Genomic DNA, 121,896 nt, shown 5'->3' with positions numbered 1-121,896 from the left:
TTCACTCTGATCGGCCGAATGAGTTCGCCTGTGTCAAATTCTGCTTTTTTTCACTCTTCATAAAGCACAGAATTTAGTTTCTTAAACTCATTTGAGTCAACGTTTATTGCAGCTCCGCAACTCGGACCATAACAAACGTAAGCACACAGACTTTCTGTGTCCGTCAACTATATCTGACCCTCGGGAAACTCAAACCCAAATAACAATAGTTCCTATTGTTACTGTCGTGTTGACAGCGATGAGCTCTCAAGGATTTCCGACTTACGTTCTCACTTTCATTTTACCTTATCAATCCATGGAAGAAACATTTATTCATCATGATGAAACGAGCAAGTTATACAGCAGCCTTTAAAAGACAAGTCACATCTGTTTTGTTTTCTCCTAGATTCTGGTAAATTGGAGATGTTGTCAAATCATATTATTACCGTAAATATTGTCAGTTTATGGTAATGGTTTGAACTACCAATGTGCTATGCTTGTGCTGTGTTTCACCAGTCAGTAAAATGACATTTCTGTATCTGTACACGAGCTCTGTTTTCTTGTATTCTTCTATTTATTGGTGCTAAAATTAGGCAGCATGTTATAAACGGGTACAATAATTTCCCCTAGATTTTACAAGTAAATTTGGGGTGCGCATTATACACGGGTGCGCTTTATATTCGGGAAATTACGGTACGTAATAAAAGTAAGTGCAAATTATTACAATGATTTTATCAAGTAAATCCACCAGTTACTTTTTTTCAGTGAAGAGTGCTTGGGTGGCAGTAAACGTGTTAAAGACGACTCATAGTTTCTATGTTGTTCAGCACAACCTCAGATTGGCGTGGCCTCGTATCAAGGAAGCTCTACATTGCCCGACAAACCTCGACACGTCTTCTGCACACCTGCCTGCCCTCGCTGTGGCGCGCCGCTCCCAAACGATCTCGCTGGATCCCGCAGCTCAAAGCATGTGCGTGGGTCAACCTTGTCTGTGCAGAGCAGCGGCACAGCTGGTTCAGAATCACACGCTGCTACACCTTCAGGTGAGCTCAATCAATGTTGAATTGCCACATATTGGTGAGGATGATTCACCAATAAGTACATTTAGGTTCATTAGCCTTGCAGAATTTGTGAAATAACTGGCAATGGTGGGGAAAATCAACAATTAATTATTATAAGGGCTGTCAAACGATTAAAATTTTTAATCGAGTTAATTACAGCTTAAAAATTAATTAATCGTAATTAATCGCAATTCAAACCGTCTATAAAATATGCCATATTTTTCTGTAAATTATATATATATTCTGTAAAATAAATTGTTGGAATGGAAAGGTAAGACACAAGATGGATATATACATTCAACATACGGTACATAAGGACTGTAGTGGGCATTTCACTCTACTGTCATTTAAATCTGTCTATGCTGTCCTCACTCCGAAGTGTCTACTTTTTCCAAAGCTAGACAGCTAGTGAACGACGCCTTAATAATTCTTCCTTTTTCATCTGATTTATTAATAAAATGGCCTCAAACCATTGTCCTCTTTAGACCGTCGTAAAACTACAAAATAAAAGTACACAAGCATTGCATTAGCAACAACGTTAGCTTAGCACGCTATACAGGTTCACTAAACATAAACAAAAAGCGTCTCATACACAAAATATAACATTTCGCTTACTAACATAATACGTACATTCTTTACAACAACCATACTTACGGACAAATCTTGTCCAAGGATCATATAAGCACAACATTGTCAGCCCGAGACGTCGTGCAGCCATAATGAACTGGTAAGAAAACAATAAACCATGTCGCAAAGCGACCACAAGAGTTCGCTGTTGGACAGCAGAAAAGGCCTTGCTGTAAAACTTACCATAAGGCAGAATACTTTCTGAGCGGGACATGTGCGTTAATTGCGTCAAATATTTTAACGTGATTAATTTAAAAAATTAATTACCGCGCGTTAACGCGATAATTTTGACAGCCCTAATTATTATTCAATATTTTAAAGTAGAATTTTGTGCGGCTGAGTCTAGGTCTTGAAACCATTTTTGAGTGGGTTCAAAGGAGATAATTGAAAACAATTTATTTGTGGTAATATTTTCATCTTGACTGTCGCTATCCAGCCCAAAAGTGAGATAGGTAGATTATTGCAGTGTATCAAGTCGTCACATATTTTTTGTTAAGAGTGGTGCATGATTTAGCTTCGTTAAATTTGCAAGTTTTGGTGAAATGTTGATTCCAAGATACTTTATATGTTCCCCATTGGAATATTGTAATTTAGATTTTGATATGGAGGATTCCATGAATTTGTCGTTAAGGGCATAACAACTGATTTTGACCAATTGATAGGATAGTCTGATATTTGTGAAAATTTCTTGAAGCCTCTTGAAGGGAAGATTCTGTTTTTTCTAGATACAATAATATATCGTCTGTGTATAAGTTAATTTTATGTTCTGATGTTTGCGAGCGGATCCCTTTAATCTTAGCATTTTTGTCTTAACGGTTCAATAAATCGAGCAAATAGTAAGGGTGAGAGTGGGCAGCCTTCTCGAGTTCCCCTTTCAAGGCAGACTGTGGCTTTAGGGGCTTTGTAAGACGTTCTTATCCAGCGGATAAATGGTTTTCCAAAGCCAAATTTTCTCAGTATTTTGAAGAGAAAAAATCCAGTTGACTTTGTCAAATGCTTTTTCTGCATCCATAGAGAGGATAATTGCTTTCTCTCCATTATTCTGTACCCTATTTATGAAATTGCTCTATTTCTAATAAAAACAAAACAACAACCAAAAAAAAAAAAAAAAACAGCGTTTACGGGCGAATAATAATTTTTGGGGTGTCAGACAAAAGTGAGCCCACGTCTTGCGAGAATTCCGGTCCTTCTGGTGTATGAACGGTGACGGTGGGTCAAACATTTTTTGTTGAGCGGCGTGCCAAAGAAATGCCATTAAAGGGGAAAAAAAAAAGGAATATTATAGATGGTAGCTTTTGCATTATATGCTAAGCTACCATCAAATACAGATAATGCTTTTTATTCCAGCTATACAGCATTGAGTATACTTTACAGCAGACATGTCCAAAGTCCGGCCCGTGGTCAAATTTCATCCGGCCCCCAGCCTCTGTCATAAAATCAGTAACGTCTGGCCCGCACACAGACTTAATAAATTGGTGAGCAGTACTGCTACCAGCATATGAAGTAGCTTATACACTAAATGCTGCTCCTCATTTACCCACTAAAAGGCAGCAGCATTCCAAGCAACATTACCCCGTGTGATCCTTCACTCCCAATTTTCTAAAATGGCTACAATCAACATCAACAAAAAAAGTTGACTGCGACAGCCGATGCTTCAAGGATAGGTGGAAAATGGACTATTTCTTCACTAAAATACGCAACAACTGTGTCTGCCTCATTTGCAAAGAGACAGTCGCTGTTTTTAAAGAGTTCAATGTAAGGCAATATTACTAAACAAGACACGCTGACATGTACAACAACATTACAGGGATACGCAGCGAGAAATTGAAGCAACTTCAAGCTAGTTTAATTTCACAGCAGCACTATTTCAAGAGCCCGAGAGTCAAGGGTGGCCGTGGCGCAGTTGGTAGCTTGAATTGTCCTGGGACTGAAGTGACGGCTGTTCGATTCCTGGCTCGTCAGCTTTTAATGTGCAATGACAGTTTATGACCTCGTCTTTTATTTATTTTATTTTATGTGTTTGTTTTATCTTTCAAAGTTGACTTATTTTGCTGTGTTTTGCTATGTAAAGCACTTTGGTCTCCTTGGCGGATTTTTAAATGTGCTATACAAATAAAGTTGATTGATTGATTGATTATGATTGCCCACTGTCAAAGGGCCCTTGGGCAAGGCACTGAACCCTAACTTGCCCCCAATGGGTTGGCAGCACCTTGCATGGCACCAGCACCATTGGTGTGTGAATGTGTAAATGTGTGCTAATGTAATGCGCTTGGGGCATTGTAACAATGTAGATAAAGCGCTATATAAGTACTCTCCATTTATCATTTCAAAAGAACGCCACAAAGGCTAGTTGCGAGATTGTTGCAAATATTAATTTAAAAAATAATAAAGCAAATGTGACACAAAGAAGGGCTTGCTAAAATTTGCTTAAAAATATTGTTCTACGTAAAGGATGTCAGCCAAGGTCGGCCCCCCACATTTTTACCACACCAAATCTGGCCCCCTTTGCAAAAAGCTTGGACACCCCTGCTTTACAGTATATGCATAAGTGTGTGTATGTGTGAAGACAGTAGCAGGAAAAGGCCAAATCACTACTTGGCTATGAATAATGCAATCCTTTCATTTCATTCCTGAATCAAATGGAATAAAACAACACAATTTGCATGGGTTTGCTTCGTGTTGGGTCATTGTGAACGTACCATGTGGGTTAATGTAAGCAATTTAACAAGCACCTAATTGCGGCGAGGGAACAATTATGTGGTGACAGCTTCTTCGTGGAGTACACTCATCACCAGAGAGACTTTATGGCCTTTTTCCTTTTTCTCCGTGACACTCCCTGGAGGGCTGAACAAGGCTTTTGTGATTAAGGAAGCACAATCACGCATGATCAGTGGGGCTTTCAAGTTCTCCTTGGCACCACCACAAACAAACACGAGAGATTAATTTTAGGGTTAATAGAACAACAACTCCGCCGGCTTGATACTGTTTGACAAGCTTTTAGAACGTGTTATGACCTCCGATTGCTCACTTAAGCAGTTTAGAGTATGCACATTCAAGTCAGGCTACTACTGAGACAAAAGAATTATTTAAGAAAGAGGCATTTTTCACAATTTCAAACTGTTCTTAGGTATTTTAACTCATTCAACTCCAAATATCATGGAACAAATATTCATATTACAGTGGGACAAATAAGTATTTAGTCAACCACTAATTGTGCAAGTTCTCCACTTGAAAATATTAGAGAGGCCTGTAATTGTCAACATGGGTAAACCTCAACCATGAGAGACAGAATGTTAAAAAAAAAAAAAAAAAAAACAGAAAATCACATCGTTTGATTTTTAAAGAATTTATTTGCAAATCATGGTGGAATATAAATATTTGGTCATTACCAAAACTTCATCTCAATACTTTGTTATGTACCCTTTGTTGGCAATAACGGAGGCCAAACATTTTCTGTAACTCTTCACAAGCTTTTCACACACTGTTGCTGGTATTTTGGCCCATTCCTCCATGCAGATCTCCTCTAGAGCAGTAATGTTTTGGGGCTGTCGTTGGCCGACACGGACTTTCAACTCCCTCCACAGATTTTTCTATGGGGTTGAGATCTGGAGACTGGCTAGGCCACTCCAGGACATTGAAATGCTTCTTACGAAGCCACTCCTTTGTTGCCCTGGCTGTGTGTTTGGGATCATTGTCATGCTGAAAGACCCAGCCACGTCTCATCTTAAATGCCCTTGCTGATGGAAGGAGATTTTCACTCAAAATATCTCCATACATGGCCCCATTCATTCTTTCCTTTACACAGATCAGTCGTCCTGGTCCCTTTGAAAAAATACAGCCCCAAAGCATGATGTAAAGCACCCCAGTGGGTATGGTGTTCTTCGGATGCAATTCAGTATTCTTTCTCCTCCAAACATGAGAACCTGTGTTTCTACCAAAAAGTTCCATTTTAGTTTAATCTGACCATAACACATTCTCCCAGTCCTCTTCTGGATCATCCAAATGCTCTATAGCCAACCGCAGACGGGCCTGGATGTGTACTTTCTTCAGCAGGGGGACACGTCTGGCAGTGCAGGATTTGAGTCCCTGGCGGCGCATTGTGTTACTGATAGTAGCCTTTGTTACTGTGGTCCCAGCTCTCTGTAGGTCATTCGTGAGGTCCCCCCGTGTGGTTCTGGGATTTTTGCTCACCGTTCTTATTATCATTTTGACGCCACGGGGTGAGATCTTGCATGTAACCCCAGACGAGGGAGATTATCAGTGGTCTTGTATGTCTTCCATTTTCTAATAATTGCTCCCACAGTTGATTTCTTTACACCAAGCGTTTTACCTATTGCAGATTCAGTCTTCCCAGCCTGGTGCAGGTCTACAATTTTGTGTCCTTTGACAGCTCTTTGGTCTTGGCCATAGTGGAGTTTGGAGTGTGACTGACTGAAATTGTGGACATGTGTCTTTTATACCGATAATGAGTTAAAACAGGTGCCATTAATACAGGTAACGAGTGGGGCCTCGTTAGAAAAAGTTAGACCTATTTGGCAACCAGAAATCTTGCTTGTTTGTAGGTGACCTAATACTTATTTTCCACTTTAATTTTGAAATAAATTATTTTAAAAAATCAAACTGTGATTTTTTTTTTTTTTTCCAACATTCTGTCTCTCATGGTTGAGGTTTACCCATGTTGACAATTATAGGCCTAATGTTGTCAAGTAGGAGAACTTGCACAATTGGTGGTTGACTAAATACTTATTTGCCCCACTGGACATTATGAATATATTTTTTTGTCCATTAGACTCGTGCGCTAACCTGCTGTTAGCCTGCCTGTCATGCCAATGCTCCACCTTGATGTTCGCCGTGTTGGATGCCTGCGTGTCAGGCCTGCTGGACCTCTGCACCTGCTGCTGCGGTGCCTGTGCCCACTGCTGTGCCGCATTGCGAGACGTGCCCACGGAGGAGTTCAATTGCCACGCCCATTGCCACTCAGTCCTCTTCCAGACTTGTGGTGAGACCACCGAGTGTCTTCAATTTTGTATGGAATGTTGCCAGATTTGCCACCGCAACTAGTTGAGGAGAAGTACCGGGTAAAATATAAGGACGGTGAATAGCAGTGAAAGTTGTTTCACTGTCACGGTAAGTTAATGGCTCATATAAAGAATGAGGGCAGAAAATGTAAAATTTGTAAAATCAGATATGTGATGAGCGGCTCAGAACAAAAATTTCATAAAATGTTTTTTTTTCTGAAATACACTGATTATCCTTCAACAAAGATAGAGGAATGAAAATCCTGTTGCATAAAGGCAGACTCGATATGTATTCTGTTGTATACCAACGGTCTTAAAATATTGATGTACCTGCCTGTGACAGTTTTTTTCGTTTGTTTTTTGTTTTTTATTGATTTGGGGTAAGTTTTTTGTTGGGGGGGGGGGGGTGTCTTGTATGGATCTTTTAAATTTGAATAAACACATTCAAACACAAATTTGTAAAATTTCTGGGACCCAATGTCATGCAATGCACTGCAATTCCAAATTTAAGGAATTTAAAAATTATCAGATTAAATTCAATAGCATTTTAAGTAGGAGTATGCCATTTTACGCACCACACGATTCGATTTGATTATGATTCAGGGTGCTACTATTTGATTATTGACAATCACGGGATTAAAGATGATCATGATTATCACAATTATCATGATTGACGATGCATCGTACATTACTAATTAATAAAGTAGCCAAACAAATTTATGTCCATTATTTATTTAAAATATCCCAATGATTCATCAGGAACAATGGGAACATGCCCATACAACAAAAGGCTGCCTTTAAGATGTTTTATTATCATTATTCTTTTTTTTAACAAAGTGCAAAAACATTAACCATTTTATATGCAGTGCTTATCTCTCTCAACAATACAATAAAATTTACTCAGGTGGAATGAATTCCACATTTTCTGGAAACAAAGTGTCTTTAGAAATAAGACTTATTTTAACCAATATACACTACTTTGTTTTCACAGATTTCTGTACTATTTCACATGCTTGTAGTGTAGTGAGTATAAGACATTTTGTCTGTAACGTTAAATACAATTAGAAGACGATTCAATTAAAAAAAAAAAAAAAAAAAATACTGTATATTTTAAAAAAAGGCATGTCCGATATTTTTTTGCCGATTCCGATACTTTGAAAATGACGTGATCGGACCCGATCAATCGGCATCTCTACTTACTGCGGTACTTAATCATGGTTTTACACGTTCTGCATATGAATTACACGTTAGCGAATTAGCTAAATAGCTTAGCGCTCAGCGCTAACTGTTACCATCTCAAATACAACAACAATAAAGGCTGAACAGTACAAGAGGGTTTGTGTACTCACCTCTTATAGACGCACACGGGTCTTAGCAACACACTCAGGACATTCTTCAATTGACATGACTTGAAAATACTGCTGGACATCTGAAAGACAAGGAGCAACGAACTATCTATCTTCCTCTCCCGCTCTAAAAAATAACTTGCGCACAGAAGCGCGACCGCCGGGTTCCTTCCTGTCTCATACACAAATTTATTCTCCAGTCTTTTGAAAAAGAGTAAATCTCTCGCTCAGTAACCGGCAGCATTCACCATAACGTTGTGCGTGCATCCGTCCTTTAAAACTGTCCGGGCGGCAGACGTGTCTTGAATTTCATTCCGCAACCAGCGACTGTCAAAGTTATTAGGGAAAATCATCGTCTTTTAACTTTTATGAATCGTAATCGAATCGTCACGTATCGAATCGCGATGCATCTAATAATCAATTTTTCTGTCCCTTATTCACCAAGCGTTTTTCCCCCCCCCCCCCCCTTTAAACAGTTCTGTCCTCACTAAACATGAATTTGTTTAGGTTGACAGACATCAAAAAAAGGCAATAGTGGATTTTGAATTTCTTTTACTTCTTCACTTTTGACGAATTGTAAAGCTGCAACACATGTACACTCGTGTTCAAAATGACACATATTAACAATAAACATTTTACACAAAACAATTGGTGATGAAACGTTCCTCCAGTACAATATGTATATTTACTAAATCAAATTAGCCGAATCTGCATATTAAAGTCTGCTAGCTTAGATGCTACGAATGCTAACATATTCACACTTCTCTCATAGCAAATCTCTAAACATAACCAAACAAACAGTATCTCCAAACTTAACCACAAATGCCAACACCAACATACATAAACTGAAACAACTTACAAACCGAACCGGGCCGAACCAGAGCGTAGCTGTCCCTAAAGCCTGAGTTATGCTCCTGCGTTGCAGTGACGGCGAAGTGACTATGGCGTCAATGAGTATTCGATAGTTCTGCGGTGAGGGAACGCGCTGCCCTGTAATTCACCGCCAAGCCACTAGAGGGGTGTGGCGTTATGTTTGTACGATTTTAGGGCATGCTTGTTGACTTCCTCTTGTCTAGTTTAACGGAGAAAAAAAATAAACAATGCAAGATGGAATGCTTGAATGTGGATCTTCAGCTCATCGATATTGAATAAATGTTAATCATACAAATTTTGAGGCGCAGGCGACTCAGAAGACTGTTTCGAGGGTGTCTGTCCGACTTTGAGAGAGTTCTAGTCTTGGGTGGAAACCAGCAAGCTGTGGTGGCTAGCTTCAAACTGGCGTCAAAGTGGTGTTTGGAGTGTGACTGACTGAGGTTGTGGACAGGTGTCTTTTATACCGATAATGAGTTAAAACAGGTACCATTAATACAGGTAACGAGTGGAGCCTCGTGAGACCTCGTTAGAAGAAGTTAGACCTCTCTGACAGCCAGAAATCTTGTTTGTTTGTAGGTGACCAAATACTTATTTTCCACTCTAATTTGGAAATAAATTCTTCAAAAATCAAACAATGTGATTTTCTGTTTTGTTTTCCACATTCTGTCTCTCATGGTTGAGGTTTACCAATATTGACAATTACAGGCCTCTCTAATCTTTTCAAGTAGGAGAACACACAATTGGTGGTTGACTAAATACGTATTTGCCCCACTGTATACTAGTAGGGTTTTGACAGTTGCGACATATTTTCTGGATCAAAGCAGGTGTTCCAACTCAAAAACTCCTTCCAGCCCACTTTTACCCCTGCATCTATCACAGTCAATGGCAGTCAGTGAATTAAGCTTATAGACGGACTACAGATGGAAACGTGTTAAATCGTGCTAGTCTAATGACTAGAATGAAAACAACATTTTTCTGAGTTGATGAAGGAAATGAGTTGAGCAAGACCTGAAACGCTTTTGCGCATGTGGACACTACCATTCAACTTTATAACTCCTTCTTCTCATGTCCAAATTTAAATAATGTTCCACATAAGCGTGTCAACATGTAAAGATGTTGTTTTATCATCTCATTTACTATGATGCTGACAGTATAAGTAAAAATTATTATTTATCTCTTGAGATTTTGGGAAGGGGGACAGCTTTTGAAGTATTAAAATAAATGTGCCAAGGCCACTTATCTGTCAGTGAAGTCTGTTTGGACAGCCAGCGTGGGACTCGTTAAGTTGATTTTTTTTTTTTTTTTTTTTTTTAACTTCAAGACTGTTGACTAAGGAAAAAAAAAGCATTGTTTCAGTACGGCAAGTTCCATTTAATGACTTTGACCCGCCTGAGAGGGGCCTTACTTGTTTGTTATCTGAGAGCAAAGTGTCTTGTTATAATATCGCTGCGTTGACTTCTACGTGAGGAGCGGGGCAAAACAGAGCCTGTCATCTTCCCTTGAATCCCTTCACATATTTGTCTTGGAACATAAAAGAAAGCTTTAAGTATGCCTAGATGGAAGGCGGCTTCTTTAAAAGGATGTCGAGCGCAATGACAGCAGAGAGTAAACAGCCTAAAATAAAACAGTGAGAAAAAAAAAGAAAAAACAATATTGTCAATCTGTCTGGAGGGGGTACCAGGAGGCGCCTTTAAATGGCGTTTAAGGCACTTGTTATTCTGCTGCTGACAAGAAACAGTGCTGATGGCAAATTTGGACGGCAGAGACCGACGTTAACAAGCAAACACCAGCGTTTGTTCTGGTTGTCCACCTCGATTTGTTCTACTCTAAAGCCAAGAATGATGTCGGCGACATCCTGCAGTCGTATGAGGCATGTTAAGTGAAGGAATGATCGTGTTTCAGTGCCATTGACGGAGATAGATGTCTAAATTCTTGTCAACTGGAGGCACTGGCAGTGATCCATCATCATTCACAGTTAAAATGGATTGGATGTCCATCGCCGTCAATGGCAGCTGATGAGCTCAGATTTCAGAAAACAAATACAAAAGAAGATAGTCAAATTAATTTTTGTCATGAAAAACAAAGTAGGTATGGTTTCTCTTTTCAAATTACATTGACATGCTTTTCGAATTTTGGGGAGCTGAATCCAAATATGACCATTTTAACGTTTTTTTCTGTCTCTATAAGCTCTATGTTTATTGCAAGTAAAGATTTTAAATCCTCTGTGCAATACATTAATATTGCAAAGCGATATTTAAAAAAAAATAATTGGGTGTATAACTGGTACATAACAAAAAAAAGTCAATAAGTAACAATATGTAGCAAAATAATTGTTGTTTTGCCATGTTTTCAACAACTGCAGAAACAGAAGACCAACAATAGGGATGATGTGACTATATCAGTCAACGCCAAAGTCTGCTATATCAGTCAAAGCCAAAGACAGCTGTAGCAGTCAATGCCAAAGTCGGCAATGTCTGTCAATGCCAAAGACGGCTATAAACATAAATGCCAAAGACAGCTATATCCGTCAATGCCATAGACGGCTATATTTGTTGAAGCCAATGACGTATCCATGTGCCAATGACGGCTGTTTCTGTCAATGCCAGTGACCACTATGTCTGTCAAAGCCAAAGACAGCTATGGGGAACAAAAATATACTGTAGTTCTCCTTATGAAAATAGTTTGGGGAAAATTATACACCCCCCCCTCACACAAATTCCCATTGGACTTGTTGACAGTGAACAAGGACCTACAAAATCAACGATAGTCCAACGTATTGACACATTTCAATGCCTAAGACGGCCATATACATCAATGAAGGGTTGCAGTTATCGATTATTTAGGTAATCTTTTATTTAAGTATTCGACTAATCTATCAAGTAGTTAGTTCGAATAATCGAGTAATCAGATTACAAACATTTAATGCGAGGCAGAATACATTTTTGGAGATGTAAAACAAAAAACAGGTGTTTATGCCTGCAACAACATTTATTTTGGCTTGCCAAAATTGCACTTCCAAAAGAGCATTAAATACGACTACAAAATAAAATATCTGACTGTTTCTTCAAACGATGTAGAACTGCACTTTCACAAGAGCAATAAATGCATTTAAAGCTAAATTATAATACCTGAGCTTAGCCTCAAGTGGTATATAAAAAAAAAAAAAAAAAAAAAAAATGAGGATCGAAGTACAACAAAAGAACAACAGGTTATCTTGTGTAGCAAAAATCCGCTAGCCTAAAAAATATAAAATGCAAACATTTTTTTTGTTTTATAACGCGCTTAACAAATCGTTCCAACACATACTACCACAAAAAAACTGCTAAATATACATCTAAACTAAATTACAAATGCATAAACAAACATATTAGCTCAAACAAAAACTTACCTTATGTTGGCCTTAACAAGGAGCAGCCGGATTCAGCCAATTCATGTTGTATTCACTGTTGCCAATAGAGGACAGTGTATCCACCCAAATCAATAAAACTGCAGCACTTTCAAAGCAAATCATTACAACGCCACTGAAATTCAACGAATCACCAACGCAGCAAAATTTCAGTCGAAGCTTTTTTCTAATTGAATTAAATCAATTTAATCAATTAATCCTTGCAGCACTACATCAATGCCAAAAAGTCACATATAGGCATGTGCCAGTGACTGGTTTAAAGGTTTACCGTTGTATGAAAACGTCACGGTTTCAAAACCAGTAAATTTTCCATAATACCTTAGAACGTTAGATATTTTTTATGTCCCAAAAATGCAGCGAGAAATCCGTGTCTTGGAGCGGCAACGCTCACACCCCCCCTTCCAGTTGTTACTCTGTCCTAAGCCTGTCAGGGACACTACACCTGCGCTTCACCCTCCCCCTCAAAAAACATAGTCACCATCATGGGAGTACTTCGGCTACCGAAAAACAGACGGCCGCCGCTTCGAGTAGGAAGGACAGCCGACATTCTTGTGGAGAGTGGTGGCCAGGGGAAGTAACACCTCCAACATGATTTCACATTTACGTGACTATCAACCGTCACGTTACACAAAATTTATGGTAACAACGCTGTCATGAACGTTTACCACCAGCTACGAGAGTTCACTCCAGCGTGTTAAGTCTGCCTAGTGGTGGTAAAACACATACTATAACATAAGCTTGTTAAGCTTGTTAAATGGTAAATGGTGTTATACTTATATAGCACTTTTCCACCTTTCAAGGCGCTCAAAGCGCTTTACACTATACAAGGCAAAAAGCTCAATTTTGGTCTCACACAAAAATACACACGGTCCCAGGCTTCAACTGGGACCGTGTGCTTTGATCAGATGAGACCAAGATTGAGCTTTTTGGCAACAAACACTCTAAGTGGGTCTGGCGTGCCACGAAAGATGCGCATGCAGAAAAGCACCTCATACCCACTATGAAGTATGGGGGTGGGTCAGTGATGCTGTGGGGCTGTTTCGCTTCCAAAGACCCTGGAAACCTTGTCAGGGTGCATGGCATCATGAATGCTTTGAAATACCAGGACATTTTTAATCAAAATCTGTTGCCCTCTGCCCGAAAGCTGAAGATGGGTCGTCATTGGGTCTTTCAGCGAGAAAATGACCCTAAACATATGGCCAAATCTACACAGAAATGGTTCACCAGAAACAAAATCAAGCTCCTCCCATGGCCATCTCAGTCCCCAGACCTTGTTTTGTTGGCAAAAGGGGGTTGTACAAAGTATTAACACCAGGGGTGCTAATAATTGTGACACACACTATTTGATGTCATATAATTTTTTCTTTATGTGGGATTTTTTTCCCCACTGAATGAATGCACTTGTATTGAAGGTTGGATTTTTCTCTTTTTTTCCATTAAGGTCCCATATTATTTGAATTTAAAAAATAATATTTGAAGCTAAAAAACACATCTTTTTCAGGGGTGCCAATAATTATGGAGTTAAAGTCCAGTTCTATACTGTAATTACCAAGGGTTGTTGTTCTAATGTTAAGCAACTTGAGCTGTGGCTGTGGGTTTAGTCTATAAGTTCTATTTATTTATTATATTCATGTTGATGTTCCAATTTGCAAATATGTTGTGAAAAAAGAAATCCTGTTCAGTGGAAAAAATGTTTTTTTTCCGCAAACTCATACATCTCAAAATAACACATTTTAGAGCTATAATTGCAATACCGTGGTACCGTGAAACGGCGGTATTTTTGCTTATCATACCGTCAATCTGATACCGGCACACGCCTAGTCACATGCGTCATTACCAAAGACGGCGATATCCGTCAATTACAAAAATGGCTACTGTATATCCGTCAATTTCAATGGGAATTGGGTAAAAGTTCTTATTGAAAGTTTTATTGATATTAGCAAAGGAAATTCAATTCAACAAATAGGCAATAAATGGTAATATTTTTTTCTTTATTTATTCACAGTGATTGCGTCCTATATTTTCAAATTAATCATGCAACTCTTGATAAAAACGTATCCTTACCCAGGATTAAGAAGACAGAAAAAAGTTTGACAAATTTACATATTCGCACATGACAAGACTTTGCTTCTGTTTCTTCTTCCCTTTACTATCATTATTTTTTGACTGGGCATCAATGACAAAAGACGACCTCAACAAGGAGAGCTTTGTTTTTAACCATCATAACTTTTCAAAAAACAATCCTTTCAACTCCCTCCTTTTCATTCATCATGTGTCTATTTGTATTCTCGGCCGCATGTAAATCTGATGCTTGTTGTAACCTCCTCAATCAAAGCCAGCTTTACGTGTAGTGTATGAAGTGGCATCAATTGGGGGGGGGATAAAGAAAGGAAATAATAACACTTAATAGTCAGTCTGTCAGATGTGTAAAGGAAACCAAAATAAAGTGTGAGCACATCTGAATATTCCACACTAGAGGGTTGGATCAAAGCCTGAAAAAGGCAGGTTGTGTGTGTGGTGATGGGGGCCAATCACAAACGCATTGTGTCATTTGAATAAGTGAGGGGAATAGTTTCTTAAGCGATGCGTACGTTCCGACTTTCATGCCTTTACAGAGTGAGTGAGAAATGGTGCAACGTAAACATATCAAAACATAACTAATGAGGGTCGGAGAGGACATGATGTGTGCATGAAATATTGATGGAAAGATGCTTTTTTTCTTTCATCATATGAACGAGACAAGTGCAATCACTGCATGCTGTAAACCAATTCCTGTATCTCAGCTTTAAATATTTATGTTCTCTTACCAAAACGCTCGTTTGCTACACGTCCATCTTCACGTTAAATTATGATCAATCGCTGCCAGCCCTCCATGTTCAAACGGTTCGGACGTCTATCACCGTCGATGGCATGAAAATACTTATGCTTGATTATTAGAGGTGAGAATCCTGGGCACCTAACGATTTGATTATGATTCAGAGGCACCGATTCGATTATAAATCGATTATTAATGCACACTAGAGCTGTCCCCACTAGTCGACATAGTCGACGTCATCGATCACGTAAATCCATTGACGAGCACAACATCCCGGTTAATGAAGGGTTAAAAAAATCTATGCGTGGAAAGTTCAGAATGTCGGACGCTCTGTATGCAAGCGGGGAAAGCGGCACAAAGCCAAAAAAGCGGACCAGAGTGTCCAAAACATTGACTTATTTCAAAGAAACAAAGGAGGGTACACTCTTGTGTCCTCTCTCTTCAATGCCAAGCTTGGCTGCACGTCGGCCGTGAATAAACACCTAAAGCGCCGTCACCCAGTTTGTAAGTCCATCTAACTAACGACATGTTTTATTGAAGTTGCTAAGCCTGTCGCGATATGGAATGAGTCAATTTATCGCACGGCAAATAAAAATGAGGGCGGTAATTTTCACGACTCCAGTTCCTTTCTCTTATCAACACGCTGTAGAATTAAAGTTCAGACATACAAAATAAGAAAACACATCTATATTAAACACTGTAACGTTAGCACTGCTACACTGAGGTGAACGGGGGAAAAAAGGCAACCTACTTTAGCCTGCTATAAAACAATGGCAGTCGTCTCGTGAAAGCAAACTTGCGGTTAAAAGGTCACACTTCAAACATGAAAAATCGCTGGTTAACAGCATTTGCAAACGAAAAAAATGGGGGGAAAAAATCTATTACTGACAATACATGCAATGACAAAAAGTGTTTTTTTTGCGGATTGTAAAGCTGAAGTTAGCTGTTTAGCAAACTTACTTCCGGTGAACATTTTCAAAATAAAAGCATGCCATGTTCGTCATATAAAAAACGATTTTAATCCCACATACTTTTTATTCTACACTAAGAATACCTTTAAAATTACACCCTTTATGAAAAATCTGATTGGCAATGAATAATTATTATAATTATTATAATACTATTATATACAGTACAGTACTATAATATTAATGCTAGTTTTTTTTTTAAGAATTGTTTTGAATCATGTTGGAAAGGTGAAGTCAGTGTTCTGAATCTGTTTACATTCCATTCTTTTGCACGAGTTCATTCTTTCAGCATTTGAACTCATTGTTTGTGATTTATTATTGTTATTTACGTGTGTATGTGTTCTTTAATAAATAATTTAAGTGTTCCAAAATGTTTTTGTGAATTGATAAGCGTCAACAAAAATTTCATTGTTAAATTAGTAAAAAAAATATATATATATCGTAATCGTAAAAATAGTCGGCTGACTAATCGGGAGAAAATTAGTCATTTGGGACAGCCGTAATGCACACCCCCACCCCTAACCCCGCTTTTAATGTTTTGTACATTAGTTCCAAAATTTTTCAAAAATCCTCTCAGGCTAAACTACTATTTCAGTATCAAGTTAACAGTTAAAAACAGTAAATAAAATACTCAAGTTCCTGTTCTGTATTACCAGCTTTAAAATAAATTCAATTAATTTAATGTTGTGAATCAACCGTTAAAGTGCGTATGACAGGAGGAAAAAAGTCTTAAATAGCATTATTATGTGAATTAAAATCATATTTTGAGACGATTTGACTATATACAACAATTTAGCAAAGCGCAGATGACTAGAAATTAGTCTTCTAATCTGGCGGTTAGCCACGCGTACCATTATAGGGCTCTAGCATCCCCAACAGGTGAATGACGTCAGCGGGAGAATGGGCTCATCGGTTTTACTATTCAGCCCATTGAGGGGGAATTTTTCAGAACGAGGAAAACACGACGAAGAGAGCCGCAAAATTTTATTGTTTCAGTCTCTCTACTCCAATATTTTTACAGGATATTCTTTTTATTCATGTATTTTTCTCCAATAGCTAAATACATGGCATGGTCATATTCAGGACGACATGGCAAAATTATTCCATAATGGTCAAAACTGTCGACTTCACTTTACTGTCGCACCCCCCGAATGATATTTTATGCCACCTAAGTCGGGCTTATGTCATTTCCCTTCCCCGGCTTCGGAGAATGTAAACAAGCCAAGAGGCGTGACAGCTAGTGATGTTTCAAAGTCTTCGAAGTGGAAAACCACACATAACTAGCCCGGATCATTTCACATGACGACTGGGTTGTCGATTGTCTTCGCCGATCGGCAACCTGCCCGGCGGTGAACAAGTTAGAGCTCGTCGTTCCCCTGCTGAGGGCAGAGGGCTCGTTTGTGGGGAAGCAGCTGGACAACGACCGCCGGACAAACCGGCCGACATCAGAGGAGCGTGTAGCTGCCAAATGGTTAACACGAATATGGCAAAATAATGCTTTACTACACGGCGAAGTCGTAAACAGCGAGAGACTCATTGGAGGGCAGCTGCAGTTGTTATGCAGCTAACATGATAATACTATGTGTATGAGGAGAGCTTTTTACATGCCCATCCATGATCAAACGTAAGTAGTCCTTTATTTAAAGAAAGTTAGCAGTGTTTACGGTACTTTGTAATCGCTGTATTCATGGCTATTTTTAACACAAAGTTGCAATTTCTGATCAGTTGGAAAATTGACAGAACACTGGGCACATGAAGAGGGCAATAAACCGAGTATAGTGCTCTCCCGGCGGGGGGATGCGCGACAAGCCGACGGTCGTCGGCCGAGGGGACAAGGAGCATGTCAGCCACAAAATGCAAGCCACCTCCATATTAAAATGATCCCAGTATTTGACATAATACGAAACACGATGTTTACTCACTTCTTCGTAAGTCCCATGGTCCCACAGTAGTAGGGCTTGTTTTGGCCAATATCCACCGGGGAATGGGAACCTTTTGAAACCCCAAAAAGGCTCACACACCTGTCCCTCGTATAGTAAGATTTTTCTGCAGCCGTTTGGCTGGCGTGATGCGAAAAATAAACAAATTAATCTGCAAAATCAGCTGAATCCTTAGTCCTTCTCATACAACAGTACGGCTGTATAGTGAAGACGACTCCTTCTCCCGTACACGTCACAGTGCCCTCTTCCTCAATGCAAGACCAAGGCCGGAAGTCTGTCATTTTTGTAGCGCGGGATTAAAAAAATTGAATAAATATATCGATCGCTTCTTCACACATCATAGTGGTCCATTCAATTCAGGTGCATAAAATACCGCGTGTATTATGAAATAAACATGCTTTTTCTTGTCACAGAAAAACATTTTTAACAAAATGTTAAAATCATTTTATTCCATAATTTTCCTTCTGTGTGCTTTAAAGACATTTTACTATATTTAGAGATTTTATATGGGAAAATCTAATTTTATTTTTTTGAGGATACAATGTATTTTTCTTTTTCTCACTGACATTTTATACAGATAAATACATGTTAAGTCATTTTCTTTATATGTGATTGCAATTAAATATACAGTATGGTCAATGCATTAGAGTTTTATTCACAGGTCCTGTTGATAGACCAGAGTCACAAACATTCTGTGCATTCTATGGACATTGTAATGAGTTGCAGAGATGGCAAAAAAAAGACATCTGAAATTACTGATGCAAATACATCCTTACCTCAAGTACCTCTGTAGTACATTTCACTGAGAAATATGTTGATTAGTCAGATGATGCAATTTTTTCAATTAAAAATATCTAAAACCAAGACAAAAACGTCACCATTTAATGGTCCGTACCAACAACAGACAGTAAACATCAACAGATTCAAACAATAAACAGCATTTTGCTGATTAAAACTGAAATTTGATGGACTATTTCTCTAGGAAAGGTGCAACATACTGTATTCTATTCAAAAAATACATTCACTGATCAGCCACAAAATTAGATCTATGCTGTATTTTATAACATTTTGGCTATTTAGAGAGATTAAACATTAGGTCAATTACTTGACACAGTTTTGTGTATTTAAAACTGTGGCTGATCAGCGTGCTCACTTCCTGAGTGCTTAAGTGCAATGTGCATTTGGTCTACATTTGTTTTTGATTGTTGCAGTCAGTATTTGAAATTGCTATGTACAAACAAACACTATAGTGGCATGTGCCTTATGTTGTGTGTTATATTCTATTTAAAAATCCCTCGTGAGGTCCCCAGTGACATCTCAGTCTTATGTAGATTAGAAATTCAAATACGGAAACTGCCCATCATTTCTACCTCAAATTGTTTGTGTTTCTAAGGCTGCGTTCAGACTGCAGGCATATCTGATTTTAATTGGATTGCTCTTCAAATCTGATTTTAGGGCTGACCGTTCATACTATTTTTGCAAGTGTCCAAATCAGATCTGGCCTGTTCAGACTGGTCCGCAATTATTGACACTCATTCAGCCAAAACCCGTCTGAGCTGTTCAGACTGAGAAGCATACTGTCCATATCTGATATGAAACTACCTACCGTATGTGGTTTCAATCTTGCAAAAATCATCCAGTTTCAATCTGGATGGGCTAAAAAAACAGATTTTGGATGCCAATCTAAATTTAGACCTCGTGGTTCTTCTTTAGGACCTCCAAATATTGCTGCTTTGCTCTGCTAACAGGGTCCAGCTCCACCCTCGAGGCAGAGCCCACTGGAGACATGCGGGCCAAAGAGATGTCGAGTTCCGCTGAGGCTGTGGAGGAGGAAATGGATGCCGGTCAGGCACACCGGAAAATATGACAATACAGATTTTGAGTACGGTTTCTTACCGCACCTTTGTTTAGTTCCCTTGATATGCTTCTGTCCAATTGACGCTGCATCTAAAGAAAAAAAACAATATTAACAATATAACTGACTGGGACATAGTCTTGCTGTCATTGTAAAAACGGAGATTCAAAGAGAATGGAGGAAAATAATTGTGTTTTTTTGGATATGCTGCACAATGCAAAACCTAAATTTGACATTATACCCATGAATTGGAATTTAATTGTCTAATGCCACTGACACATGGGTATGTTCAATTTTTTTTTTGTAAGTTTGAAATAGCTTGTCTGTGAAATTTGGTTGGCTAACCGGTGTAATGATGAGCAGATTCCTGTAGATAGTGACGATGCATCACTCTGGATTCAAGAACAGAACAGCTTAAAGAATACGGGGTAAATTTCAGATTTTTACACCAATCATGAGGAAGAGAAAATCTGGCATGTTGGAGGTGGAACAAGTTTAACCATTCAGAAGGAAAGTGATTACTGTAGTGATAAGGGAAATTAGCTCCACTATCAAAACCATTGGCCCAGGTCAACATGTCAGTTATTGATCTCGATAATTGAGAAATACAACAATTTGCTTGAATAACATGAATAACATTTTTTTTTTTTGCGTTAAATTACCGTATTGGCCCGAATATAAGACAGCCCTGATTATAAGACGACCCCCTCTTTTTCAAGACTCAAGTTTGAAAAAAGACTTTTTGAACACCAAATTTATTTTTATACAGAAAATAACTACAGTACATCCAAAACAAATGATTATAACAATATATTTGAGAAAAAAAGCATGTTATTTTGCCTCATTCAAATCTTAATATCTGAAAATTTAAATATGTAAACTAAAATGCAATCGCATTCGTAAATGAATGGCTTCTGGTTTTTGAAATGTAAATAAACCAAACAATTGTGATCAAACAACAAAATTGCAATAACTGCATTAATCATCAAAGTGAAGTCTAACTGTAACTGTAGTCTTGAAACAAATCTGAATAAGGAAAAACACTGCAATAAAATAATGCAAACTGGTTAAACTGAAAAGAGTAGCCTAGATCTGTCATGACAGAACATCGCTTCAATGATATCTGGCGCCATCTAGCGTTGTGAATGGGGAGAGTAGCTGAGGACTTTCATGACAGAACATCACTTCAATGATATCTGCCGCCATCTAGCGTCGTGAATGGGTATAATGTCTAGACCGCGAATATAAGACGACCCCCCTCTTTTTCAGTGTTATTTCAATGCAAAAAAAACACCGTCTTATATTCGGGCCAATATGGTAAATGAAAAGTGCAGCAAAATGGTGCAAAAACATAAATCTAGTGCAAATAATCCTATTCCAATTCCATAATCATATATAATGTATAAACAAGAGGCGTAGCCCAACTCATGCAGCCACTGGAGTGCTGTCATCCCACACAGATTTTGTATCCATTGGTCACATGACCAGGGAGTTTTTGCGCAAAAATGTTTATTGTTCATGTATGTTTATATTTAATTTTTGTGTAACGTCGGCGTGTGGCCACAGCATTTACCCGTTTTCAACTTTACATCGTGCACCAATCCGGAACACTAATAACCCAACCACAAACATGAATAAATAATAAGCATCTTTCGTGGCACGCCAGACCTACTTAGAGTGTTTGTTGCCAAGAAAGCTCAATCTTGGTCTCACACAAAAATACACACAGTCCCATGCTTCAACTGGGACCGTGTGCTTTGGTCAGATGAGACCAAGAACCATTGAACCATTTGTTAAGAGCATTGTATTAAAAAAAAAAAAAAAAAAAAAAAAAAAAAAAAAAAAACCTTAGCATTTTATAGCATTTAAGCTAGTGGACTTTTGTTACAGTATGTAAGTTAGCCAATTGTTCTTTTGTTGTACAATGTACATAGATTTTTTTTTTAGATACAGTTTTAATTTTTCATGTTCTTTATCCGATTACTCGATTGTTCGAACTAACCTGTTCATCGATTAATCGACTACTAAATTAATCGATAGCTGCAGCCCTACAATATTTACATCAGGTGTCGCTAACATTATCCAAAACGTGACATCCACATGTCGCAATTAAAATTACAAATATAATTTTTTGTATTGCTTATTTATCTGTAATTGAATAATCGGATAAAGATTACTTCCGTCACAAGGTGAAGAAACTCATTTGGACTAATTATAAATCAAGGTATCGCTGTACTATATTAATATAATGGCATACCCTGGCCAAGTAGTCCTCCATACTGCTGCTTTGTCCTTCAGTCACAGTGCCGAGGAGCCCTGAGCCAAGGCTTCTGTAGGGGGCCCCAAGAGAGCCCGTGACAACTGAAGGTGGTGGTAGTGTTCCAGGGGAGGCGATAAGAGACTTGCTGCGTTCGTTGACAAACCTCGAACTTGCTTCTGTGAGCTGGTGGTTAGTCCTGCATGGACAAAATAACCCACATGTTTGGCAATAGTATTCAGAGCTGAGCATTTCTGTTTTAACCCACCACATCCGCACCTTTTTAGATCAGAAGACAAAGACTTGCGGAGCCGCTGCTCCTCTCTGTATAGCTCTTTGAAGTGCTCCAGCTCGGTACGAGTTAATTCTTTTTGGCTGAGGGTGTCGTGTTGAACGGTTCGGGCTCGGTTCAGTTCACTCTCCAGTTCTTGGATCTTTAAGCGTAGGCTGGCCTCATTGGCTGCTTTAATCTGGTCCTGTGCCTCCTGGGTTGCAGCCTGGGACTGGGATCACCAGCAATAAACGGGCGAAAAAGGTGATCCTATCTTACGCTTACATTTACCGATTATCATTTTTAGCCTACCTGCAGGAAGATGTTGACTTCCTGTAGTTTGTGATGTAGTTCCTGTCTGGCCTTCTCCTCCACCTCTCGGCGGTACTGCTCCATTTGCCTCTGCTCCGCCTCGGAGGCCTCCACTCGGCGTTTAAGGCTTTGCACTTCCTCTTCTAACAGCCTCCTCTCTGACAGACTACCTTGGAATGCGCTCCTCTCCAGCTCCCCCTGTAGGTCTCGCACCTAAGGACAGGAAGGAGTAACAAAACTTACATATTGTTTGTGAAAATAACAGTGGTGCATCGGATGTACAAACTTTTTCAGCTCTTCCATTAAAAGCTCCATCAGCTCGGCTGTTTCTGCCCAGGTCTACCTTTAGACTGCTCATTGGAGAGGCAAAGTCACCTCCTCCACCATTGCCCATCTCTCGCATTCTCCTCTTGGCAGTTTTCAGTAGAGTCCGTAGCCTTAAGTTAATATGAACAAATAATGTGAATTAGCCAGCAAACAAATAAAAATGACACATTGAAAATGAGTAGATAAAATAAAAAGTTGCTTAAAATGAGTAAACTACACTCAGGCTTAGTCTTTAACCCTTTATAGAGCATTTATTGGCTGCCATTGACGAAGGTAGATGACCGATCTATTTTGACGGGGAGGGCTGGCTGTGACGAGGTAAATACTATGTAATTATTATTATTATTAAAAAACGTCAACTTTATAAAAGTGTTATTGAGGGCAATTACCAGAGTGTATTTGTCCTTTTATTCATTAGGGCAGGAGTAACCGACGAAGATGATCCTGCAAGAACCCTATTTTTTTTTTTACATTTTTTTAAATAAACGTTTTACATACATAATAAAAATAATAATTACTACTCCCAAAAAATACAGTGGGGCAAATAAGTATTTAGTGAACCACTAACTGTGCAAGTTCTCCCACTTGAAAATATTAGAAAGGCCTGTAATTGTCAACATGGTTAAACTTCAACCATGAAAGACAGAATGTGGGGAAAAAAAAACAGAAAATCACATTGTTTGATTTTTAAAGAATTTATTTGCAAATCATGGTGGAAAATAAGTATTTGGTCAATACCAAAAGTTCATCTCAATACTTTGTACTACTTTGTACAATACTCTTCACAAGCTTTTCACACACTGTTGCTGGTATTTTGGCCCATTCCTCCATGAACATCTCCTCTAGAGCAGTGATGTTTTGGGCTGTTGTTGGGCAACATGGACCTTCAACTCCCTCCGCAGATTTTCTATGGGGTTGAGACCTGGAGACTGGCTAGGCCACTCCAGGACCTTGAAATGCTTCTTACGAAGCCACTCCTTTGTTGCCCTGGCTGTGTATTTGGGATCATTGTCATGCTGAAAGACCCAGCCACGTCTCATCTTCAATGCCCTTGCTGATGGAAGGAGATTTTCACTCAAAATCTCTCGATACATGGCCGTATTCATTCTTTCCTTTACACAGATCAGTCGTCCTGGTCCCTTCGCAGAAAAACAGCCCGAACTTGCACAATTAGTGGTTGACTAAATACTTATTTGCCCCACTGTATATAGTGTTTTCAGGCTGCTACAGCTCCCAAAGTTTACTGAACATACCATTGGCTATTGGCTAGCATCTTCCTGGCATCAAATTGGCTAAGAGGGACCTCTCATTCTCATCTCATGTCATATATTTTGCACAACAATGTAATTATAACATGTATTTGTTATAAGTTTTGATGCTTTATAAAAGATTTATGTCTGAATTTTCGGGGGCTCGGAATGGATTAGGGCATTTATATTGGAGAAAGAATGATATATCGGCCGGAAGATATATCAATGCCGATATTTAGGAATTTGACGTGTATCGGTATCTGCATTTTTATTAATCTGACCGGCCAATATGAAAAAGTCAATTTAAAACTAGGGTTAGGGACTAGCCATTTTTCAGAGGATTGGATTTATAATGCAAAAGAAAAAAAAAAATTTTTCTGCTTCATGCTCATACAGCCTCACTCTCCCTCCGGCTGCTTTTCTTGCTCAGCAGTGAACTGCGAGTTTTAATTGTTAAAGGTCACGATGATTGACAGGCGTTGAAGGTTTGGTCTGGCTTGGCAGCTCTACCTTCAAAGACGCCGAACGTGTCAATCATCGTTTGGCTTGTTAAACACTAGTGTGCTGCAGCAACTCATTGTGTGTGTGTGCGCGGCTGTTTGCAGCATTGAGCGGATTTGACTGGACTCACTCAAGGAAGCATTTAAGAAAGACAAGCATTTTTCAGCATTATTCTTGTTTAAAAATAATTTGCATTACAAAGGCGGCACAGTATGACAGTAACATCTTTGGGAACAACACTTTTTACCCCCAGAGATCTATTTATTTAACCTTTTATTCAACTTTATAAAGATGTTTCTGAGTCTAGGAAATTCAGGCACTTCTGGAGCTTATTTTCTATTTGGGTGATTCAATAAAAATGCTCTAGGCATTTCAATGAAGTTCAGTGTTTGCATTATTCAATTTTTTACACCAATTTTTGCACTTTTCATTATCGGTCCCAAAAATCGGTTATCAGCCTCTCTAACTACCAATAATCGGTATCGGTCCTTAAAAAACTCATATTGGTCGATCTCTAAATTACATGGAAATCGCATCTCTACTTATGGAACTTTCAGTTTACAAAACTACTTCCAGAAGCAATTAGTTTTGTAAGTATTTAGGTATCACTGTATATAAATGTAATTAAGATTTGGTGTCCATATACTGGACTGTCTCAGAAAATTAGAATACACAATATTCTAATTTTTTGAGACAGTCCTGTGTATATATACAGGACTGTCTCAGGAAATTAGAATACACAATATTCTAATTTCCTGAGACAGTCAGGAATTAGAATACACAATATTCTAATTTCCTGAGACAGTCAGGAAATTAGAATATTGTGTATTCTAATTTCCTGAGACAGTCCTGTATATATACACAGGACTGTCTCAAAAAATTAGAATATTGTGTATTCTAATTTCCTGAGACAGTCCAGTATGTATGTATGTCTTGAACTGCAATAAATTCCAACTTAAAAATTGGACCATTTAGGTCTCGATAGGATGTCTGCTATGGTATACACTTTGATAATGCAAAATGATAAGATTTTTGATCCCAGGTGATACAAATAAAAGGTAGAGAACTACCTATATATTTCCTTTTGAAGTTCTGTGTTTCTCTCCATCTCCTGTTCCAGACGAGAATCAACAGCCTTCTTCTGTTCTGATACTTTCTTAGCTTTCCTCCTCTCTATTTCCACCTGCAATGCAAAGAAAGCCATCAATACTAAGGAGAGAAAATAAGACTGCAGTAGTGTATGAGTTTGTACTAGTCTTTAATAACACCATTTAAGTCATAATTAAGCTCACTTGACTGTCAAGTTCCCCTTTTTCCTTTTCGAGCTCCGCAAGACGGAGTCCTAACTTGGAGCGGCTCTTCAGCTCTTCCTCCCACAAGGCCTGAGAGTCGTGGGCACTGTTAGACAACATGCTTTGCTTTTGCACCTGAACATAAAGAGAAAAAAAAAAATCACCTTGACATTTGTCCAAAACTGAAATACTCATTGTTAACATGTTTTTCAATTGGAATTTAAAATATTGATTTACCACTGGTGTGTACTTTTCTTAGTCGAAAGTTTTTTTTTAAAATACAAAATATAAATCGCGACTGAAATTTCAACTATTACAACATTGGGTGTTCACGATAGACGTTTCATGGTATCGTTACACAATGACGCTCAATTTTATAGCTACAGGTAATGTAATACTCACCTCTTTACTGAGTTCTTCTTCTAATGTCATTTTACTACTTTGTAGGTTGGTCACCAAATCTTCCAAATGAGCTCTGACCTACACAGAAAAATAAGTAAAACTTGTATACATCGACGTGTATAGTGATTTATTAGTAGAAAATCCAGAATCACATAGCTCCTGGAGGCCCTTAAACATTGTATCATGCACTTTAAAAAAAAAGGAGTGAAAGACATCAGAAACCAAATAAAGTGAAACCAAACCAAAAGCCAAATCAAACCAGCCCTGAAGCAGAGTTGCCGTATTTAATGATCGTTGATTTTAGCCAGAGTTCATTCAAAGACACTAGAGAACGCCACATAAATTTATTTTATTCTAGAAAGTCTCAATCACACACAAACCAACTAAGTCTAAATCAATTACACCAACCATTCCTCCGTTTGCACTGTCAGACAGCTGACAAAAAATACATTTTCATAAATAAATTATTAGAGAAACATTCTTCCCGCAGCATATTATAAACTTTTTATTGCAATTTAGTTGAACTCACCTTTTTTTCTTCCTGAGTGTCCTTTTGAAGTGCTTCAAGTTTGTTGGCCTGTTGCTTCGCAGCAGCTTCTAGCTTGACATTCTCAATCTCCAACCTAATGTAGTTAAAACTCATTACATAGTGGAAACAGTGCTTTCCATTGTGCCAGTATAGCAGCTTACCTTTGTATAGTCTCCTCCAGTTGCTTAACAACAGCTTCGGAGGCAGCCGCAGCAGAGAGCGCCTCCTGCTGTTTCTGAGCGGCAGCACAGAGTTCTTTCTCCCTTTCGTCCAGATGACACCTGAGTTTGTTCACGTGCTTCTCAACTTCAAGGCATTGAGATTCCCTTTCGTCCATCTGTATGAGCCAAAAGATTCTTCAAATACCTTAATTTTCGGACTATAAGCCTCTACTTTTTCCCCTCATTTTGAATCCTGCTGCTTATAGTCCAGTGCGGCTTATTTGTTGATTTATTTGGGTTAATAGGTAATTCTTTGACAGGGGTGTCATAAGACTGCCATAAGACCGTCATAATGATGACATAACATTATTATGGGTATTGATGACATTATGAACTATGTCACTGACTTCATTTATATCCAGTATGGATTCTACATCTTTTATTTATGGAATTTTATTGTCATCATCATCGGTATCATTGACAATCATTAACAATTACAAAATGTGATATGATTTGCCCGAAGAAACCAAAGAAGACGACAAAGGCGGACGAGATGAAGCATATGCTTATCAGTTTCCCGTCCCCCATACAACTAAAGACGCACATCCGAGACCCAGGTGTTGGCTATTTTCCCAGATTTCTTGAGTTGACGTGCTTTTCTTGCAATTTCGGCGAGTTAAGTTGTCATTCAAAAAAATCTTCGACCCTTTCAGGTAGCGACGCTGTTTGAGCAGTGCAGTCTTGGTCTTGTGGTCTGCCAGCTTCATGAGCACCGTCGCCGGTCCTCTCCCCCCAGATGGGAGCAGAAGGCATTGATGGATATCCAGCGGTTCCATGTTTATTCCATACTCTTTCAACTTAGCAATTGCCAGTTGCGCCACTGTGTTCCCTTGGGCCAGGCGTCAGTTGTAATCCAGAAATGATGAGCTCATTTGCGCGTCGGCACTGGTCGAGATCGTCAGCCAAAATTTCCAGCTTCTTGATGCGAACATCTCTCTCCTCGACCGCCTGCTTGAGTTTCTCGTTTTCAGCGCGAATTAAATGGAGCTCTCTGACAATTTCCTTATTCTGGTTTTGAAACAAGCCAGTCAAGGAGACCTCCAACTTCTGTATGGAGGATTTTATTTCATCCAAGTCTCCAGGTTTCAAATTCTTTGGAGCCATACTGGGAGTCGAGCTTGCTGGCCCTGAGCACTTATCGGTTAAGATAAGAGAGTGCTTCAGAGTGCGTCTGTACGCGGCGAAGACGAGCAGCGCATGATCCATTCAAAAGTGGGGATGGCGTGGCTCAGTGGTAGAGTAGTTGTCCCCCAACCCAGAGGTTGTGGGTTCGATTCTTCGCCCTGATGAACTCGTCTAAGTGTCCTTGAGCAAGATACTGAACCCCACGTTGCTCCTGGTGCTGCGTCACCAGTAGGTGGCTGGCGAGATAGTGTAAAGCACTTTGAGCGCCTTGAAAGGTGGAAAAGTCCTATATAAGTATAACACCATTTACCAAAAGTGAGATAATTAGCCGGATGACACAAAATAACATCTGTCATAAGCATTCATTAATGCTCATGGCAGTGCCATGTCATAATTATGATGGTCTTATGACAGTCTTATGGCACCACTGTCATATAAAGTGTTAGCAAATACCATAACTAACAATTAATGAAACAGTTGGAACAGTAGCTGAAGAAATCATTAGCACAGAACATAAATTTTGATTGTTATTTACGCTGCAATGCATGTTTGGAGGCCTGTTAGATGAAAATAGTGTTGACAGCAGGTGGCAGCAGAGGTTAACTGTCTCCCCCAAGGGAGCACTGAAGGCCAAATGAAGCTTCTTGAAGCAATGAAGCTATGATCCAATTGGCTGCAAAGCTTCATGGTCGTTCATTTGATCCTTGACAGTCTGATGATTCTGCTGTCAAATATTACTGGTTAATATCTTTTGGTGTAAGTATCCCAAAATACAGCAAGGACAGCTGCGGCTTATAGTCCAGTGCGGCTTATCACCGAACAAATGACGTTTTTGTGTCAAGTTTGGTGGGTGTCGGTTTATAGTCAGGTGCGCTTCATAGTCCGAAAATTACGGTATGTATTTTTATTTAATATAGGTAACTCGTTGGCAGCGATAGACATCTGATCCACTTTGATTGGGAGGGCGTGCAGCAATCGTATGAGTGAGATAGGTAATGCCAATTACCTTTGACTTAAGGCTATCCATGTCTTTGTGGAGCCGGGTTTTCTCATCTTCCAAATCATTCCGATAACGGGTGTTGACCTCCAAAGAAGCTTCGCACATCGACAGCTTCTTTAATGAGTCTGCTAACTCTTGCTGCAGCTGTCTCTGATTTGCCTTTATAAGATAAAAACAAAGCGTCAATCACGTGATCGAACTATGTTAGTCAGGCATTAAGTTTTCGGGTTAAACCAGGTAAGTGCATTTGCTAAATTGTGTTAAACTTGTCGTGTAGAAAGCTTGTGCAGTAATGTATTAGGTCTCCAAACAGTTCCTCAACGGCTACGGTGCGTCCTTGGTTTATGTTCCAACCGATCGAGCACAGACAGTTAAACCAATGAAGTTTCCGCTAAAACAAGCAACACATGACTGCAATCAACTGATTATATTGAAGACACCCTCCAGGTTGGTGCAAAGGTGTTGTCTTGTTTCGTTGGAATTAAATTCTGCGAGGCCACTGTCATAAAGGTACACCAAGGGTCTCAAACTTGTAGTCTGGGAGCCAAATACAGGCCCTTGCGTACATCATTTTGGGCCCTCCTACTTGACATTTAAGGCATGGTTCATACTGCAGGTCTTAAAGTGCATGTGACACGAAAAAGCATGTTTATTTCATAATACACGCGGTATTTTATGCTCCTGAATGATATGGCCCGCTTGGATGTGTGTGGAAGCGATCGCTATATTTATTTAGTTTTTTGAATCCCGCGCCATGAAAATGAGTGACTTCCGGCTTCGGTCTTGCATAGAGGAGGAGGGCGCTGTGACGTGTACGGATGAAGGCGTCCTCTTCACTATACAGCCGTACTATTGTGTGTGAGGACTAAGGATTCAGCTGATTTTGCGGATTAATATGTTTATTTTTCGCATCACGCCAGCCAAACGGCTGCAGAAAAATCTTGCTGTATGAGGGAGAAGCGTGTGCGCATTTTTGGAGTTTCAAAAGGTTCCTATTCACTGTGGATATTGGCCAAAACAAGCCCTACTACTGTGGGACCATTGGACTTACGAGGAAGTGAGTAAACATCTTGTTTTGTATTAAGTCAAATACGAATACAGCGATTACAAAGTAAACACTACAAACTTTCTTTATATAAAGGACTACTTACGTTTGATCATTGATAGGTATGTAAAAAGCTCTCCTCATGCACATTAGCTGCACGTTAGCTGCACAACAACTGCAGCCGCCCTCCTCCGTGGAACGAGCTGTAAATTGCTCTCCGCCGGGCGGTTTGCCGATCCGCGAAGACAATCGACAACCCAGTCGTCATGTCAAATAATCCAAGCTAGTTATGTGTGATTTTCCGCTTTGAAGACTTTGAAACATCACTCGGTTCGGGTTAGCATGTCTGCTAGCTGTCAAGCCTCTTGGTTTGTTTACATTCTCCGAAGCCGGGAAAGGGAAATTACATATGTCCGATTTAGGTGTCATAAAATATCGTTCGGGAGGTACGACAGTAAAGGTGAAGTCGACAGTTTTGACCATTATGGAGTAATTTTGCCATGTCGTCCTGAATAAGTGCATTTTTATTATTTCATATTCCATTTAGCACAACACTGTTATTTGTCATGACCATGCCATTTATTTAGCAGTTGGGGAAATACTTGGATAAAAACAATATCCTTAAAAATATTGAAGTAAAGAGACAGAAACAATGACATTTTGCAGCTCTCTTCGTCGCGTTTTCCTCGTTGTGAATAGTTCCTCCTCAACGATGGGCTGACTGGTCCTTCACAAGCCATTTATTTAGCTATTGGGGAAAAATACTTGGATAAAAAGAATATCCTGAAAAAATGTTGGAGTAGAGAGACTGAAACAATGACATTTTGCGGCTCTCTTCGTCGCGTTTTCCTCTTTCTGAATAATTCCTCCTCAATGGGCTGAATAGTAAAACCGATGAGCCCAGTCTCCCGCTGACGTCATCCACCTGTTGGGGACGCTTGAGCCCTATAATGGTAGGCGTGGCTAACGGCAGACTAAAAGAATAATTTCTCGTCATCTGCGCTTTGCTAAATTGTTGTATATAGCCGAATCATCTCAAAATATGATTCTAATTCACATAATAATGCTATTTAAGATTTTTTTTCTCCTGTCGTATGCTCTTTAATGCACAAATCTGATTCCCCCCACCCTGTTTTTCAGATCTGAGTGTGGCATTAACTTGATGGTCTGAATGGGACAGGTTGCATCGAAGTGGACCATTTCAAATCCAATCTAGGTTATTTTCTTATGTGGGTTTAAATCCGATCTGGGCCACATATTTCCAGAATATGGCTGCAGTCTGAACTCTCAAGTCTCACAAATTGGAATTCGGTCATCCGCTAATGACGTTAGTTTTTCATTGCTTAGTAACGGACAAACAGACATTTTGAATAATAAATATAATTACCTTAGTTTTATGGCTGGGTTAAAAGAAAAGCGGTTGCGCGACGTCTGTAAACGGGGGTTTTCAGGGTAAAACGGACAAATTATAAATAGTTTGGGGGCTTAATGTGCCATGAATCTGCTATTGCAGCATATAGACATATTGTTCTATCAAACACAACAGTTGTTTTAGCTTAAAATACAACAGTTTCTTTTCAAGAGGAGCACAAGAGCAGAAACTGCTTTTTCAGTCTTGTCTGTGTTTTCCGCCATAAATAAAACATACTGAAACAATAACGTATTTAACTTTGGGGATTAAATATATATGTTGAAAAAGTTTTTCTTTGCTTGCTACCGGGTCATGTTGAATAAGGTGCTATTGGAACGGAAAAGTAAACTGTTGACTGAGGGGGCATTAACATTAGTGATTTTTTTACTCACAAAAACAGTGAAAATTTCTAAAATTTAATTTGAGGTCGAAAATGAAGATGATTGCCCTTATGTGTCCTCAAACAGGTAAGACATGCTTACATTGTGGTCATATTTTTGTTTGTTCTTGCTGTTGAGCTGCTGCTGTGCAGAGCGCGGTTGGATATTTATGTGCATTTATTTTAGTGTCGTTAAAAGGGGGTTGTTAAACAGAGGCTTATTGGCCCTTTAAGTGTTCAAATTTGTTCCTGTGTCATTGCGCTGTCTAGCTGCGGGGTTTTGCATTATATTACACGGGCGCTTTTATTTCCAATACAAAAACGCTAACACACCTTTGGTGAAATAGAACTCTGTCTTTGTAGTAGTCTAGTAGTAGCACGTAAACTATCCCTCATGCGTGTGTATTGACATTGTGCACGCCTTACATAGAGAAAACGCACGAGCATGACAAATTTAGACCGAAACGGCTGCTTTCGATGGAATTAACTAAAAAATGATCCTTAGCACCAACTGTTGTGCCTGACTTCCAGCACCACTGACATGCTGTCAAGAAAAATATATGCTCGCACGAGTCGTACCTCTCTTTCACTTTTTTCCTCCTGTAATTGGTGAATATTTTCTCGAAGTTCAGCAGCTTTTGCGTCCAGATCCTGATAACGGTCCTGCGCAAGTTGCACTCTGTCCTCACAGTCTTTGCGAAGTTCGGACAAAATGTTACTGAAAGACTTTTGGGCGTCTGTCACGGCGTTCTCCTTTGCAACACCTTTGTTTTGGGCCTCCTCCAGCTGTTGCCGTACCAACATGCTTTCACTCTGCATTTGGGCCAAGCGCTCCAGCGTGGCCTCTTGGCGCGCTGCGGCTCGAGTGACCTGCTCCTTTTCAGCCAACAGAGCAGCTTCCAGCTCTTTAACGCGTGCGTTTATCTGGTCGTTCTCGCGCTGCAAGGTATTTAGCAGGAGGTTCTTCTCAGTTAGCTGCAGCTTGACGCAATGAGCGTCGTTCTCAATGCTGTTTGCGTGTGCTTCTGCCTTGGATAGCTTCTGGGAGAGGCTGCTGACTGCTTCATGCTGACTGGATGCATCATCTGTACAGAGAAGCAGGAGTAAGGTCTCTAAAGTGCAAAACGGAGCTTCTGAGAAATTTGGCTCAAGTGAGTTAAATGGCAAGAGTACACCTATATCATTACATTCCAATGCTATGAACCTTCTTTAATAGAATAAACACGGAATTTTTATTTTCGGATGGAAAAAAAAAGTAAATAAAGGCTAATATTTCCATGAAGTGGCTGCCTGACATTGGGGCAAACATTTAATTAATACGAGCCCTATTTTAGCCAGTAAATGGCGAGAATCTCAGATTGCTTGTCTATCCTTATGACATCATTAATACATATTACCACATGCACCTGTGCTTGAGTCTATCAGTGTGTATGTGCATGGGTATAGTTCACATCACAAAATGGCTGTACTTGTGTGTTGTGTATTTTTTTGTGTTTAAATTAAATATACACGATAATATCGGTCGCCGATAATTATCGGCCGATAATGGCAATTATGACGTCACACAGATAATCCAGATAATAAAAAAATTCTACCAATAATGCAATCCGATAATTATATACTTGACTTAGCCTCCAAATGTGCGCAACCGAAGAATTCAGAACCCTCCCCTCTCTGAAGCCCCTGAGGGATGAGGGGCTGAGGAGGTGGAGTTACACGACAAGAAATAGTTGAATATTATGGCGGCTGTTACTAAAAAATCGACGCCCTCGCCATCTACGAAACATGTACTGCAGAGGTTCCACGAGGCCGAAAGAAAGCGTTCCAAGTTTTTTTTTTTAATGATTAAGAATAATAATGTATTGCTTAAAATAAGGCTGTTAAGATTATTTTCAGCTAGCTATTTCTCTTCCAAGAAATCTGAGAGAAATACACTTGAAGCGCTGGCAGATAATTTCACTTATTTCCAATAGATTTACTCTTAAAACTGACTAGTTTTAAGGAGGTGTGTTTTGCAGTGTATTAATGTTATTTATGTTAGGAATGGCTTACTTTTAAAGGCATTTTTGTGCAACTTAGTTATTTACTCTGTAAGTAATAGTTACCAAAAGTTTACCATTACACAATGTCAGACAATGTCATTATTTAGATGTTGGAATTGAATACTTGTTTATATTTTACGTTGAAAAAAAAGAGCAATAAATTATATTTTTGCACAGTAATATTTTCTTTTGTGTATACTTTAAAATTTTACATAAATCTTTTAATAGAATTATCGGCTTGACATTATCGGTTATCGGTTGGAATGAGGAGGAAATTATCGGTTATCGTTTGAAAAATGTATTATCGTGCATCACTAGTTTAAATATTATTTTCTCAACTGTCACAACTTTATTAATTTTTTATTTGCATACTATGAGGCATGGGCTTAGTTTTGGTAATCAAAAAAAAAAAAGAAAAAAAACCCCCCAACACATTTTGGGTTATGTAGACCACGTTATTAACATTTGGTCTCCAACTGTGGCGAAATGTGTTACGTACAAATATGTACGTTAGGTCTTAATACTATGATTATATATTTACTATTAACAATTAGAATGTAATTACTGTACTTTTTGGACTTTAAGTCGCACTGGAGCAGTGTTGTTTTTGTCAATGATGACGACAACGAAAATATTTCGACAACCAACCATTTTTTTCATGTCGATGACGTCACGATGACGCTCTGAAAATGTGTCTTGTGAGACTAAAACATAACGAGATGCCATTTGTCGTCTGAGGACACCAGAATAAGATGAAAATTGGCCATAGTCTCCGTCATAAATTATTGGATTATATTAGTGGGATATTTTCTTATTGTAATTGTATTTAACACGCATTTAGCAGTGTTTGGTCGTGTCACTCATGTGACGTGCGTACCTCTTATTTATTTATTTATCTGAACATTTGAAGTTTATATATGAAAACATTTTGAGAATTGTTGACTTAAACCGGACGAAGACTAACACATTTTGAAGACTGAGACGAAAATTAAAATGGCTGCCAAAAACAACACTGCACTTGAGTACAAGTCGAATTTTAGGGAGATCATTTTATTTAATCAGAGACCAAGCACAAACATTAATCATTATAGTCGTAATAAAACAGAACAAACTGCTAACTAGGTATCTTAACATATTAACAGTTATTCGGATAACGATAAACAAAACAAACTTTCAATCTCGTTCCAAATCCATTGGAGTCTTCAGCGTCAATATCACTTTTGAACAACTACACAAACTCAAAGTAGAGGGCACACATCGAGTATATAGGTCGCAGGCCTTGTAATAACACACCAATGTTTTATTTTTTTATTGTTTAATATCATAATATTTAATTAATAGCCTGCAATTGGGAGGACTGGCAGTGAATGCTATTTTCGTTTCGTTTGAACGGTCATTTGCTCCTGCTAGTGGAAATGAATTGGACGTCTAGCGGTTAATGGCGGCCAATAAGTTAAATAAATGTCCAATAAAGGGTGAATCAACCATCTTTTACATGAAGGTTATTCATACAAGTTTAATGCAGTCATACTCACTTGAGAGTCTATCTTGAAGGCGACGGTGTTCCTCCTTCTCCTGTAGCAACGCTTTCTCTGCATCCGACCGAGCCGCCATGGAGCGCTCGGCCTCCTGAAGAGCCACCGTTAGACGAGCGCGAACCGACTCCAACTCTGCCGCCATGGTCTCACGGACCCCGCGCTCATTCTCCAGGCGAGTCGCGGCGACGGTCAACTCCGACTTCATAGTTGCCGTCTGGTTGTTGAAGTCTAAGACAGATTGGTTTAAGGTGTCACTGTTGACTTTGAGCGCTCGCCGGGCTTCTTCCAGTTGTTCCTTGAGGGACTTATTTTCCTCCTGGAGGTCTCTCTGCTTGATGCTGCTGTTGGCTTGGGAACTTTCAAGGTCTGTCCTGAGGGTGCTCAGCTGCTCGTGAAATATGGAAATCTGCTGGAGCAGCTCGCGTTCCCGGTCGCCGGCTTCCGTCAGCTGAGACAAGGCCTGTGAATGTTTTTCAATGCATTAAGGCAGGGGTGTCAAACTCATCTTTGTCCCGGTCCACATTGTTGTTATGGTTTCTTTTGGAGGGCTATTATGTCTGCCATGATAAATCAGTTAATTGCTGATCAGATGCATTGACTATTTACTGTAAATAGTCAATGAATCGTTTAGAGACACTGTGTTCAAAATTATCCGAATCCTCATTTTTGAGTCTCTTAACCCTATATTGCCTAATGTATCACATTTGATACACCTAAAATTTCATGATTTTGAGACTAATTCAGAATTTTGACATTTCTTTTTGGAAAAAAAAAAAAAAAAAAAATGATGGATGCAAGTCAACACATGGATCTGCAGGTTCCATGAGAAAAACAAACAGGATTTAGCAAGGGTTATAGATATCTGAGCGCTTATTACACATATTCATTTTGACTTTTCTTATTACAAATTTTAAAAAAAGGTTTCATTAGGACCTTATTTTTCAAATTTTGGGATTCTCGGATAATTGCTTCATATTGCTGGCATTAAAGGGTTTAATACCAAATACTTATTTTTTGTGTTTAATGTTTTGTTCACACACACCAGGTATTTAACTCATTGACCGCCATTGAAGGGGACAAACATCAATGGCAGCGAATGAGATAACATATATTCTTTCAGCATATAATTTAGAAAGAAAAAAATCAGTACATATGAAATGTATTTACAGGCTGCCGAAGGCCTAATTATGGATCCTGAAACTATATATTTATTAGGGCTGTCAAACGATTAAAATTTTTAATCAAGTTAATTACAGCTTAAAAATTAATTAATCGTAATTTATCGCAATTCAAACCATCTATAGAATATGCCATATTTTACTGTAAATTATTGTTGGAATGGAAAGATAAGACAAGATGGATATATACATTCAACATACGGTACATAAGTACTGTATTTGTTTATTATAACAATAAATCAACAAGATGGCATTAACATTATTAACATTCTGTTAAAGCGATCCATGGATAGAAAGACTTGTAGTTCTTAAAAGATAAATGTTAGTACAAGTTATAGAAATTGTATATTAAAACCCCTCTTAATGTTTTCGTTTTAATAAAATTTGTAAAATTTTCAATCAAAACATAAACTAGTAGCCCGCCATTGTTGATGTCAATAATTACACAATGCTCATGGGTGCTTAAGCCCATAAAATCAGTCGCATACAAGTGCCAGCAGAGGGCGACAAAACTCCAAAAAAACACAAGTAACAAGTTGGCATTGCACTGTGCTGTCAGTTTAATCTGTTTTGAGCAGGGCATGTGCATTAATTGCGTCAAATATTTTAACGTGATTAAAGAAAAAAATTAATTACCGCCCGTTAACGCGATAATTTTGACAGCCCTAATATTTATTAATATTTATTTGCCAAAAGAGGAACTAATAAATTGTTACACATATTTTTTTAAAATTTGAATAAACCCCTTTATGAACAAATTTTTTAATTTTGTTTTTCAGCAAGCGACCTTAACATTTTTTAGAAAACACGCTATGCTTTTTTTTAATGATCACTTCTTGTTCTGTAATACTGCAAATGCAACACAATAAAAAAAAAGTTTTCAAAGAACTTGTTATTTCAAGTCACTATTTCGAAAGCGATACAGAACCCCCTCAAGATATAAAAGAGGTGTCATTCAAAAATTTGTCAGTCGACATATCACAGATGTTATGAAAATATTTTATAAAGGTTGAAAAGTTACCTAGTGCTGCTTTAAGTTTAAATACATAAACAAAGGTAACCCAATTGGAATTTGAATCTGGGTCTCCTCAATGACAGTGCAATGAGTTGTAAATGGAACTACACTTTGGCATCACAAAGGTGGCCAAGGCTAAGTTCACAAAAATCAACATTTCAAGTAAGCACAATGTTTCAAGTTAGCAAAACTTACATTTTATTCTAACTCAACATTTCAAGTTTTGCTTACTAATGTAAGCTAGGACAACTCATTTTATTAAAATCAACATTTCAAGGAAGCACAATGTTTCAAGTTAGCAAAACTTACATTTTATGCTAACTCAACATTTCAAGTTTTGCTTACTAATGTAAGCTAGGACAACTCATTTTATTATGTTACCGGTGTTAACTTGATAAAATGAGTGACGAATACTACAAAAATAAGAAGTTACTGACGAATATTTGAAAAGTTTTGTTGTGGTTACTTAAAAAGTTAGTACAACTTTCTGGAAGTTTTTATTTTTTTGACAGTGTAGGTAATGTGCCATAACCCAAATTTTGCCTCCTTTTACCTCGTTACTTTTGCCTATGTTTCTTTTATTCTCCTCTTCAATCTCCTGCTGCTTGCGCACATGACTGTTGAGCAGATTTTCTAACACCGTGCGTGCGCTGCGCTCCTGAGCCAACAGCATTTGAGTCTGACTGTTGTCCTCCTCGAGCTGGAGAAATACAGGATGCAAACAAAAATGTAATCGAGCAAATTAACTCTCAACAGGCAAATTCGTCATTCAACTTAAAAGCTTTTGAGTTTACCTGCTTCTTGTTGCTGACTAAAATTCGCATCTCCAGTTCCAAGTTTCTAAGGGAAAGTTCCACTTTCTGTTTTTCTTGAACCTCAAGCAGCCGCTGTTCCTCTGTTCTCTTGAGCTTATCTCCGGTGGTGTTGTACATCATGGTGGCATTCCGGCCATTTTCTTGCTCCTGTTTTAGCTGAAATCTGAACCAACAACACAAATATGGTGAAACAGACACAACCTATGAAAACAAAATACAGGGAAAAAAAATCTTTTCTCACTTGAGGTTGGTAACTTCCGTTTGCAAGTCCAACTGGTTGCGCTCCAAGGCAGATTTAACATTTTTCACCTCATCCAGTGAGCACTTAAGCTGCGTCTTTTCTGTTTCCAGGATGCTCACTTTGTCTGCATAGTAGCTGTGACGGCTTTTGGCCTTCTGAATGGAGCGCTCGTACTTGTGGAAAATGTTCTGCAGCTTAACCATGCTTCTGGAGTCTGAGGAATAAAACGGCAAAAGTCCCGACGCTTCTCAATGACATTTATACTGTACAACCATGGTGTCAAACATACGGCCCGCCGCAGTCTCCAATCAGTGCCTGACAGGCTTGTTGTAGCTCACTCATACTGTACATTAGGGTTGTAACTAGGGCTGCAGCTATCGAATATTTTAGTAATCGAGTAATCGACTGAAAATTCTATCGATTAATCGAGCATTCGGATAAAACTTTTTTTTTCGGCTTTAAAGCTTCACGCTGATATAAGCACACCGTATTGTTATTTACTTCTAATGAAGGAGGGTACGTTTAAGTACATGGGATTTTTAGTTTTTCTTTTTACCGTGGTATTGAAATGGTATCGACAATCGTGGAATCTTAATGGTATCAGCATCAACTACTAAATTTATAGTATCGTGACATCCCTACTGTACATACAAAATCACATGCTTATATTTTGACATTGGTGCCATAAAACACCATCAGAGTGTGACGGCCTTTCTAACGGCGTTATTTTTTTTCAGTAGTGAGTAATCTAAATAATTACTTTTCCCATGTTTGCAACGCCGTTACCATTACTGAGGATGTGAAGGGCGCGTTATTACAGTTTTGTTGAATGAAGCACAAGTTGTCTGAATTTGTCACTGCTAGAGAAGAGTGGGTGGGGGAGGAGGTAAGAAGGTGATGACGTTGTTGCAATCGCGATGATTAGCTAGGTGGCTCGGAGCGTTAGCATAGCATTCACGTTCTTGTTAGCATTATCATCATTGACTGTGGCGAGCGTCGTCTTAAACTTGTTTTCACTTTTGTTTTTTTTAAACATATAGTTCATGACGTCCAGGTGCGTACAATTTTGACTGGGAGTCCCGGTCAAAATAGATTGGATATCAAGCGCCGTCAATGGCAGCCAGTGAGTTACCTCGACATTGACAAATTTATACAAAATTCAAGACACCAGCTTATTATTAGATTTCTGTTTTTTAATTCGCCAATCGTACCTGTCGTGATTGAGTCCAGGTTCTGAATGAAGAGGGAGCTACATCGATGACCTGAAGCGTGAAAGTCCGAATCATCCGTCGTCACGTCGGATGACGAATTGAGATCGCCGAGATCTTCAGACATCTCCATTTCGTCTGATTGCTGAATTGATCAAAATGTTTTGTTAAACGAAAGTAATCTGTACAAAACGGTCAAAAAATATTTATACCTGTTTTTTCCGCAGTTCTCCAGTTTGACACCTAAAAAAGATGGGGGAAAAAAGTGGCAACAGACGGATGCTTAAAAAAAAATTGCATGTTATAGTGCATATTTACCTTCCTTCATCGTCTGATACATCGCTTAAAGTGCTGTCGTCAAACAATGACAGCTCCGTGTTGTCAATGTGAGGGGTTCTAGATGCACGGGCCTTGCTATTCCCTGCCAGCTGTACGGTCTTCTCTTCAGCCTGTTCTCTGGGTTTGCTTACACCTGTCTGTGTCATATGACTGAAGAAGCAGGACATGTCCAACAACACCGTTGTATTACAGTAGAAATGTATGGGCTTTTGTGTTAAAAATAACAATACAGTGCAAACCTCTCAGATGTTAGCGGCTTCTCTGTTTTCTGTGCCTGTTGGGAGGCTTCTGCTTGATTTGATGTTTCATCTTGGCACGTTGACCCAGTCTCAAGTTTCTCAACGGCAACCCCCTCTGTTGCGCTTCCATCTGTGTCACTGAAAGCCCTGAGATTTTTCACCGAAACATCAGCCTCGGGAGTCTCGTTAACAATCTGAAAGAACAACAAAAAGAAAAAGGTTTGACCCTATTTCAGTGTTAGTTTTGCACATCTTGAACCAAATCATTCATTATTTAGAGACCCATTAGAGACCTAACACCCGAGTGTAGTAAGTCAACTTGACAAGAGACGCACACTGAAAAGAGAAGACAATTATTTCAGTACTTCACAGAGAAGCTAAGACATGCAAAGACCATGCAGTTAAAAATAAATACAAATACAAACACAGAATGACAAAGAATATACACAACTGAACACGCGATAGAAACAAAACACTGTAATTGATCTCAAACGTAATCGAATCAAAGAAAAAAAAAAAAAACATAAGATATCCTAGGATTGCGCAACGTTCTACTTAGGGTGCTGATATGAATGAACATTGAGTGGGATTAATTTCACTCTGTTGTAGTCAATAAGTTAATGGTAGAAAAGGTTTAGAAATATTAGCCACGTTTACATGCTTTTATTCATACCGATTCAAATCATTCCGAATGGAAATTTCACATCAGCTGTTTACATGTCACTTCATCTATTCCGATCCAGCGTTTACATGTGACTGCCTTTATTCCGAAAGGACGTTTGACAACTGCCGTCTGACATGCGCAGATGAATCAAAACAAAGCGTCACGTTGCAAAACATGGAGATCGATCGTCAGATCAGCTGCTGTTTTAACTTTTCGAGTGGAAACAAAACTTCAGAATGATACGCCGTTCATTTAAAAAGTTGTGTGGGTGCGCTGTGCGTGTGCTTGGAAGCCATGTTGCAAGTGACGTCACCACGTCACCAAGTGACGTCACCACGTCAGTACGGAGCATGCGCAGAAAGAACGCAACCAGACACCATTCCGCTTCCCTGTTTACATGATATAATTTTACTTCTAATCGGTTTGGGAAAAGGAATATTCCACCCCTGTGAATCGGAATGAAATTCCATTCGGTTTGGGCCTGTTCATTTCAAATGAGGTGTTTATATGGAACACATTTATTCGGTTTGAACAAATATTCCGATTGTAATTGGAATATTTGGCTCCATGTAAACGTGGCAATTGTCTTGGTCTCATATATGTCACAAAAACCTGCCATTTTAACAATGGTGCGCGGACTTATTTTATGCATTGTAGGTCCAATTTTTACAGTAGATTTTGGTGAGTGATACATTATATTGGACATTTACAGGCCTCTTTAAGCACATAGATGTCCAACTCAAGATGCAGGGGCCATTGTCGTCACATTAAAAAATTAAATGTTAACTAAATTGGACAGTTGTTGAACGAAACCGGTTATTAATGACATGTTGTGAGGTGATCATACGGTATATTTCCATTGCCACTATAGTGGACCTCACCAGGGAAACCCTAAGTACGAATGGCTAGCCCATGACAAAAATTAATTTTGACACCCCTGTCTTGCAGCTTTAAAAAAAAAAAAAAAAAAAAAAGTTATAATCACGTTGAAATGAGAAAGCAGATTTTGAAATGACTAAGGGAGACTGGCGGACCCCTTTCTACCTCTTTCTGGACTTCCTGGTTCAACTTTTCACCATCCACGTGACAGTCGTCATGGGTCACAACCGGTAAAGAAGCAGAATATCTGCTTGACCAGCAAGGTTGAGTATGTTCTTCAAGGTTCTTCTCATGTTCATCGATTTTAAGTTTGCGGTGGCTAGCAAAGTCTACACTCTTCCCCTTCTTTGCTTCGGCTTCCTCTTCATCACTTGACTGTTCTTCACCAGAAGATGAGTCCATTTGCTTTCCACTTTCTGATGGGATTTGTCCTTTTGCTTCCTTTGGCTCCACTTCTTCCCAGAGGTTCTCATAATTGATGTCTGGTTGAACATCATCGTCAAGCCTTTCCTCGGGACTTTGTTGATCTCTGATGATATTGCCAGGGAGGGACGTGCGTGGATGACTTGGCTCGAAGTCACATGACTCAAGTGTCTCATCTTTCTCCTGGGATAGCAATCGGAAAGGGATAAAAAAAAACAAAAAAAACAAGACAGACCAAAAAACAAGAAATTTCACAATTATCATTCCAGACAGTATACTCATATTCTGTGAATATCTCATTCATGGCAATAGACTTCCAGGCCATTTCGACTAGGACTCCTAGTCAAAATGGATTGGATGTCTATCAATGTTAATGGCATCCAATGAGATATTATCAACCAGAGTCCCATTACTTTTTTCCACATGGTATATATCTAGTTAGAATTACAGTGCCTTGCAAAAGTATTCGGCCCCCTTGAATCTTGCAACCTTTCGCCACATTTCAGGCTTCAAACATAAAGATATGAAATTTAATTTTTTTTGTCAAGAATCAACAACAAGTGGGACACAATCGTGAAGTGGAACAACATTTATTGGATCATTCAAACTTTTTTAACAAATAAAAAACTGAAAAGTGGGGCGTGCAATATTATTCGGCCCCTTTACTTTCAGTGCAGCAAACTCACTCCAGAAGTTCAGTGAGGATCTCTGAATGATCCAATGTTGTCCTAAATGACCGATGATGATAAATAGAATCCACCTGTGTGTAATCAAGTCTCCGTATAAATGCACCTGCTCTGTGATAGTCTCAGGGTTCTGTTTAAAGTGCAGAGAGCATTATGAAAACCAAGGAACACACCAGGCAGGTCCGAGATGCTGTTGTGGAGAAGTTTAAAGCCGGATTTGGATACAAAAAGATTTCCCAAGCTTTAAACATCTCAAGGAGCACTGTGCAAGCCATCATATTGAAATGGAAGGAGCATCAGACCACTGCAAATCTACCAAGACCCGGCCGTCCTTCCAAACTTTCTTCTCAAACAAGGAGAAAACTGATCAGAGATGCAGCCAAGAGGCCCATGATCACTCTGGATGAACTGCAGAGATCTACAGCTGAGGTGGGAGAGTCTGTCCATAGGACAACAATCAGTCGTACACTGCACAAATCTGGCCTTTATGGAAGAGTGGCAAGAAGAAAGCCATTTCTCAAAGATATCCATAAAAAGTCTCGTTTAAAGTTTGCCACAAGCCACCTGGGAGACACAACAAACATATGAAGAAGGTGCTCTGGTCAGATGAAACCAAAATTGAACTTTTTGGCCACAATGCAAAACGATATGTTTGGCGTAAAAGCAACACCGCTCATCACCCTGAACACACCAACCCCACTGTCAAACATGGTGGTGGCAGCATCATGGTTTGGGCCTGCTTTTCTTCAGCAGGGACAGGGAAGATGGTTAAAATTGACGGGAAGATGGATGCAGCCAAATACAGGAACATTCTGGAAGAAAACCTGTTGGTATCTACACAAGACCTGAGACTGGGACGGAGATTTATCTTCCAACAGGACAATGATCCAAAACATAAAGCCAAATCTACAATGGAATGGTTCAAAAATAAACGTATCCAGGTGTTAGAATGGCCAAGTCAAAGTCCAGACCTGAATCCAATCGAGAATCTGTGGAAAGAGCTGAAGACTGCTGTCCACAAACACTCTCCATCCAACCTCACTGAGCTCGAGCTGTTTTGCAAGGAAGAATGGGCAAGAATGTCAGTCTCTCGATGTGCAAAACTGATAGAAACATACCCCAAGCGACTAGCAGCTGTAATTGGAGCAAAAGGTGGCGCTACAAAGTATTAACGCAAGGGGGCCGAATAATATTGCACGCCCCACTTTTCAGTTTTTTATTTGTTAAAAAAGTTTAAATTATCCAATAAATGTTGTTCCACTTCACGATTGTGTCCCTTTTGTTGTTGATTCTTGACAAAAAACTAAAATTTTATATCTTTATGTTTGAAGCCTGAAATGTGGCGAAAGGTTGCAAGGTACTGTATAACACCCAATCATTTGATTTGGAGTAGACAGCCACGTCTTCCCCATCTTAAAATGTCATTAGCTTGTTACTTCTCACCTTGTCAGTTTGTAAATGATTTTCTATGTCTGCCGCCATTGGTGAGACTTCAGGGGTGCCTGAGAAGATACATAGCCTTTAGAACATGAGCAACACAAGAAAGTATATTAACTCAGTTGCTCCCAAAAACTTATATTTTTAATTGTTTCAGTGTCCCAAAAACGTATTTATATGTCTTTTACGTTTTTTTTTCACAAGAGACATCTCTAGGTTCTGATGCAACTACGCTCCAAAGCACAACGGACAAAATCCATTTTAAAGCAATAAAACTGGCCACTGGAGAGCAGTAGCGCATTTGGTAAGAACTCATAGCGGACCATAAAAGGAAATGAATGAAGTGAAATAGTCAGGAAACGGAAGTTGGAAAAAGTAAGAAGAGTGAGAAAAATGTGGAGAACGATGTAAAACTCAAGGCACATGCCCCACACAAGTTTCCTAGGTGAATTCTGTTATGAGGTAGTGGTCACTACAAAAGAAAATTTTTTAAAAATCTATCTTGATGAGACAGGCGGTGATAAGGGAAAAATTTACTCTGTCTGCCGATACAGCCGCGGCCACAACAGCATCATCTCTCAGTTCAATAGTTTAGTTATGTGTAAATAAATTGTTACTTTGCTATTAAAAGCTCTATTTGTCCTGTTGTTAATGTTATTTTGTAGAAGGAAAACATTATTCAGATGTTTGGGATGTCAAATAAGCAAAAAATAGCAGTGTTAAAGTCAAAGTTATGTTTGAAATGTATGCTTTTACAAAAAGCTCAATTTCTGTTTTTTCATCAGAAATTGGAAAATTGCTCAAACTAAGCTATTTTCAAATGCTAATTTCTAAAGAATGGAAAAAGATAAGAACTAACTTTTTTTCCTGCTGAAAGAAGAGAGTCTAATCTTTCTTTTGGTGGGTTCCATGTTTATATAGCAATAGAACAGAATTTTCTGTGGGCCTTGCAAAATCAGTCAAAATCCAGTAAAACGGCCAGGAGCGAAGGGGGTTGCTCCGGTAAAAATGGCTTAATTTATAAAATAAGATTAATGCCATTGGAACAGAAGGAATATTGTTGATGTGTTTCCTTAATTTCAGTGATGTAAGTGTTAATATGCCAAGGTTACTGTGAGGTCAATGTGAAAACAGTTCAATTTTAGGGAAACCTATGTTCATGTATTGCTGTCAATGTCAGCCAATAGTTAAGAAATTTTCTGTGAGATTTTTAACCTTCTCCGATCTCTTCCTGAAGCTGCTGATCATCACTTTTGGCTTCACTACATATTGAAGCTGTTTCTTGGTCCCAATCAGATTCTGAAAGAGAACAAACAAACAAACAATAAAAGATTATGTACATTTATTTTGGATAGCAAAGAGAAATAAGTAAAGTGAAAAGTGCTTACTGTCACTTTCCTGAGGCATGGTCTTCTTGGAACGAGGCTGGGGATGAGGAACCTTTTTCTCATCCCCGCCGAATCTCCTCGGAGGAGCGACAGGTGCTTTTGGAGATATGTTGACATCTTTCTCCATACTGGAGGATCGAGGTAACTCCTCAGGTGCAGGAGGCGTCTTGGTGCCTTCGGGCAGGCTTTTCTTACTGGCATCGCTAGATGTATCCCAATCTGATGCATCTGTAAAAAAAACAAAACAAGAAAGGGTTGGAAATTAACCATTTTGGAGCAGAATTTAATAGGGCTGGAACTAACTAACAATTATTTTCATAATTGGGTTACTGACTCGGACAGTTAATTAAACTATTAATCGATTACTTGAACAATTAATCGATTAATCAGAAAAATGTCACTTTTCAATTAACTTCACAATTTACCTTGAGGTAGCTTCTGGCATGTTGTAAGTAGCAATGACAAAGACAAAATGACTTTCTTTCAACTGTATCGATTGTCATATTGGTTGGCAACTAAATTTTTTATCAATTTAATCGATAAGTTGTTGCAGCTTTATTAAGAAGCTAGCTTAGAAAGACAGATGTCTGAAAATTGGCAAAAATGTGAATTGTTTTTTTCCAAAGTAAAAGCAGATTTTTGTTAATGTCCTTCTTTGACTTAAAAATATAATGAGGAAATTTGATAATATTTACAACTGAAAAGTTGTTTATGCTCTAATTTCGAGAATTTAGACATGTTTAATGTGGAAAAGGTCGTAATCTATTAATGGCTTATCAAAATAGTTGTCGATTAATTTGCTGCACCTCTAGAATTTACTATGATTAATTCTGACCTTCAGCATAGTCAAAATCTCCCAAGCCGAGTTCTTCCATCAAATCTGTGAAGTAAGCAAAGTAGTATGAACAACATTAAAAACATTGTCACAGCTTTATTACCTGACTCACCCGTTTTTTCCTTGCTTTTCCCTTCACATTCGCTTAACAGCAGTCCCCATTTGGTGTTCTCATTCTAGCATCGTACAAAAAAAACCCACGTAATTACATACACTGAACACAAAAAATAGACACGCTAGTTTAGTGCTAATATTACCTCTTTTTGTGTCGTGTCCTCTTTCTGTACGTTGCCTTTAATTTCAGCAAGAGGACTCGCCGTACCAAGGCCTAAAAAGCAAGGATGATATTTTTGAACAATAAACAGGTAAAACGCATGATGTTGGATGACTTAATAGACTGATGTTATAACATAAAATTACATTCCCATGCAAAAACAAGCTAAAACAAGGACATATTAACACTCTAAATGAAATCTAAACATTTCAGAGCTAATCAATCTGTACTTTAACCCTCTCTTTCCCATGAAACAGTGCAATGTTTTCGAACACAAAATGGGGTCCATTGAATTCGAAAATAAGTATAAAGCCATGCGCAAATTATGCAGGCTAGGAAAAAACAAAACAAAACAAAACAAAAAAAACATGCCACATGCATTCTGTGCAGTGTTGTTTTCGTCAACAATGACGATAACAAAAACATTGTTTTTCATGACGATGACTAGCTAAAAACGTGGCTTGGGAGACTGGAACATAATGACAGGAATGCCAGTTTTCATCAGACAAGAGGACAACGAGAGAAAAATGTGACATAATTTCTGGCATATGTTCACAATGCGTGACATTTTCATATTGTATGGGGAGCAAGTCTGCTTGCATCGTAGTTGTATTTGGGTTGTGTCACTCATGTGAGATGTGGACTCTCTCCGTCAGTCTCCTCACCTGAGTTTAGGAAGTGTTTCAAGGTAAGCTGTGCTCCATCTTGCCTGTCTGGAAACACCTGATAAGATTTGTTTTCTTATCTTGGCAAGAGAGATTATGCAATGTAGGTTCAGCTTTTAATGGTCTGTGCTGAGTGATCATCACACACTAAATGTAACTCGTTACGTTATTGTAGCATTCGTGCTAGCATTAGCATCAACTTTAGCGTGGTGTCAAACCGATCCTCAAAGGGCCGCAGTGGGTGCTGGATTTCATTCATACCAAACGAGATGATTACCTTTTCACCAATCTGGTGTCTTACAAGCAGTGACGTTTTCATCAGCTATGATGACAGCGAAAATATTTCGCCAACAAAACACTTGTCTAATGACGATGACAAGACGATAACAAGCTAAAAACGTGTTTTGGGGGACTAAAACATAACGAAACAAATGCCAGTTTTCGTCTGATTAGACAAAAATGCGCAATAGTTTCCATCACATGCTCAAATGTAGGAGTGGCAACCTCTTGGTACCTCACGATACGATACGATTTGCAATTCAAAGCTCACAATAACAATGATCTGACGATATGGCGATACGATTATCGATACATTGGTCAGGAAATCATTCTAGGATATTTGACAAATGACTAATAAACACAAAAACAAGTTTCTGATGTGAATTGGAATGAGTTTATCACTAGACGTCCAATACATTTGAACAAGGAGGGTGGCAGCGAATGAACGAATGTCCCTCCCACTTCAAACGGATTGAACGGCTATGGCCGTCAGTGGCAGCCAATGCCAGGCAATGAGGTAATTTTGGGCCATTTAAGGTCATTTACTTGTTGATTTTCAGTTACTTCCTGTTGAATTTGGGGTATTTTATGGGTATGTTATGTAACTCAAAATAAACAGGAAGTGACCTGGGAATCACCCAAATAGGCAGTGACTCAAACTCAACAGGACCAACCTGTAAATGCCCTAAAATGAAGAGCAAGTGACCTGTAAATGCCCTGAAAATCGGACAGAATGACTGTGAATGCTCTGGTTTCGAATGAACGAACGTTTCTAGTCTAAATGGATTAGGCTTCGAGTACCGTCAATGCAGTCTTAGAGTTAACTGAGACACTATTATGGTGGAAGATTTCGGTAGCAACTTGTTGGTTCCTTTTTTTTTATTTATTATTTTTTTGACATTGACACCTTTTTAAAACGATATCTCGATTCTTGGCAGAAGCATATCGATAACCTTTGGAGATACAAAGTATCACGATATATCACCATTTCGATATTTTGTCACACCCCTACTCAAATGTGTGACATTTTATGTGTAGTTAGCCTGCATCGTAGCAGTGTCTGGTTGTGTACCTCGTGATGTGCTGCACCCCACCCCACCGGTGTCGTAGATCCAGTCTCCATGAAGGTTTGCACAAACGGTAAGATTTGTTTTCTTGACGAGAGAGGATATGCAATGTTGCTTTAGATCTGTGCTGAGTGATCATCACACAATAATGTAACTCATAGTGTTAGCGTATCATTCGCGCTAGCAATAGGCTAATGCTAATAGCGAGCGTCCACAAATCTTGGACAATATTTTTTTAAATACAGTTCGTGGCATCTAGGTGGTATAATTAAATTAAAATAATGTATTGTTTTCTTGTTCAGTGTGTATTCACCAAGTTGGCGTCGTTGAAGACGTTACTAGTGCTCGTCTGTCAATGTGTATTCGAAATACAGTAGTTTGTAACCTATATTTGTTTTTGGAGTAAATTTTTAAAATTTTATAGACGAAAACATTTTTAGCAATCGTCGACTAAAACTGGTTGAAATTAGTCTTGAGTTTTCGTCAACAAAAACTAGATGAAGACAAACACATTTTGAGATGACTAAAATATGACTAATAAGTATTATCGTCCCAAAGACTAAAACAAAAATGAGAAGGGTTGCCACAAACAACACTGCTGTGTAATCAATTGATTGCAGTCAGGTACTGCTTATTTTAGCAGAAATCTCATTGGTTGAACTGTCTGTGCTGGATCTGTTGTAACAAAGACCAGGACTCGCTGCGACCCTTTGTGGAATCAGTTTGACACCCCTGGTTTAATTGAAAATAAGGTACTGCTTTTCCTGCTGAGTGCATATTATCAACGCGAAGTTGGCTTTGTCCTTGTAGACGCTACAATATCGTCTCTTTATGTTCATTCGAAATTGTTGGAAACCTTTATATATTTTTGGACTAAAATGTTTACATTTTACAGACAAAAACATTCTGAGTAACTGTCCACTAAAACTAAACGAAATGCGTATGAGATTTTGTCGACTAAAACTAGATTAAGACGAACACATTTTGAAATGACTAAAATATGACTAAAACTAACAAGTATTTACGTCCAAAAGGCTAAGACAAAAGTTAAAAGAGCTGCCAAAAACAACACTGATTCTGTGGAAATGTACATGGTCAAGTATCGTGCACAGATAACATGCCCCAGCCCATAATGAGCATAGTGACCCTTCATGTTTCCTACCCACGCCACCTTTGAGCCTGCCTCTACTCCACCAAGGCTCGGGCATCCACCCTCTTCCTGCCCCTCTTAAAAACGAGGGAATAGATAACAAGTCTACAAAAAAGATGCGACAAGTAGTTTTGACTGCATGACATCACATAGCAATAAAATTTGGAATTGCTTCTGGAGAGCAGAAATTTAAAACAAAACAAAACAAAAAAAAATGAAAAGACAGCTTACCTTCTTTAATCTCTTCTCCAGTAGTGTTCTGTTCTTGATTAATTGGCTCATCTTCATGTGGACAATTGTGATCTTCATGCTAGTGATTAACAAGTATTTAAAAAAAAAAAAAAAAAAAAAAAAAAAAAAAAATATTTATCCACAAAAAGACATGAAGTGTCATTTATACTTGCGCAGGTAAAAAACTTACCTCAGAATCACCAGATTTTTGTTCTTTATTCTCGAGACCCAACTCCTGATAAACAGCTGCAGTTTTCAGAACAAGCTCATTAATACTTTTTTCTCTTTGAAACATATGCACAATGTTTACATTTTTAATTAAATGGGCCAACATTCATCATAAATATCACAATATTAGAAAATTGGGAAAAATATGCTTACTCCCTAGTCCCTCATTCCTAGATCTAATCTGTGCTCCAAGTCGAAATATCTGTAAATTTTCCCTCTGAACATCCATGTACAGTGGTACCTCTACATACGAAGTTAATTCATTCCAGGACCTTGTTTGTAAGTCGAAATGGTCGTTTGTCGAGCAGTAGTTTCTCATAAGAATACATTATAATTCCATTAATTCGTTCCACAGCCTCAAAACCTACATTAAATCCATAATAAATACTGCTGGTACAATTGCAAATAGCAATTACACAGAGCAAAACAAATAAATTATTAATAAAAATTGGACTAATAATAATAGTAATTATACATGTAATAAGGTAACAAATCAATGTGTTTTGCGTGGTGTACCTAAACACCACGTGGCTGCCGTGACAGTGAGATAGGTGCTGTTGAGATTTTAGAACTTTGCCTTTTAATGTTCTGTTGTTGTTGGCGTCAGCTGCGGCGGACAGTAGATGTGTTGTGTTGGACAAGTTCTGATATCAATGATTAAAAACATGACGAAGCTGGCGATTTTTTAGTGATGTTACAATGATAACTGTCACCTTAACTTATAAAGACTGGCGAACGGAGGTTGGAGGAGGACCGTCGAGATCATAGACATTCTACGGCCTTATTGTCGAGCCAGTTCACAGACGCGCACACCAGGCTCATATTTTTTGATAATTTCCATCTTCATTTCAACGGTAAGTGTCATATTTCGTCTTTTTTTTTTTTAACCACCTGCACTAACATTCTTGGAACCTATGTTGATTTCACTCACAACAAAAATCAGCCGTGTGTCCGTCTTACGGAAAAACAAACTGTGGCATGGTCATAAATTGTCGTATTTCGAGAATTTTGTTGGATGTAGAAACAAATGGAGAGTCAAATTTTACGATGGATGTCAAAAAGATTGTGTGAGAAGTGATTGTATGTCGACGTTACCCTGTAACTCCATTTTGGTTTTTCACTTTCCCTCGTACCTGGCGGCTTTATTTCCAGCACACTTCCACCGATATCGCAAGTGTTCCTCCTCAACAAATCATTTCAATCTGGCCTCTCTATCCTTGTCTCCAAAATGGCTGGTCTGTGCTGTCTCTCCGATGATTTCGTTCCTGATCTTTTCCAAAGAAAATACTGGCACTCACTGACAGTGAAATAAGTGACACCTGAACTGTACTTACCAGTTTTGGTATCTTTAGAAACATCTGCTTTTTCAGGAACATCCGTTGCACCATCGAGGAGGTCTCTGCTATCTTCAAGTTGATCATCTGAGATTTCCTCCTCATCTTCCTCCTCTTGGTCATCATAGTCTTCATCGTCAGTGTCACCATCTGAGCTCTCATCACTTTCATCAATCTCATCATCCTCTTTCTGCATAAAAATATGAGCTAATAAGACATTTTCATCTGTGGTAACGAACGAACGACAAAATCACAACACAGCAAAACAGTAGAAGAAAAAAAAGAACAAGCTAGAAGCTATTCTGTTGATTGTCTCAGTACAGCTACACTACTATCTACTAAACTTTTTGTACCTCATCAGGTGAGTCTAAATCAACGTCATCAATGTCAGTGTGAGGCAACGGTTCAGAAAAGACGCTTCCGTCAGACAGAACACCAGCGACATCGATTTCACTGGACGGGACCCTTTCCTTGCTTAGTTTATGCGACGACTTTTCCGAATGAAGATTGGTAGCCTTGTCTAGTTGAGATGTACGACCACCATGTTTGATGAATTTAATGCATGCCTTTGCAAGTTTTGAGCAATTCTCTTCTACCAATTTGATTGATGGAGTTTGAATTTTGGAACGGATAAAACTACTTGGGCTAGAAGGATTTTTCTTGAGATCCACAGAATCCTTCTTTTCAGATGCTTCAAACTCATTTTCTTCAGTAGGAAGACTGTTCAAGCTTTTGGAGTGTTGGCTTTGTTTTCTGGAAGTGTTTTTATTTTGCGATTCAGGGCTGCTGCCTTTAAATGACTGTTCTCTTGTTGTTACTCTTGTATTTTTTTCAGATGGAGAATCCCAGTCAGAGTCAGCTGCAGATGTTCTGTTCTTGGATCGGGCAGAGTGTGTTTGAGGTATTTCTTTGGTTGCTTGCTTATCTTTGGTTGGTTTTGGCAGTGAACCCGTGTGACCTTGTAATGTAGCTTTGCTACCTTGTGGATCAAGAGTCTTGCTGGTGACATCACCCTCTTCGGCCAAGCGCTTATTAGTTGTTTCTTCTAAGGAAGAGCCCCATGATGATCTCCGCATTTCATTTTTGAATCCATCGTCTTCAGTGTCAGTTTCACCATCCATATTTTCACCTTCAGCAAGCACATTTACTTGACTTATTTGGGGGTCAACCTTAACTAAGTCTGCCTTAACCAAGTTTGTCTTCTGGCCTGATTCAGACATGAATTCATCATCCTCGTCGGAATATTTGGATTCCACTCTGACGGCTGACACAACCAGATCTTGGTCCATGTCCAATGACCGCAACATCTGGGAATGCGATCCTCCAGATGCTTGTGGATAATTCTCAAGAGGCTCAACTGCATTGTTGCGACTGAGATCGTGATCAGAACTCTGTTTGTTTTGAGCTGTTCCATCATGAAAATCGACTTCTACAGACTTTTGTGCGTCTTCTGAAGAGGAAGTGTTCGACTGAACAGACACCAGATAAGAGTCATTCTCACTCTCCTCTTCGCTTTCCTCAATTTCTTCCTCCTCTTCTGTCACATCATCTTCGTTCTCTGCTTCTTCATCTTCTTCCTCCTCAGATCCCTCACCTTCTGAGCTCTGCGCTTGAGATTCTGAACTTGACTGACTTCCTGACAGCTGCTCTACCGGACCACGTTTGCCTGCCGCAGGTTCTGACTGATGCTTGGCTTGTTTTAGGCATTTAAAGAGGAAAGAAAAGGAGAGGAATGGCGTCAGAGGAAAGCGAAAGATGTAAAAACACAAATAAATTACCTTTAAGTAGACTGGGAGAGGGGTAGAGGTCATCTGGGGGGCTTTGGGAAGGAAAGGAACAGGTGAGGGTTCTACTTGGGGCTTCGGGGGTTTACTGGACGGAACTCTTGGGGCATTATTGTCACTGTCAGATTCTGAAGCACTCAAGGATTTGTCAAGCACTGCAAAGGCTATGAGTGTTTTAAGAACAATTACCATTCGCACACAAGCTACTAGAGGAATGTATGGAAAAATAGAGGTCAAATACCTTTTCCTCTTTTAGATTCAAGCATTTTTCTAAGGTTCATCTTTGGCGGGGTCTGAAAGAAGAAGGGAAAAAATACAAATCTTGGTACATATTGAATGTGCTTTGGTGATACATTGTGGCTTTGAGTACTCCATTACAAGACACTGGATTTTTTTAAAAAGTACAATTTTCCGGAATATTACTAACTGATTAATTTTAGCTGGATATTCATACTGTAGCGACTATTATTTATTATGTGTTACAACTGCAATGGTTCATGGGTAGTTGTGGCAACCATGACTGAGTGGTGGCAGGTGCTGTTGTTATGTTCTGGTGTTTTCTGTTCAAATAGAATCTGTCTCTTGGGGTTGTGCGGTGTATGGGGCACATGATCAACAAGTGCGAAATAAAAACTGTCTCTCTCATTCTTCTCCATGTAGCTTACCTCAATACTGTACACAGTGATGGAAAAGCGATTGTGCATTAACCCCTTTATGGTGTCCTTTTACTATTAATACATTCCAGCTGATCTCTAAGGAAATTATGTTTTATCTGGCATTTGGTTATATTGCTTTCATGTGACACAAACCTGAGCAACACCAGGCCTTACTGCTCGATAAATCCTTCCAGCATACGTTTTTAAAAAAAAAAAAAAATCACGTGGAAGCCCTGATTTAGAGGTTTCTTACTTTTCGATTTAACAAAGTTTGGGCCAAAAAACCCAGCACAGGTAGCATATTGCTCGTTATTAAAAAACAAAAAACAAAAAAAACATTAGATTCATGCTGACTTGACCAACCTTTTCGATTTCAAGTGACTCACAGTCATCCTCAGATGAACCCCATTCATCAGTGCCACCTTTTTTGGACAACCTTAAATTACAAAGAAAAAATGAATACTAGACAGTCAGTGACACAGATTTTAATGTACTGAAAAGAAAAGAAACTTACCTGCTTAAGGATTCAGCTTGAGAATTATCTTCAAAAACTGAAAAAATAAAAAGAACCTCTAACCTTTTAACCCTAAACAAAAACAAACCTATTTAAAACTAATTCACCGTCAATAGCAGCCAATTTATCATTGATGACCTATGTTCTGTTATCAAACTCCACACTCAAATCTCAGTTGTATGCTATCATTTATGATCTTGCATAAACTATTCACCATCTTTGTCCGTGGCTGGTCCTCCCACGGAAAAGCCAGATAAAAGGGGTCGGGGTGCGTTGCCAGTCTCTGATTTGGATTTCTTCTTACTCGGCCCTGGATGAGACAGGGTTGCTTGTTCCATTTGGGTGCCGTGCTCAGTAATGAGAAGGGCACATCTGCAAGACAAGACAATGACACTGTTACCATGTTTTGGGAGTGAACTGTGATTCTCAACTTAATAACTTTCAATTCAGAAAGTTCAGTTTATTATGTCAGAATAAAATAAAAAGCCTTTATTATCATTGTACAGAGTGCAACGAGATTTAAAACTTCACTATAACGTGCACCCCATAAAACAGGCATAGATACAATGAAGCTAATATAAAAACACAGGTTGAGTTGCAGTGTACACAGATTGGCAACATAGTGAAAAAGTGACTAGCAGCAAGTGGTAATGTAGTCGTAACATAACAGTGCGTATACTGAATGTTAAGGGAGTGCCAAAAAATCGATTATTAGATGCATCGCGATTCGACGCATGACGATTCGACTACGATTTATAAATGTTCAAAAACGATGATTTTCCCTCATAACTTTATGACAGCTGCTTGCAGCGGAACGAAATTCAAGACACGTCTGCCGCCCGGACACCTTTAACGGACGCTCGCACAACGTTATGATAGATGCAGCCGGTTATTGAGCCAGAGATTTACTCCTTTTCAAAAGACTGGAAAATACATTTGTGTAAGAGACAGGCAGCGACCCGGCGGTCGTGCTTCTGTGCGCAAGTTATTTTTTAGACCGAGAGGAGAAGAGAGACAGTTCGTTGCTCCTTGTCTTTCAATTGTCCAACAGTCGTTTCAAGTCAAGTCAATGTCCCGAGTGTGTTGCTAAGACTCGTGTGCATCTATAAGAGATGAGTACACGATCCCTCTGGTACTGTTTAGCCTTTATTGTTGTTCTTTTTGAGATGATAACAGTTAGCGCCGAGCGCTAAGCTAATTAGCTATTTTGCTAATGTGTATTTCCATGTCCATTTATGCTTTGTTGATGTACAAAAGTTACTCCATATGCAGAACGTGTAAAACCATGATTAAGTATAATGGTAACACTACAAACATGCGGAATAGTACAGAAAACTGTGAAACAAAGTATATTGGTTAAAAGAAGTCTTATTTCGAAAGACACTTTTTTTTGAAAATGTGGAATTCATTCCACCTGTATAAACTTTATTGTATTGTTGAGAGAAATAAGTACTGCCTTTAAAAAGGTTAATGTTTTTGCACTTTGTTTAAAAAAAAAAAAAAAAAAAAAAAAAGGGCTTAAGGGTTTAAGGGCAGCTTTTTGTTGTTTGGGTATGTTTCCATCGTTCCTGTTGAATCATTAGGACATTTTAAATAAATAATGGACATAAATTTGTTTGGCTACTTTATTAATTAGTAATGTATGATGCATTGATAATCGTGGTAATAGTGATAACCGTGATAACTTACGGATGGTGGCCTTCAATCACTGCATAGTCCTCAGCTGATTGTCCTTTGTTATCCTTTAGCGTAATATCTGCGTGAAACTGCAAGAGAATTCGTACCATGCTGATTTGTCCACTGCAGGCAGCGATCATCAATGGTGACCTATAGGTTGGATTGGAGACCAGATGTTAGGATAACTTAAATATGACATATCTCCGATTTATTATTTGGCACTGACCTATGATCTCTGTCCAACATATTGACGTCAGCACCTTTTTTTAACAGGTACTCTGCCATTTCTAAGTGGCCCTCTTGGACTGCCACAGCCAATGGTGAAATGCCTTCCTAAAAATTAGATTGAAGGATAAAATAGGAAACATGATTAAATACATGGCTGTGAAACTATAAGTAGCGATACAAAGCAGTCACGACCAGTGTTGTTAATAACGGCGTTGTTACCATTACTGAGGATGTGAAGGCTCGCGTTACTACAATTTGGTTGAATGACGTGGGAAAAACAGAGAGCAGAGCGTGAGAAGCACGAGGGATGGGGGTTGTGACGCCATTGCAAACGTGATGCTAGGTGGCACAGAGAGTTAGCATAGCATTCGCGTTCTCGCTAGCATTAGCATTTAGCTTAGCGAACATCATCTTAAACTCTCTGGCAACTTTATTTATTTATTTATTTATTTTTTACATTCAGTTTGTGGCGTACACATCTTAAAACTGTCGGGCAACTTTTTTTTTTTTTGTTGACACACAGTTTGTGGCATTCAGGTGGGTACAATTAATTGAAAATAATGGACTGTTTTCCTGTTGAGTATGCATTCTCATCACCAAGTGTGCATTGTCCTTGTAGATTGTACAATATAATATATATATATATATATATATATATATATTTTTTTTTTTTTTTAAAACAAAAAATAGTCACTTGCCCTAAACTTTTCTTCAATGACAGATTCATAAACCTTGTGCGATTTTTTTTTTTTTTTTTTTAAATCAAAACAACTAGAACAAAGATAGGGGAGAGAAGAGATTCAGAGTCTACCTGTATATTAAAAAATATATCTACAGTACATATATTAGGGGTGTGATGGTACACACAAGTCACAGTTCAGTTCGTACCTCAGTATGTGGGTCACGGTTTGGTGCGGGTTCACTTCAACAGGAAAATAAGGGCTTTTTTTTATCACAGCATTTGAAAGTTAAAGCTTGTATACCATTACACTCATATAGGTTACATTTTAAACAATGCAAAAAGTGTGACCTATGTTTTTGGGGGGGAATGAAAAAGACAGTCCAATTCAATCAGATAATATAAACATATTTGATGTGAAAGTGTTACAGAATGGATCATATAATAACGTGTCGAACATGAAAAGTAACGTCAGTTATTTTGCCGAGTAACTAATTACTCTTACATTGAGGTAACCGAGTTATTATATTAATTTTTGGGAGAAGTAACTAGTAACTAACTGATTACTTTTTGAAGTATGATTAACAACACTTGTCACGACTTCGTTCACAGTGGTGACATCCTGTGCGGAAGGTCCATGCCAGTTAACTGATAGGACAGGTAGAGGGAGGGCAGGAAAGACTGGAGTTTGACAAAGCAGGGCGAGTATACAGGCCATGCTATTCATACACATTAGGGAATAAATATTAAGATTGATCAGCCTTCCCAGTCAAAAATAGATTTGATACTGATTGCTGATAACGGCAGGAATAATTGAAAAATGTAGGAATAATGAAAATGACCTTATTCTGGGCATTGACATCAGCATCATGTTCCAGAAGAGTTTCAGCAGTTGAAATTGATGGGATGCTTGAGGCCAAATGTAAAGCTGTGTTCCCCTCCGTTTCAACCAGGTTGGGATCAGCGTGGTTTTCCAACAGAATGCTAGTGCAGAGATCATGCTGACCTTGTACTGCCTGATACAATGAGAGACAATCAGTATGGATCAGTAAAACTATGGATGACCATTAAAAAGTCTATGCAAGTGTGTTGTTAGGGCTTACCTTTATTAAAGCAGACCTATTTTGATTGTCCCTTAAATTGAGTTTAACATTTTTCTCCACGAGAAATCTGACCACCTCAACATTTCCACAGGCACAAGCAAGGTGAAGAGCAGTTCTGTAAGGACAAAAATGTATGTAATAATGATAAATATCATAGCAAAAGTGTGTTTGAGCAAGTAGCGATTGTAAAATGACACACGCCTACACCAACCTGTTGTGCTTGTCGACCTGATTGACGTCGCTGGTTTTGGCGAGATGCTCCAGCTTGGCCACATCTCCCCGCCAAGCAGCCTTGTGAAATTTGCCCAGATCCTTTTCTTTTACATCGTAGCCGATAGATAGCGCGTTCCCTCTGTCTGGCGTACGGGACGGCGACTGTTTCTTCTTGGAGAAGCTGAATAATTTCTTCATGTTGAAGGCTACAGCGCCACTGGCTTTAGATCGGCGTGAGAGGATCACCACTGGAGCCTGTCATCCCGGAGAAATAAGACGTCCAAAGCGGATTAACCTCGAAATATGTCCCTGGAATAAGACATACTTTGACGTGACTATCCAAATACGGCCACGTCAACGCCTTTCCAGCCACTTTGCCGCTCACAGAGTGTAATAATTGTTTATATTTGAATGGAACGCTTCAATAGAGCCAAGGAAACCGCCACAAGCGGCGCCTAAGCGCTGGATACGATGCCGCGCATGCGCAAGCAAACATTTCTTCTTCCGTTTGTTTACCGACAGCTGTTATCCCACTTTTTTGGTGCAATAGCGCCATCCTCAATTCAAGAAACGGACGCTTTGAAACCTTCGCCTCGGTATGAATGGCTCTAAACTGTTAATTTTAATAATAAAATTAGTTAAGAGATTTAAAAACAATAATAACAAAAATACACATTTCTTTGCAGTATAAATGTATTTAGTTCCGTCGCTCCTCGACCTCCACATCATGCAGTAGTGTACTGATTTGACACTGAAAATACTTCAAAATATAAAAAATGTATACTCATTCCTTGTTCATAATTAATCTAAAACTGTGATAAAAACTATAATGTCCACATGATTATCACAAATAAAAAGTAATAATTTAAACAGATTAAACAAGAACATTCATTAATTCATTTTCTGAGTCGCTTATCCTCAAAAGGGTCGAAGGGGTGCTGGAGCTTATCCTAGCTAACTATGGGCAGTAGGCATGGTACACCCTGACTCGAGTGCCAGCCAGTCGCAGGGCACAAGGAGATAAAAAACGATTCACACACACTCATAACTGGGGACAATTTAGAGCAGGGCTGCTTATAGCAACGCGAGTGTGGGTAGATAGTGGCATCAAATATATATGGCGGAAAACACAGACAAGATTGAAAAAAAAGTTTCTGCTCTTGCACTCCTCTTTAAAATAAACTGCTGTATTTTAAGCCAAAAGAACTGTTGTGCTCTGTAGAACAATATGTCTGTATGCTGCCATAGCAGATTCATGTCACATTGAGCCCCCGAATTATTTTTAATTTGCCCATTTTACCCTGGAAACCTCCGTTTACAGACATTGCGCAACCGCTTTTGTTTTAACCCAGCCATAAAAAGAAGTAATTATGTTTATTATTCAAAATGTCTGCCATTTTTAGCTTTGAATCATTACTTTAAACTTTTAAACAAACTATGTCACAATGAAAAAAACAGTGTCTGTATAAAAGTCATGGATATCTACCTCATAACTATCGCTTAATTGTATTTTTTTATTTTATTTTATTTTTTTGGTGTTACTGTCGCATTTGCGGGAATATTTTAAATGATAAATAATCAATCCTAACAAAGAAAAAAAAAATTTTTTTAAGGGTAAATATATGAAAAAGAAAATGTCAACCACTCCTTGATGTCTGCGATTTCTACTTCGCAACCCTTGTTATATTACCATGTTTCACCCATAAAATCCCCCCAAAATCCAGCTGTGGCCATTCACAGCTGTGTCTTGACACTCGGTGATACACGCGACATGGAGTTTTTGGATCAAAAATAGGCAAGTACGGGATAATATCTTCTTAAAATCACGGCGTCTTTAATTATGCTCTCGCATGCTCTCACCTCCAGTTAGATTTTTGCTGTTTAAAAAAAAAAAAAAAAAAAAAAAAAATATATATATATATATATATATATATTTTTTTTTTTTTAAATGCCCTCCAGTTCAAAATTTTTCTTCCCCCAGAAAATTGAGATTTTAAGCTTTTCAATGATGTATCACACATGCAAATAGGACAATTTTGAAATTTGGCCAAATTGGGGGTCTCAGAGCGGAGCTTAAAGTCACCTGAGTTTTTTCCGCCTAATGTATATTTTTTTATATATATTTGTTTTATCCCCCAACCCCGCTGTTAAGTTAGATCGTGGGAGCTTGTCTCCTTGCAAAATAGATCTTGTAGCAAAAAACAAGGATCACCCCTGATTTAGAGTGTTCAATCAGCCTCCCATGCATGATTTTGTAATGTGGAAACCAGAGTACCCGGAGAAACCCACACAGGCACAAACTCTACACAGGAAGGCCGGTGGCCAGATTTGAAACCTTGATCTCAGAACTGTGAGGCGGACGTGCTAACCACTCACACACCGTACCGTCCGAAACAAGAACATTTACCAAAAAAAATCAAAGTGCAATAAAAAGTAAGATTTAGGAATGCAGTTAAAATGTATAGTACAAGTAATCTTAATACACCGTCCCAGTGTGTTAGCTGCCAGCTCCAATCCATTCATCATTTAACTTATTTTCATCAAGGACAACAACAACCTTATCAAGTACCACACCAATCTAAGTTTTTTCCAATATTAATTTTGATCTACTCCAATATTAATTTTGATCTACTTCATTCTTAGGATTCATAATAAAACAACATATCAATTTAATATGCATTAACCAAATGTCAACAATGAGGCTCAAATGTTTTTGCTATTTCGGGTTTAAAATCGGCCCAGTCATAGAGGGGTCAATAAAAGTGCTCTTCCAGGCAAAATATGTTACATAAGTTTCACATTCACAAAATAAAAACTTCATTTTTACATTTTTTTGTAATATTCTGAAGATTCTGCAAGTGACAGTTTCAAACTGTAGAGAAGGTCACTTTGGCCCTTGGGCAATATTTTGTAGTGCCTAGTGTATGCTGGTGAAACATCCTCAGTTTAAGGCCATTTCCTCAATGACCTAAGAGCCATCATGGCCAGTGCAGATCATAAACTTTGTGAGACTTTGTAATTAAGGACTAAATGAATGCCATGAGTATCCAAAGGCTTCTAGTTCCGGAATTTGTTTGGGAAGTGTCTCATTGTCATATTAGACTACATGCAATATAAAACACTTAACCTCCTCAAACAACAAAGTCATCAAATTAGTGGAAAGGCAACACATTTGGCACTCATTGTCTCCAAACAATGACACACCTTTGATTCATTGTCAGCCTGTCTTGTCCCCAGGATAGAACTCAAATCCTGTTATAAAGCGAGTAACAAGAGTAACATATAATTTAATGGATAAAATTACATTTCTAACATATTGTAATTTTGAAGGTATATAAAATTAAAATATGTTCTTGTTCTTCTCAGTTATGGGTGTTTTCTTGTCTTTCATTGCATCCTGCCTACAATGGCAAGGATCCAGAGCTCATTGTTCACGCAAAGATATATGCTTACAGACCCACTCATATATAATTTGTCAGAGTAGGTCATTAACTGAGGAAACAGAAGCTAACTCATTGAGGAAATCGCTTTACCTGGGTGTGTCCAAGCGGACACCCCCGCAGTTTTACAGGGATCAAATCACTATCCATCCTGCTGCCAAAAGGCCTTGTGGTGTTGCCTGCGGCCTTCCGAGATCAAAAGGCACAGTTGGTACAGGTCAGAGGTGGTTGTGTGCGTACTCATCCAGAAACAACACACACTGCAGCTGTAAGAAAAACAAAATTGCAAACAAAGGCAGGCAGGTGGTAGAAAATAATGCAACAAAAATGCAAGGTCTTTTTAGAGTGTTTATTTGAGACCACCTCTTCAAATGACTATTATTAGTGCTTTGACCTTTATTGTATAGCTTTGAGTGGAGAGCGCAGGTGGGTGAGCTTGTTTGGGAGGAGGAGGGGAATAACGCTGAAGACAGACAGCTAGCTAGCAAGCAAGGTAGATAGATAATTTGAAATTGACATTAATTGAATTCTATTTCAAAGATTGCTGAGAAAGCATCTTGTAGATTTTTTTTTTTTATTTTTTTTTTAAATAAAAGTATTTTCTCGATCAAACACTAACATGTTTGTTATTTTAACTTTAATGTTATCCGTGTATATTTCGTGTATTAGCATTTAATGCATAGGCGGAGATTGACTTTTGTGGCGGGGGAGGGGGGGGGGCATATTGATGACTCTGAAACGCAGTGTCAGCAATATAATTAACTTACCACATATATGCTCGGCCCACGCTCATGCGTGTGTGTGTGTGTGCGTGCGTGCGTGTGCTTGCACGTTTTTTTTGTCTTACCTAGTGCAGAAGTAGACGCCACATCCTTTTTGACTGAATATTCCAGCCAAGAATATTAATAATAATACGTAAAAAATGAATGTTTTTGTTGTTTCCCATCATTTTTAGGGGAACTCTAAATCAGGCTGCTTAGGACAGCTATGCTTTTGGCCAAGATTGTCTTCCATTCAATATTGTACGCCCGGTGGTGGCTCAGTTGTACAATTAATGTCTTTAGTGGGCAAACTGAAACGCCGCTCACCATTTTGGCGATGCTCTCCGGCGTTTCATGGTCCACATCTTTAATCCTTGCCTTTGTTGTCACTTTTGAAAGCTTAGGTTCGACAAAAATTACGTATATCCGTCTTCTGTCCTAAGGTGGTTTTGGCTAAGCAAAGCAAATGACTGTCTCTAAGGTGCTAGTCACATGATCTGTTTGAAAAATAATTTTAAGCCATTATACTTTTTTTGTTTTGATTTGTTCATTTCATTCATTTTTGTTGTTTGTTTCATTGCTTTACAACTTTTATAGACAACATTTTACCGGCAAAGTCTTAATTTTAAATTCATATATATGTTGTACGTATGTATGTGTATACATATATGATTTAATGCTACAAAAATACCACCTGTGCTACAGTTCATTTTAGTAAAAAAAAAAAAATTACGGGTAATACTAAACTGAGCAGAATTTACTGCATTGTATTATAATTTACGACGATTAAAAAAAAAAAATTGGTCATCATCTTCAGCATTTTAAAATCTAAAATCTAGGTTGCCTGGCATGTCTGCACTAATGGTTGGTACTATATTTGACCACTAGAGGTCGCTATTGCTCCATTTATAAAGTTGCTGTTGCCCCACATCTTCTCAGAAATAGGGTGTGGCACCCGAATCACTCACTTGATCAATTAAAACGTTTTTGATTAAATCTTGCAAGTGTGACTGAGAATAATAATTGATTATACAAAAAAAAAAAAAAAATCGCGATGGGATCATTTTGAATTGTTTTAAGAGTGGTTTGATAAAGTCAATTCACTGTGAACGAATAGATATCGATTCTAATCTAGTTAACATGTTTGTGTTGTGTACATGAGTATAAATGTGTAAAATAAGATCACTAGACATGCAGGATTGTTATTCTGAGATTTTAAATTCTCTGCTCACAGATTGCAAACTATGAAATGTCTAAATAATTATTCATTTGACATTGGTAATATTATCTGATTAAAACGTTATTTTATGAATCATAAAACACAAGTACATGACATGCAGGCCTAAAATTCAAATTTACAAGCTACTTTCAAATTCTAATACGTACCTGTCTATTTAATATTTAATCCGGGTTTGCTGAAAATTGCCTATTTTTACCTCTAGGGCTCGCTGTGTGTCCACCATCCACTTGGAAGGCGTTGGCCGTGACTTTTTCTTTCTTTGCACGAAAGCACCTGAAATCAACACAATACATTATCTGCATAAAAATACTGCTGAAACACACCTTAGAATAAAATTTGGATGCATTAACTCTTCCTTAATATAATTTGTAATTTCATCATATACAAATGCATGTCTTTATGAGACTTGATTCCTTACTAACATTTTGACAGTTCATTGTTTTCTTTGAGTTTTCAATGCACTTTTGCTTTCTTAGATTTCTCTTAAACTGCTGCAATTAATCACTTCAAAGCAGGTTAAAGGTGTGACAAGGAGGTTCACTAAAAACACAGCGCGGTACTACATGACTGCATTGTGTAACTAGAGCCTGTTGTTTACGTTCAGCGTGTGCGTAAAGAAAAAAAAAGTGTGACGTTGCAGGAGTGGAGTGAAGCCTGGAGGCTGTGGTGTTGTTGTGCTGTGGTATCGGCGGGGGGGGACTATTACTCATTCAAGTTGTAGTTTAGAAATAAATCGGATCGTTTTCAGTGAGCGGTGTAACAATGTAGAGTAAGTGAATTTAGTTTTCGGATTAAATTAATGATGAATTATGCACATACTTTTTTTTTTTTTTTTTTTACACTTAACTTCACTGTTCGCAATTGACGGCAATAGACGTCCAATTCATTTTAAATCTGAGATGTTGGCAGCGATCATTCGCATACTTGATTATTGATATTTCGAGAAACGTTTTACTTATACTGCCTAAATTTAGTAAACGAATATCTACTTCTTCATACTTTGCTAGAGTATGAGTAGAGATTTTTTGTAATTGACTGATTGATTACACTTTTCGGGTCTTATAAGGCACAAAGATTATCTGCATTTTTGCCAAATTTAGCATAAAACTGACTACGCATTCAATTTTTTTTGCATAAAGTCTTGTTTGCGTTCAGATTATGCTATAAAAGAATAATAAAACTACATTTAAATTCTCAAATAAGAGGCAACATTTAATCTACAGAGTTCCTGATTTATTCTATTTATCGAATGAAAACGGGAATTTTGCTTCGCTGTTTCTTACAAATATATAATTGTTTACCTATCTATGCCAGTGACATATAGTGACATCCACGCAATGGATCTTACTAGTATGGCAAGACATGTGTCCATTTTATGACTTTTTTTGTCTGGTGGTGTGCAATGATTTTTTTTCCAGGGTAAAATGTGTGCTTAGGCGCAATAAAGATTGGGAAACTGTGCGCAAAGACGCAGAAAGCTCGGAGTGGGGGTTGCGCGTACGTGTGTGCGTGTATGTTTTGGAGGGGGAGGGGTTGGACTTGAAGCAGCCAATCACGACATCGTCCGAGGTGTCTGCTCTGACTGACTGCTTGACTGGAGGTTATATACTCTGACTTTTACTAGTACGGTACATTTAAACACAAGTACGCAGCGTGGAACGCACACACGAGGAATCCGCACTGGAGATCTTGTTATCACCTTTGTTGTTGTTGTTTTGAAATCCGACGGTTTTTGTGTCCTATGGGGGAAATGTCTCACGCCCAGTTATCGAGCATCGCCATGGAACGGCTGGTGGCCCGGAGGACCTTCCCCCTCCACAAGCGCACCGGCGTCTGCCGAAACCTCTTCGGACCGGTGGACCACGACGAGCTCAGCCGGGAGATGAACATTAAACTGCGGGAGATTTCCGAGCGCGACCGGCAGCGATGGAACTTTAATTTCGAGGAAAACACCCCTCTGGATGGAGACTACCAGTGGGTGGAGGTGTCCTCGGATAACATCCCGGCGTTCTACCAGGGCTCGTCGCAGCTCAGCGTGCCCGCGACGCCCGTCAAGCAGCACCCGGATGCAACGGAGCGTCTGGCCGCGCCCGTGGAGAGCGACGCACCGCCGGCGGAGCTCAACCAGGAGAACCGCGCGGACAAGCTCAACTCCCGGGGGCTTGCCCACAGAAGGGCCGCGTGTGGGGGACGGAAAAGGCCGACAGCCCCGGAGGACGACAACACGCACATCACAGGTAAATTTGCAGACCCGGCATCCAGGCTATTAAATTTCGTGTTTACGCGTGCCGACTCTAATCGTTTGTTTTGGGGCGTTTAGATTTCTTCGTGAAGCGAAAAAAGGCCGCGGAGAGAAAGTGTGTGGAGCTGAGCAATCACTCCAAGTCGCCCATTCCCATGGAGCAAACCCCCAGGAAGAGAATCCGTTGAAGGTACAATTACACATCATTCAAGCTCCTATTGTCTACTCAAATAATACTGGAATCAAAGTAAATATGGTTCACACTTAATTTGAATTACATTGATTTATCATTATCGAAGCACTGGTAAAGTCTTGTTTTGACCGACTTACCGGCCTTAATAATTTTGTGATTATTTCATTCCGTCGTGTTGTTTGTTCAATATCATTTTCAAACGAGTAAGTTTGTTTTATTGTTGAAATTACTATTCTTAACTTGCAGTTAATATGGTTATATGTACTTTGTTTTCACTGCTTTCACTATTGTGGTATTATAGTGGCGAATTTCAGGTTATTTATGATATTTACCTTTTTTTAGTTTGACAAATAATTTCCATAAAAGAAATTGAATAAATTAATCCGATTTTAGACGAAAACTTTTGATGATTGTTGGACATGTCAGTCGTTTAAGGCGTTTCAATTTTTGTTTTCGTTGAAAATGAATCTGTTGTTTTGGGAGGTTGGTTATTTGTAGGCTTTTGTTTCCAAACATGTTATTTTACTATTATAGGTCGTGTTCCAAACATTTCTTGAAGATTTGTTCTATTGTATTTTCCCGTTTGTATTTTTTTTAATGACTGGGGCTCATCTTTTTGTTTTCCTCGCCTTATTTTGAAAAGACTTAACATGGAGAAAAAAAGCGAAGTGGGTGGGGGAAGGGTGAGCGTGAAAGGGAGGGGAGGGGTTGAGTGATAGTAAGGTGGGGTGGGGGAGGGTGTTTACGTCACGAGTAGTGGCGGGAAAAATGGGTCACGCCCCCTTGCTGAGTTTGCATCATTGTGAGGAGGACGCTTGTCGCTCTTCTATTTCTCCATTTTTGTTCGGGGGAAACTTAATTTTTTTCTCAATTTTTCTCATCTCCAGGTGGATTTTTGCACTACTACTACTTGCCTGGGCATGTTTGAGGAATACTTGGAGGAAAGAAAGAAAAAGAAAGTGGTGGGTGGACAACAGTCGGTTGCCCCCCTTCCAACCCCGGTCTGGTGGAGGAGCCCTGGCCGGACACAGGACCTCCACCGCCGGCCTCTCAGGACTGAACCGGTCGGGCTTTCTGGGTGGGGAAGGTGGGGCATTTTTTTTCCTCTATCCAGTAAAAATGTAGCATTCATTGTTGCTGCCACTTGACAGTGTTAACAGTGTTTTAACATCTGTGCAATCCTTAAGAAAAAAAAAAAAAAAAAAGACTTTAAATTGTCTACACTGGCCAAAAGTGTACAGCTTTATAGAGACATCAGCCTATAAATAATGTGTTTTCGGGTTTTGTTTTCTCCTGTAAAGTATATTTTTAAGACTATTTTAACTTATAATTTATTTATGTTTGTTTTGTACGTGCTAAGTGAATTCTTGATTTATCCTTATTTCATATGATTATTTTATTTACTTAATTTTTTTATTGGTGGTGTATTTGCAATCATGTAGCTTGTAGCGTACACTATATAGTCTTTGTGTCTCTGAGCCATTTTTTTTTTTTTTTTTTTTTTTTTTTAAAGTTCTCCATGCAAGTGCCCTCATGAGCAAAAAAAATGATGAGAATAAAATGTTTTTTCTAAGTCAAAGTTTGCATTTGTTTTTCCTTGTCTTTGTGTGTTACTCATCTACTAAAGGGGCTCAGGTGCAGCCTTTATATACCTTATGGGTGGGGGGTGGTTGCGTGTTTTTTTTTTTTTTTCCTTTGGGGGGGTTGTATTGAGACTTGAACAGCATGGCAGCTGCGGGATATAGGCTGGGATTTAAAGGCCCTTTGGCCCTCTATAGAAGCAGCAGCTGCCTTTGGATCCCCGCATTGTCTACAACCGAGACACCCCCAAATGCAGCCGCACTCAACGAGCCCCCCAAAAGACCCACTCAAACACTTACACACGCTGTTTACTCCGCTGTGGATACACCGGGCGTGGAGGCCACCTGCCAGAGTTGGAAAGAGAAAAACCTCAAGTCTTTGTAATTGGCCTCCTCTACTGACACACAACATTCAGCAGGTCATACTGGCAAGTTTATATTAAAAAGAAGGAAGCTAAATGCACGACCAGTGTGGTAACGCATCTATTAAAAACTGCCAAATTTTCAACTGCCACATTTTCAATTTACAAATAAAAACTGCTTTTCAGCCAGGCTACTGTGCCGTGGAAAATCACCCACTTTCACCTAATTGGTGTAAACATGTTTTTGGAAAATAAATCCGCAAATGCACAAAATTTTGTGTCTGCTGTCCAGTGGTCGGTAATCATGTAATAAATACGCTTCCATATCAGTAGGTGTATATAGGTAGCTAATTACCTTGCTTAGTAATGCGTAATAGGTAAGGGGCTAGCGTTGAGCTAGCGAAACAGCGATAATAAAGGTTTTGAAAAAGGAAAGATGCTCAGAACTGGATAAAATTCATTGAATGGCAGTCATAAGAAAGCAAAGACCATTTCCTCTCAAAGAGTCGCTGTTGTAAGGCAAATAGCAAAAGCTATCTTTCATTGGGATTTACCCTAGAATGTAAAAGAGAACATAGCGTGATTAACCTTTAATCGGGATGCAGTGATACCCACTCTAATACAGAAGAATCGGTGTCACACCGAGTAAAATATGACTATAAAATGTTTTTCTTCCTTTTTGTTTGATTCCTATTCAATACACGACTTTATACAAAAAATTCATTTTTACAATATTTTTTTGGTCACGCACCTTTTGTTTTTTTTTAATAGGAAGAAAGTGTGCCGTGGCTCATAAAAGTTTGAGAAACACAGATTTTGAAAAACCATGCACACGGTAGAGTAACCATGTTGATGCTTACCAACACTGCACAGATAATCTACTCCTTTCAGATGACTTCAATTTAAATAATACTTTTTCCACATTATCTTAAAATTGTGTTTATATTTTGTCAAGATAAGGTCTTGAAAAATGTGCATCCATGTCAATGCAGTGAACTCCCTATTATATCAGACAGCAGCAAAAATCGTGAGGGAGGGCTACTTTTCTCAATGTAATGGCACACTGGCAAAGAAATATATAATTTGGAAATGCATTGAGAGCATCCACAAAGACAATTTAATCGCTCCATCCAATTTTAATTTCAATTACCGATTAAACATATACACGTGTAAAGACTATCTTTGCCCCATAACACCGGCAGAACACCAGCCAATGGATCCTCATGCTAAATAACGTTGCACAACCACACCAAATGAATGCATATGGCGGAAAACACAGACAAAACTGAAAAAGTAGATTCTGCTCTTGCACTCCTCTTTAAAAGAAACTACGGTATTTTAAGCCAAAACAACTGTTGTGTTTGATAGAACAATATGTCTATATGCTGCCATAGCAGATTCAGGCATTAAGCCCCCAAACTATTTTTAATTTGTCCGTTTTACCCTGGAAACCCCCGTTTACAGACGTCGCGCAACCGCTTTTGTTTCAACCCAGCCATAAAACAAAGGTAATTAATTATATTTATAATACAAAATGTCTGTCATTTTTAGCTTGGAATCATTAATTAATGTCTAATATTTCGTTTAAAAAAATAAAAACTTTAAAAAAAATAATTCACTCGGATATTTTAAACTTTTAAAAATTACGTCACAATGAAAAAAATGGTGTCTGTAAAAAGTCACGGATATCTACCTCATAACTATCGCTTAATTGTATTTTTTTTTTACTGCCGCTTTCCCCCCCAAATATTTTGGCTGATAAATAATCGATCCAAACAAAAACAAACAAACAAAAAAACAAACAAAAAAAACGTTTAAAAGGGTAAATATATGAAAAAGAAAATCTCGACCACTCCTTGATGTCTGCGATTTCTGCATTGCGACCCTTGTTATATTACCATGTTTCACCCATAAAATCCCAAAGAAATCTGGCTGTGGCCATTCACAGCTGTGTCTTGACACGCAGTGATACATGTTACATGGAGTTTTTGGATCGAAACAAGATAAGTACGCGATAATATCTCGTAAAGTCATGGCGTCTGTAATTCTGCTATCGCGTGTTCTCACCTCCAGATAGGGTTTTGCTGTTTAATTTTTTTTTGTTTTTAAATTCCCTCCTGTTCAAAATGTTTCTTTCCCCAGAAAATTGAGCTTTTAGGCTTTCCAATGATGTATCACACATGCATATTGGACAATTTTGAAATTTGGCCAAATTGAGGGTTTCAGAGCGAGCGGAACTTCAAGACACCTGAGTGTTTTCCGCAATATCCTTGTTTTGTTTCTCATGTTGTCTTGAATCCTTTAAGATTGATAACAACTTTTTATTTTATTTCATTTTTAGCTCGAGTGGCAGACATAATTCAGACTGCTTGTTAAAATTAGTGCAGCCTTAGTTTACAGAGTTGTGGCAACCCAGACAAAGACTGGAAACTGGTCTTGTGATTAGATAATGATGATCACGGAAGCAAAACAGGAACAAATTTGCGACGCATAAATGGTCTTTTAAAATGGGACATCTCCGCTGAACCATTGAGATTTTTTGAGAAGTATTTCCAAAAAACATCGTGAAGAAAAGCGGCATGGAAAATGAATGTTTCTTAAATGTCTTTTGAAATATTATGGCCATTTCATTAATAATTGAAGTGCAAATCTTACATTGTGAGCCTTTAAATTTTTGGTAATTATAAAAAAATAGCCTCATAAAGACCTGTCGTCATCATACGGACATCTTATATTGAGTCATGTAGGCCTCAGTATTTCCATTTGGTATACAAGTGTGGCCTACATAACCCCAAAATGTGATGTCCATGTATGTAGACGGCAGGTCTCAAGTATGAATATATATATCAATATTATATATTTTTAAACTTTTTAAAAATGAATAAGTACATTATAAATGAATAAAATATTAAAAACCAAAAGAAAATGAATAAAAAACAGTAAGTGTGACTCCCAATAACGCTAAAGTTAATTACTCTTATTATTTAGTTCCATATTATTCAACTCATTTTCCAGCCACTGGCAACGTCACAATGACTGGGTGTGAATGTTCATCATTTCGCGGGAAAAAAAAATCCTGCCCAGCCTCCCGCTCAAAATGGATTGGACGTCTAGCGGGGTCAATGGTAGCCAATGAGTCAAATGAGTGCCCTATAAAGAGTTCTAGGGTTCTATTCCCCCCCCCCATCATCTTTACTGTTACTAAAGATGGTGACAGGTTGCTGGATTTTTTCCCCCCTCTAAATTAAATTGGGAATTTATGGTTTTTAACTCAGAAATGATTGTGTTGGACTTAAAATGGTACGACAGCTTTAAACCGGATTTAATTGATGGTTCCGCCTAAGCAAACCGCGCATGCCCTACATTATGCTAAATATCCATAGCGTTGTGCGATTGCGCGAATGGCTTTGACTGTGTGACATGATAAAAATGGAGACTTTTGATGGCAAGAGTGACTTTGTCGGCTCTATGCCGACATAAGCCGCTAGGGCTTGTTCTGATTTCCAACACAAAGCGCTCTTGGGCTCCTTTCTTTGCTTTTTGTTGCCATATGGCAAATCCATGTAGACATAGCCAAGACCCATTCACTCAGCCACAGAATGTCCCGCATCAGAGAACAAAAGACACTTTGTCTGGCTGCTCTATTGATACCAATGGCCGAAAAAAATATTATAATTAATCTATGGCTATATCCAGCTAATTAACGCCCATATGCCCGCGGGGAGCCGCGAGGGTCATTGAGTGGACTTTTAAAATCTCAATAGTTTACATGTTAAAGACAACAGCTGTTCATGTGTTACTTTAATGAAGTCCCCTCTATGCTCGGGATGGGACACATTCGGGGGTTCGGGTGCCCCCCAGTTAGAGTTAAAGGGGGTCATCTTCCAGTTTTTTTCTATTGGGCGGTGCAGCTATGTAAAATACAACAAATACAATGCCATCACTATTGCCGATGATGAAGTCCATCTATCTATTCACTGCATTCACAAAGTATATCCTTTGAATTAGGGTTACTGGTGTGTTAGGATTTTACATACAGAAATATTCTAATTGTTTTTTTGTTTTTTGTTTTTAAGTTGAATTTGGCTTAGTTTTACCAAGCACCCCTTGACATACTGTGGCCAAAAGGAGAACCCAGTTTAGGTTTTGTGCATTTTTTAAGCCAGAACATTCACTTTCTTTGGCTAGCAGCATCCTTAGCTCTCATCCTTGCTAATGCTAAGATAACTTAGCGTTAAATGCCAGCAAGGTTTCCATTAATGCTAAATTTCCCTTGCTATTTCTTTCCATTGCAAAGTAGACTGTGCTTTACTTTACAAAAACATAAGAATGATTAAAAAAAAGACTCTACAATTGTTGGGCCTGCAATTGTTTTCAAAATTAGCGCTTTAGCGGAGGTGAATAAAAGATGTGAAGTGGGAGTGTACACAACCTCAAATCTGTTCAAACCATGTTTATGTTTATGATATATATTTTTTTAATGTAAAGTGTTCTGTAAAGCACTTTGGATAGCAGCTTGAGTTGAGTCAACATGTACTGACTTCCATTTTGTTCTGATTCAAGTAGGAGTGTGACAAAATATCGAAATGGTGATGCAGTGGAGCAAATAAGTATTTTGTCAAGCACTAATTGTGCAAGTTCTCCCACTTGAAAATATTAGAGAGGCCTGTAATTGTAAGCATGGGTAAACCTCAACCATGAGAGACAGAATGTGTAACCCCCCCCCCCCCCCCCAAAAAAAAATCCCATTGTTTGATTTTTAAAGAATTTATTTGCAAATCATGGTGGAAAATAAATATTTGGTCAATACCAAAAGTTAATCTCAATACTTTGCTATGTACCCTTTGTTGGCAATACTGGAGGCCAAACATTTTCTGTAACTGTTCACAAGGTTTCACACACTGTTGCTGGTATTTTGGCCCATTCCTCCATGCAGAGCTCCTCTAGAGCAGTGATGTTTTGGGGCTGTCATTGGGCAACACGGACTTTCATCTCCCTCCACAGATTTTCTATGGGGTTGATATCTGGAGACTGGCTAGGCTACTCCAGGACCTTGAAATGCTTCTTACGAAGCCACTCCTTTGTTGCCCTGGCTGTGTGTTTGGGATCATTGTCATGCTGAAAGACCCAGCCACATCTCATCTTCAATGCGCTTGCTGATGGAAGGAGATTTTCACTCAAAATCTCTCGATACATGGCCCCATTCATTACTTCTTTTACACAGATCAGTCGTCCTGATCCCTTTGCAGAAAAACAACCCCAAAGCATGATGTTTCCACCCCCACGCTTTACAGTGGGTATGGTGTTCTTCGGATACAATTCAGTATTCTTTCTCCTCCAAACACGAGAACCTGTGTTGCTACCAAAATGTTCTACTTTGGTTTCATCTGACCATAACACATTCTCCCAGTCCTCTTCCGGATCATCCAAATGCTCTCTAGCGAACCGCAGATGGGCCTGGACGTGTACTTTCTTTAGCAGGGGGACACATCTGGCAGTGCAGTGTTACAGATAGTAGCCTTTGTTATTATGGTCCCAGCTCTCTGTAGGTCATTCACTAGGTCCCCCCCGTGTGGTTCTGTGATTTTTGCTCACTGTTCTTGTTATCATTTTGACACCACGGGTGGTGAGATCTTGCATGGAGCCCCAGATCGAGGGAGATTATCAGTGGTCTTGTATGTCTACCGTTTTCTAATAATTGCTCCCACAGATTCAGTCTTCCCAGCCTTGGTGCAGGTCTACAATTTTGTCTCTGGTGTCCTTCGACAGCTCTTTGGTCTTGGCCATAGTGGAGTTTGGAGTGTGACTGACTGAGTTTGTGGACAGGTGTCTTTTATACTGATGAGTTAAAACAGGTGCCATTAATACAGGTAACGAGTAGAGCCTCGTTAGACCTTGTTAGACCTCGTTAGAAGTTAGACCTCTTTGACAGCCAGAAATTTTGCTTGTTTGTAGGTGACCAAATACTTACTTTCCACTCTAATTTGGAAATAATTGTTAAAAAAATCAAACAATGTGATTTTCTGTTTTTTTCCCCCACATTCTGTCCCTCATGGTTGAGGTTTACCGATGTTGACAATTACAGGTCACAAAAGGTTATCGATATGCTCCTGCCAAGAATCGAGATATCATTTTAAAAAAGGTGTCAATGTCTAAAAAAAATAAAAACAAAAAGGAACCAACAAGTTGCTACCAAAATCTTCCACCATAATAGTGTCTCAGTTAACTCTAAGGCTGCATTGACGGTGCATGACGCCGAATCCATTTAGACTGGGAATGTTCGTTCATACGAAACCAGAGCATTCACAGTCATTCTGTCCAATTTTCAAGGCATTTACAGGTCATTTCCTGTTGAGTTTGAGGGGCAGTTTACATGGTGACTCTCCGAAAAGACGAAAAATGTCAAATTTGCATTTATTTGGTTCCGTCTCCAATTGAACAATGTTGCAATTCCGCATGAAAATGATGTACTATTCATGCCAGGCCCTAGGGGGCAGTGCAGATTTACAAGGCGACAGCGAATAATGCACTTTGACCTCCTCAGCCCGGAAGATAACATGCAGTCCACTCCAAGCAACGGCATTTTCTTTTGTTAAAAAAGGCACAAAAATGGAAACATTTAACATATTTAAATTTAAAAATATTAATAAAACAGTAAATTAAAGCGGACGTTCCACCATTAGTTGTTTTTAATGTTTAATAGCACCACTGCGCACGCCCAATGTGACGTGGACGAATGCTGACGTCATCGGCACGGGTCCCGCGCGGCAGGAGCTTTTGATATGCATGCGGAACCAGCCGCCCCTCAAGCCCCCGTAATCGAATTCTTCCACTTTGGAGGCAGGATTCAGAATTTTTCGTCTTTCCCGACACAATATGTATGTGAGGCAATTCCGCGACTCAGTCATTGCGTCTTCATGTCGCAGAGTCGCCATGTAAACTGCCCCTGAGTCACTGCCTATTCATTTGGGTGATTCCCAGGTCACTTCCTGTTCTGTAACTCAAAATAAAAAGGAAGTGACCCGTAAAATACCCCAAAATCAACAGGAAGTAACTGAAAATCAACAGGTAAATGACCTTAAATAGCCCAAAATTACCTCATTGCCTGGCCTTGGCTGCCACTGACGGCCATAGACGTTCAGTCCGTTTGAACTGGGAGGGTGGCAGCGAATGAACATTCGTTCATTCGCTGCCACCCTCCCAGTTCAAATGGATTGGACGTCTACTAGTGATAAACACATTCCAATTTACAGCAGAAGCTTGTTTTTCTGTTTATTAGTTGTTTGTAGAATATCCTAGAATGATTTCCTGTCCAATGTATCGATAGTCGTTGTATCGCCATATCGTCAGATCATCGTTATCGTGAGCTTTGTTTCGCAAATCGTATCGTATCGTGAGGTACCAAGAGGTTCCCACTTCTAGATTCAAGTGTGATTTTTCAATTTGAGTCTCCACTGACTCATGGGTAATCCTTCCATCTCGAGTGTTCCTATAATTTTCCATACATCTTAATACGTCTGTACAGGAAGTGGCTGCTATGACTCAATTTGGGCCACTTTGATGGCCACAAAAGGAGGAGATGACAGTTTATGTGCGGGCCTCACTAACAAGCCTACAATGGAATATAATGACACAAGCAGCTGCGGATGAAAAGTGGGGGCGCAAGGGGGATCACTCTCGTGAGGCCCTGGCACGCCGCGTCCCGTATGACCTTTGAACGTAACACCGACGTGTCGCGTCTGCGTATTTTTGTTGGATACCTTTCCTTCCTGCGACATTTCTGCGATAGTATCACTTGCGGAGTCTAAAGCAGGAAAACATTTCCATCCATCCATCATTTTCTAAAGCACTTGTCCTCTTTTAGGTTTTACAGAGCTGACTGGATTGCTCGGCAAAATATTTCCATTGAAGGTCAAATCTACCTGCTGAAGGAAATCATTTATGCTAGTTTAGCTTACAAAATGTGGCCATTTGAGCTACTTTGTACATACAGTGGGGCAAATAAGTATTTAGTCAACCACTAATTGAGCAAGTTCTCCCACTTGAAAATATTAGAGAGGCCTGTAATTGTCAACATGGGTAAACCTCAACCATGAGAGACAGAATGTGGAAAATTAAAAAAAAAATCACATTGTTTGATTTTTAAAGAATTTATTTGCAAATCATGGTGGGGAAAAAAGTATTTGGTCAATACCAAAAGTTCATCTCAATAATTTGTACCCTTTGTCGGCAATAACGGAGGCCAAACATTTTCTGTAAATCTTAACAAGCTTTTCACACACTTTTGCTGGTATTTTGGCCCATTCCTCCATGCAGATCTCTGCTACAGCAGTGATGTTTTGGGGTTGTCGTAGGGCAACACGGACTTTCAACTCCCTCCACAGATTTTCTATGGGGTTGAGATCTGGAGACTGGCTAGGCCACTCCAGGACCTTGAAATGCTTCTTACGAAGCCACCCCTTTGTTGCCCTGGTTGACTGTTTGGGGTCATTGTCATGCTGAAAGACCCAGCCACGTCTCATCTTCAATGCCCTTGCTGATGGAAGGAGATTTTCACTCAAAATCTCTCGATACATGGCCATATTCATTTTTTCCTTTACACAGATCAGTCGTCCTGGTCCCTTTGCAGAAAAACAGCCCCAAAGCATGATGTTTCCACCCCTATGCTTCACTGTGGGTATGGCGTTTTTCAGATGCAATTCAGTATTCTTTCTCCGCCAAACACGAGATCCTGTGCTTCTACCAAAAAGTTCTATTTTGGTTTGATCTGACCATAACACATTCTCCCATTCCTCTTCTGGATCATCCAAATGCTCTCTAGCGAACCGCAGACGGGCCTTAATGTGTACTGGCTTCAGCAGGGGGACACGTCTGGCAGTGCAGGATTTGAGTCCCTGGCGGCGCATTGTGTTACTGATAGTAGCCTTTGTTACTGTGGTCCCAGCTCTCTGTAGGTCATTCACTAGGTCCCTCCATGTGATTCTGGGATTTTTGCTCACCGTTCTTGTTATCATTTTGACGCCACGGGGTGAGATCTTGCATGGAGCCCCAGAACGAGGGAGATTATCAGTGGTCTTGTATGTCTTCCATTTTCTATTACTTGCTCCCACAGTTGATTTATTTACACCAAGCGTTTTACCTATTGCAGATTCAGTCTTCCCAGCCTGGTGAAGGTCTACAATTTTGTCTCTAGTGTCCTTCGACAGCTCTTTGGTCTTGGCCATAGTGGAGTTTGGAGTGTGACTGACTGAATTGTGGACAGGTGTCTTTTATAACGATAATGAGTTAAAACAGGTTTCATTAATACAGGTAACGAGTGGAGCCTCGTTAGATCTCGTTAGAAGAAGTTAGACTTCTTTGACAGCCAGAAATCTTGCTTGTTTGTAGGTGACCAAATACTTATTTTCCACTATGATTTGGAAATAAATTCTTTAAAAATCAAACAATGTGATTTTCTGTTTTTTTTCCACATTCTGTCTCTCATGGGTGAGGTTTACCCATTTTGACAATTACAGGCCTTTCTAATCTTTTCAAGAAGGAAAACCTACACAATTGGTGGTTGAATAAATACTTATTTGCCCCGCTGGAGCTTAATGATTGATATTGGCATATGCTAAAAATAATTTTCAACACAGGCCTCAACAATCATGTTTCAGTGCCATTAATGACGATAGACGTCCGATCCATTTTAACTGGGAGGGCTACCAGCTAATAGCTAATCCATCCCCCATCATACACATCCTATAAGCCGTCAAGAGGTGCACGTTTGGTTTCCATAAAGCATTCAATCAGACATCTTATTATTAGAGAGGCATCCCCTTTATGCGAAAAGCTTGCAAGTCATTTCAATGCAGCAACCAACTGAATCCAATTCATGCTCAACAACAGGAGCAACTGTCATTTTCGAGCAAAAAAAAAAAAAAAAAAAGTTGAAATCACATCCTCCTCCTCCTCTCAGCAGCACACAATTAGCGAGGCAGCGTGCAATTAAATGCAGAAAGGAGGCAAATCAGGCCGGGGAATTAGCATTTTCCATGACCATCTGGCATGGACGCAGGCGTGCGCGAACAAAGGCGAGCTGCACAGAGAGGAGAGGCGAGTGTGCCATCGCATTGACCTGCAAATGAGGCTTTGTCACAGAGTTAAAGCTCCCTGACCCCCCTTTTACACCCACACCCTCTTTTTTTAAACCCTAGAGCGTGATGAATGGGATGCTAAATTTAGCCTGGTGTTTGTTTTGAATGTGCAGACCAGACACTATTGGACACTTTAAATTGATCCAAGATTAATCTGTGAGTCGACAGTTCTAATTTGAGTTTTAAATTGAAAGGCTTCTCATATAACTATAATGCTCTTACAATACATTTAACCACACTTATTTGAGAGTTGCTTCTTTTACATTGTGGTTCTTTTTCTGCTACGTGAGATGGAAACAAACAAAAAAAATAGTGAAGTTGTCCACCACAGTAAACCTTAACCACAAAATGGTGTCAAATGAATTCAATATTATCACTCTACTATATTGTATTGTGGCCTGTGAGTGTGTTTTAGTGGATTAGGAACGTTCACTTGATTTGGATTTGGGGCCCATAGGTGCAGGTCAGCAGCACTCATGCACATACACACACACACACTTCCTGACACACTCGTGTACGTGTGAACACACATAGGCACACTCTTTCGCTGTCTCACTCTTGTCACCCACACACACGCATGCACAGCACCACGTGATTGGATGTTCGAACAATGGAAAGATGTGTGTTGAGCTAAACTAAATAAACTCAGTTAAAAAAAAAAAACTAAAAAAAAAAGATTTCATTTTTTTTTTAACATATATTATTACGGGTGCACAGATCACAATTTTCCGTTGAATACCCAATCACAAATGTTAGAAAAGCCTGACCAGATAATTTCTATTATTGCTGATCCTGATTTTTCATAAACAACATGCACCTTTAATCTTCCAATCACTCTTGTTTCATTGTAAAAAAATTATACATTACGCTGTTTTGATTAACTGTACATGCAGTAGTTGACAAAATAAATATATATATTGATGTTTACTCCCCCCCCCCCAAAATACTAAATTCTAATTTCCTAGAAATTAAAATGCAGCAGTATTTCGATTGATTAAAATTGATAAATTAACTTTCAGGTCTCAAAATCTTTGTTTTTTAACATTTCAATACCTTGTAATGCTGATACAGTTTGAATTGTGAAACAAATGTGAGCTTTCACTAAAAAGGTTAGAATCTCACTGATTTCACTTACAACTTGACAAAGTAGTGAGGCCATTTAGTCGATGCAAAACAATTACCACACAGTATCTACATGCAAATGGAACGTCAATATAAATTTCATTATCGTAGCAAACATCAGCAGACGTGAAATTCGTAAACTTATGTAAGGGTTGCGAAGGTATGGAAATATCCAACAGGTGCACTTATATGCATATATTAATGACCACGAATGACCGCGACCAAATGCTAGTAGTCTAATGTGACTAAAAGATACTAGACGCAAACAGAGGACAAGATTGGTTTGATTTTTGGTGACGGACCGATCACCGATCCCCCAAAATTCATGAAATCGGCCAGGATCAGTCGGTCAACTGATCGACTGGTGCAAATTTATTGATTTTTTTTTTTTTAATGTAAAATTTATATTATATTTATTTGACAGTATGATTTGTGTGAATGAATGAATGAAATGTTCAAGATAGAAGAAAAAATCATGTAATTCAATAGTATTTACAGTATATTGAATACACTCCTCTATATGTATAATTTTAAATGATTTTATCACTCTGCTGTATTTCTTTCTATTATTATAATAAAAAAAGGATGGTGCCCAAGAATTAAATTATTAACCAAAAGATGCACACATCGGCACACACCAGCATAATACAAAGTTCTCTCCATTTGCAGACTTGCCAGCCACGACAATGCCAATTTTCCCTTTTCTCTCCCTTACATCCACTTTGTATTCATTCCTGTGTGGGACAAAAGGAGCCTGCATGCTTGGTCGACGCAGGAGGCAGCATGACAGGGAACTTGTGCCTGCTTTACAAAATATCTTTTTTTCTGTCTTCCACCTTTTATTTTGTCATCTCTACATTGACGTGTGTGTGCGCGGGTGTGTGTACAAAGGGAGGAGGTGATGAAAGCGCGATGGTGTTTTTTTTTTAATCATCCTCCCACCTTTTCCTCTTTCTTCATTCACTTTTCTCTATACAGACACTAAGATAGCGTTAATCAGATATGGCCTTTAATTTAAACTTTTTTTTTTTTTTTTTGCGAAACAATATTTTGGCATTTCATAATGTAAACATAAATATCAACAACAGCATAATCCTCAGTTTTAACTGACACTGCTGGGTGTGACAAAGCAGTATATTTAAAATAATAGCAGCAGTTTTAGTGTCTAAAATAATACCTTTAACTAGGGTTGTTCCGATCATGTTTTTTGCTCCCGATCCGATCCCGATCGTTTTAGTTTGAGTATTTTCTGATCCCGATATTTCCCGATCCGATTGCTTTTTTTTTGCTCCCGATTCAATTCCAATCATTCCCGATAATTTTTCCCGATCATATACATTTTGGCAATGCATTAAGAAAAAAATGAATAAAACTCGGACGAATATATACATTCAACATACAGTACATAAGTACTGTATTTGTTTATTATGACAATAAATCCTCAAGATGGCATTTACATTATTAACATTCTTTCTTTTAGAGGGATCCACTGATAGAAAGACTTGTAATTCTTAACGGATAAATGTGACTTCGTAAATTGTGACTAAATATTGCCATCTAGTTTATTTGTTGAGCTTTCAGTAAATTATACTGTAGCCATTTAACTGTTCTGCCCAAATGCATGATGGGAAGTGCAACCATGACTGTGCGTAGTGGTACCAATTGATATATCTTCTCTGCATTGGGAAATAACATAGGGTGTTAAGAAAAAGATCAACCTTTCTTCCCCACATTGCTTCCCACGATATTTCTAATTGTTGAGAGAGGGATAGTAAAGCTTTAGCCAATTAAAAAAAAGCTCCAAAGGCTGCCAAAATTCACTCTACTCATTTTACGCTGCCTTTTAGCTCTATATTTGGTAGAACGGCGCCATTGTAGCTTGAACGCGACAATGCGTGAGTGGGTCATGCAGCACATGCGTTAATTGCGTTAAAAACGTAATTAATTAAAAAAAATAAAAAATAATTACCGCCGTTAACGCGATAAATTTGATAGCCCTACTTTAAGCCAAAACTAAAGACTCTGGATGAGTGTAAGACATTTTGTCTGTAACGTTAAATATAATTAGAAAACGATTTAATTAAAAAAAAAAAATACAGTGGGGAGAACAAGTATTTGATACACTGTCGATTTTGCTGGTTTTCCCACTTCCAAGCCATGTAGAGGTCTGTAATTTGTATCATAAGTTCTCTTCAACTGTGAGGGACGGAATCTAATACAAAAATCCAGAAAATCCCATTGTATAATTTTTAAATTATAAATTTGTATTTAACTGCATGAAATAAGTATTTGATACATTACTAACTAGTAAATATTTCGTCTCTTAGTTCTTTTTTAAGAACCCCTCCTGTTCTCCACTCATTACCGGAAGTAACTGCACCTGTTTGAACTTGTTACCTGTATAAATGACACATGCTCAAACAAACAAACTCCAACCTCTCCACAATGGCCAAGACCAAAGAGCTGTGTAAGGACATCAGGGATAAAATAATAGACCTGCACAAGGCTGGGATGGGCTACAGGAAAATAAGTAAGCAGCTTGGTGAGAAGGTAACAAATGTTGGAGCGAATATTAGAAAATGGAAGAAGTTCAAATTGACGGTCAATCTGCCTCGTTCTGGGGCTCCATGCAAGATCTCACCTCGTGGGGCATCACTGATCATGAGGAAGGTGAGGGATAAGCCCAGAACTACACGGCAGGACCTGGTCAATGACCTGAGGAGAGCTGGAACCACAGTCTCGAAGAAAACCATTGGAAACACATTACGCCATCATGGATTAAAATCCTACAGCGCACGCAAGGTCCCGCTGCTGAAGCCAGTGCATGTCCAGACACGTCTGAAGTTTGCCACTGACCATCTGGATGATCCAAAGGAGCAATGGGAGAAGGTCATGTGGTCGGATGAGACCAAAATTGAACTTTTTGGTCTAAACTCGGCTCGTCGTGTTTGAAGGAAAAAGAAGGATGAGTACAACCCCAAGAACACCATCCCAACCGTGAAACATGGAGGAGGAAACATCATGTTTTGGGGCTGCTTCTCTGCCAAGGGTACAGGACGACTGCACCGTATTGAGGGGAGGATGGATGGGACTATGTATCGCCAGATCTTGGCTGACAACCTCCTTCCTTCAGTGAGAGCCCTGAAGATGGGTCGTGGCCGGTCTTCCGGCATGACAATGACCCAAAGCACACAGCCAAGGCAACTAGAGAGTGGCTCCGTAAGAAGCATCTTAAGGTCCTGGAGTGGCCTAGCCAGTCACCAGATCTGAACCAGATAGAAAATCTATGGAGGGAGCTGAAAGTCCGTGTTGCCCGGCAACAGCCCCGAAACCTGAAGGCTCTGGAGAAGATCTGCATGGAGGAGTAGGCCAAAATCCCTGCTGCAGTGTGTGCACACCTTGTCAAGGACTACAGGAAACGTTTGGTATCTGTAATAGCAAACAAAGGTTTCTGTACCAAATATTAGGTTCGATTTTTGTGATGTATCAAATACTTATTTCATGCAATTAAATGCAAATTTGTTATTTAAAAATCATACACCGTGATTTTCTGTTTTTTTTGTATTAGATTCCGTCCCTCACAGTTGAAAAGAACTTATGATACAAATTACAGACCGTTATATGTTTTGCAAGTGGGAAAACCAGCAAAATCGGCAGTGTATCAAATACTTGTTCTCCCCACTGTATATATACGTATATTGAAAAAAGGCATGTCCGATATTTTTTTTGCCAATTCCGATACTTTGAAAATGACGTGATCGGACCCGATCGATTAACCATATTTCAAGTATTGCTGCTGTAGCTTGCATTTGTTTGGAATGTGCTTTTCCATACCAAGAGCTGTTTCGAATTTTGACAGGCTATTAAGTGGCAGCTTGTAAGCGGGGCAGAAGATTAGAAACAATACACTTGCACTGTACACCATTTCAAAACAAAACAAATTGTTGGCTGAACAAACTGACAGTTTTTCTTTCAAAAATACAGCATAAGTTTGAATGAAAAGGTCATATTGTAACAAATGTTTTTCATAATACAGGTAGTGCCCGGGTAATCCACGAGTTCCGTCTCTACGCTGCCAACGTAACCCGAATTTCTGCGTAAATCGGAATTAACCCTTTAAGTACCCCTAAATACCCCGCCAAATCTCAAAATAACTATTGAAAAACATGTATTATACGTCATTGTACTGTCCTCGCCAAGACGTTGGCGCCCTAGCTAGACAGCGAGCTAAGCTCCGAAATGAGCTAACCCGATGTCAGACTTCCGTGTGGTTTGCTGACTTTATTCAGTATCTCATGACATCAACACTTGCAGAATGAAACTAAAATAACAATTAAAATTAAATCAGTTTCATCGTCAATAACAGCAATTCAAATTTTCATTTAAAACTAGCTGCTGATACAGCAATAACAATCCAAACAAACGATTAGCATGAATCTGTTAGCGTCCGAAAATGCACAATAAACAGTACAAAAGGTGTTGTACACAGGTGTTGCCCCTACGGATGCTTCACAACAAACAAATGTATGCGCAGGCTTGCAGCTGTAAAATATCCCCTCTCTCTCTCTCTCCCTCTCTTTCTCTCTCTCTCTCGCTTGGCTGCGTGACTTCTTTGTGGGGACAAATGCACGCTTCCTCGTGTGAGCATGAGCGCTCTTCTTCGTGTACGCAAATAAATTCTTCTTCCTGTATACATGCGCTCCTATTCCCGTGTGGAAGTAGTACCTGCTCTATGCATCCTGCACATGCATCACAAAGTAAAAGTCAACATTATTAATAAAGAAAACACGACTGGAGACAAAATGGCGGACGAGACTGGCGTCATAAAGTCAAAATCACGCAAGTCAAGTACGTCGTAACCCGGGGACTAGGGATGAGAATCGAAATCCTATTCCAATTCCAAACCGGTTCCTAGTGTTTCGAGGCCTCGACATCCCAATGAAAAAGCCTTGACGATCCCTTTAACGATTCCTAAAGACGCATATTGCGTCGTGACTGTGTTGTTGTCCAGATGCATCAAACTAGCATGGCGCCAAGAACCACCCGCTCCAAAGTTTGGCTACACGCCACCAAAAAAGAGGGTGAAAATGAAAGGTTACGATGTTTTAGCACGAGCATTGCAGCCGTAAACATAACAATGACAGCACGTAGATTCAAACGCTCGAAAGTGTGTCTTCCCTTCACGAGGAAAAATTACAACAAAACGACTTGCAGTCATTGCAAGGTGGAGATAACTGCATCGGGAGGGAAGGTGGAGATAACTGCATCGGGAGGGAATAGACTGCACTGTCCTCACCGAGACAGCTATACAGGTGGCTTAACTCCGAAATGACGATACAGAAGACGTTGGTATAATTTGCTGACTTTATTCAACTATCACTTGAAGAGTGAAACTAAAAATAGAAATGAAACAAATCAATTTCATCCCCAATAACAAACAGGCTTGCAACAACGTAAATCAGCGACGATTAGCTGCTAATACAATAATAACAAAACGGTTAGCATGCGTTCGCTAGCATTAGCACATCGTTCAAACCACTACACAACTGGATTTAAGTGTCCGATCGCGAGTGGAAACACACAACAACAACACAAAAGATACAGGTGTTGCCTCTGTAGATATTTTACAAACATTAACAAAGAATGTAGGGTCGTAGCAGTGCTTCCCTCTCTCACTAACTCGCTCACTCGCTTGGATGCGGCATTTCTTCTTCGCGTGTAAGCGCGCTCTTCTTCACGTGAGCGCGTTCTTCTTCGCGTGAGGAAGCGCAAGGGCGCCCCCACTTGAGCGTGAAAGCATCATAAAAATTAAAAGGCATGCGTTTCAATATACTGGTAAATAATACTCTTTGACACCGGCCCACCCCGACATTTGGTCCGGCCCCCCTGAACAATACCAGAGAGCATTTTGATTTTTTTTTTTTTCCTCAATAGTGTTATTTATTTTCTGGCCTTTTTCTGTGAAGAACTCAGAGAGGGTTATTTGGTTATTATGTATCTGATTAATAGTGTTATTATTATTATATTAGTGTTATTATTATTATATTGTTATTTTTATTTTATTTACTTTTGTTCCGTGAAGAATCCAGAAAGGGTTATTTGATTGTGGCTTTCTGAAAAACAATATTTTTTTACATTTAGGCACTCCTGCAATCGTCAAACTTTTTCTGTTACAAACTGACCCCGGCCCCTCATCAGAGAAGGGAAAAGTTATGTGGCCCTCACAGGAAAAAGTTTGGGGACCCCGGCAAGTTTAACACATATTGTAAATGGAAGACCAATGACCTATATGCCAATATATACTAATATTTTTTATTTCTATTAGAAAAATGTTTCAGTAAAATGTTACACATTCTTGTGCATTTGCCACTTATTGCCACAGTTAGTATTGAGGCTTTGGGCCTCTTTTGACCTTGTTGTGAGTTTGTAAGGTTGTGACTTCTGATTAAACAAACTCGATGCCAATCAAAACGTTTGTTCTTCTTTTTCCCCAAATTAGAATCGATAAAGAATCGAATCGTTAAGCAATATCGATAATGGAATCGGAATCGTAAAAATCCTATCAATTCCCATCCCTACCGGGGACTACCTGATATTGCAATCCCACATATTGTGGTTATAAAGGTTCATAAGACAAAATTTCCAACAACCAAAATTTGCTTAACATGTAGCAAAATCTTCTCAACAGCCTCTCATCTAAATAATAAACATATTTTTAAACTCACAATTTTTACACGCATTGAATGTTATTCGATCGTCCACATGAAGTGTTTAGAGAGTCGAACCAACTTTATTGGATTTGAATTTTTGAGAATTCAATTTAGTTACACTTAAAAGAACATTTTAAGCATTTGAAATAAGTGGCTCCTTCAAGTAAGATGGACATTTGTGCCAATTAGGAGCGCGTGAACCGAAGGGCGTCTTCTCAATGGAGCGCTCTGTTTCCCCACTTGAGAAGGTTTAAAGGTCACGCGGGTGATTTGGTGAGCAAAGTTAAGGCACATGATCGTGCTGACGGAATCTCTTAGACAGTGAAGGAGGTGAACTAAAAATATAGTCACACCTTGACTTACGAGTTGAATCTATTGTTACCAAGCTCAAATTCCTATTTAAAATGAATTGATGCACCTCAAAACACACACAAAAAATAGGACTGCGTTGAATGAAAAATATAACAAAAAACATAATAAATGATAATGTAAATAACTCAATTAGCCTCATGACATAAGTTTTGTTTTAGTTCCTAAATTTGGCAAAGGCTGTTTTCCATCAACATACATTGTGACATGTCAGCTGCCACTTAAACAACATCCAACATGCCAGCTGTCTCGGATTCCTCTTTGTTTTGCTGTGCAGCTGACCCACCAAAGCCCACTCATACACAAAACAGCTTCCAATACGCCAGCATCAACATATGGTGTGCTGGAGACACAATGAGGGTGTTGCATTCCCACAGTTGAGTCATCAGCAAAGCCAGAGTTGCGTGCCATGAGATGGTCCGATGCCTTCACAGCAGTCAGGGCAAATGGGACACACATACTCGGAAACGCCTCCGAATCAATATATTGCTCAACAGAGGGAGGGCGATTTGTATTGTCTGTTTTGTGGTGTTTTTCCGTTTTGAGGTGAGAAATTTTCCTTCATAGGCTCTCATTAAAAGTTAGTCATGTAAAGGTGCTTATAAAATGTAGCTAATTGACAGGTTAACATTTTTTAAAATGGAGGAAGCACAATTTAATTCAATAAAGATCTCCTCATGGGTCACGATTGTCTAATTTGTTTTCATTTGTTCAATAAATTTTGTAATTTCTAAGGAAAAAAAAAAAAAAAAAGCCTGAAACCTAAACTGTTAGCATTTTTCGTTTCATGATGAAACCACCCCAAAATACTTTCATTTTCAGTTTTCAATCTGATTCTTACATTTAAAAAGGACATTTTAATGTTTAGACCAGTGGTTCTTAACCTTACTAAAGGTACCGAACCCCAAACGTTTCGCATGTGGATTCACCGAACCTATCGGAATTAGATAATAAAGCACTTTTTTTCATATTCCAAACCGATATATCTAAGCTAGCAAGCTAATAATTTAGCAAATTCCTGTTCAAAATTCTTCTTAAATTTGACAGCATGTTTTATAAACGGGTCAAAATTTGAGAAGGCGCTGCCCATTGGTCTGTTATATTTCCTTATACCAAGTCGACCTTCCACTGAGCAAACCAGATCAGATCGAGGACTAGCAGTTAAAAGAAATGTATTAAGCCTGTAAATTGGGAGCAAACCAGTCCAAAACCCGGTCTAAAAAGCCAATTTACCTGGATATAATCAGTGTACGAAAATCGGGCTCTGCATTTCTTTACCTTCGGCGAACCCCTTAGACTTACTCACCGAACCCCTGGGGTTCGATCGAACGAACCCCTGGGGTTCGATCGAACGAACCCAGGTTAAGAACCACTGGTTTAGACTAGTGCTACTTAATCGATTAACTTGAGTATTCGATTAGGAAAAAAAATATTCTAATTAAATTTTGTTGCTTTGAGTATTCGTTTAATTAAAGTGGCGTTGTAATGGTTTATTTTGAAAGAGCATTTAGTTTTATTGATTAGGGTGGATACACTGCCCTCTGGTCTGCCTCTTTTCACATGGCTGAATCCAACTGCTCCCCGTTAAGACCAACGTAAGCTAAGTTTTTGTTTGAGCTAATGTTTTTTTAATGCATTCACAATTTAGTTTACAGGTATATTTAGCCGTTTTTTGCGGGAATGTGTCTGAACCATTTGTTAAGAGCATTGTAAAAAAAACTTTAGCATTTTATAGCATTTAAGCTAGCAGACTTTTTCTATGTAAGTTCGCCAATTGTTCTTTTGTTGTACATAGATCCTCATTAAAAAAAAAAAAAAAATCGTTCGAGGGTCAGCTAAGGTATTTTAATCTTTCATGTTCCTTATCTGCTTACTCGATTATTCGAACTAACTAGTCCATCTATTAATCGATTACTAAAATATTCGATAGCTGCAGCTGTAGTTTAGACTATTAGATAAAACTTCAACATAATGTATGTCCTCCCCAAACAGAATTAATTCCCGTTTTATCGTTGCTAAACTGCGTTTGCTAACAGGTTTGTTTGAGCATTTTATTGTCTGCATTGCACTTTTCAAAGCAGTTTAGTACCGATTAAATGAGGATTTATCCTGATCAAGAAAAACAAACATCGATATATTACCAATGTTTCCTTCTCTTCTCTGGAAACACTTGCTGAAGTCTGGGGAATCGCACACCAAATGGGTTAAACTCCGACAATAATATAAAAAGACAACTTGTTGGCGATATTAATAAATCTAAATTGTTGATATAAGCACACCGAGACTGTGTTTTAAATTTTCTAAATGACTACATAAACTTGAAGAAAAAAAAAAAAAGTTATTTCTTTTCATTATATGGGAAAAAATGCTAGCTTCTCACATTTCTAACTAATGTAGTTTCTTTTTTAATTCGGAATTGAAAATTGAACAAAAAAACAAAACAAATTTGTTATCTATGATACTACTAAAATGTCATTGACAGTACACTACATTCATTTTGTGACCTCTTATAATTACTATTTCAATGTCATTTCAACTATCACTATCAATGACATTGAAACATGATTATTCATTGTCAGCCATGTCAATGACTGGAGAAGAAATCATTTAAATTTGTGGTGCAAAATATGTGCTTGAAACAGTCATTTGTAGTGTGATTTTATGAAAATCTGTCATCAGATGTAAGTGTCCGCCCACCCGACCAACAACCTCCCGGGGCTCCTTTGAGTCGGCTACATACTGTACTCATCAAAAACTCATATCCCGACTCGAGTTCGAGCTTAACAAGCGGGCGAGCATATGCAGCCCCGCAGGAAAGTGGGGGCCTCGCTCATTGTGGCGATAATTGGGGCGAGAGATAGCGCGATGACACTTGAGAAATGAGATCTAACTCGGGCCCAGTGCCAGTCCTGACCGCCTCCATTCTTCCCCTGGCGCCTTTTGTCCGAAGCCCTTTCAGTCCTATGGAGGCAAACCTGTTCCCCTTCACTTCCCGCCTTGCACGGGGATGTGAGGCCTCTGTTAGGCGTCTGCTGCCTGTGTTTTTATCTTGTCCGTCCAGCCGTCGTGATGCGCCTCCCCGTCCTGTCCTCTATTGGCAGGGCAGATTTCTTCTTCCCTCAATCATCTCGCCTCATAAAAGTTGGGGTGGAGGCCTCGCCGGCTGAGTTTTCAGGCCTCGCCACACAGCTATGGGTGCACTGACTTGCACTAATGCTATTCACGCCTCACTTTTGCAGGCCACGTCTTATGAAAAGAAGTTGCACGGCAGCCTTTATGAGATACACAACAAAGGGGTCATCATTCATCAGACGGCACAAAACTGAAGAGCTTCGTCCTGCTGCCGGGGTATGTTGGCGTCGGGGTTTTAGTCTTGTTAACTAATCGCAAAATTCCAAATCTTATTTTACAGGAGGAAAACCAGTGGTGGAAGAGGTACTCACTTTTTATTTTTACTTAAGTAAAAGTACAGATACAGGTGCAAAAAAATACTTAAGTAAAATTACAAGTATCTAACGAAAAAAAACTCATGTACAAAAGTACTTGCATTAAAATTTACTTTAAAAGTAAAAGGTAAAAGTATTTTTGTCTGATGCAAAAATGTAATATACGTATAATACACACACACATATGTACGGTACACTGTATATATATATATACATATAAATATGGCGGAAAACACTCAGGTGACTTGAAGTTCCGCTCTGAGACCCCCAATGTGGCCAACTTTCAAAACTGTCCGATTTGCACGTGTGATACATCATTGGAAAGTTTAAAATCTCAATTTTCTGGGGGAAGAAAAATTTTGAACATGAGCGCATTTAAAAAAAAAAAAAAAAAAAAAAAAAAAATTAAACAGGGAAACCCTATCTGGAGGTGAGAGCATGAAAGAGCAGAATTCAAGACGTCTTGACTTTAACGAGATATTATTACCTTGTTTCGATCCAAAAACTCCATGTAGCATGTATTACTGAGTGTCATGACACAGCTGTGAATGACCACAGCTAGATTTTTGGGGCATTTTATGGGTAAAACACGGTAATATAACAAGGGTCGCGATGCAGAAATCGCAGACATCAAGGAGTGGTCGACATGTTCTTTTTCATAAATTTACCATTTAAAACATTTTTTTCCCCAATCTTTCTTTGTTTGGATCGATTATTTATCAACTAACATATCGGAGAAAATGCGACAGTAACAAAAAAATACAATTAAGCGGTAGTTATGAGGTAGATATTCGTGAATTTTTTTTTACAGACACCATGTTTTTCATTGTGATGTAATTTGTTTAAAAGTTTAAAATATGCGAGGGAATAATTTTTTAAAGTCGCTTTCTTTTTTTTAAAACTAAATATAAGACATCAATTAAGGATTCTAAGCTAAAAATGACAGACATTTTGAATAATAAATATGATTAATTACCTTCATTTTATGGCTAGGTTGAAACAAAAGCAGTTGCGTGACGTCTGTAATCGGGAGTTTTCAGGGTAAAACGGAAAAATTAAAAATAGTTTGCGGGCTTAATGTGCCATGAATCTGCTATGGCAGCATATAGACATATTGTTCTATCAAACACAACCGTTTTTTTGGCTTAAAATACAACAGTTTCTTTTAAAGAGGAGCACAAGAGCAGAAACTGCTTTTTCAATATTGTCTGTGTTTTCCGCCATATATATTTGATGCCACGATCTACCCACACTCGCGTTGCTATGAGCAGTTTTCCGCCATATCATATATATATAACAATATATATATACACACTCACCGGCCACTTTATTAGGTACACCATGCTAGTAACGGGTTTGACCCCCTTTTGCCTTCAGAACTGCCTCAATGCAGCATGTTGTACCTAATAAAGTGGCCGGTGAGTGTGTATATATATATATATATATATATATACTGTATATACTGTATATATTGTATATGTACAGTATATACATGTATGTATGTACAATATACACACACACATACATATATACAGAGATCTGAGTCAATATTCAAAGTAAGAACCAGAAAATCCATTGAATGTTCAGTTTAATTTAAAACTGCAGAAAGGAAAAAAAAAACAATAAAATTGACTGCACTGCAAACCGAAGCTTAACGAGCTCAAAAGCTCCAAAACCGAGTTTAATGGCGGATTGCAAGCAACTATCATGTGCATACCGCCGCCTACTGGACAAGAGTGTGGTGGTTTTTATTGGTCAACATCTTGTTCACCTGTCTAATCTTGCTTATACTTGCGTTGCTGCCTCTAGTGCTCATTTACGGTATAATTGCACGGGGCTTATCGATTGTGCCGGAGGCATGAAAACGAAACTATATATTCACTAAGAGGAAAAAAGAAAACAAACAAATGTAACGTGTAAAGCAGGTGACAATTTGAAAATTAGTGGAGTAAAAAGTACAGAAAAATGCTGTAAAATGTAGTTAAGTGAAAAATTCCCACTTCATATTAGTACTCAAGTAAAGTACAGATTCACAAAAATGTACTTAAGTACAGTAACAAAGTACTGTTACTTAGTTACATTCCACCACTGAGGAAAACTACGAAAGTCTTAACTCTTTTGACGTTTTGCATGAAAAATACATCTTAAGAACTGCTATTGAGCAAACACTTCTGTAGATTTCGGTTTTTAAAGTCTTTTGAAAAAGTCAGTGAACTGTAACAGAAAGGGACAAAAATGACAGTTAACACCCACACATTATGATGGGAAACTGGGATTTTAGGCTCCACATTTGGGAGTCTGTACTCCATCAATGACAAATCCATAAAAACCTCCATGAGGTTTCTCATGGAGGAATTTTGGTAGGTGGAAGGTTCACCGCTGGTCCAGGTTTTTCTCCATTTGACCATAATTGTTCCCATTATGGTTCGCGAGAGTCCTATAGCTTTAAAGATGGCTTTTTAAACCTTTTCAGATTACTTTAAGTGTGATCTTTCTCTTGAATCGCTTTAAATCATGGCATTTTACAACTTTTTGAGATATTTTGGTTGGTTTGATTTTGTAAAACATATTATGTTCAAAAGACATCTTTAGTAAACAGATCCACAGCTAATACGTCTTCTCTTTTGTCAGTGAAATATAACTCTGCTTTTCTAAATGATGATTTTACAAGAAGGCTGGCGTCAACTACTTTTAATATGGAAACATAAAAAAGGGGGAAATAACTAAATTGTTATCTTATTTTGGGATATCTTTAACAATAAAGTGGTGGAAATCTCAAAAATTAAAAATTTGAGAAGGAGGTATTCAATTTCACAGCACTGCACAATCGCGCACCGCAAGCCACACGTCACTTTTGCTCATTAATATTCATGACGTTAGCAATTGTTGCTAGGCGGGTTAGTGGGTCCCTAAGAGTATATGCATTGTAATAGTGTACGAACGAGATGTTTACTGAGCTAAACCTATCAAGTTCTTTCGAGTTTTCTTGTGTGCATTATCTTACGCCACTCTACCTTACGTCATTCTACTCAATCTATCATTTCCCACCATATGCCCTGTCTTTTAAATATATTATATCCTCTGGTTGTCTTACGTCTTTCACCATTTTTGTATAGCGATCGCAAATGCTACTCAGTGACAGCTAACGAACTCTTAATTTTTTTTTTATTAGTACCAATTTGAATTCTATAATTTATTTACAATTCCCCCGTAGTAAAGTTGTGTTTTTTTTTTTTTTTTTTACAAAAGAAAAGGTAACAGTGGCAGTCAGATACCAATTTTTTCAGGTCATTCATTGTCAGACAGAAGCAGCACGGCAAAACGCCATGCTAAATTATAAGTAAAAATATCAAAATGACTTACTTCTTCATCCTCTGTAGGACCATGGCCCCCCACAAAATGTTTACTGCATATGAAATATGAATGGCTTCACCTTGCTGGCGTTAAAATAGTCTTTTGGGCGTCTTCACAAGTTCCATTCTTCACATTTTTTCCTCCGAGTTTTTGGTTTCAGGAAATGTATGAAGAAAACATCCTTCATATGTCGTAATGTCTAGAGTTGTTTCTACAAGTTCCATAGCAGCAGTGCTTGTTCGGCATGTTCTTTTTTGAAAGATTAGTGGAGAAAACAAGCAGACATAACATGGATTGTATACGAGAGCATGTCTATAATGCCGCACTTCCGCGATACGATGGCGACGTCACGGTCTAAAAATAGCATTCGACCGGTACACTATTAAAATGTTACAAATATTCAAAATCATCGAAGACTTTTTTCTTTCTCAGTCATCACGAAGCCATCACAACATATGGACCTCTCATTTACACACAAAATAATGTTCACAGAGCAGAGGAAAAAAGTAATTAAAAAAACATTAAAACACATCTATTGCTCATTTTTAATCTAAATTTGGAAAATTTAGCAACTATTAACTAATTCCCTGAAAGCCCAGGTACATGTACACTGGTGGCAAAAAGTAGTCCGACCCATTTTTGGAGTTTTGTGTAAAATGATAATGATTTCCTTTTTTTTTTTTTTCATTCTCTTTTGTATTTTTTTCTTTGCAAGCAAAATAAATGAAGCTATTACTACCAAAGCATTTGTAACTGCAATCATTTTCTGGGAGAAATTCTCTGACAGAATTGCAGGAGTGCCATTAATTTTCGCAGGCAGCGTATAATATGTGTTGTGGTAGTTAATAAGAAGCATTGAAGCTTTCATCAACGACGACGATAACGAAAATATTTCGTCAACGAATCAGTTTTTCATGATGTCATGAGATAAAAACGTGGTTTGTGAGACTAAAACATCAAACGAATGCCAGTTTTTGTCTGACGAGACAACAATTAGATGAAAGTACGGCACAGTTTCTGTAATAGGGTCACAATTCACACGCTAAAAATAACTCGTAGCATTAGCATAGCATTCGCTTTAACATTTAGCGTGGCAAGCGTTGTCTTAAACCTTAAACTCTGACTTTTTTTTTTTTTTTTTTTACATACAGTTTGTGGCATCGAGGTGGGTATAATCAATTGAAAATAATAATAACGGTTTTCCTGCCGAGTGTGTATTAGCATCACGAAGTTGCCATTTCCTTGTTGACGCTACGATTTGTGGTCATCTGTCAATGTTGGTTAGAAAAACTTGGAAGGATTTTTTATAATTTTGGACTAAAAATTTTGAATTTTACAGACAAAAACATTTTGAGTTGTCGTCGACTAGAACTAGACGAAATTTGTCTGAGAGTTTGTCGACTCGAACTAGACGAAGGATGAACATCTTTTTTTTTAAAAATGGCTAAAATCTGACTAAGACTAATAAGTATTTTCATCCAAATGATTAGGACTAAAATTAAAAGGACTGCCCAAAACAACACTGAGATTCACTTTATATCAAAAACACTAGGGGTGCAGCTATCGAATATTTTAGTAATCGACTGAAAATTCTATCGATTAATCGAGAAATCGGATAAAACATATTTTTAGGTGAAGAGCAATTACAAATATACATGAGAAAAGACATTTCATCTAATATTGAACCATTTTCAGTCAATCAATGTCTTTATTTTCGATGTACATTGTTGAAAACAGCCAACAAATGCATCTCAGATGTAACTAGAAAAAAAAAAAAAACAAATTCACTGCTTTCACTCAAAAAAAAAACTTTTAGATCTTCTTAAAAAAAAAAAAAAAAAAAAAATATATATATATATATATATATATATATTTTATTTTATTTTTTTATATATATATTTTTTCTTACCTAAAAATGCCACTACGCTTGATAACACATATCACTTAAAAGTTAGGTGTTTTTCCCATGTGTTTCAATTGAATTTCAATTTGTGTCAAGCTATTTTTAAGTTCTAGTTAAGTTTTAAGTTAGTCTAAACTGTAAGTCCTGATAGGATTTTGAGTTATTGCAGTGTTCAAAATAAATGTATGATACCTGCTGTATTGGAGCACATTAGGGACCAGTGCTACTAGGTGTTTTATCCAGCAATGACTACTGAGCTAAAATTGACAGTTAGCATTATTAAGTTTTTTTTTAACACCCTCATCACTCTACAACGCTATGTTTTCACAGATTAAATAAAGCCTGTATGTAAGACACGTTAGCCACGCATCGACAGTGGTCATAATTAATAGAAACCTAGCCCTCCGCAAGGCTAACGTTACGTGAGCGAGTGACAGTAACGTTAATCTTATTTATTAGCGCTTCGAAGTCTACTGCTTTAAGATGGCGGCTGTTTACTAACGTCATTGACTCTGTCATTTCGCATCTAGTTCACACATGTGATCTCTACGAGACGCATCAGACGCTACCTGCTACCACCGTAGCATCATGCGGGCTAGTTTTTAGCAACGTCGGCGTTGTCTGTAGCGGCTGTCGGCTGCAGTAATTTAAAAAAATGTTTATTTTATTGCTTATTCGTCTACGCACGTGACTTCAGCACGCTGTCCTGCATTAAAGTAGTCTGGGCAAAATGTGATGCTTAGAGATGTCAAAATTAAAAGATTACTCGAGGTGAATAAAATTACTCGGATCAGTTTTTAAACTCGAGTTACTGGAGTTGCTCGAATATTCGTTTCAGCTCTAAAAAACACGCTATGATGACAATAGACGTCCAATCAATTTTGACTTGGGGGGGTATTCAAGGATCATTCAATTTTTTTCCCGCCCCTTGTTCAAAAGGCAGCGCTAAAATTTCCTATTATGCCACTTGAACGAAACGCAGTATAACTCCAGCCTTTGAGAGGCACAAATTGTGTGTTTGTTTAGGTTTTATCACTTGATTTCGGGTGTGTTCAATTCTGAGAAAAGCTTCATTCCTCAAGAATAGTGTCAAAAGTTGAGTGTTGATATGAATTTGTCGGGTAGTTCGTACGCCATTAATCTCCCCTTCTCCTGGGGGCCACGGGCTTTTGAGGCCAGTTGGCAGCTCACAACAATACCCAGAATGCTGCGGGGTCTTGTCGGCCTGTCCTAATTTGTGGCTGCCGTCCCGGAGTTGAATTCAACCACCGCTGGCTGCTTGACCCGCGGCTTTATGCTGGGGGATTAGCAACATCTTTCAGTCGCCACGCAGGGCACAGCCAATGGGCTGATGGGCAGCCCGCAATTACACAGCGGGAAAGGGCCCATTTAGACACATGTGCACACACACGAAATTGTACAGAGATGGATAGATGGCCGAGAATGGAGAGAGAAAGAGGCAGTAAGGGTGCCTTTGATGAGGACTTAAGCATAAAGGGAAAGCGTCTGTGTGTGTTTTGGGGAGGGTTTTGTTGTACGTCCACACTGTGCATTAAGCCGCATTGTGCGCAGGGCCGTCAATGCAGCGCCTTATGGTCACAGAAATGTCACTGTACCCCAATCGACGCTGGCAGACACGAAATGGCCACATGTCTAGCAGGAAAATGGCGTGGTGGGGAGGCAATTCAAAGTGGCCAATGTCCCACAGTGTGTGGGCTTTGCAGGGACTACAACACTCCTTGGCAACACTGCAGAGTGGCTCATACTGTCCAGGATTTATTATCTTTTTATAATTGTTTACAAAAGAAGATGTTTGACAGCTGACTCGAATTCAAATCCTACTTATGATTATTTGGCCTTTGAATGTCAAAGAAAAGATGAAAATACACATCACATGTACAACTGCGCATTAATTCATTCACCACCATTGGCTACATTTACACAGACACATTTATTTGGATTAAACCCTGATCGGAACGAAAATGCTTTATGTACACACCCCATTTGGGATTTTCTGGCCCGATCAAGACCGTTCCAATCAAGATTTTTTTTTTACGAACAAAGGAGTGGTTTATGTTGAGTAATAATTAGATCGGCGTTCATGAAAACGCAAACAACAATTTTGGAACAAATCGTCTTTACCACTTCGGTGATGTCAGTATATGGCGGAAAACACTCAGGTGACTTGAAATTCTGCTCTGGGACCCCAAATTTGGCCAAATTTCAAAATTGTCCTATATGCATGTGTGATACATCATTGGAAAGCTTAAAATCTCAATTTTCTGGGGTATGAAAAATTTTGAACCGCAGGGCATTTAAAATAAATAAATAAACAGCGAAACCCTAACTGGAGGTGAGAGCATGAGAGAGCAGAATGAAAGACGCCACAATTTTAAGGAGATATTATCACGTACTTACCTCTTTTCGATCCAAAAATTCCATGTAGCATGTGTTACTGAGTGTCAAGACACAGCTGTGAATGGCCACAGCCGGATTTTTGGGGTATTTTATGGGCGAAACATGGTAATATAACAAGGGTTGCGAGGCAGAAATCGCAGACAACAAGGAGTGGTCGAGATTTTCTTTTTCATATATTTACCGTTTCAAACGTTATTTTTCAATTTTTTTTTGTCTGTATTGATTATTTATGATCTAACATATCGAGGAAAATGCGACAGTAACAAAAAAATACATTGCGGTGGTAGTTATGAGGTAGATATCCGTGACTTATTTACAGACGCCAATGTTTTCACTGTGACGTAATTTGTTTAAAACTTTAAAATATGCGAGTAAATAACTTTTTAAAGTCGTTTGTTTTTTTAAACTAAATATTATTTTATTTATTTATTTAATAGGGACAGTGAACATTGATGAACATCTAAAAAGATGTAAATATGCCAGATTGTAGCAAGTGTATTCTAATGTACATCTGTAGTCCCTAAACAGGTGACACAAAGATACAAAAAGAAAAGAAATAACAAAAGATTACAATAAAACGACACAATACAATACGTTACTAGAACTTAAAAGTCAGTGATTGCAAGACTGATTTGCTTTCAACCACTGCTTGAGCTGAGTTTTGAAAGTTCGTATTGTGGGACATTGCCTGATGGCGAGTGGTAAACTGTTCCAGATTTTACAGGCTTTTACAGAAAGAGAATTGTGACCGAAGGCTGTTTTTCTGATTGGATTACACATCAATTAATGATTCTGAGCTAAAAATGACACATTTCGAATAATAAATATAATTACTAGAGACGATCGATCGGGTCCGATCAAGTCATTTTCAAAGTATCTGAATCGGCAAAAAAATATCGGCCATGCCTTTTCATATATATATATATATATATATACCCTAATTTTCGCACTATAAGGCGCACCCGACTATGAGCCGCAGCCCACCAAATTTGGCATGAAAACGGCATTTGTTCATAGATAAGCCACACTGGACTATAAACCGCAGCTGTCCTCACTGTATCATGGGATATTTACACCAAAAGATATTAACCGGTACAACCTTATTTGACAGCGGCATCATATGACCGACTGTCATAAGACCAAATGAACCATCATTAAACTTTGAACCAATTAGTGAAAAGCTTTATTGCTTCAAGAAGCTTCATTTGGCCATCACTGCTCCCTTGGGGGAGACAGTCAACCTCTGCTGCCACCTGCTGTTGACTGTTGTCATCCAACATGTCTCTTAGCATGCATTGCAGCACTACAGATGTAAATAACAATAAAAAATCATGTTCTGTGCGAAATATTTCTTCAGTTACTGTTCCAATTGTTTCATCAATTGCTAGTTATGGTATTTGCTAACACTTTATTTGACAGTGGTGCCAAAAGACTGTCATTACACAATCATAATGACATGTCTCTGTCCTGAGCATTCATGAATGCTTATAACAGATGTCATTAAGTGTTATCCGGCAAATGATATCACTTTGAATGGATGCAAAAGATCCAAATGGACAAAAATTGAGTTAGTGACAAAGTTGCCAAATGAAACCTAATGACATAAGCTTTCAGTAATGTCCATGATAATGTCATGTCATAATTTTGATGATCTTATGACACCGCTGTCAAATAAAGTGTTACCTAAAAAAAAATCAACAAATAAGCCGCACTGGACTATAAGCCCCAGGTATCAAAATAAAGGAAAAAAGTAGCGGCTTATAGTCCGAAAATTACGGTATATTATATATATATATATATATATATATATATATATATTAATTAAATCGTTTTCTAATTGTATTTAACGTCACAGACATAATATGTTACACTCATCCAGAGTCTTTAGTTTAGGCTTGTCAGGCCGAGACGAAGAGGCGGACTCAGTTGCGGAGGTTCAGGCAAAAAACTTTATTTTGAAAACAGAGGTTCTTCCGCTGACATGCGGGGATGAGAAACAATACAAACAAAAAGCTCTCCAATGGAGGAATAAGTCAGGGCAACCACAGTTCAAACAAAAACGCACTCCAAAAGGGAGGAAAGGCAAAAACTAAAAAACACTCCTAATGGATGAAAAAGTCAAGATGGCTAAGATAAAAAAAGGCTCAAACACAAAGCGCTCCAAGTGGAGGATAATATTCAGTATCACTATGACAGGCTATGGCGAGAGGCTGACGTGACTGACCTTGGTAGAAAGACACTTCTGCACTAGACAAGGGAAACTAAGGCAATATATATACAGGGGGTAATGGGGAACAGGTGGAAACAATAGGTGATTAGGTGACCAGAGGAAGGGCAAGTACGCAGACACAAGGAGGGTGAAGCTTTCAAAATAAAACAGGAAATGACATGACATGACAAGGCTTAAGGTAGGGTTATCAAATGTATCCCGATAACGGCGGCAATTTTAATTTTTAAAAAATGTGTCACGTTAAAATATTTGACGCAATTAATGCATGCGCTGCATGACCCTCTCACTCATTGTCGCACTCAATCTGTAATGACGCCATACTACCTATATAGAGAGATAAAAGGCAGCGCAAAATGTGCAGAGTGAACTTTGGCAGCCTTTGGAGCCATTTATTAATTGGCTAAAGCCCTCTCTCTATGATTAGAAATATCATGGGAAGCAATGTGGGGAAGCAAGGTGGCAATTGATCATTGTCTTAACACCTTATGTTATTTCCCAACGCAGAGAAGATATAGCAATTGGTAGCACGTTGCACAGTCATGGTTCCACTTCCCATCATGCATTTAGGATGGCCACAGTATCATTTACTGAAAGCTCAACAAATACACTAGATGGCAATATTTTGTCACAATATACAAATTCACAAGTCTTTCTATCCGTGGATCCCTCTCACAGAAAGAATGTTAATAATGTAAATGCCATCTTGAGGATTTAATCGGGAGCAAAAAAAAGCAATCAGATCGGGAAATATCGGGATCGGCAGATACTCAAACTAAAACGATCGGGATCGGATTGGGAGCAAAAAAACATGATCGGAAAAACCCTAATAATTACTTACCTTCTTTTTATGGTTAGGATGAAACAAAAGCAGTTGCGCGACGTCTGTAAATGGGGGTTTCCAGGGTAAAACAGACAAATTAAAAATAGTTCGGGGGGTTAATGCACCATGAATCTGCTATGGCAGCATATAGACATATTGTTCTATCAAACGCAACAGTTCTTTTGGCTTAAAACACAGCAGTTTATTTTAAAGAAGGGTGCAAGAGCAGAAACTGCTTTTTCAGCCTTGTCTGTGTTTTCCGCCATACGTAGAGTGTGCAAAACAAAAATGGCTGCCACAAGATTGAACTGGTCTCTATCAGAGATGAACATGTAGTTGAACATAAAGATGAAAAGATCTTAAAATTGTTGAAAGACTTGAAATAGAAAAAGGGGACAAATACGCAAATAACGCTTAACTTCAAAGTAGAAATGGCCCGTGCAATGTTTTACTTGACACGAAGTCGCTACAACTTATTCTTCCTATACTACTACTTCCAGTATACTGTATAGTGATCCCTCGCGACCTCGCGCTTCAAACTTTGCGCCCTCAGTTCATTGCGGATTTGTTTACAATTAAAATAAATAAATAAATAAATAAATGCTGTATTTTATAGAGCTGTCCCAATCCCATCACGTAGTCTCCTACTCTCGCTCCTGCTGCTTTTCTTGGTCAGGCAGTGCACTGGAGTTGCTTATTAAAGTTAACGATGATTGACAGACGTTAAGGTTTGATCTCGCGATGGGCGCTTGAAAGCCGAAACTTCAACGCGCCCTATGCGTCAATCATTAACTTGTTCAACAGTTGCTGTGGCAACTAATTGTGTGTAAGTAAGCAGCTTGAGCGGCTCTGACACACCCAATGAAGCATTTAATAAAGACAAGCATTTTTCTACTTTATTCTTGTTTAAAAAAATAATTCGGTAGGACAGAAAAATGTTTAAAACTTATCATAATTATTACGTCCAAGTTTTTTTCAAATTATACTTTGGGAAAAAAAAGAGTGAAAAAACATGTCTTATACAGTATGTATCTCTTTGCAATTCTAAATCTGAATAAATACATTGAACACCAAAAAAAAAAAAAAAAAATTTGGGGCGTGGGGCACTATTTTGTACTGTGACAACAGTAACTCATGAGGACAATATGCTAAATAATTTGACCGAAAAAACAAAAATTAATAGAACAAAAATGACAGTATATTTGGAAAGAGGGACAGTTTTTATTTTTGCTGCAGGCAGTATCAGCTCCTTTGCTATGGTGTGGGGTTATTTTGCACGGAGCAACTTGGTATGCCACCTTATATGATGCTAACAGTGCTCGCTGGTTTACTAATGTAATACTGGCAAAGCGGGACGATTGATTGCAATATTCGGAACATATTCGTTGTAAAAAAAAAAAAATGAAGCAGCTTATCAATGTCATTGGGATCTAACATCTTTAAGTGACGTCTTAATTGATTTGGCTTTCTGCTGTTCGCTGCAAACATTTTTAGACACAGTAAACAAACTGATCTTTCCTCATCTCTCACTGTATTAATTACTTCATCATATTTCCTCATCGTAGCTCTTCATATCTCCATTGCTCTTTGCTGTGTGCTCGTTTGGTTCAAAAATACTGCACACACTCTGAAAATCAAGCTTGAGAACGATAAACCGATACGACCGGATATCCGGTTTTACAGGTGAGAGATACAGCTATATTGATAGTAAAGTTACCATTTGACAGTAATTAGCCATTAAATATTCAATGAACCGATAGTAGAGATGGAATCCGGCTATCGCGAGCACAAAAATCGGCTTCTAATGCCTAGTTCAATGCATTGCTTAATATGATAATAATTTAGCTTTTACCTCACATGCTGCGCTTGAGTCATTCACATTTCACAACACAGCGCACTTAGATTGTGACCGCCGTCGTGGTTGCCTCAACTTCCCATTCATTTCAGCAGAAGCGCTAGTAGTAGCCGTCATTACCCGATCGTCACGGGTGTGTCATAACAACGCGAGAGCTAACAAAACCACTGTAACGCACGCTCCATAGCGTTTTCTTCACAGCCCAAAACCAAACTAGTACTGGCAACGAAGCAATATGCTAAAACAATGGATAGTTTGCGCACCACGCCAGCGACGTGCAGCGATTGATTTTCAACGCACCCAGGAAAACATAAGTCGGACTTTGAAGTGACGAAGGCAGCCAGATCTGTTCGCATGGGACAGAGCTAGTGTGAAGTGTGAAGCGGTACAGAGATCGTGAGTTTTTAACCCTGAAAAATAACCCACTACAATGGTGGAAAGGGCAGCATATTGTTTCCACGAAACGCAGTCTACTTAAACATGAACATGTGGATCAGTTGATCTTCCTCAAGAAAAATTTACCCATCAAATAAGATATAGACAGTGAAGAGGAATAAAAAAACGTGGAAGCACAGGCATAAGTGAATGACTTTGCTGATTATAGACCTGTCTAAAATGCCATGTTTTTATTCCCCCAGTTATACCAGTGGTAAAGCATAATTTATTATTTATCTATGATAACACTAGCAGGTTTAATTCTTTTTTTCTAGAGCTGCTGCATATAATTAATATTTTTTGCTTGTAAGATGTTTACGTTGAAAGTTTGCACTTAAATTCCTTACCTATTGTGTTCAAAACACCAGGAATTTAAATTAATTGAATTACTGCACTTTATTGTTGTCTGTCACTGGTGTTTTTTTTTTTATATTATCAATCCCATTCAACAAAATAACAGTCATATAGTAAGCTTTTTTTTTTTTTTCATAAAAAAATAAAACATAACATTGGTATGAAATTTTGTTGTTTGATTTTTTAATCTTTTTCTATATGTTTAAAATACTGTACGAACACACACAACAAATGTTTACTATCATATCGTTTTCACTCTGTATCGAACCGTATCGTTCTTAAACTATCGAATCGTATCGGATCGCTCAGCCTAAAGAATGTATCTTTTTTTAATCGAACCGTAACCTGTGTATCTAGATACATATCGAATCGGCTTCATGCCAGAGATTCCCAATCCTACTAAAAAAAATGAGCCCGCCGCAGCCACCCACTGAGTCAGGGCTGGCCCAGCTGCAGCTGCTTAGGGCCCCTGACCACTAGGGGGGCCCCAATCTGGCAATTGTTTAATTTATATTCTATTTTGTTTACTACAGTTTAGAGCTGCAGCTATCGAATATTTTAGTAATCGAGTCATCGACTAAAAATTCTATCGATTAATCGAGTAATCGGACAAAACAAATATATTTTTAGGTGAAGAGCAATGATAAATATACATGAGAAAACAAGACATTTCATCTAATCTTGAACCATTTTCAGTCAATCAATGTCTTTATTTTCGATGTATATTGTTGAAAACAGCCAACAATTGCATCTCAGATGTAACTAAATAAAAAAAAGACTAATTCACTGCTTTCACTCAAAAAACCTTTAGATCTTATTAAAAAAAAAAATATATATGTATATATATATATATATATATATATATACACCTAAAAATGCCGTTATGCTTGATAACACACATCACTTAAAAGCTAGGATTTTCCCCACGTGTTTCAATTGAATTTCTATTCGTGTCAAGCCATTTTTATGTTCTAGTTAAGTTTTAAGTTAGTCTAAACTGTAAGTCCTGATAGGATTTTGAGTTTTTTGCAGTGTTCAAAATAAATGTATGATACAGGCTGTATTGGAGCACATTAGGGACTAGTGCTACTTGGTGTTTTATCCAGCAATGACTACTGAGCTAAAATTGATAGTTAGCATTATTGAGTTTTTATTTTACACCCTCATCACTCCACAACGCTATGTTATGTTAAAGCCTGTATGTAAGACACGTTAGCCACGCATCGACAGTGGTCATAATTAATAGAAACCTAGCCCTCCGCAGGGCTAACGTTACGTGAGCTAGTGACAGTAATGTTAATCTTTATTAGCGCTTAGCGCTCTACTGCTTTAAGATGGCGGCTAACGCTGCCCAGACGCGGCCGAGTCTGTCATTTCGGATCTAGTTCAACATACATGTAATCTCTATGAGACTCATCAGACGCTACCTGCTACCAACGTAGCATCGTGCGGGCTAGTATTTAGCAACATCGGCGTCGTTTGTAGTGGCTGTCGGCTGCAGTACGTTTTTTTTTTTTTTGCTTCTTCCTCTACGCACGTGACATCAGCGCATTGCCCCGCATTAAAAGTAGTCCGAGCAAAACGTGATGCTTAAAGCTGTCAAAATAAACGATTACGCGAGGTGAATAAAATTACTCGGATCAGTTTTTAAACTCGAGTTACTCGAGTTGCTCGAGTATTCGTTTCAGCTCTACTACAGTTTGCTTTATTTGAATTTTGTGAGTTTTGATAATTGATTACAAGCTTAAAAAAACAAAAATTCTTCCTTAACCTCTTTCTCTCCTCTTTTAGAAAAAGGTTTGGCGCTATCTACTGTAAGTACTGACAATCATTTGGGGTGAGAAGTTTGAAGTATGCAGTGCAACAAAATCTGATTAATATACAAAATATGGACGTATGGGTTGGATTGCATGTATGGGTTTCACAGTACGCTGTGACGAAATGGTGGGCCAAAAATATGGGCCCCTTTGCGTTATTTTGCTTAGGGCCCCCAAATGGCCTGGGCCGGCCCTGCTCAAACCTGAAATTCTTCCAGGCATTCAATAATCACACTGCAGTGCTTAAATAATACATTTAGGACCAATTCAGTGAAATTGGATAAATTCCCTTTTGGGAATAGAGAAATATAATAAGAAAGACTTGACCATTAGGAATAACGCGGCGAAATTCAGGAAGCTGCCACGCACGACTGTAACAATTACACTCATTGAAAGACAGATGTACGTCTGCTTCTCCATGAATGGGATGCTGGGCTCACTAAAACTGTACACACACGTGTGCACAATGGCTGAAAGGGAGCGCGTAAACCTGGATAACAACAGGCAGATATGCAGCAAGTCAAGCGCGGATCAGAATTGGCAGCGTCAATGGACGACGCACAAAGCCCCCCGGCGATGGGAAAAGGGGAAATTGGCAAAGCTAACATGGTCCCCTGCCATCCTCCTTTGCTGCCTCCCTCTTGTTTCACAACAGATGCTATGTTCCATTAAGATGCCGTCAGCTGCACAAGAATGCCTCCAAATTTGGTGACAATAGAAGACGAAAAAGGGAAAAAAGATGCACACAAAAGTCAGCATCAGTCTTCAAGTAGATGTGAATGATCAAGTTTCAGTGCCATTGACGGCAATAGATGCCCAATCCATTTGAATGTGGAGGGGTGGGAGGGATAATTCGCCATCAATGGCAGTCTTGAATCATATTTTGGCCCATTTTACGTCATAATCACTGACTAAACCTCGTTGAATGCATTTTTGCTAACAGAAAGTACCAGTGTTGTTTTTAGCACCCCTTTTAATTTTCGTCTTAGCCATTTTTTAAAACCAAAAATACTCATCCGTAGGGTTGTTCCGATCATGTTTTTTTGCTCCTGATCCGATCCCGATCGTTTTAGTTTGAGTATCTGCCGATCCCGATATTTCCTGATCCGATTGCTTTTTTTTTTGCTCCCGATTCAATTCCAATCATTCCCGATAATTTTCCCAAATCATATACATTTTGGCAATGCGTTAAGAAAAAAATGAATACAACTCGGACAAATATATACATTCAACATACAGTACATAAGTACTATATTTGTTTATTATGACAATAAATCCTCAAGATGGCATTTACATTATTAACATTCTTTCTGTGAGAGGGATCCACGGATAGAAAAACTTGTGACTTTGTATATTGTGACTAAATATTGCCATCTAGTGTATTTGTTGAGCTTTCAGTAAATGATACTGTAGCCATTTAACTGCTCTGCCCAAATGCATGATGGGAAGTGCAACCATGACTGTGCATAGTGGCACCAATTGATATATCTTCTCTACGTTGGGAAATAACATAGGGTGTTAATAAAAAAGATCAACTACTACCTTTCTTCTCCACGTTGCTTCTCACGAAATTTCTAATTGTTGAGAGAGGGATAGTAAGGCTTTAGCCAATTAAAGAAAGGCTCCAAAGACTGCCAAAATCCACTCTACTCATTTTACGCTGCCTTTTAGCTTTAAAAAAAGGTAAAACGGCGCCATTATAGATTGAACGCGACAATGCATCAGTGGGTCGTGCAGCGCATGTGTTAATTGCGTTAAATATTTTAACGTGATTAATTAAAAAAAAAAAAAAATTACCGCTGTTAACGCGATAAATTTGATAGCCCTACTTTAAGCCAGAACTAAAGACTCTGGATGAGTGTAAGACATTTTGTCTGTAACGTTAAATACAATTAGAAAATGATTTAATTAAAAATATATCTATATTAAAAAAAGGCATGTCCGATATTTTTTTGCCGATTCCAATACTTTGAAAATGACGTGATCGGACCCGATCGATCGGGACATCTTTACTCATTAGTCTTAGTCATATCTTGGTCGTTCCAAAATGTGTTTGTCTTCGCCTATTTTACATAGACGAAAATCGGACAAATTTTGTCTAGCCCTTTCGTGCCAGCAATATGAGGCAATTATCAGAGAATCCCAAAATTTGAAAAATAAGTTCCTAATGAAACCTTTTTTTCAAATTTGTAAAAAGAAAAGTCAGAATGAATATGTGTAATAAGCGCTCAGATATCTATAACCCTAGCTAAATCCTGTTCGTTTTTCTCATGGAACCTGCAGATGCATGTGTTGACTTGCATCCATCATTTTTTTTTTTTTTAAAGAAATGTCAAAATTCTGAATTAGTCTCAAAATCATGAAATTTTAGGTGTATCAAATGTGATACATTTAGCAATATAGGGCTAGTTTTAGTCGACGATGATTCAAAATCATCATCAAATTTCCTATGTACTGTAAAATTCAAAGGTTTTAGTCCAAAAACAAAGATTTCCAACAATTCCTAAAGAACATTAACAAACGAGCACATATTGTAGCTTCTACAAGGACGACACCAACTTGGTGATGATAATACACACTCAGAAGGAAAAAATTACAGTAATACCTCGACACACAATCTTTTCTACATCTGATGACATGCTCGAAATACGATGACATGACAGTGCCGCAGACGGACGCACGGCAGATTTTCTTGTGAGAGAAATAAACACAGGTTTCAAAAAGGTTGGTACAGGTGGTAAAACAAGGAAAAAGGTACGCTTCAAATTGAAATGAAGACGCAAATGATAGAAAAATATGAGCGCAGGGTGTGCATCCGTGAACTGGCTCAACAATACAGCTGTAGAATGTCTACGATCTCCACGGTCCTCCTCCGCCCTCATTTCGAGCTAAGGTGACAATCATTATTGTGGTAAGATCGCCAAAGAAATCGCCAGCTTCGTCAGGTTTTTATCATTTATTTCAGAACTTGTCCAACACAACACGCTTATTGTCCACCGCAGTTGACGGTGTTCTCAACGAAACTTTAAAAGTGAAAGTAAACTCTCAATCGCACTGCTCCCTCTCTCTGTCACGTCAGCAACGCGTTGCATTTAGGTACAGCACGCAAAACACGTTCGCCACATTAGAACCCGCTTTGTTACATTATGACATGAATTATTTATTATTATTTTATTGTGGGACGAATTACCGTATTGGCCCGAATATAAGACGACCCTGATTGTAAGACGACCCCCTCTTTTTCAAGACTCAAGTTTGAAAAAATACTTTTTGAACACCAAATTAATTTTTATACAGAAAATAATCTGAAACAAATGATTATAACAATATATTTGAGAGAAAAAGCACGTTATTTTGCCTCATTCAAATCTTAATATCTGAACATTTAAATATGTAAACTAAAGTGCAATCACATTCGTAAATGAATGGCTTCTGGTTTTTGAAATGTAAATAAACCAATCTATTGTGATAAAACAACAAAATTGCAATCACTGCATTAACCATCAAAGTGAAGTCTAACTGTAACTGTAGTCTTGAAACAAATCTGAATAAGGAAAAACATTGCAATAAAATAATGCAAACTTTTTAAATTTGAGAGTAGCTGAGGTATGTCATGACAGAACATCGCTTCAGTGATATCTGGCGCCATCTAGCGTCGTGAATGGGTATAATGTCTAGACCGCGTATATAAGACGACCCCCACTTTTTCAATCTTATCTCAATGCAAAAAAAAAAAAAAATCTTATATTCGGGCCAATACAGTATTACAATTTCCCCAGGAAGTTCCCACCTGCTAATGTGTGATTTTTTTAATAGCGTACCACACGAATGCTATTTTTAGACCGTGATGTCGCCATCTTAACCCAGAAGTGGGTCAACATAGACTCGCCATCGCATACAACTTATGTTATTACTACTTGTTTTCTGCTGGTAATCTTTCAAAAAAGAACATGCCGAGTAAACACTGCTGCTATGGAACTTGTAGAAACGACTCTAGACAGTACGACATATTAAGGATGTTCTCTTCATACATTTCCGGAAGCTGAAAAAGAGGAAAAAATTTGAACAATAGATCAACTTGGGCGGACGTCCAAAAGACCAGTTTAACGCCAGCAAAGTGAAGCCATTCACCTTCATATGCAGTAAACATTTTGTTGGGGGCCATGGTCCTACAGAGATATAAGCCATTTTGATATTTCTACTTATTTTTTAGCGTGGCGTTTTGCCATGCTGCTTCTGTCTGACAATGAATGACCTGAAAAAAATTGAAATGATGTCTGACGGCAATGCAATGCAAAAAAAAAAAAAAAAATCTTATATTCGGGCCAATACAGTATTACAATTTCCCCAGGAAGTTCCCACCTGCTAATGTGTGATTTTGAAATAGCGTACCACACGAATGCTATTTTTAGACCGTGATGTCGCCATCGCAACCCAGAAGTTGGTCAACATAGACACGCCCTTGCATACAACTCATGTTATTACTACTTGTTTTCTGCCGGTAATCTTTCAAAAAAGAACATGCCGAGTAACACTGCTGCTATGGAACTTGTAGGAACGACTCTAGACATTCCAACATATGAAGGAGGTTTTCTTCATACGTTTCCGGAAGCTGAAAAAGAGAAAAAAATGCGGACGTAGCGGTACCACTGTACATTATTGTCAGTCATTGTCAGTCATGTTACCCACCTGGACGCCAGCAACTGTGAGTAAAAAAAAAAAATGTTGCTAACGAATGCTACGCTAATGCTACAAGTAACTTTAGTGTGTGAAGATAACTCAGCGCAGACCTTTAAAGGCTAAGTTAACATTGCATATTCTCCTGCCAAGATAAGAAAACATATCTTATCATGTCTTTCAAAACAAGCAAGTCTGGAGAGGACACCAGTGAGTGGAGGTGCACAGCATATTATATGAGTGACACAACTAAACACTGTTACAATACAGGCTATCTACTCATACAATAAGAGAGTGTCACACATTGTTAGCATATGAGGGAAATTATGGAACATTTTCGTCTCGTATATAGTTCGTTATTGTCTGGTCATCGCCATGAAAAAATTGTTCATAGAGTTAATATTTTCATTATCGTCATCATTGACTAAAACAACAACGAAACAAACAAATGATTCCTCCAAGATTGACACACTTTCTCATCCCCCTGTCGCTATGGAAACACCTCAACTCCCCCTCGAAATACTAGGACTATAGTATAGACTAGCAACACACTTGTCAGCTGCAGCCCAGGCGCTCTCCAGGCCCAGATGGTGACCAACTGCATAACTCATTTATCTACAGGAATGTTTAAAGGCATCTCTAATTCCCAGTGGACATCACCAAAAAGAGATGAGAGGGAGCAGCACGCCATCTGCTTCCAAACAGACCTCGCTTCCCAGTTTGGATCCCCAAATATTTTGCGACCCCCTTGGGAGAGTGTCACTGGTGAAGGCGGGCAAGGGTCACTAAGGTGAAGCTTTAGAACAAGAAGATGAACTTTGAGTCATGAATAGAAATGACAATGATGGCATCTGAACAACCAAAAGGTGTTGTTGAGTCAGTGTTTGTTGAGTTGGTAAAGCAAGGAAATGCATGTATTATTTCTTCTTGCCATTTTCAACTGACAAACAAAACACTGTTTGATTACCTTGTTTCTTTAATCTAATCCAGCCATAAAAGACTAACACCCATTCTAAAAATATAAAAATAATATATTTAAAAAACGGAATACCATAAAAGCGTTTATTTATCGTGCTTCACCAACAACTTTTTAACCCAACACTTTAACCCTGAGTATGACACGCTTCCTCTCTTTAAAAAGCACTTACACGTCTGCCATCCTTGACAAAAAACGTGTAAAAATGATACAAACTGAACAAAAATACCATGATAATTCTATTAATTTCAAAACAAAATCAAAACAGCGAAAAATAGGCAGGTATTTGTTTCCCGAGTTTGGATTTAAAAACGAGAAATGAAATAACAATTCGTGATCCGTTTTCGGATTCTAAAACGGATATGGAATGAACGAATGATACACTGCTAGTTGCTTTATGTTCGCGCTCGTACATGCATGCGCGCAATGCACGAGCTGCAGCTATAGGCAGGAGGTGGCAGTCGCGAGTAAAAAAGTGGCAAATTCCATATAGTCCCTTTAAAGAAAAAAAACGTAAGCCCATAAAGACGTTATCCACATATGTGGACATTACATTTTGGGTCATTTAGGCTCCAATATTAACACTGGGGATACAAGTGTATTTTACCTGTTGTATTGTATGGGCTTTTTTTCCCCAAGATAAGGTTTTTACAAACTACTTCAACAGCACAAATTGTGCGAATACTATACAGTGAGGCAAATAAGTATTTAGTCAACTACCAATTGTGCAAGTTCTCCAACTTGAAAAGATTAGAGAGGCCTGTAATTGTCAACATGGGTAAACCTCAACCATAACAGACAGAATGTGGGAAAAAAAAAAAAACTCACATTGTTTGATTTTTAAAGAATTTATTTCCAAATTAGAGTGGAAAATAAGTATTTGGTCACCTACAAACAAGCAAGATTTCTGGCTGTCAAAACTTCTAACGAGGTCTAACGAGGCTCCACTCGTTACCTGTATTAATGGCACCTGTTTTAACTCATTATCGGTATAAAAGACACCTGTCCACAACCTCAGTCAGTCACACTCCAAACTCCTCTATGGCCAAGACCAAAGAGCTGTCGAAGGACACCAGAGACAAAATTGTAGACCTGCACCAGGCTGGGAAGACTGAATCTGCAATAGGTAAAACGCTTGCTGTAAAGAAATCAACTGTGGGAGCAAGTACTAGAAAATGGAAGACATACAAGACCACTGATAATCTCCCTCGATCTAGGGCTCCATGCAAGATCTCACCCCGTGGCGTCAAAATGATAACAAGAACGGTGAGCAAAAATCCCAGAACTACACGAGGGGACCTAGTGAATGACCAACAGACACCTGGGACCACAGTAACAAAGGCTACTATCAGTAACACAATGCGCCGCCAGGGACTCAGATCCTGCACTGCCAGACGTGTCCCCCTGCTGAAGAAAGTACACGTCCAGGCCCGTCTGCGGTTCGCTAGAGAGCATTTGGATGATCCAGAAGAGGACTGGGAGAATGTGTTATGGTCAGATGAAACCAAAATAGAACTTTTTGGTAGAAACACAGGTTCTCATGTTTGGAGGAGAAAGAATACTGAATTGCATCCGAAGAACACCATACCCACTGTGAAGCATGGGGGTGGAAACATCATGCTTTGGGGCTGTTTTTCTGCAAAGGGACCAGGACGACTGGTCTATGTAAAGGAAATAATGAATGGGGCCACGTTTCGAGAGATTTTGAGTGAAAATCTCCTTCCATCAGCAAGGGCATTGAAAATGAGACGTGGCTGAGTCTTTCAGCAACACAATGATCCCAAACACACAGCCAGGGCAACAAAGGAGTGGCTTCGTAAGAAGGATTTCAAGGTCCTGGAGTGGCTTAGCCAGTCTTCAGATCTCAACACCATAGAAAATCTGTGGAGGGAGTTGAAAGTTCGTGTTGCCCAACGACAGCCCCAAAACATCACTGCTCTTGAGGAGATTTGCATGAAGGAATGGGCCAAAATACCAGCAAAAGTGTGTGGAAAGCTTGTGAAGAGTTACAGAAAACGTTTGGCCTCCGTTATTGCCAGCAAAGGGTACATAACAAAGTACTGAGATGAACTTTTGGTATTGACCAAATACTTATTTTCCTCAATGATTTGCAAATAAATTCTTTAAAAATCAAACAATGTCATTTTCTGGGTTTTTTTCTCTCCACATTCTGTCTCTCATGGTTGAGGTTTACCCATGTTGACAATCACAGGCCTCTTTAATATTTTCAAGTGGGGGAACTTGCACAACTACTGGTTGACTAAATATTTATTTGCCCCACTGTACATTATCTTTACTTGCAGTAAAGGAGTTAAATGGCTTAACAGTTTTTAGGAAAGCCCTCTCCTTGCAGTTTGCTACCTATCACCAATGTTGCCGGAAAATGCAGGTGCAATTCTCACACAGATTTGACCTTGACTCATAAAGTTTAGACTCGCACAAGGGGGTGGGGGGACAAGCGGTCCCACTAAAAATCAGACTCAACATATCTAACTGGCACTGAATGAGTTAAATAGTATGACCCCGTCTGGTCTTACAGGCCTGACCTTGAGAAGCACAAGTTGCACAATGGTGCTCTCATTTTAACATGCATGCATGCAATGTTGTTTTTAAATGTTACAAGCAATAAGCTAGCCTGAATAAGTCTTAATTGGTGGTTTGGCTAACTACCACAGCACATAACTTGGTAGTGAACGAGTTGAATATTTGAGGGGAAAAAACTACTTAAAAGAATACCATTAGAATTAAAGAAAAAAAAAAAAAAAAAAAAGGGGCAGGGTCTTGATTCACTTTTCATTGCTGGAATGGCGTATCGTACAATACGTCACTTTTGCTCATTAATATTCATGACGTTAGCAATTGTGACTAGGCGTGTCAAGCTCGCATTTGTCCCAATGCTAAATGCATGTAAATAGTGTACAAACGAGATGTTTACTGAGCTAACCCTACCAATTCTGTCTGAAAATGGTGTCCCTGGTGCCAAATTCACTGGTAAAGATGTGGAAGACCATACAAATGACCGATTCAAAAGGCTTGAAAAAGACTGGAAGAAGAGCCGACCTGATCCAGAAGTAGCTTTTTTATCGACACCTTTTTCTTGTGTGCATTGCCTTACGCAACTGACAATGACATTCTCCTATTTCAACAATCAGTCCTTTACCACCATATGGCCTGTCTTTCTTATATATTATAGCCTCTGGTTGTCTTACGTCTCTGACCGTTCTTGGGGGTAATTTACATTTCTGTGTACCGATCGCAAATGTTACTCAGTGACAGTCAACAAACACTTTATCATTAATACCAAATCTTAATTCTATAATTTAATTGCACTTCCCCCTCAGTTTTTATACAAGAGAAAGGACAACAGTGGCTGTCAGATACCATTTAAATTTTTTTCAGGTCATTAATTGTCAGACAGAAGCAGCATGGCAAACGCCACGCTAAAAAATAAGTAAAAATATCAAAATGGCTTACATCTTCGTCCTCTCTAGGACCATGGCCCCCACCAAAATGTTTACTGCATATGAAGGTGAATGGCTTCACTTTGCTGGCGTTAAACTGGTCTTTTGGACGTCTGCCCAAGTTGATCTATTGTTCAAATTTTTTCCTCTTTTTCGGCTTCCGGAAACGTATGAAGAGAACATCCTTAATATGTCGTAATGTCTAGAGTCGTTTCTACAAGTTCCATAGCAGCAGTGTTTACTCGGCATGTTCTTTTTTGATAGATTACCGGCAGAAAACAAGTAGTGATAATATAAGTTGTATGCGAGGGCGTGTCTATGTTGACCCCACTTATGGGTTAAGATGGCGACATCACGGTCTAAAAAGAGCATTTGTGCGGTACACTATTACAAAATCACACATTAGCAGGTGGGAACTTCCTGGGGAAATTGCAATACCGTATTGGCCCGAATATAAGACGGTGTTTTTTGCATTGAAATAAGACTGAAAAAGTGGGGGTCGTCTTATATCTGTCTACACATTATACCCATTTACGACGCTAGATGGCGCCATATATCATTGAAGCGATGTTCTGTCATGACAGATTTACGCTACTCTCAAGTTTAACCAGTTTGCATTATTTTATTGCAGTTTTTCTTTATTCAGATTTGTTTCAAGACTACAGTTACAGTTAGACTTTGATGGTTAATGCAGTTATTGCAATTTTGTTGTTTTATCACAATAGATTGGTTTATTTACATTTCAAAAACCAGAAGCCATTCATTTACAAATGTGATTGCACTTTAGTTTACACATTTAAATGTTCAGATATTAAGATTTGAATGAGGCAAAATAATATGCTTTTTCTCTCAAATATATTGTTATAATCATTTGTCTCGGATATACTGTAATTATTTTCTGTATAAAAATCAATTTGGTGTTCAAAAACTCTTTTTTCTAACTTGAGTCTTGAAAAAGAGGGTCGTCTTATAATCAGGGCTGTCTTATATTCGGGCCAATACGGTAATTGTGTTTAAAAAAATGTTTTATGATACATTTTAAACATTTTATTAAATAGAAAACTTTTTTTTTCCTTCGTTGAATAATGGTCTCCATGAAATTCTGTTTTTGTTTCTCCTTGTTGCCTCATCGTCTGAAATTCTGTTTTTGTTTCTCCTTGTTGCCTCACCGTCGCCGTCGGTTTTCTGACCAATTCCCTTCCTCAGATTTTTTTTTTTGCTTAAAAACCAGATACGACCTCATATCAAGCTCATTTTTCCAAACTACTTCTGGAAAGTCTGAGGTCAACGGCAGCTCAACCCCTGCCACTTCCAGTACATTCAAGGTCAATGCAAGGTCAAAGGGGTGTGATGGCATCATGGATGCCAAGTAAGCAGTGGGACTACATGAAAGATTTTCATTTGATTGGCCAAAAGGTGTGGAAACGTGGGCCGGCTTATCTCTTATCGAATGCATCAAAGTTTTACATTTACGTTTGTCTGTACAGTGTAGTGGCGCACCACCAGACGAGTGACCACCAGCGGGGCTGTCTTGGAAGTGTATATCAGCACAAAAGTGTGTGCGTTGAAGCAGACGTGTGTGTGTTTTGCAGAGTGAAAGCAAATTGTGGATTTTCAAAAGGAGGGCTGACCTGTGGACCTTAGTGAGTAAGGGTGTGTGCACGCAATTGTGTGTTTGTATTATAGTGAGCTGCAGTCTTACAGCCGGTTCAAGTATGCCCCCATGTGACCGTTGAGTGAAGTTGTGGCTCGGGAATGACAGACTTGTTTCACATAACAACCCTTAGACTTGATAGATGTCCAATCCATTTGATCATGTCTCTGTGCCATTGACGACGATAGACATCCAATCCATTTTGACTGGGAGCAGTGATCGTTTGATGGCTTTTTAAAAAGCCTTCTCCTTACAGTTTATCGCCACCAATGGCAGTGAATTTGTTAATATCTGAAATGATGAAACCAAAGACTGAACAGTGGCCCCCAGGGCCTCTGTTCTTGGAATCATGTGTTTGTTCCTTTCAACATGTTGCAAATGTTAACTCCACCCTACATCACCTTGAATAGCCCCAATGGGACTGTGAAGGACTGTAGTAGCTGATGCTGAAATCCTAAAGTCGGAGCTTTCACCAATCTGGCTTAAAAGACTGGATTTAGACAGTGGCTAACTCTAAGGCTAGGTTCAGACTGCAGGTCTTAATGACCGTCAGATTTTTTTGTGTTTTTCCGACTTGAGTGAGGCATTAATGGTCTGAACGTGAAAAGTTGAATAGAAGTGGACCATTTCAAATCCGATCTGGATCACCTTAATATGTGGTTTAAATCTGATCTGGGCCACATTTTTTCCAGATTGTGGTGGCGGTCTGAACTGTCAAGTCTCCCAAATCGGAATTCATGCAGCAATTACGTCAGCAAAGAAAGAGCAGCACGCAAGACGGCAGCGATGTAGCTGTGCAATAGCGTTAGCGCCTAGCATGAACTCGGCTTTTACTACGCAGGAGGCTGGCTTGACCACAGTCATAATAAAATACAATGAAGAAAAGGATAAGCCTGATGATGCTCAGTTTCTCTGTGCGCCAAATGAGCAATATTTCAGTATTGCTTACATGGCCAAATCGGGGCAAACTGACTCGCACAGTGCGCAGTTATTTTTTTTTGATACTTCTGCGCATGCGGGTCAGTTTGCTCAACGCGTGTCGGACTGCGAATTAGTGTGCAGGCTTAATACTTGAATGGGCTAAGTGGACAAAGATTTTTTGTCATATCTGTTTTTTGGCATGCCCGTTCAGACTGCCTTTGTCCATTGAGACCGTTCAAGTATTACGCATGCGCACTAATTCGCAGTCCGACACGCGCTGAGCAAGAAGACCCGCATGCACAGAAGCATCAAAACAAATGCCTGCATATTAGGGGTGTGCCATCTTAGGCACCCCACGATTCGTTTTGATTACGATTCAGGGTGCTACGATTCGGTTCTTGAACGGTGACCGCAGTATTGACGATGATCGCGGTTATCGCTATTTTCACGATTATCGATGCATCGTACAGTACTGATTAATAGAGTAGCCAAACAAATTTATGTCCATTATTTATTTAAAACATCCTTATGATTCAACAGGAAAGATGGAAACATGCCCAAACAACAAAAAGCTGCCCTTAAGCTGCTTTTTATTTACTTATTTTTTACAAGAAAGTGCAAAAACATTAACCATTTTAAAGGGAGTACTTATTTCTCTCAACAATACAATCAAATTTACACTGGTGGAATGAATTCCATATTTTCTGGACACAAACAAAGTGTCTTTGAAAATAAGACTTCTTTTAACCAATATACTTTGTTTTCACAGTGTTACAGGTGGAAACCACAACTGCTCATGACACTGCCACACACATACTCATTACAGTGCGCGCACTTTCTTCTGTACGTCTCTCCCGCAACAACAGCTTTCTGTACTATTTCACATGTTTTTAGTGTTACCGCTGTACTTAATCATGGTTTTACACATTCTGCATATGAAATACACGTTAACGAATTAGCTAATTAGCTTAGAGCTCGGCGGTAACTATTAACATCTCAAAAACAACAACAATAAAGGCTAAACAGTACAAGAGGGTTCGTGTACTCACCTTTTATAGACGCACACAGGTCTTAGCAACACATTTAGGACATTTCTCAATCGAAATGCCTTAAAGAGCATACGGCAGGAGAAAAAAAGTCTTAAATAGCATTATTATGTGAATTAGAATCATATTTCGAGACGATTCGACTATATATAACAATTTAGCAAAGCGCAAATGACGAGAAATTAGTTTTTTAATCTGCCGGTTAGCCACGCCTACCATTATAGGGCTCTAGCGTCCCCAACAGGTGGATGACGTCAGCGGGAGACTGGGCTCATCAGTTTTACTATTCAGCCCACTGAGGGGGAATTATTCAGAACGAGGATAACGCGACGAAGAGAGGCGCAAAATGTCATTGTTTCAGTCTCTCTACTCCAATATTTTTACAGGATATTCTTTTTATCCAAGTATTTTTCCCCAATAGCTAAATAAATGGCTTGAGAAGGACCAGTCAGCCCGTCGAGGGGGAACTATTCACAACGAGGAAAACGCGACGAAGAGAGCTGCAAAATGTCATTGTTTCTGTCTCTTTACTTCAAGATTTTTACAGGATATTCTTTTTATCCAAGTATTTTCCCCAATTGCTAAATAAATGGCATGGTCATGACAAATAACAGTCTTGTGCTAAATAGAATATGAAATAATAAAAATGCACTTATTCAGGACGACATGGCAAAATTACTCCATAATGGTCAAAACTGTCGACTTCACCTCCCGAACGATATTTTATGACACCTAAATCAGACATACGTCATTTCCCTTCCCGGCTTCGGAGAACGCAAACAAAAGAGGCGTGACAGCTAGCCGACATGCTAACCCGAACCGAGTGATATTTAAAAGTCTTCGAAGCGAAAAATCACACATAACTAGCCTGGATTATTTGACATGACGACTGGGTTGTCGATTGTCTTTGCGGATCGGCAAACCGCCCGGCGGAGAGCAATCTACAGTTCGTTCCCTGGAGGAGGGCGGCTGCAGTTGCTGTGCAGCTAACGTGCAGCTAATGTGCATGAGGAGAGCTTTTTATATGCCTATCAATGATCAAACGTAAGTAGTCCTTTATTTAAAGAAAGTTTTTAGTGTTTACTTTGTAATCGCTGTATTCGCATTTGACATAATACAAAACAAGATGTTTACTCACTTCCTCGTAAGTGCAATGGTCCCACGGTAGTAGGGCTTGTTTTGGCCAATATCCACGGTGAATGGGAACCTTTTGAAACTCCAAAAAGTCGCATACGCCTCTCCCTCATAAAGCAAGATTTTTCTGCAGCCGTTTGGCTGGCGTGATGCGAAAAATAAACGTATTAATCCTCAAAATCAGCTGAATCCTTAGTCCTCATACACAACAGTACGGCTGTTTAGTGAAGAGGACGCCTTCACCCGTACACGTCACAGCGCCCTCCTCCTCAATGCAAGACCGAAGCCGGAAGTCACTCATTTTCATGGCACGGGATTCAAAAAACTAAATAAATATAGCGATCGCTTCCACACACATCCAATTGGTCCATATCATATCATCCATATCATATGCGTAAATTAATGCCCATGATAGTGTCATGTCATAATTATGACGGTCTTATGCCAGTCTTATAATGCCACTGTCAAATAAAGCATTACCTATTAACCCAATAAATCAACAAATAAGCCGCACTGGGCTATAAACCGGAGGATTCAAAATGATGGAAAAAAGTATCGGCATATAGTTTGAAAATTATGGTACAGTTAATTTGACTAAATCCTAAACATAAGGCGAATTGTTGTGGTTCTTGGAATGTTGCTGGAGTGACTTTTCAAAGCAGAGTTTGAGCCCTCTGAGTGGCCAATTGACAGTAGCACTAACAGAATAAATCCCCTACTTTATTCCGCATCCAAGTGGATTTTCGCCTCATCCCACAAAGGAAAGCGTTAAGATTTTAAGACAGTGTCAGCCTGAAGAGACACTTGTGGCAATACGGGGAGGGGAGGTCGAGCAAAGCAAGCAAACAAAAGCCTCTGGGACGGAGATGTGTGTTTTTTCTTTGTCAAGACATATAAATGCTCTGCTTTGTTTTGCTCTTTTTGTCAGATCTGCGTAATGAGCGGCCCCCTGAGGATTTACACCACTCAGAGTAGTAAGGCGCAGTGATCTGAGGGCCATCCTTATCGTCTCACGCGAGACTTCAAAACTGACCACAAATGTTTAGAACGTAGCCCCGGAAGTACATCCTGTATCTGCTTCCTTCCTGTCTCATTAATCCTCCAATTTGTCTTCCTGTTGCCAAACTTGCACCGTGGAGTCATGAGCTGGTGCACCACAACCTCATAAAATAGTACACTTTAAAAGAATTTTCATGAGGAAAATATGAAATGAGATAAAAGCTGTGATTAGTATATCTTTGATAAGGCATGTTTGGGGTATTCTGATGTTATCAAAGGTTGGAAATGCTTCACTAAAACTTGAAAAAAGGTTGGTACAACACATCAAGAACAAAAATAAATTTGCGATGTGATGAAATTGGAAGTATCAATGGAAGATGAGAACCAGAGGAATCAAACATTACTGAGTTAAAGAGCATACGACAGGAGAAAAAAAGTCTTAAATGGCATTATTATGTGAATTAGAATCATATTTTGAGACGATTCGACTATATACAACAATTTAGCAAAGCGCAGATGACGAGTAATTAGTTTTTTAATCTGCCGGTTAGCCACGCCTACCATTATAGGGCTTTAGCGTCCCCAACAGGTGGATGACGTCAGCGGTAGACTGGGCGCATCGGTTTCACTATTCAGTCCATTGAGGGGGAATTATTCAGAACGAGGAAAACGCGACGAAGAGAGCCGCAAAATGTCATTGTTTCAGTCTCTCTACTCCAATATTTTTACAGGATATTTTTTTTTAATCCAAGTATTTTTCCCCAATAGCTATATAAATGGCTTGAGAAGGACCAGTCAGCCCGTCGAGGGGGAACTATTACTATTCTAGATATATATATATATATATATATTACTATACTAGAACGAGGAAAACGCGACGAAGAGAACCGCAAAATGTCATTGTTTCTGTCGCTTTACTTCAATATTTTTACAGGATATTCTTTTTATCCAAGTATTTTCCCCAATTGCTAAATAAATGGCATGGTCATGACAAATAACAGTCTTGTGCTAAATGGAATATG

General features: G+C 38.8%; 2 protein-coding genes across 7 annotated transcripts; one reads left to right on the top strand and one right to left on the bottom strand.

Moving 5' to 3' along the window:
• Window positions 1-18,490: 18,490 nt before the first annotated feature.
• On the bottom strand, window positions 18,491-59,684 carry si:ch211-272n13.3 (ankyrin repeat domain-containing protein 26). 6 transcript variants are annotated; one of them, XM_057837551.1, is made up of 42 exons: window positions 59,218-59,684; window positions 59,007-59,121; window positions 58,746-58,919; window positions 57,223-57,329; window positions 57,009-57,146; window positions 55,534-55,691; window positions 55,320-55,356; window positions 55,169-55,241; window positions 54,391-54,442; window positions 54,144-54,313; window positions 52,366-52,555; window positions 50,994-51,049; window positions 50,804-50,882; window positions 50,585-50,677; window positions 47,395-47,465; window positions 47,250-47,313; window positions 47,138-47,182; window positions 46,303-46,530; window positions 46,130-46,213; window positions 44,921-44,979; window positions 42,534-42,974; window positions 40,826-41,019; window positions 40,566-40,736; window positions 40,460-40,490; window positions 40,251-40,392; window positions 39,040-39,253; window positions 38,778-38,961; window positions 38,537-38,683; window positions 35,788-36,250; window positions 32,790-33,295; window positions 29,382-29,534; window positions 27,191-27,366; window positions 27,030-27,123; window positions 26,501-26,578; window positions 26,099-26,233; window positions 25,877-25,989; window positions 23,015-23,165; window positions 22,729-22,941; window positions 22,425-22,648; window positions 22,146-22,344; window positions 19,935-19,980; window positions 18,491-19,853 (listed from the first exon to the last, which is right to left on the bottom strand). In XM_057837551.1, the coding sequence occupies exons 1-42, from the start codon at window positions 59,415-59,417 to the stop codon at window positions 19,723-19,725; spliced, it is 6,399 nt and encodes a 2,132-aa protein (XP_057693534.1). In that variant the 5' UTR covers window positions 59,418-59,684; the 3' UTR covers window positions 18,491-19,722. The 6 variants fall into 6 exon arrangements, with proteins under 6 accessions (XP_057693534.1, XP_057693536.1, XP_057693530.1 ...); XM_057837553.1 differs by having other exon boundaries at window positions 54,144-54,184; XM_057837547.1 differs by lacking the exon at window positions 54,144-54,313 and adding an exon at window positions 52,719-54,058.
• A 6,508-nt stretch (window positions 59,685-66,192) lies between these two features.
• Window positions 66,193-68,663, top strand: cdkn1cb (cyclin dependent kinase inhibitor 1Cb). The gene is made up of 3 exons (XM_057837029.1): window positions 66,193-66,897; window positions 66,981-67,092; window positions 67,983-68,663. Exons 1-2 carry the CDS (start codon window positions 66,402-66,404, stop codon window positions 67,088-67,090), a joined length of 606 nt encoding a protein of 201 aa, XP_057693012.1. The 5' UTR covers window positions 66,193-66,401; the 3' UTR covers window positions 67,091-67,092; window positions 67,983-68,663.
• The last annotated feature ends 53,233 nt before the right edge of the window (window positions 68,664-121,896 follow it).

Source organism: Corythoichthys intestinalis, chromosome 5 (assembly GCF_030265065.1).
Source record: "Corythoichthys intestinalis isolate RoL2023-P3 chromosome 5, ASM3026506v1, whole genome shotgun sequence".
Lineage (NCBI taxonomy): Eukaryota > Metazoa > Chordata > Actinopteri > Syngnathiformes > Syngnathidae > Corythoichthys > Corythoichthys intestinalis.
This window is presented reverse-complemented; position numbering and strand designations above follow the sequence as displayed.

What these genes read in the sequence shown, in the direction of transcription:
- si:ch211-272n13.3 (XM_057837547.1), bottom strand. Translation starts at nt 59,417, where the DNA reads ATGAAGAAATTATTCAGCTTCTCCAAGAAGAAACAGTCGCCGTCCCGT. An exon ending in ATGTTGGACAGAGATCATAG is followed by an intron (nt 57,147 to 57,222) that starts GTCAGTGCCAAA and finishes TCCAACCTATAG; the next exon opens with GTCACCATTGATGATCGCTG. An exon ending in GTATCAGACGATGAAGGAAG is followed by an intron (nt 40,491 to 40,565) that starts GTAAATATGCAC and finishes CATCTTTTTTAG; the next exon opens with GTGTCAAACTGGAGAACTGC.
- cdkn1cb (XM_057837029.1), top strand. Translation starts at nt 66,402, where the DNA reads ATGGGGGAAATGTCTCACGCCCAGTTATCGAGCATCGCCATGGAACGG. An exon ending in CGACAACACGCACATCACAG is followed by an intron (nt 66,898 to 66,980) that starts GTAAATTTGCAG and finishes TGGGGCGTTTAG; the next exon opens with ATTTCTTCGTGAAGCGAAAA.